Consider the following 121,896-nt stretch of genomic DNA (forward strand, 5'->3'; position numbering starts at 1 on the left):
CGTGTGGGGCTATTTTGAGCCTTGTTAGTGGTATTAACTAGCGATTTCTTTTTACTTATTAAATGCCCCCATTACTAGCGTTATACACTAAACAGTTTTTAGAGATAAAACTCTTTACATTTGATTATCATGAAAACAAATCTCAGAGAACGGTTGACTAGGTACCAATGTTTTATTAGACCAAAGGTTCATTTTACGCCGGAGTTCTCCTTTAATTTTAAGAATCAGAGAGAGGATAAAAATTGTCATGTAAAAAATTACTTTTTTTCATGACGTTACTTCTGCAAACAATCCATCAATAAATAGAAATAAAGAAAGCTACAAAAGTGTAAAAATCATCCCCATAACATTAAAAAACTCAGGCCAACATTCATTCGTGCATTAAGTCAAGAAGACAAGCAGAACCGTTGGTTAGGACATGAGTGGTGTATCTCCATGGCGGGATGGCGGGAAATTCGCCCTAATAAATGTCATTTAAATGTCAACCGTTTGACCAGACTTCACTAGCTATTATCAAGTGAGACCTACTTTGTACCAAATCACTGCACAGCCATTAGCGGCACCATTAGTAATGCTTGAACGGTTCACTGTAAAATGTAGATAATGGAGTGCTGTAACCTGTTAGTAAAAAATTCTATTTCATATTTAATTTGCAACCTCAAATCAAGGCTGGTTAGTAAAGTCAGATGAGGAACAGAAAGATTTAAAGTAGACCATAACTGTGTAAATGGCATCTAAACTGTCTCAAATAGATCCCAAATTTCAGATTTGAATATACAAATGATTGGAAGCACAGATCAAGCTGTAATCCTTCTCACAGCACTGAATGTACCTGTGATGGTTCTCCTCCTTATCTAGTGTGCTGAGTTCGCTATGCTGCCTCTTTTTGGACTGAATGCCTGTAGAGACTTTCCCTTTTCTTTATTTATCTCCATTTGAGGCTTAAATCTCCCATTCAGCATTGTATTCCCACATATTTTTACATGTAAAGCAAGGTGTAAATCCCACAAATCCAAAGGTCTGTGAACTTCAAATCTCAAGCAATTCCCATTCTGGCACAGAGCAGAAAAATCAGCACTTTTGTACAACTCTGATAGAGGGATTGTGCCGCTATCACATTCTGATATGCGTTATCCTGGCCTGAGCTTGAGTGAGAAACAGTAATTTCATCTGGATTAGAGGTAGGCCTACTACATTTAGCACCTTGTACTGAGCTTGTTTGATTGTAGCACTCGGAGACTAAAGCTGTGCTCTTTTTCCGTTGTTTCTCACCCGATTGCCAGTATGCAAGGTTAAACAAGGCTGCTTACTCCAGTAAATGGAGCTGCACTAAGGTGTCTACAGCAGAGATCTTCTTTTTATGTCAGATCTGCACTGACCTTTTGACTTGTGAGCGTTCCAGTGAAGCGTGCCGATTGGACGATGACTGCAGGAAAGAAAGTGAGTCCAGGATAAGCCGAGCAGTGCTACAGTGGATGGAAAAATAACGCAATGGAAACTAGAGCAAATGGTTCTGGGATGCGTTTCCCAAAAGCATTTCTTTGTGAGCTAAGTTGATCGTAGTGGCCATTGGTGGCAATGGTTCTTCATTTTACTTAGGCTTACAATGCTTTTGGGAAACGCAGCACAGGTATTCTGGGAGTACTTAACCTTCACTTAATTTGACCTCTATCTGTGCAAAAGCAGTGTTTTTTCTACTTTCACAAATACCTGTTTGTCACTTTTGTCCATTTGGGTCATTGCCTTCAAAAATAGAATATCAAATTTTGAAGTAATTTGATTAAACATTTAATCATTTTTAAAATGTTGCATTATCTAAAACTTGTTTGTGATTTTCTTTTTTGTTAAAGGTATTTAAATAAAAAATTTCAGTAACAGGCTGCATTTACAGTATTTTATTACAAGAATACTGTAAAAAATATAAATAACCATTTTCTATTCATATATATTTTAAAATGTAACTTATTCCTGTGATGTCAAAGCTGAATGTTTTTAGCATTATTACTCCAGTCTTCAGTGTCACATGATCCTTCAGAAATATTTTAATAGGCTGATTTGCTGCTCAATAACATTTCTTATCATTATCAATAATGACAACATTTTTGTGCTGCTTAATATTTTTGTGGACATATTCACTTTGATCGATTTAGCACACATTGTGTTGCTCACTGTTATCAATAAAAATATATATGTTTAATCCTCATTCCTCATACACTCTGGGACCAGAAATAGGCACATTTTACATTCAGGGGCGCCATTAGGTCCCGTCACATCATATAATTTGTCTTATAATTATGTACACTTATTAACACTGCCAGTACAAGACCACTCTATTCTAAGAACAAATCAAATAAGTTGTCATATAATTCTCAATTTTTTATGTAAGAAAAAATGTGTTGGAAGTCTTAAGAATGCTGCATAAGTGTGTATCTGGCAAATGCTCTTAAAACGTGTAAAACGAGTACAAAAATAGGATTTCTTTCAATTTCAAAAGGAATCGCCTCAGTAGCCCAGAGTCATAATGAGAGACATTCTTCAAGTCAAATACGACCTGCAAAGTGACAACACCGTGGTCTAGATGTCCTATACACTGGAATGACAGCTACCGAATGAAGCTGCCACTGAAACCTCACACTTATGTCAGGACAAATTAAAAATGTGTGCCGGCTTAGCTCTTTTCCTGGAGCCTATACACAAGCATTACGCAGAAGCATTGTGCAGCTGAAGGTTTCATAACCTAAAGTGCGTGTATATATATATAAAAATGACGAATAGAGAGGGGAAGAAAAAGAGATGGGACAGTGAGGGAGGGAGAGAGATGGGGCAGCACAGCGACTGAATTAGCAACTTACTCCAGGCGCATTGTCAAAACTGCTGCATGAGGACATGACCTCCATCGCTACCAGAATCTGTGGCTGCCATGCTGGGTGGAGAGGGTAATTCCTCATGCACTGCCAGAGTATGGAGCACATATATGACACGTGAAGTCCAAAGCCTTTTTCCCCTTGAGACGTCTCTGAATGTATATAATTACACCCAGCGCTGAGCTCTGGCCAGTATCTATTGTGCGTGGCCAGTGCTGTGCTGTGTCTGAGCCAGCAATCCCTGCTGTAGATATGCCTTTAAAATGCACATGCAGTGAATAACAAGCCTGCCTTTTGACAGAATGATTAATTACCTGCAAAGGTGCTGCAAAATCTTGCCATCGATAGAATGATTAATAAGCAGTTGCGTTCTGAATCCGGCGGAAATGTATGAATTTAGAGGCTCAAACCTGAAGCTATCTGCATCTTCCTGTTTTGAGTGTAGCTGTGTTTGGGGTTTTTGATGGTGTGTGGGGTGTTTATGTGAGTGATGGACGGAGGGAGAGAGCAAAGGTGCATGTGTGTACAGGGAGCATGAGCATGATTGTGTTGTGGAGGATTGTGGTGGGAAGAGAGTGCTAAATGAGACCACAGAGAGTTCAGAAAAAAACCTGGTGTAAAAGCTCTTCTTACATGGAACACCACCATGCAGACTTTAAAGCAGGATCAACATGCAGTATTAATGGTGTTTTTTGGGGGGGCAAATCCCACATGTTTTATTTCTGTGTATTTGAAGGGCTTTGCCAGAAGGGGACGCTACTCTTTGGGTTGATCCGAACAAAAATGAGCTGAATTGCTTTATAAAGTCATTTATTGACTGTAATTTAGGCCTGATACAGATATTACCTTCGATTTTTTTAAGTTATATATATATATATTTTTGCCATTGTATGCCTTTGTTGTGATAGGAAAGTAAAAGCAGTGAAAGGAGAGGAGAGAGGGGAATGGGATCGGGAAAGGACAAGGACTGGGATTTTAAAAAACTCAATTGCTCTCTTGCACTCAAGGAATATCACTTGATTATATTCTTTAAGCCCAAAGTACACTTCAGTTTTGACGCAAACGCTTAGTATATGCATACAGACAAACAACTAACCTCTCAAAGTATACTCCATTTGATAGCATTCGCAAACACATGCACTCTAGAAAGTTTTGTCCTTGTTATGAGTTATGAGTAATGAGTGATAAAAATGTCTCTTTACTTATGCAAAGTTGCAGGCATCTCTTAAACCCCCTCACACAAGCACTCATCAACATTGATAATCTATTGCTGTTGCTGTTTTTACAAAATGCCAAAATGAGACAAACTGGCAAATATGCTATATTTTCTCTCAATATTATTCTTACTAATAACAACTGAAAATTCTCATAGAATTGTATGGAGAGCAAGTATAAACACCTGAACAATATTAATCGAAAAGTCTTATCTCTCGCTGTTTAAAAAAAAAAAGCTAAGCTTGAAATATGAATATTTTGATTATTACTTTTCCATGCCATTTAAATGTTTCCACCTTTCATTACGCAGATGCCGATCCTATTTAGATATTAGCAAGATCTAATGCCAGCCCAATCCCAATTTACTTCATTGATTTAAAATGGTTTTAGCCACACATCTGAAGTCAGCACTAAAGCTGGTTAATTTGCATACTAATTAAAGTCCTTAATCAGACATTTTGGAAAAGATGGAGAATTCTCAATGCTGATCATTTTGCACCCTCAGGTTTCTAACTGCCAATAAATTGCTGTGCATTTACTCACTATTTACACATTGTAGAGAGCTGTTAGCTTGAACGAGGTCCACTCTTATGACAAATACACATGATGAATTTGATTATGCCACATCTAACTGAAAAACAAAGTGAGTTACACACTCCCAGGTGGCAGTCTAATTAAGTTATCAGGCACCTTTAGGGCATGTGGTCTGGTTCGGAGCCAACAGATGCATCTAGTCCAAATGACGACTGTTTGTTGCTTTCTTGGACCTAAACAGCTTGCCAGTCAACTGAAAACTCAATGGCATTATGCCTTATATCAGCTGTATTGTATGCATTTAAAAATTAATGCAGTGATGTTTTTTTTTAAAACATTAATTAAACAGCTCGGCATCGTCTGTGAAGCAGCAGACATATGATGTTAGTTAATGCATGTTTGTGATTGGCTGCTTTTGAATAGTTTGGTTACAATCAATCATGATGTTTTCATATATTCAGCCTCATAATATATAGGGCTGGGGAAAACGATCCCTATTCCGATTAATCTCGATATTTGTTTGATTACGAAGCAATTGTTTTTTTTTTTACGTGACACAGTCAACATATATATAGGCTATCTAGTGAAATTCAGATTTACAATATCCAGGTAAATTAGATGAAATTACTAACATGAATTATTTACCAAAGTGACATGTTAACAACTTTATTGAAAACTATTTGTTTTAATCTAAACATTGAACAATATATATTGGTTGTTAACGTAACTATCCATAGACTGTACGCTTTGTGAATTATTTAATTGGGCTTCACTCCATGAACACATGTGCCATAGGGCTCCATGTAAGTTCTACTCTATTATTTTGGAAATCCCAGCTTTATCCCAGCGGGAACTGTTAGATGCCGGTGAATGTTTGAAAAACAACAAATGAGCCGAGGGTAAAGGCCAAGCAGTACCTGCAAAACCCCTGACAGACATCCATGGACCCCGTCTCTGAAGTAAATCATTCTAAATGCTGTTTTGTCTGTTTGTCTTGAGGCTTCATATGTTTTCATGCACTCCCTCACTTCAGCAAACAGACTGTCCATGAACATCTGCTGTATTATGTTCAGACTGCCTTAAACTGGCAATGTAATGTTCAAAGCGTGACCAAAGACTACTGAAGCTGGTACACGCTCATGTTGCGTAAAACAAATTCTTGAAACAGTCCTGAATTGAGCAAACAATCTTAATAAACGTAGCCCATGGTCTCCTGTTTCTGAGAGGCTTGCTTGATCAGCATTCAAGAAGTATATTCATTGGTATCTACAGGTTTCAAAGCAGAAACAAGCTGCTCTTACAAAGGTTCACTTTTCCTGGGGCTGTTCTTTGTTCCCAAACAAGATCCAAATAGAAAACATGAAAACAATTTTTGATTCTCTTTTTTAAGAACTTTGTACGCTTGTTCTATTCTTACCAAAAACATGTTGAAAAGAAGGACAGCCCTAAAGTGCTTGCTTGCTTTGCTTTAATAATAAATAAATATCACTCATGGTTTTGCTAAATAAACTAGCCTCACAGTATTTTCTATCATTTACAAGATGAACTAAAAATGAGTTGTCACTTATTTGTTTAAGCACCCGATTCACTAAAGGAATTATGCAAATAATGTAACAGTGCAAATATGCCCCACACAAAAAAAAAAAAGGGGAAAAAAATCTGTTGAATGCCGTTTGCATGCCACAATTTCCCAGATTGCAAACTGTTTCGTGGAGCTAAACATCTGCAAAAGACTTTTTAAAATACAATTTAGTTTACTAGCAGTCTAGCAAGCACAAAAGGTTTTTTTTTTTCAACATTGAATTTTGGGGTCACTGTGATTTTGCCAAGTGAGACATGTTTTTGGATCAACATAGGCCTACTTTGTTGATCCTGGAACAACATTCCTGTCTTAAGCCTTATCCCTATACCCCTAAATCTAACCCTATAACTTATCCTTGAAATCAGAGGTAAATGATAGTTGAATGACTAACACAGGCTCATTGGAAAAACGTAGGCCTACAGTAGGCCTACCTCTGGCAAAAATTTTGCAAAACACAAAATAGCAATATGTACATACAGTAGGGCAGGCTATCACTGCAGTTTCCAACAACACTAGAGGCAGTAAAACAGCAAGCACTTTTAATCGTTTTCACACACAATTATGATTGGGCTACAGGGGCAGATTATGGATTAATAAAGACTTATTTTCACTCGGCTCCCTTGCACAATAATGTTATGACCTCAAAACTCTTTTTACCATAGTGCATGATTTGTAAACGAATACATTTTGTAGTTTGCATCACTTAACCAGCTCCATATGTTCGGTTTTACTGACGCTCAAAGCTTGCTCGATAGGTCAGCTGGTACAGAATTGTACTTGTTATACGAAGAGCTCGGGTATGAATCCCGTGAAAGACGAGTCACGATGAAAGTGTTCAAAAACAAGCTAAAATGCCATGGTTATGATTGCGTTTTTATGTCACATTTGCTTTTGTTAACACTATCTGGTAGTTTTAAGGTTTGATGTGTAGGCCTACTTTTTTTTTTTTAATAGCATTAAGCTTTTAGCGTCACTCACCGGACATTTCAATTCAGTACAAACTCCAACGTAATAAAACGTTGCCTTGCCATATTCACGTCCATCTGTTCCAGAAAAAAACTAAACACGCTTTTTTCTCACAGTCCATGAGATCGTAGGGTTTCCCATTTGTCATTTTAGGTTTCAGAAGGGTGCTCGCAAGCCTGAACTGATGCGAGCTCTGCAGCAGACTTCTTCCCGACAGTCAAAGTGGCGTTACGTCACGAAAGTAGGAAGACTGCTAGTGCTTTGGGTGCCATTTGGGACAGGGCCAATGTTGCCACCTACTTTTTTCTATTGAGCCTGTGAATGATGTAGAAGCACCTAACCCTGGTTGTAAGCCTAAACTTGACATATAGGCCTACTGTAAACTTGTTCCTCAAATATAATTTGTTGATTGGAATGTTGTTCCAGGATGATCCAGGAACATGGTGTACTTGGTGAAATCACATTCACCGGATTCTGGTTGCGGTTAGGTTGCAGTAGCCTACAATGTTTTAAAACTGTGCAAGAAACCAATTCTGTGATTACAAGTAATATAACCAAACCATGATGATATGCAGTTTCCTAATTAGTATGGCCAAATATATTCAGTCCTAAACTACAACTTTGATGCATTTTAGTCACAGATATGTTGCTATAACCATTTTGTAAATGTTGTTTAATACATTATTGGAGTACGTTTTACAAGAAAACATTCTTTCTACTTCAGGTTTTCAAGTTTGATTCAATTGCTGTTTCTTTGTTAATTGTGAACTTTATAGAAATGTACTAGCAAGTGAAAATTGATTTCAGTTTTTATTTGTCAGTGTAGATTCTCTTTGGTTTCACTTTATTTTTATGGTCCCTTTAACACATTCTGTTGTCTAAAAGTAACATTGCACATGATTAACTCTCCTTAGAGTATTAGTAGACTGGTAGGGTTAGGGTTAGTGTTGTGATTCATCAGATTAAATCAGATCCATTTGCAACAATTTATTGTTTGAACGCAAGATCAACAGATAAGGGTCCAATACCAGCGTAATCAGTGTAGCAGGGCAGGCAAGGCGTACAGGGAACCAGGCAAGGGGATCAGGGGCAGGCAGCAGGCGATACGAGATCCAGGAAACAGGCAGAAGGTCAGTGGGCAGGCAGTAGACAATCGAGATCCAGGAAAACAGGCAGAGGGTCGTAAACACAGGCAGGATAACTCACAAGGAAACGCTCAGAAACATACACAACAGTAAAACAAGATTTCACACTGAGTGTGCTGTGAGTGTGGTTTATATAAGGCTGGGAATGAGTAACAGCTGTATGTGTGATCATTACTCACAGCTGTGAACGAAATCAGTGCATGAGTGAGGCATGATGGGATTTGGAGTTCGGGAGACCGTCAATATTCAGGTGAAAGCGTTCGTTGGTGGTTATTGAGGGGGGTTGCGGGGCTGGTAGTCGTGACAGTTAGAATAAGTTTACATGTAACTGCGAAGTTGCTTATAGTCAGTATCTGTTGGAGGAGCATCACATGTAGCTTACATGTATTTACAAAGTTACTTCAACAGAATGTTCAAAAGGGACCATCAAAATAAAGTGTAGACTCAAAACATTAATATAAAAACATCATGTTTTACTACAGCAATAAAACCTGACCACCCTGCAATATTTGTAGGATGTTTAATCTAGGTTTAAAATCTGTTTAAGACATTTACAAATATTTTTCACATTGTAAAATAAATATGCTTTGAAAAGCTCGCGATAATGTTGTTGCCCTATACAGTTTCCTAATACAAAAGACATTATAGTTTATTTTAACATCATAAATATGTATTTTCACAATGTTGCAGAAACATTGTTAGGCTATATCCCCTTAGTCTTATTAGTCCTGGGCAAACGTAGCACAACTATAGTGAAATTCACCCCACAGTCTTGTAGAATGGGTGAGCTGAATGTGGCCGACTCAGGCAGAATGTGCATTTGGGGAATAGGGAACACTGCCAGATTGACATCTAGTAAAAAAAGGTTTCCAAATGAAGTATATTCGTGCAGCAGCATGTTCAGCAGAGAATCTGATGGCAATAAACCTGAATGGAGGCAGGAGCCTGTGACAGTCACAGCACATAGAATGTAAATTTAGCTGCAGTACAGACCTACATAGATTGAATGCAGCAGTGCAGCGATCGGGGCGGGCGGGGGATGATAGGGGGGGAGGGGGGGGGCAGCGCCCACTTCAATATGTCCTCAGACCTTTATTTACAACATCTCTGTAGTTAGCGCTGAGAATTTGCAGTCTCTCACTACGACAGCCTTGGCCACAAAACTAATGTGAGCGAAGATGTTGAATAATTTGGAGTGAGTCCTTGGTATCGATAACAGGGTCACCAGAAAAGCTGTTCAGTGAATTGCATTAATCTTGGCCTGCCATATACCACAATTCATCATGATGTACGTGAGGCAGGATATGGCTTGCAACTGAAGCCTGTCCCAGACCAAATTAAGTCATAAAATACACACCTTGGTGTTGAGGAAGCGCCCTCCTTTTTTTTTCTTTTTTTTTCTTTCCTGGAAGCACTGTCTTGTGAGGAAACGAGTTCTTTCCTCCCCCATTCTTTCTCCCTCCATTCTTAATAGAGCACGTCGAGACTAATCAGCGTGGTTTTTATGAGTTCATGATGTGGTCATACATCTAGAAATGTAACTTCATAAAAGATACATGGGAGAATTCACTAGAAACGACTAGCGTTTTTGTGTACGTGTGTGTTGTTTTAACTCCCAATTCGCAAAAGGAATTATGCAAATCAGGCAAAACACACAGGCAAAATTAGTCCTTAATGTAATTTGAACAGTGTAATTCTCCATCTTTTGGGTCTGTTCTGAGTGATACTGTAGGAGGTGAAGAATGCAGAAGACAATGATCTCCCTTACTTTAGGACTGCACAGCATCACTCCAACCAACACATTCTCATCCCAAGGCGTCATCTAACCGACACTTTTGGCCATGCGTCAACATGCCGACGCACATGGTACCCCTTAAGCCTCAATATGAGACGATGAGCGTCATCTAACTGACGCTTTTGACCATGCGTCTAAATCCGACGCACATGGCACCCTTTAGCGTCAGTTAGATGACGCTTCCGTTATGGGTAGGTTTAGGTCTGGGGTAGGGTTAGGGTTAGACCACTAGGAGGCGCGTCTCATATTGACGCTTAAGGGGTACCATGTGCGTCGGCATGTTGACGCATGGTCAAAAGCGTCAGTTAGATGACGCCTTGGGATGAGAACGGGCTGCTCCAACAGTGCAGCAGACACCTGAGATCAGCTGTCTGAAATGCCAAATGTGCATGTGAATACACACTGCATCTGTATGTATGTCGGTTGCTGCGCTTTTCTCTATCATTCGATGAATTTCTTTTAAATGAACTGATCATTCTGATCAGATATTAAGGTTTTCCAGTTACACATTTCCTGTTACATTGTTGCGCCAGTAGGTGGAGACAACTGATTACTTGCATCCCGACTCGCGTACTTATGCACTATGCTGTTTTGTAGTTAGAGTTAGGGTTAGCGGAGGGGGAGGGGCTATCAGAATCTGATTCCAATGTTGGACTGCAAAATAACCTTATAAAATCATACACTACACGATTGAGTACATAGTGCATGCATAGTGTTTAAGTCCATAGTGTATAGTGCATCATTTGGGGCACAACTATTTTGTCTTTTATAAATGAATCATTGAATCAAATAATTAGTTCAAAAACACAGATTCATTCAGAAATGACACAAGTGGGTGCATTTTCGTGTAGACTAGGAATCTCTTCATACAACATAGAAGAAAGACGAGAAGGATGCAACCTCATGATGCAGCCTTCCAATCGAGAAGCTCTCAAGTGACATTTTAAAAGAGTCATTGAATCGTTTGTTCAATCTTGTGGTTTTTTTCTTCAAAAATACTAATTCATTCGCAAATGTCTGTGTTTGCTAGGAGCATTGGATAATCTTAGTGCTAATGTCACTTGGATTGATGCAAAGTACATAATATTTAAAGCTGTTCATTAACACTCTTGTGCTTAACGTTCTTAATATATTTTTTATATTTAAAATAAAATATTCATCAAATAATTTTTTTTTTTTTTTTTTTTTGCAGTTTCCACACAAATATTAAGCAGTACTACTGTTTTCAACATTGATAATAATCAGAAATGTTTCTTGAGCAGTAAATATTACAATTTCTGAAGGATCATGTGACACTGAAGACTGAAGTAATGATGCTGAAAATTCAGCTTTGCCATCACAGGAATAAATTACATTTGAAAATATATTAATAAAATATATACCTTGGTAAGCATAAGATACCTATAAAAAAAAAAAAAAACTGACCTAACCTCAAACTTTTGAATGGTGGTGTATGTGATTTATTAAAACAGAATAGAGCATCTTGTTCGCTTGATGCCCGGATACAATTTTTGGGTGCTTTACTGTATCTAGGTTGATCATGTTGTGCAATGTTTCACCCCATATTTTTTGGTGAAATTCTCAGTAAAAATTTGATTTGCCACTAAGTTAGTCATGGGAAATGTCTCAAAGGGAATCCTCCACTAAACTAACTAGAACATCATCTTACTAATGCAGGATTAGTCATCATGGCTAAATCCCTTTGAGTATTATAGCTCTGACATGTCGAAGGATAGCTACCGTTGATTTCATCTGAATGAGTAACACAGAGTCACAAACTGACTTTGAATCCCAGATTCGCCTTCATTAATCTTCCTACGTCTGACCTTCCACATGCACCTCGTGACCACAAGACATGCAGAATTTTTAATCAAGAGGCAGCTTGTGTTGCAGGCAGTGAAAATCTATCATTCTCAAACTGCTATTGATGTGAACGTCAAGACCAGTGAGAGACCATCACACAGGGCAGAACTGCAGATCGCACAACAAAGCACTCAGTGTAATTAGCAGCGGGGCCCTTGCCTCCATCCTATGAAATCACACTGATGAAACCAGGAGTGACGGTGCAGTGAATCTGAAGCACGACAGAGCTCCAATTCGCTTTATTGTAATGTTGTAATGAAGGCCGAAAACTGATCAAACACAAGCTGCGTTACAATTTCAACAAGGGAACTTCTTCGAAATCTTTACTGTTTGACCGCCCAGGCTGTTTGTTTGTTGATTGATTTCGTTATTCTTTATACACAGAGCAATAGATAGTCAGAGTAAATGCCATTTGTAATTGTATATGAATGAATACAATATGTTCAGCGGGTTGTATTGCTGTGCCATATTGAACCCTATAAAGCCTTCCGTGTCATATTTGATATGCAAATGTCTAAAGCCTCTAAATTATCAACATGATCAAAACTTTGCTGATAAATCAGTTGTACACAATCTACTACATGCCTTCTGTCACCTGATTGATCGGAAGTCCTTTTAGTGTGTCATTCAAAAAATTGCCTCTTTCAGGATGTGGTGCATGTGTCCTTTTGTTCTGTGAAATCCTTGCTGATTTTTAAATGAGTGAATAACTTTTATATTGTTGGTATTATTTCGCTGAAGCAACTTAGGTTTACTTGATTATTGATACATCATTTTATAGAAAAATGTTGTTAAAATGTGAGTATCAAATATCTCAGCAGGCACACAACGTCATAAGACATTGCAATTTGGTCGAATAATGGTTCTGACGTCAAGTGACCGAAATTCAATGTCAGGAAAACGTCTATTGTCAACATCAATTTGATGTAGATTATGACGACAGCTGCTGAGGTTGATATTTGATTTTAAAGGTGCAATGTGTAAAAAATTTGAGTATCTATTAATAGAAATGCAATATAAGATCCATAACTATGTGTTCAGTGGTGTAAAAAGAACTTACTTAATAAACCGTAATGTTTTTATTACCTTAGAATGAGACATTTAGATCTACATAACCGCGGGCACCCCCTTCTATGAAGGTCGACATATTGTGACGTCATGTTTCTACCGTGGCCGACAGCGAACAAACAGCGCTACAGAGCGTGTTTCGTCACTACCTTGAAAGAGAAGCAGCAGAAACCTAGAAGCTAGCCATAAACACCGTGAGTAGTGACTTTTCCCTTGTCAGTGGTGTAAAATATGTAGTTGGATTGTTTCATGTAGTTCTTCTCCCTCGCTGTGTTATGGCTTTGCTATGTGGGGATAAATGTGCTGGTTATGTTCGTGAGACAGCTGATTAGTACTCTTGTCATTGACTGTAAAACAGTATGTTACAGGAATAACCAACCCGTCGATCGCGGTCGACAAGTCGATCTTGGAAGCATTTTAAGTCGATCGCGAAGAGTTTTCAAAATCAGAGAAAAAAAAAGCCTATTGTGTGTAGTAAATGGTGTCTAGGGGATGCGGAGGCGCGGACGCTGTTACAATCATGTCATTTTTGCCGCGCGCACCTTTGGGCTCATGCGGACGCGTCGAGTTTAAACAAGGCTTTACGCTTTAACCAGCTCAGCCACAGTAACAGCTCATATTAGCCAGCTAAACTTTTACTACCCTGTTATAGTTGCATAGTTTCATGTCGTTCTTCTCCCTCGCTGTATTATGGGTTTGCTATGTGGGGAGAAATGTGCTGGTTACGTTTGTGAGACAATCAGCTGATTACTATTATTATATTATATATTAAGACCCTTGATCCTCACCTGACTATGGCTTTGCAAACTTTGTCCATGATGTGGTTTATAATGGACTGTGGTACAGAAACAGTGACAATGTTACACACTCTTGGCTTACTCTGGCTATTCTCTGCTGTCTCAGACGACGATATGTTTGTCCTTTTTTAGCCACCGTAGCTTCTTCGAAAGGGAGGGGTGAGCAGTGGGCTGAGCCCTTAGTGCAATTCGCAACCGAACCGCTAGATGCCGCTAAAAAATACACACTGCACCTTTAAGTCAAAATCGTGACTTAACAACAAACGTTGTAAGATTAACGTCCACACAACGTCAAATTATAGCATCAATGGATGTTGATATTTTGTTGGTTTTAAGTCATGGTATCTAGTAACCAGAAGCCAACATCTGCTAAACGTCACAAGATTAATGTCCACACAACGTCCAATTATAGCATCATCAGATATTGGTATTTTGTTGGTTTGAAGTCTTGGTATAGTAACCAAAAGCCAACATCTACTGAACGTCGTAAGATTAACGTCCACACAACGTCCAATTATAGCATCATCAGACATTGATATTTTGTTGGTTTAAAGTAATGGTATCTAGTAACCAGAAGCCAACATCTGCTATATGTCACAAGATTAACGTCCACAAAACGTCAAATTATAGCATCATCAGATATTGATATTTTGTTGGTTTTAAGTTATGATATTAAGTAACCTAAACCCAACGTCTGCTGATCGTCAATAAATTATTGGAACTGATTTATCTATTGGTGATAATCCTGCCATTATATTTTTTTCGTGATATTTGTAGTATTTTTTTATGATTGATACACAATATACAGTAGGTGGCAGTATGTGGTTTCGACACTAATCCGCCATGACATCCAAAGAAGAAGATGTACCTGTTGTGCACGTTGACCAGAGCATAGGTAAGTAAAATATAACTTAATTTTAGTCATGATAACATTTGTTTATTAGTTTTATTTTTTGTGGAACATAGTGAGCTAGCATTGTCAGCAATGGATTCTGTAGGTAACACTTTCTATGAAGAAATCATGAAGATGTGCTCATCATACATTTTAAGTTGTTTATTTGTAAATGTAATTAATGAACAATTATTCCTGTAATAAAATAATGAAAAAATAAACAGAGATCATTAATACAAACAGTTGGAAAAAAAAATATTTTTTAATGTTACATAGCAAAACACTGCAACAATACTTTTTAAGTATAAACCAAACTGCTATAAGCAATACCATGTCATATAGCTGAGGAGATATAGATTTTAAATAATCAAAATTACCATTCATGACCTCTAATGCAAACATTAGCCATTAAAGGCATAGTTGATAACTAATTGATACAGCAAACAAGTGTCTCTGGAACTATTTTATATTTGATCGTTTATAAATCAGTGTATAATTGATTATGAGCAAGCATTGAAAAAGCAAATGCATGACTTATAAGTAATTATAAAAAATAATATAAATGTAACTATAACTATTCTTATAATGCAGTATAGGTCTTAATGAGTCCATATAAATATATTTATAAAATAGTAATACTTACTTATAAATAAGTATAAATGGGGCTATAATTCATTATAATCATGGCTTCAGTGTTACCGATTGTAGAGTTGGCACCATTTTCCACCTAGCTTAAAGTACTTTAATTTCACTTGGCTGCATCACAAGACTAACATGATGTAGGATTTTGTCTACAAATATAAAATTGAGTTAAAAACCCCAGTGAACATGTCATTGCCTCACAGTCAGTGTAACAGAGAGGCAGCATTTAACCTTCTTTGTTTTTTTGTTTTCCTTTATGGTAAAATACTCATTTACTAATTAATCAGTGATACATTTTTATATGTGAACATTTTGTTAAAATCATTTTAGTTTAAATAATTGTATGCCCATAATTAATGTCTGGTTGCTTCGTCAGAGAGGTGGGTGCACTGCCTGTGGTAGGGAAACTGGCTTAAGTGATAGACTTTCAGTCATTTTCAGTCATCAGTTATTTTTATTTAATGCTTTACTCAAGTGCCCAACGATGGAGTTTGATGTAAAGACAACATTAGGTTTTGATATCAAATCAATATTATTTTTTGACATCTGCACAACGTCAGAGCTTGACGTCAAATAAACGTTGGGTTTAGACGTCAACCCGATTTTCATTTTCAACCAAAATTTGACTTCTTTGACAAAATTTGACCAAATTTGACAAGATACTTGACAAAATTTGACAAAATTTGACAAAATTTGAAAGTTGGAGCTTGTTGTCAAACAAATGTTCGGTTTAGATGTCAACACGATTGTCAATTTCAAGCAAATTTAGAAATCTGCACAACGTTGGAGCTTTACGATAGAGAAACGTTGTGTTTACGTCAAAATAATTGTCATTTTCAACCAAAATTTGACGTCTGAAAAACGTTGGAGCTTGACATCAGACAAACGTTGGGTTTTTAGACGTCAACACAATTGTCATTTTCAACCAAAATGTTGTCAAACAAATGTTCGGTTTAAATGTCAACGTGAATGTCATTTTCCAGCAAATTGAGACGTGCACAATGTTTGGAGTTTGTGGTCAGACAAATATCTGGTTTAGACGTCAACCCGATTTTCATTTTCAATCAAAATTTGACGTCTGCACAACATTGGAGCTTGAGCTTACTAGAATTATTACTACTAATATTTACCACATCTTAAAAATAAACATCTTAAAAACAAACAAACATCTAAAAAGAGACTATTATGTCATTGAAGCATTCTGTTACACAGGGGTGTAGAAACTATATGAAGTTTGCTTTCTGTCAGCGGCTCAGAGTAAACTGTTCCAGGCGCAGCTTGGGTCAAGAATATTATTTACGTCATGTGACATTCACCTGAACTGATTTCCTGAAAGGTGAATGTTGGTACAAGCACTAAGCCTTTTATCACTTGTGCTTTTAATCAGCCAACTGTCAAAGCAAACTGTTGGCAAAGTCCACCGCTTAGCTTTTAAAGTCGTCATTTTATGTACCCTGCTACCATTCATTGTCCTTTACACTGCGGCCAAGCAAAATAAGCTTTTTAAAATGATTATCTCCTGAATAATGTGAGAGTTTTATAATTGGACTGTCATGCAAATCACTCTCCATTTTTTATTAAAGCAGCTTCAAACAAGTCAAACAGAAATTCTGTACTCTCATACGAAATTCGCCGCTAATCACTTTTTCATATATGCATTTCATTAACAGCTCAAGTAATGAGTTTTGGACTGTGTTTGCACAGACGACTCTACATGTATCCTGCCATATGACTCATCAAGTGTTGTGTGATGATTCCGACTTGATTTTGCGGCGCACGGCTCCGCTTTTGCTCATTTCGACTTCCTGCTTGCTGCATCTGCTTGTAATGCCCTCTGGGAATACAGCTGGGCTGTGGCCTACATGGAACAATACCATGAAGAGCAGCAAGAAAATATTATAAACGTCTGGCTAGTTGCATTCTTCTTCGTTTTTGGAGCCAATTTTGTGTTTATTTCCGTTCTATTTATACTAATTGCGTGAGCATCAATCATGCACAACGTGTAATCGGTGTGCTTTCATAAACAGCACTTGGTAGGTAAATGAGGGGCTCTTCTTCGTCTAAGCAATCAGCACCTTCACACATTTGTTTCTCATATGAGACACCTGGGATATCGAACACAGTCGTGGCTCGTTGGGGAGCTGCAAATTCTTTCTCCACAGGAAGATGTGGACAAGACAGTCGATGATTCAGTGGAGTTGTCTCAGCTCCTCCGGATCCCTTGGCTGCATGGCTGACTCTCCTCTCTTGGGCAAGTCAGATCTGTTTGATAGCATTTAGCAGGACAAGCAGATGTCAACTGCTGCTGACCTTGCCAATTATTACCCCAACAGAAAGCTAATGACAGCATATCTATTCACTCCTGCTGGGGAACCTGAAAGCTGCCATTATGTTCCTTTACTCTGTGCAGAAATGTGCATGTATTCTAATGTCCGAAAACCAAAAAGGAGGCAGTATTCATTACACGTATGACTCGGTTTCAGCCGGGTTTTACAGACTGACAGCTGGATTATGCAAACTGTCTTTCTTTGAAGCATCTAGGGAGACTGGTTTCAACAGCCTCTTTGGCATTGGTCAGCACAGGGGCGTTTGCTGATCAATGATGTTAATGCAGAAGATGCACAATGCTCGATCTCAGCAGACGGCCAGGTTCATTGATCGGGAGATCGCTCACATGCTCGGTGTCCTGAATCACTGAATCTCTCAGCGTAGAGAGAGCTATTAAGAGAGCATGAAATCAAAACTGGACTTTTCTGGTTTTTGGTCCATGTCAGCTTGAGATTATCTGTATGGTCGCTGTGATTTCGTGTTTATGGATCAACATCTTTTGTATTTCTCCACCTCTAAACCTAACCCCACCCGTAACTTATCCCTAAAATCGGAGGGAAATGAATAAGAATGGTGTAAAAGCCCTTAATCCTGAACTTGACATTAAATGTCAGTGCTACATTTTTCTAAATGTCATAATCATTTGTTAACAAACAAGTATTCATTACTTCAATGAGCTCATTGTTTCTGCATTCAATTATTACATTGTTTAAATTAATACCTTTTTCGCTAACTGTGATTTTGTATATACATTTCTGAAATACATCACTTCTACCTCTGATAACAGATCACTCTAAATTGTAATGTGGACTCATGCATTTTCTGTAAAGTTGCTTTGAAATGATGTGTATTGTGAAAAGCACTATGCAAATAAATGTGAATTGAATTCAATTAACTGTAAACCTATCCCTCAAATCTGATTGGTTGATTGGAATGTTGTTCCAGGATCAACATATCTCTTTCACCCTGTATGCTAGTGCACTGTTCGGTCATGAGCCAAATATTATGATGAAAACATTTTTTGGAAACAACAGGGAGAATCAATAATAAATGCAGATAATAAAACAACTGAACTGTACATACTTAGGATATAATTAACGTATCAACTTTTTAAAGAGAGAGTAGAAAACACTCTTCATCAAATGCTGGGCTTTCAATCCAACTCTGTTGTGCAAATTTCTCTCTGTCATTTAGAAGCAGCCAAATGAGGCATATGAAGGACATTTTGCATGGCTGCCTTTATCCTCTAAGACTATGAACAAAGCTAAAAACACAAAAGAAAATACAGCCCAAACTAGATTAAACAGTTCACTTGCCGTAAAGACAAAGAAAAAACAACAAACAGACATGAAATGCTGTTCATCCGGTCACAAAACTGCCATTCACCTCAACAGCTTAGAGGAAACTGAAGAGAAAATGGCTGACTTCACTAATTTGTTTACTCTAATCACATGTAGGTGTCTCCATATCCCCTTCTTTTAGATGCACCTAATTCACCATATTCAATGAATATTATTTTACAAAAAGAACAAACATTTTGGCACAATTCACAATTAATTTATTTCCCCGTTACATAGACACAACAATAGACGCCCGCATTGAATATAGGGCTGAGTCCGAAAGCTTGGGCAGATGATGTGTTGCTTCGCTGCCTTATCAGGCAATGACTTTGCAGGCAGCATTAGCGCATTAAGCTACCTCACAAAACTGATTTCGGAGAGACTTCTAAGGCAGTGTAACAGTTTAATGATCTACAACATGATAGATAGAATAATATTTAATGACTACAATAGTTTCTCTCTAGAAATGACATCAAAAATAGAAAATGTTGGTCAAAAACGTACATTTACACACAAACTGACCACCAACTGCAACTTACAGATGCCATCTTGATCTTTTAGCTCAGCTGTCACAGAATGGAAAGCACAGGATTGCAGGATATCAAAGGCAGAGAAGGACACTGTACATCTATGATGCCTTCAAAAATTGATCCGTTTAAGGTCTCTCAGGAGACATGAAGTGAAGCTAACATTAGATTCGGACATGCCTTGATGCCTTCCTTCCTTAGAATGCATCCTCCGAACTTTTGTGAGGAGGTTATTAAGAGAAACACACAACTCTAGTTTAAGTGAGTTCAAAACATTTGTATTGTTAATAACTTCTGAAGAGAAATAGCACAGACACTGACCAAAGATGAAACTTTCTAGTGTGCACTTGTCACACAGGCTATCAAAAGGAGTATACTTTGAATGGTTACGTGTTTCGCTGTATGCATACGCTAAGGGTTTCCATCAAAACTAATACTTTGGGCTTTAGCATGGCCCTGTTAGCTCCTGCTGGTAGATGCTGTAACTACAAAATCTGAGCGCACAACATATATTTCTCCATTGACAGCCATTTAAAAGTAGCTCTGTATTCCAATGAATTATTCATATTAATCCCAAGTGTGAAATGGACTTGATATTTTTCCCCTGTCTGTTGCCTTTGATGTCATAGCTCAGGATATAGGGACTTGTAAAGGGTTTTGGACCATAGTCGTTCTTCGGTGCCATCAGCTAGTCAGCATTTCCCTGTGTTGTCATGATGTTCTTGTACCCCAGCTCAGTAGACTGAGGCGCTAGAAATACCAAGGTCATGAGTTTGATGCCTAGGAAATGCATGAATTGAAATATATGTCACTTTGGATTTATGCACTAAAACAATTATTTGATCTCAGCTGAACAGCTACAGTAAGTCTTTTTTTCACTAAGAGCCTTTCGCTCCTCACACATGAATCCTCCATATACAGTAACTTTAGTTTAGTTCCTGAGGGACGTGTAATTGCATTCGTCTCAGACCAGCAGTACAAGCAGACAAGACTTATGCATTATTCATCTGCATTCCCTTTGCTGTAGTTCAAATTAGAGGTCATCGTCTAGCAGTGGATGAGGTGATATTACACTTGCCCACTGGAAACAAACTCCTTGGTGGGAAGAATACCATAAAACTTTCATTGTATTTACAAGTACCACCATGTGGTAGGTATGTTTCGTGGGTTTTTTCTGTCCAGCTCTCTCTCTCTCTCTCTCTCTCTCTCTCTCTCTCTCTCTCTCTCTCTCTCTCTCTCTCTCTCTCTCTCTCTCTCTCTCTCTCTCTCTCTCTCTCTCTCTCTCTCTCTCTCTCTCTCTCTCTCTCTCTCTCTCTATCTCGCTAACCTGTCATAATCTCTCCACCTTGACACACTGCAGGAACTCTCACTTCTCATTGATTCTGCTGAAGCAGTAGAGAACTCAACTCAGCACGCTCACCCTAACACCTTAAGAGTGCAATTAACAACCGAGACACTCTCATTTCTCTTCTCTAGAATGAAATTGATCATTGACATTCATACGTTGGGTAGTGAAGGCACGGATATTATCAGTACAAACAGACAGTGGTGTATTACAAACCTTTGGGCTCTAATAAACCCTAAGACAGAATCGTCTCTTCTCTGGGCTTTGCTGATCTATCATTTAGAGCAGGGGATTTCAAACTCTGGGGCTGTTTGGAGATCAGAATCAGAAAGAGCTTTATTACCAAGTGTGCTTGCGCACACAAGGAATTTACCTTGGTATTTAAGTTTCCGGGACACAAATGATCCAAAATGGATCCCCGAAAGAATTTGAGAAAGAAGAAAAAAGATTTTACAAACATATTGTAAATGTGTGGACCTGAAATATTAATAAGAAGTCTTTAATGCTCATGAAGGCTGCACTTATTTGATAAAAAATACTGTAATATTACGATTTGAGCTAACTTTTTCCTATGTTAATGTAATTTATTCCTGTGATGGCAAAGCTTAATTTTCAGCATCATTACTCCAGTCTTCAGTGTCACATGATCCTTCAGAAATCGTTCTATTCATTCTATTCTATTCATAGCAATGTTGAAAACAGATGTGCTGCTTAATATTTTTGTGGAAACCATGATATATTTTATTTTTAGAAATCTTTGATTAACATTTCAAAAGTTCTTTTGTAACGTTATACATGTCTTTTCTGCCATTTTACTCTCATTTTAATGTATCCTTTCTGAATGAATGTATTAATTTTTCAAAGAAAAATGGTACTATAATAATAATACACATGGTAATTGAACGGTAGTCTATTTAATAATAATAATAATATATATACTGTATATACAGGTCCTTCTCAAAAAATTAGCATATTGTGATAAAGTTCATTATTTTCCATAATATAATGATAAAAATTAAACTTTCATATATTTTAGATTCATTGCACACCAACTGAAATATTTCAGGTCTTTTATCATTTTAATACTGATGATTTTGGCATACAGCTCATGAAAACCCAAAATTCCTGTCTCAAAAAATTAGCATATCATGAAAAGGGTCTCTAAACAAGCTATTAACCTAATCATCTGAATCAACTAATTAACTCTAAACACCTGCAAAAGATTCCTGAGGCTTTTAAAAACTCCCAGCCTGTTTCATTACTCAAAACCGCAATCATGGGTAAGACTGCCGACCTGACTGCTGTCCAGAAGGCCATCATTGACACCCTCAAGGAAGAGGGTGAGACAGAAAGAAATTTCTGAACAAATAGGCTGTTCCCAGAGTGCTGTATCAAGGCACCTCAGTGGGAAGTCTGTGGGAAGGAAAAAGTGTGGCAAAAAACGCTGCACAACGAGAAGAGGTGACCGGACCCTGAGGAAGATTGTGGAGAAGGACCGATTCCAGACCTTGGGGGACCTGCGGAAGCAGTGGACTGAGTCTGGAGTAGAAACATCCAGAGCCACCGTGCACAGGCGTGTGCAGGAAATGGGCTACAGGTGCCGCATTCCCCAGGTCAAGCCACTTTTGAACCAGAAACAGCGGCAGAGGCGCCTGACCTGGGCTACAGAGACTGTTGCTCAGTTTTGCATGTCATTCAGAAATCAAGGTGCCAGAGTCTGGAGGAAGACTGGGGAGAAGGAAATGCCAAAATGCCTGAAGTCCAGTGTCAAATACCCACAGTCAGTGATGGTCTGGGGTGCCATGTCAGCTGCTGGTGTTGGTGCACTGTGTTTTATCAAGGGCAGGGTCAATGCAGCTAGCTATCAGGAAATTTTGGAGCACTTCATGCTTCCATCTGCTGAAAAGCTTTATGGAGATGAAGATTTCATTTTTCAGCACGACCTGGCACCTGCTCACAGTGCCAAAACCACTGGTAAATGGTTTACTGACCATGGTATTACTGTGCTCAATTGGCCTGCCAACTCTCCTGACCTGAACCCCATAGAGAATCAGTGGGATATTGTGAAGAGAAAGTTGAGAGACGCAAGACCCAACACTCTGGATGAGCTTAAGGCCGCTATCGAAGCATCCTGGGCCTCCATAACACCTCAGCAGTGCCACAGGCTGATTGCCTCCATGACACGCCGCATTGAAGCAGTCATTTCTGCAAAAGGATTCCCGACCAAGTATTGACTATTGAGAGCATAACTGAACATAATTATTGGTTGACTTTTTTTTTTGTATTAAAAACACTTCTTTTATTGGTCGGATGAAATATGCTAATTTTTTGAGACAGGAATTTTGGGTTTTCATGAGCTGTATGCCAAAATCATCAGTATTAAAACAATAAAAGACCTGAAATATTTCAGTTGGTGTGCAATGAATCTAAAATATATGAAAGTTTAATTTTTATCATTACATTATGGAAAATAATGAACTTTATCACAATATGCTAATTTTTTTAGAAGGACCTGTATATATATATATATATATATATATATATATATATATATATATATATAAATGGTATGTATATAATCTTTATTTTATTTTTTTAAAGAAGGGGATCCTTGAAAACTTTAAATATGTGAAGTTTAAAAAAGTTTAAATATACTAACCTGAAGGCGGAGATTTAAACGTTGTACTAATCAGTAAACTTTCGACAATGATGTAACTGACAGGAAAACAGTTAATGTAGCTCTATTCCTAGATAGGAAGATATAACTAGAATATCACTGGCCCCTGATGACATCAGATGGGCCCCTATAGATAGTGGGCCCCTGCCTCCGATTTTTAGATTCCCAGTGATCACCCCAAGCGGTCGTATTCAGAGGTCTTTGCAACCTCAAAACACGCGTCTCTTGTATTATTTTTGAAATAGGACAGTGCTCATTTCAAGGGCAGTCAATGCTGAGGACATAACACGCTGTGGCAGTAAAGCACCAACCCTGCGATTTATCAGTCTGGCTAAATTAAGGAGATTGCAAAATGTGGTTCCTGTGCGAATATGAACAAATGTGGCTTTTAATGTGATTGCCGGAGGCGGTTGTGCCATCAGTCAAGGTTAAGGCTGGTTGCGGTCAGGGACTGGTTTCATAGCCATCTTAAGCATGCAACAACGTACATGTGGATGCTTTGAAAAAGCACCTGTTAAAATTAATGAGCCAGCTCTCCTCCCTTTATATGCATGAGATACTTCTGAAGACATGATGGCACCGCTGCAACGGATTACAAGACGCACGCTCTCGCGTCCAAAACAAGATGTGGTAATTTACTCTGGCAAGTTGGTGGAGTCATTCATAAGCCACTCGGTTAACACATAAACGAATTTGTCAGAACAGACAAATAATCTCGCATCGGCTCTGCCGATTTGTCACACGGCATCAGCGACACGCGCTCCCTCTGATCATTTTGAGCCTGGATGAGAACCAGAGGATGTGCTCTTTCACTCCAGAGACAGGTGGATTTATCATCCCCATAACAAATGCTAGACACATCTTTCCCCTAAAACTGAACCCAGATGGAGGGAGGATTCATAACTAGCAAATTGTCTCGGCTGCGGGGTGTTCCTTTAAAAGGGAAACCGGCAACGACGCTGCAGAGAGGGCAGAAAAAATCGCTGACAGTTCCCTGAATTGGCATGTGTGACCTGTTAGCATTGGCTCTCCAGTGTGTCCTTGCTCCTGGATGCACGATCTCGGGCACAGGTGTGCCCATTCAGCATGAATGATCAACGTTATATATGCCATCCTGCTGTATACAGAGATGGAGTGTGTTTCCCAGTTGCTAAAATGGGTCTGTGTTTTAATATGACCATGGATAGAAAGCGAGGGAACCTCAGTCACGCTTGAGCACAATTACATCTCCGTTTCCCCAATGAGTAGCTTTAACGGATATAAATAGGTAGGTCAGTCTGATGCCAGCTGTAAAGAATAGTGCACCTCCAAAGGTCATATAACTCTCCTCACATTATTTACCAGTTCATTTATCGGCTGTAAATGCATGCAGAAGATGTTTTATTGTGCATTTCTATTGCTGCTGAACCACATGTATAGAGATGATTACCAGCAAGCTGTTTCATCAAGAGAGAGATAATATGAGCACGCTACATTGAACTTATGAGTTTGTGCTGCCTTTGTGTTTCCTACTGAAAAAAGCTCCTCGTTTATGATGAAGCATACAACAACACATTTTCAATTCATGGCCTTTCCAGGGGAAACACGTCCTTGATTACACTAAGAATATCCTCCATGTCTGCTTCATAAAACTAAATTGGGCCGTGTATGCTATGGACCATCATAAGTAATTTTGATTAAGTTAGTGATCCGCCAGCCGCTACAAAAGCACACTTTTCATTTAGGTAGAGGGGTGGACTAGGAGCTTATGGAGCAATAATCACAACACCGCATCCTGAATAGTGGAGTTTAGGTTTAACCCTTTAAATATATAAAGACTTCATATTTACTGCAGCTAAATACCGGTTCGTTGGCAGAAACATTTCCTTTGCCAGCAAACGCCTCTAAGTTCACTAAACCAATCAGAAGTGAATCAAATAATATGATTTCAAGATGAATAACAGCGTGATATGAGCCAGCTTTCAATTATCGAGCTGCAAGTTTTTATCCTGTTTGAAGAGATTTTTTAACTAAATAAGATGTTAAGTTTATAGCCTATACTAAAACTGTGCATTTTATGACAATGAATAATCGAGATTTGACTAATATCAGTTTAATGATGCACTTCATATGCACAACTTAACAGTACACTTTTAATGGTTATTTATTTATTATTTATTATTTTTGATTTATTTTTGATAGATCAATTTTATATATTTTTATATATATATTTAATATATTGATTATTATATTTACAATATATACATTATATTATATATTTGTATTTATTTGTAGCGTAGTGTGGTGTAGTTATTGTATGAAGTCTTCTATTTGTCTTCTGTTTGTTGTTGTTATCCAATAAAGTGTGCTGTCATTTTGTGTCATTATGGTCGTACTGTGTGAATAATTTTTTTTACTATATTTTTGAGCCTTTTTATACCTTTATTCAGAAAGTGGAGAGTGACTGGAGAAAGATCACATTCGAACCTGGGACCCATGTGAGCATTTGGACCTGAATACGATACGAACGTGCAGTAGTGATTTTGTAACTGTTTACTATGTCTTGTCCAAAGAGGTGGAGTTTTTTTGGGGAAAAAAGCACACATGGACTTTTTTACTTTTGTACTTTACTGTCACGTTTGGTCAGTTTATTGCATCCTAGCTAAATAATAAGAAAGGGATAACCCACAGGTAGCTGTGCATCAAACGATTTTAATGCACGACGTGGAGGCAAAAAAAAAAAACCCGACGTGAAGGGGCGCATTCAGGTCGTTTAATGCACAGCTAGCAGTGGATTATCGTGCTTATACAATGGTCATTTGCCAGCATTGACAACTCAAAGCTGTTATTGATGTTTGCAGAGCAATATTTGACGGGTAAAAATGACGGTTATTTGCGTTTGTTCAGCGTCTCTTTCTGTCTACTTACAGCGAAGCTGTAAGTTTAATTACTTCAAAACCAGCGATGTTACCCTTTCGTTGATGACAAATATAATGTAGCGATTCAGTAGCGAAGCTATTTTATTAATGAAAGTCGCAGGGTAGCGTTGATAACAAGATTCTGTGCTCCTCCTGAATATGTGTGCGCAGCGTGATCTCAGAGTGCCGTATGCGTGTGCTTCAATGAAAACAGCGCATGATATAGATGCCCCGTCCCTTATTTCAGCGCTGTGCTCGTTGTGTTCGTTCTTACGGTTTATATCTCCACAGCATAAATGTAAGATCTTATGGATTTATGAATGAACTGCTCGTTTTAAAGGAACACTCCGACTTTTTGGGACTTTAGCCTATTCACCTTATCCCCCAGAGTTAGATAAGTCCATTTTCATCTCCGTGCGTGCTATAAGTCTGTTTGACGCACCCACCGCTAGCCTAGCTTAGCACAAAGACTGGATGTAAATGGTTGCAGCTAGCATACTAATCCAAATAAGTGACAAAATAACGCAAACATTTTCCTATTTACATGTTGTGATTTGTATAGTCACAGAGTGTACAAAAAACAAAGTCACATGAGACACAGATATATTTTAACTGTATAAATACTGGGAACTATATTCTCTGAAGGCGAAGCACTGCTACTTGGGCGGAAAGATAACCGCAGCACCTGAGACGCGCTCTCTGCTCCTCACCACGGCTCGTCTCAGGTGCTGCGGTTATCACTCCGCCCAAGTAGCAGTGCTTCGCCTTCAGAGAATATAGTTCCCAGTATTTGTACGGTTAAAATATGTCTGTGTCTCATGTGACTTTGTTTTTTGTACACTCTGTGACTATACAAATCACAACATGTAAATAGGAAAATGTTTGCGTTATTTTGTCACTAATTTGGATTAGTATGCTAGCTGCAACCATTTACATCCAGTCTTTGTGCTAAGCTAGGCTAGCGGTGGGTGCGTCAAACAGACTTATAGCACGCACGGAGATGAAAAAGGTATGTATGGACTTATCTAACTCTGGGGGATAAGGTGAATAGGCTAAAGTCCCAAAAAGTCGGAGTGTTCCTTTAAAATCTTCCTGATGACACCCGCTTCAAACATTAGAGCTCATGATAACTTTCATTACAGCAAAAACAGAAGTTCAAACACAAAATTCTAAAGATGGCTGCGCTCTTGTTTCTCTGGCGCATAAGGTCTGTAGAATGGTTATTAAACTGACTAAACGGCTTTATTGCAAGCCTTACAGCCAATCAGAATCGAGTATTCAGACAGACCATGGTGTACTTTTTTTTTCTAACAATAAAACCATTACATGCTGTAACTTTCAAAGATAATAGAGGTTAAAAATCAGAAGATATAGTAGTGCATACAGAAATTTCATTTCTAATGTACATAAAATAATTTCATACTGTATGCCTGCCCAGTTACATTACATAAGAGAGACATTGAAACTAAATGTGCGGTGTTGGGGTACTCCGTGGCCCGTGGATTGGGAAATACTGAGATGATTCAGTCAGCTCATTCACCTCCCGCTGATGGAGATGTGAGATGTGTCTGTGCCTGAACAATAAATGGCGGTGCTTTGTTGCATAGCACCATTGAAAATCGACATCCGTCACACTGAAACCAACTGGATTAAATTAGGAGCATTTTCTTATTAGAGAAGAATCAGATATGTTAATTTAGTTCCTTAGATAGATTTTAGACAATACATTAGCATTTCTTCTTCACTGATATCCGACTATTGTGTTATATGATTTGTCTTTTATGGATAGATAAAGGTCAAGTGGGGAAAAAAAAGTTATTTTATCATATGTGATCTACAACACAGACATGTGAATGGAAATAAATGTTTTATAGTTGTGTTTTCTTCGATTAGTCCTGTCATTCCGTCAGCTTGTTCAGCGTAATGCTTGTGTTCACAGTTTTTTAATGGTAAATAACTTTTTAATCTTAAACTCTTTTTCAAAGATTTGAATATACTTATATTCAAAGCAGTCAGAAGTGACATTATTCAATTCTGTCAGTGTTTTGGCCCACTTACAACAACGGCAGTGCAGGGGAACAATGCAGAACGGGTGAATCTACCCCTAGTCTCAGCTGCTTAGATATCTTTAATCACTTCTTTCTGTTCTGTTTGTGTTGTCACGGATAACAAAATTGAACTGAATTTCTAGGCTCTTTATTCATCATGAAATATTAGAGCTGTCAAGGTGTAATAGAGTTTGACAGAGATATACAGAGCATCAGAGTCACGGTTCTGTAAAAACAATACAAGTACAACTGTAATTGATCACAGATTCAAACTGCAAGTGAACGCTTAAACAGATAAATACAATAATATAATAGATTTGAGATATAACAATGGCTTATTTAATAAATATTTGATATTTAATCTTTTTATAAAAACAAGAGGGTATTCCATTATCATGTACATATCTCATCCAATGGTAGAAAGACTTGAACTACATGGATGCTGCAGTGTTTATTCGAAACATATGTTTGTTATGATTACGTCATGTTTTTGTTGTTGTTTTTTTTCACTTGCGGCTTTGCACTGGCAAACATTTTGCTTGTTATTATGCCTGCAGTGAAGTGACATTGAGCAGGACAGACCTATGAAACCCAACTGCAGTAAACTTCACTCCTGATGTGTGTTTCAAGAATGACGAAGGGGCGGCCGGGGCTAGTTGTCACATGGGATATTTCTCAGTAACTATACGGTTTTGACTCATAAGTCAAATTACACCAATGTGTGTTTTCTCTAGCAAAGGGTTTGTGATTTCTTTACAATTGCCAAGTTCGAAACAATTTGAAATTAGACCGATTTTTTTTTTCAAATCTGTCTTCTAAACTAAACTTATAATAACATCATACTGATTTTTAGCTTTTCATACTAACTATAAGTAACTTTGCAGCTACATGTCAACTGTCATTAGAGGATTAGTAGACTTTCTGCTTAATATCTGCTAACACTTTATTGTGTTGGTCCCCATTCTAACTATAAGTAACTTGGCAACTACAAGTCAACTTATTCTCCTAACCCAAACCCTAACACCTAACCATAACCTAATAGTCTACTGACAGTTTACTACAGCCTGTAATACTATAGAGTTAGTTGACATGTAGTTGCAAAGTTACTTGAATGTCTAAAGTGGACTATCGAAATAAAGGGTAACCAATAGGACGATTTAATAAAGGCATATTTGAACATAAAAAGGTTCAGTGCATTCAGGCATGCAAGTTGTGTTTAAAATACAAGTACAAGGTATATTTTTGTGTATTCATAGGCTACCACATTTCTTCACATTTTTTGTTTTATAACTTGTTTTATTTAAATTTTTTCTGAAAAACCTATAATATGCTATTTAATTGATGATTACATTGTGGCAACTTATATTGTCTGACAAAATGCCATACACAAGTTGAATTAACTGTATCTTTTTATGGGCAACAATGGTTAAGGAATGAATAATGATGTTAATAATGCTGTAAAAGTATTGCTTGTTCATTTTAAAGGGATGGTTCATAATATTCTGTCATCATTTACTCACCCTCAAGTTGTTCCAAACCTGTATGAATTTCTTTTTTCCGCTGAACACAAAATAAAATATTTTGAAGAATGTTTGTAGCCAAACAGTTGTGGGGCACCATTGACTTCCATTATTATTATTTTTATATACCATGGAAGTCTGTTTGGTTACATATTCTTCAAAATATCTTCTTTTGTGTTCAGCAGAAGAAAAAAAAACTTATACTGTACAGGTTTGGAACAACTTGAGGGTGAGTAAATGATGACAGAATCACATTTATGGGTGAGCTATATCCCTTTAACTAGAGTCAATGTTAACAAATTAAAACCTATTGCAAAGTGTTACCTTTTAGGACAAAGTAGCAATTGTGTAAAAAAAAAAAAACTTTCTTTTTGGGTACAGTATCTCCTCGAAAATCTAATAAACACAGTTATCAAAGCTGGTTGGTCAGAAATGCCCCAGTGGCTTGAATGGAGTTAGGCACTGCAGCTCTCTGCCATACAATGTCCTTTTGTAGCATGTTTCTGAAAACTGTGCCATACATAAACAATAAAAATAAAAATTGCCCAAAAACAGCGTAGCCCTCGAAGTCCAACATATAGCAATAAATGCCCATCTCCAATCCGTGGAGGAGGCATTTGTCTGGAGTGCCATTCAGACCAATGACAGCAGCATGTGGGCGTGTGTTGAGAGAGTGTGAGGTGCTTTTTGAGTTTAGTAAATGACTGCAGCAAGAAATACTGTGGGGCTGGGGGGCTTCTGAGCGATGGAACAGACCCTGTGTGCTGAAATATCAGCGTTTGGGCTTTTCTGACGAGGATTCAAGAAAAACATTGAAACAAAAAAATGAGCAGCGTTTCTTAACTGGACCAGACAATGGAAGTAGCTTCATGCAGCACTGACAATTCACCCCAGGGAAACAAGTACGTACTAAATCAGACTACCTCAGCCAGAGGTAGCAAAAACTAACGTGTGGCTCGAAAGCGACACATTTCTTCACTGGGATGCATGCAAAAAGAAGCGCGGAGGAAAAGAGCAGACGCGTATGTATATTTTCCCAATGACTTTGGTGGCATTCCAACACTGTGAGGAGATTTAGTGTGTAGTTTCGTTTGTTTAAAATGTTTGCGATGGAGCGTCTTTAGATATCCTCGGCGACTACGCATCTAATGCTGCTATGGATCGTCCGGAATGAACATCTGAATTTATCTCATCGAGTTTTTTCCACAGCGCTGCTTCCACCTGAAATTCCGCAACCCGTATGAAACAGGAGCTCCTCCGCTTCACCTACACAGCCGCTGTCGGGAAAATGACCAGCTCGTCTGTATGCTCTTGAGATTTGTTTGGCCTTTCTGGGAATCTGAAACAAGCAAAGGACGAATTGTGCACCTCAGAAGTGAGAGAAGAAGGAATTGTATGGTGCTCTGAGCTGTGACTACATCTACTCATCTCCAACCTGACACAATGTTCGCACTCGGGATTTATTTGTGGGAAACTATTGTATTTTTCAGGTACGTATCGCGCTGTTTTGATGCGAGAGTGCTTTTTACTCAAACAGGCTATTTTGTTGTTTTCTATCGAGATGGTTTCTTTACTTTTGCTGAGAATTTTGTACCCTATTTATAAAAAAATACAAAAAAAATACAAAATCGTCGTATCAATATTGAGTCGTTGGCCTGTTAGTTCATCTGTTGTAATCTCATTTCTGCTAATAAAAAATAAAATAAAAAATAAGTCATAATTCCGTGTCATTTAGTCATCCAAGTCAGAAATGGCAAGGATTCATTTTAAACCAGGCTAAATAGCGAACACTAGTGGTCATTCGATGAATAGAAAGTTATCAACAGGCACATGAAGGCAACAAACTACCTAAATTAATTAGTATGTGAGTGAGATTTATTTAACAACTTTCGGCAGAGTTATATATATATATATATATATATATATATATATATATATATATATATATATATATATATATATATATATATATATATATTACACACACACATAGGCTATTAGTGGGGTCATAATCCCTAAAGCTAATAATTCACAAACAAGGGATATATATTATGGCAAATGTGTTGTGATTGACAATGTAATTACATCATCCATCCATCCATCCAGTTGTTATACAGTGCAGTTCTATGACAAAGTATAGGCCTATAAAAAACTTACACCACCCTTATGCCACCATTTTTATGCAGTTTACGGTTTAATCAAAAAATGCATATTTAATTTTACAGATGCAATCTATTTCAAGCTCTATGTTAAAGCTCCACATTATTCTATCATAACACTGATTATCTCAAACGTAAGAATCCTCTATTACAATATCATGAACGTATTCACCTTATCTGGCTGGTGGTTTGCAGTAATTATTTTGCATTCTATGGGCAGTGTTTAGTTAATGAACTAGAATCAGGATATTGCAGTCTCAGCTCTTGCTGCTGAACTTTTGCAGAGGCTGTTAATTGATATCTTTCTCCTAGTTTCAGCCTACACTCCAACCTCGTTTCACATGCAGACTTATTACTAAACATTGATCACTCTATCAATGCTAATGCCACTGACGAATACAAATTGTACACAAACATAATTTGCTCTATGAATTGCATCTCTCTAATTGATTTCCATATTAGCTTGCACATTTTCCAAGCAAGGATTGTCACGTGAGAGACTGCTGTGTGCATGTCACTGGAGAAGCAGAGGCATATCTATTAAAATACATGTGTAAAGCAGTTATGATGTTATGTCATCAAACCATCACAATGAAATATGCAGGTAATGCTGTGTTAAGCCAATCCAATTATTGCAGCAGTGTGAATGTAGTGTGTCTACACTGTAAAGGTTATGGTAACATCTAAATTAACAGAAACATCATTTATTACGACTGAATAAACATTAGTTTAGCCCAACGAAAGCAACATATTACTAAATTAAATACTCAAAATTTGACTGGATATTGGACAGTGTGACATAACTATCGAACATTTGAGGAAACAAACATTCTAATAATAATAAATAAAAATGACTCTAAAATATAAACAATATTCTAAAATAACTTAACTTAATCCCATTTGCCATTGCATGTTTAAAACAATAATATCTTAGTAAAAACCTAAAGTAATATTGCCAAACTATATATCATTTGAAAGCTTAAAATCTCTAGTTTTCATATTTGGTGGCTGTTATCTAAAATATATTACAGAGGAGCAGAAATTTATCAATTTGCAACAAGAATATTTCATATTCATTAGGAGTATTTAGGCCTTTATTTTGAAATAACAATAAACATGAAAAATCATGAAAGATTGGTAGAAACCTCAGTTTGTTTTCATGCCATGAGTTCAAAAGATAACACCAATTCCATTTTATGAGAAAAAAAGGTCTGAAAATGTTTTAAATATAAAGAAAAATGTATGGATTCTCAATTTGTAATGCGGCTGCGAGCTATAACGCTATAACGTAGTCTTTATGCATTTATTAGAGGTTTAATTCAAATCAAATACTGCCAAACCACCCATACTACTTCTGAATAGGATGTCTACTTCATAAATTGTATGAAAATTATGGAAATACATGGTTCAGATCACTCAAAACATATGAAAATGGAGGCGCCCTTATATGGGCAGTAATGGAGTCTGGTGTTCACCTAGTGAAAAAGTTGGGTACTGCGCCCGAATAAAATCTTACTGAAAGCTCATTTTTTGAGATATCAACCTAAAATTTGGAATACAACTTGTTCAGATATTTGACTTTAATTTTCTTGCAGTTTTAGAGTAAAATATATTTTGTAATATATATATTTTATATAAAATATTAATCATTATATTTTTACATTACACAATTTCATAAACTCAAACTTATATAACTTTTTTTCTGTTTCATTTTTTACAATTTCTAGACTTCTACAATAATCTGGAAAATGTCTTCTTTAAAACAAGACCAGCCATAGGTCTATATTCCAAAGCATTCCTGAATTACAACCATTTAAGTTTGGATAGTGATTTTTATGTCTATGCAAAAAAAAAGGGGGGTGCCAGTTAACAGGTTAAACAAACATTCTAATAATAATAAATAAAAATGACTAAAATATAAACAATATTCTAAAATAACTTTTGACAAAATAAACGTTTTGTTTTGGGTTAAATAACTTTATTTTCGCTTTACTTTTGTGTTGTTACTCATCAAAGGTGTACTGCATGTCATCAAAACTCATTAACATAAAAAATAAACGCTTTGTTTGTAGGATTTGTTCAAGAAAGAATCAGAAAAAATCAAATGAAACAAAGCAAGGACTTATTTTTGTAGTGCTGCTGTGTAAATGTCAGTGTCCCTCTGTTCCATCAGCCCAATTCCTTTTCTTTATCTTTTTTTTTTAAACAATGTAATCTCTGTGCTGGTTTGCATGAAGATCCTCTTTGAAAGTGTAGTTGCATTGCTGTTTGATATTAATGCATATCCCTATTTCTGTTAAATTGCTGTTTGGCTCAATGATGGAAACTATGAAAAAAAATTGCACTTGCCTCAAGGGTTAATATCTACTAATAGAGATTAGAATCAGAGTTTAGTTTCGGTCTCTCTGGTAATTGTATATGCACAGGTAGTGACTGCAGCGGATACATATATGCTCTCAATTTTGTGCTCTAGAGCTTTTCAAATCTAATTTCTCCTCAAAGTGGAGGGAAACGAGGGGAAGGACGGCTTGTTCAATATCTAAAGAAAAAAGCTATAAATAGTATTCATTGTAACCATTATTTTTAGGAAGGATCATTCCTAACTCCCAATGCATCATTAATAATCAAAGACAGAATTGTACCACAAATAGCACTGACCCATAACTAGCAATACTCATTTTGATTTTGGATCCACCACCTTTCTTTCTATCTGAGAGGTTATTATTTTGAGGTCTGTGCTAAAATGAAGATTTAAAGATCAAGTAATTTGGGGTTAATTCTAACATGTTCTCTTCTGTCCTTCAGTAACCGCATTGACAAATTGAGAGCAGCTTGAAGAAATGCCATCTTGGTGCCAGAGAGGCCTTTGATTTCTTGAGTGTTACAAGATCAATAAGGATTGTGTTCATCAGTGGTCCTAAGAACATAATGAGCTACACTTAGGGCTAATGATTGGATCCTCACATTAAAGTATGCAGGTCTCGGGGTTGTTTGCATATATTTTCTGGCAGGAGGCTCTGGTTTGGTTCCTGCTGCATCAGCAGAAGGATCAGGCCCTCTCTCCACTGCCATGACCAGCATCGATCAAGGTTCATTTGTTCAGTGCTGCCTTGATCAGTGAAACCATTCATTACTAAAGATGCAGTTTAAAGGTAGGGTAGGCAATTTCGGAGAGGCTAGCAATCGCAAGCTAGCTTTAAAATCATGAGATCCCAGAGCGTCTCCAAAGCCACGCCTCCTTCAAAACACAGGAACGAACACTGCAAGTATGCAAAGCGTCATGGGAGACAGCATTAAATTACCTCATGTCTCAAAGCACATCAAATTACATTAATAATCAATGTAAACAACTTGGAGCTCTTATTTGTACCACCTGACTGCTGCAGCTATATTTCAGCGTTGATAGTGATGTTAGAGAAACGCATACATTTGAGTCTGAGGACGTGAACCGCTCTGAGTAGAACGTCACGTGTTGCCATCTTGTAATTACAGTTATGACATGGCATGAACGCAGCATGGAGGAACTGTAAAAGGCGACTGCTGTTTGTTTTTGGCGCTCGGCGACTCTGCATAGCCTCATGAAACACTCTAATGACGTGTGATGTTTGTGTGAGCAGGGTGTGCGGAGGTATGGAAATATACACACTGATAGGCAGGTAGAACATCCTATTATTGCATTCGGACCGAGTGCTGTGATTGGACGAATATTTTTCTGTCCTGAAACTTCCACAGAAGATATATGTAGGTACATGTTTTTAAATATTTAGACCACTTCTATTATTGATTGCTATCAGGATGTGAAGAGAATTTCAACCAGTATAACAAAAAATGTTTATAATTTTTTTTTTTTTTTGCATACCCTACTTTTAAAACCCACATTACGATTGCAGCTTACTCCATTTTTTGTCAGCTACTGGTTACAATTAGATGGATATGCAGGGAACCAAAACTAATAGAGACTGTATCCTCAGATTTCACACTGTCACCAAGATTTTGTCGATGGTGTGTTGTAAAGAGCCTATAGTCACAGAGAATAGCTCTGGAAGAGACTCAATAATCTGGCATGCCATGACTAATCTCATTATGCTTGCATTGCAAAATTTTACATTAAACACAAATGAATGTGTTTCTCACAATGGGATGATTCACACACACTCTCTCTCTCACACAGACACATACACACACACACTATATAATTAATTCCTGGGATTCTGTAATATTTAGACTTTTTAATGTGGTGGTTCACCAAAATGAAAAAAAAAAGCTTTTCACAATATGTTGTTATGTCCATTATAATGAATAAAAATAATTATTGCATTTAAATAATTTTTTATTATAAGGTGTTATTTCTATCTTACACTAAGCATTTTGCCATGTCCCTAAGGCACTTCACTGAATTTGTACTTATTTAACAAATATTTAACAATGTGCATACGTAGTGTCTATAATTTTTGGCAATATTGTAAGTATTTGTGTTATTTTCTTGTGGGAAAAAAAAGAAAGCTATTTAATAAAATAAAATAAAAAAACGATTATAAATTCATGTCCCTCAGTCTGAACTCAACCCCGTCATGCCAACCATTCTCCGCCCATAGTAATTTACACTCATCATTGAATGACATCATTCAGGTCTCTTTAACAGTGGTGCAGAAGATGGTAAGTAGTTTCTTCATTTTTATTCATATTTTTGAGGCGTATTAGTCAGGGAGGGTACTGTCAAGCTTAAAGGGTTAGTTCACCCAAAAATGAAAATTCTGTCAGTAATTACTCACCCTCATGTTGTTCCAACCCCGTAAGACTTTGGTTCATCTTCGGAACACAAATTAAGATATTTTTGATTAAATCTGAGAGCTGGATCACTCCTCCATAGGCTTCTTAAGGGATCGAATCTGGCCGGCCCAAAATCTATGAAAGACATCGTTAAAATAGTCCGAGTGACTACAGTGGCTCAATCTTAAGTTTATCAAGCGACGAGAATACTTTTTGTGCGCAAAAAAACAAACAAAAATAACGACTTTATTCAACTATTCATTTTCTTCCCTGTGGGCCGCGAGATTTCACGTAGTGGAACTGTGTGGATATTTTGTCCCCATAATATAGGGTTTACCAAGCCACACACACACACACACACAAATACACTAAGCTGCATTTATTTGATCATAAATACAGTAGTGAAATGTTACAACTTACAATTTTGTTTTCTAGTTTTATCATTTATTTATGGTAAAGCTGAATTTTCAGCATCATTACGCCAGTTTTCAGTGTCACATGATCCTTCAGAAATCATTCTATTATGATTATTTGACGCTTAAGAAACATGTATTATTTTCATGTTGAAAACAGTTGTGCTATCCACTTAATATTTCTCTGGAAACCATTATACCTTTTTTGAAGAAAAGAAAGTTTAAAAGAACAGCACTTATTTAAAATAGAATCTTTTGTTACAATGTAAAAGTCTTTACTATCAATTAATGTTTTATTTGAATTTAATAATTAATTTATTTTCTACACCTGTATCTGCAGAGTTGAGCTTTTGGATCTTTACTGACACTTTTTTCTTATGCTGTTCATTTTGAACCATTCAGCGTGTGTTAAAATGAAAGAGTTTAATTAAAAGTGATTAACAGTCTTTTGTTAAGGTGAGACCGATCACACATTATGTTTAGATTTAAAAGCGATACGTTGAGCTGCATTTCCCAGAATATTCTCTATGACGCATTCACATTTAAATGCCATACACTTCTCCAATTCAATAGTTGCCCAACACCAGTAAATGTTAATGAGCAGAAAGAATAATGATGTGCAGAATGGAAAAAGCCTGACTATTGCTTATTTCGAAAATAAAAAGGATAAGTGGTGACGCTGATGCAGAAAGTCAATGGATATGCTGCCGAAACAGTTAGACAGGATTCAGTGGCTGGTTAAGAAAATAGAGCAATTCCTTTCAAAGAAAGACCCATGAAATTGGCAAGAACAGGACCATGTCTCAAGGACTTAGGTGAAATCAATATACCACAGGCCCTTTTATGATTATTATCCTCCATTTTTGTCAGACACACTGATGCTGTATATGAAAAAAAAGGTCAATTGTTCCTGTGAGTTTTCAGTAATCAGGTATGTGGGAGGACTTGAATAAGTCAATAGATATATTAAAGTCCATCATGTAGCACAGAGACTTGGCAATTAAATGTAGGGCAGATAAAGAGCCCTATGGAAGCAGTTAAAATGTGACTAATCAGCACTAAAAGTGGTCTTAGGCTTAAAATCCCGTGGGATAAGTTATCATGTGACTCGCAGGCCAGTTAGTGACCTGACTTTTAGTGTGAATTCAGTGGGCGGGTTACACTGAGGTTTCAAAGGGATAGACATGCACCCTGTTATCACTTATTAAGCTCTAATGGCTTTCAATGCTAATGAAGACACAGATACTTCTGTATGACGAGGTCTCGATTCATTTCCATGTTCATTAGCTTTTTCATGGATTCTCTTTTGGTCTAAAGTGAATGAGCTTCAGCTCTGGAGATTTAAACCCAAAGCTTGTCAATTGTTTAATATCACTTTTTGAAAATGACAGCATATGATGTCAGAGATATAGACCTTATTCACAGCAGCGCCATCTTTGTAGCGAGAATGAAAGCGAGGCCGTGAGGGATAGACATGCATCTCCAAACACAAACGTGTTTTTGGATTGTTCTGCTGACGAAACACTGCAAACATATCTTTCCGGGAAATTTCAGTAGACAAAAAAAACTCTGGGCAACGTGAGCTGTGGAAAATTATGTGATCTAGGAGTTTTATACAGTTTTTTACAGCAGAGATACCATTGAAAACACAGGCAAGTCTATCCCTCACAGCCTCGCTTTCATGTAATGGCCCTGCTCCGAATAAGGTCTATTGGTTTACCAAAGGGTAAAAAGTGTAATTGTAATTGAATATATATCATAATGCAGTGCCTGTCCTCCTCTGTTTTTTAACACACATGTCTTTATCCCATTCCACAGCTTGGCAGCGTCCCAACAAGCAGCGGCTCGGAAAGCTGCCTCCCCCATGCCCCCGTCAGAATTCCTGGACAAGCTTATGGGAAAAGTGTCCGGTTATGATGCAAGAATCAGACCAAATTTCAAAGGTAGGTTTATCCACCAAGACACTGCTGGATACCACAGGAATGTAGCCAAGCTGTATTTTAAAATATTTAAAGAGTTGGAAATTTGCAAGAATATATACGATAAATGCATATGGACTATTTGTCAGTAAATGGAAACAAGGGATGTATTGTTAAAATAATCCAACATGTTTCCACAAACACGCATAGTTTTCCTGTACAAAAGATTTTCAGATTCTGATTTCAAAGCATATTGCATCCAAACCCCTGATACCCAAAAATGTAATTATTCTCTTAAAGGAACACTCCGACTTTTTGGGACTTTAGCCTATTCACCTTATCCCCCAGAGTTAGATAAGTCCATACATACCTTTTTCATCTCCGTCCGTGCTATAAGTCTATTTGACGCACCCACCGCTAGCCTAGCTTAGCACAAAGACTGGATGTAAATGGTTGCAGCTAGCATACTAATCCAAATAAGTGACAAAATAACGGAAACATTTTCCTATTTACATGTTGTGATTTGTATAGTCACAGAGTGTACAAAAAACAAAGTCACATGAGACACAGACATATTTTAACCGTATAAATACTGGGAAGTTGGGAACTATATTCTCTGAAGGCGAAGCACTGCAACTTGGGCGGAGTGATAACCGCAGCACCTGAGACGAACCGTGGTGAGGAGCAGAGAGCGCGTCTCAGGTGCTGCGGTTATCACTCCGCCCAAGTAGCAGTGCTTCGCCTTCAGAGAATATAGTTCCCAGTATTTATACGGTTAAAATATGTCTGTGTCTCATGTGACTTTGTTTTTTGTACACTCTGTGACTATACAAATCACAACATGTAAATAGGAAAATGTTTGCGTTATTTTGTCACTTATTTGGATTAGTATGCTAGCTGCAACCATTTACATCCAGTCTTTGTGCTAAGCTAGGCTAGCGGTGGGTGCGTCAAACAGACTTATAGCACGCACGGAGATGAAAAAGGTATGTATGGACTTATCTAACTCTGGGGGATAAGGTGAATAGGCTAAAGTCCCAAAAAGTCGGAGTGTTCCTTTAAGATGTTTGAATAGCCTAGTAATAGAATAGCAGCCTGCTATATAACTCAGTGCATGACAGATACAGTTTAGGATAGGGTGGATACTTTCTGAATTACCTGTATAGTAGTAATATTAAGAAAGCTTTTGGCTACATTGCTGTTCCTGTTCCATGATCTCGAATCATTATCCTGAGTGGATGTCTGTGGTGGGAGTCGGTATCCTATATATTATATTGTGTGACGTGTGCTGGCAATGTTAGTAATAGCCACTGCAAGATACATGTCAGAGGTTTCCTTATATTCAACAATATATTAATGTCAATCCCTGGAAATTACAGTCTGCCTGTTTCTTAGCTATTCTTGGAAATATAAATCTTTTCCCCAAAGGTGTTTATAGCTGTGTTAAAAGCAATACCTTGTCTTTTAATACATATATTAATTACAACATACAAACGAAATAATATATTTGAAATTGTGACAATGTTGTGTACACATAAACCCCGATGCAAGATTAAAAGCTATGTATTTCCTTCTCTTACTAATTTTTACTGCATTTATAGTGACTACTGCACTATTATGTAGTGTATATAATGTGCAGCAATTGATTAAAGAAAGTGTATATATTCATTTCTCTTGTATTGGGTTTGTGTGTATATATATTTTGTATATATTCAATTCAATTCGAATATTGACCTGTTTGAATGCATATTGTTTATAGAGCCAAATCAAATGTATCAGCTGTTTGATATCTTGCATGTGTGTTGACCAGTAACACTTTATAATAAATTTAGCAAACTATTAAATGATAAAATGCTTAACAAATCATTATTGTACATTGAAATATGATCTGTTAAGCTTTATGTAAAGTTGAATTATGGATTAATGAAAGATATTATAAAGTGTTCTCTTCTGACCAAGATATGTTTCATGTAATGCAGATTTAAAGAGTAAAAAATCATGCATTCTGTATATGTACAATCTCACTCTTCCTTTGAAAATATAGGTAGGTAAAACCATTACTGAATGAAAGGAACATTACAGTAATGTATGCTGGGACTCTGTCCAGACTGTTAAACCTGCTTGAACGCTTAAATGGCAGAGGGTCACCGTCTGATTTTGAGTGGCCTTGCATCTTAACCTTGCTTGTGGCAACGAATTTCTCTCTTTTATTTATTTATTTATTTATTTATTTTTGTTGACAGTCAGTGCTGTGATATGGTGAATGAAGTCTGACGTCTTCAATTTTGCTGTTTGCTGAGTTTTGCTGCAACCTGAATGGCGTCGGTTGATTGTTTTCTCACTTAAATTTACCCAGAAGAAGCAAATATTCTCAACATCATAAACTCCGCATTGCCTGTATGGTTTCAGTGTGTGATTTAAACCCTAATTGTCAGAAATCCAAATGAATTAATTCTTATATTAACATTCATATATATATATATAAAACAAAAGTTACAATGGCAGTTGATATCCGCTGTATGAATAAACACTGGCCCTCATTCGTGATTTCATTATGTAATTCATTCACTTCATTTTATGAGGGCACATGGGTCCCATGGTCACATGACCAGACCAGACATTATGAAATACAAAGGTTCGTCACGGCTGTCAGGTCAAGCGTGTAACTGCACTCTGAGCCGGAAGCTCGCGCGTCCTCAGACAGTTTTCTTTGCTCCACTGTAGAACGCATTCCCTAAAATTCATATAGCAGGCAGCCTGACAGCATATCTTGATAAATTTCTGAAGGAAAAGCCGAGAGAGCACGTTTCAAGGGTCCTAGGCTCCTACGTAAACAGCATCTGATGTGATAAGACATTTTTTCCAGCTCATGGTGAGGAGGAGGAGGAGGAGGAGTTCACCTCCTCTGATTACTGCCTCTCCTGCAAATTTGGTCGTACAGAAATAGTGAAAAAGATAAGAATTGCCTGAAGCAACGAATGTGCTGGCATGAGAAGAAATTACACTGATCATGACTGGGACTCACAGTGGGAAATCCTTCCAACTGATTTAGCCGAGACCATTTGAAATGGAGAGATCATAGTCTGGCACATTTGGGGCACCCCATGCAGCTAGGACCAGGATAGATATATTTTCAGATCAAAATCTTTCACATGTACCTTTTCAATCAATGAATAATGTAAGATTTAATTTTATTAAGGCTGAAGTGTTTCATTTTTGGTAACCCTTTCCAACAAGGTTCAGTTCATTGTTAACGCATTAAATGTCATGAACTATCAATGCATTTATTAATTCAGGTTCATGTTAATTTCTACATTTGCATTTTTAACATAAAATTAAATAACTTAAAATGAACATATTACAACTGAATACAAATTTACAATGAATGAGTCTATTTACACTACTGTTCAAAAGGTCATTTTTTCTTATGTTTTTGAAAGAAGTCTCTTATGCTCACCAAGGCTGCATTATCAATATTTCACAATATTACTCTTTGTTTTTATATATTTTATTACAATTTAAAGTTACTGTCTACTATGTTAATGCATTTTAAAATGTAAGATGTAATGTAATGTAAATGTAATTTCTGTTATGCCAAAAGCTGAATTTTCAGCATCATTATTCCAGTCTTCAGTGTCACATGATCCTTCAGAATCGTTTCATACTATCTTGAAAACAGTTGTGCTGCTTATTATTATTATTTATTTATTATTATTTAACAATTTTTGGTGTAAACCATGACATTTTTTTCAGCATTACTTACTTTGAAAAAAATCGTACTGAACCCAAACTTTTGAACGGTTGGGTATTGTACAATAATTATTAGTTTGGCCTATTTTTATATATATATATATATATATTTTAGTTCATGATACCTAATGTATTAACTAATGTTAACTAGTTTACCTTATTGGTGAGTGTTTCTTTGCCATTGCCATTGCCATTGCCTTTGCCTATGCCATTTTCATATGCATTTCCCCAAAATGTGTATCAAAAAGAGCATCCTGACCAGCTCAGCACAGCGGCATTGACTCAACCTTGAGGCGGTACTATCTGTCTAGCTGACCAACAGTGAACATGGGAGAAACCCGTTTGAAAACTATATATATATATATATATATATATAAAAATTATAATAATTCCGTTTGGTACCACAGATATTACACACTTTTAGCCTTAAGCCTCAGTTTTTCTTGAATAGACCATATCTTAGCGCTCGCTGACAGATCAAAGTGCTGCGTTAAACAAATTGGGGACGTGTGAACCTGAGAGGAGCGGGGACAGTTGGTCCGCTAGCTGAGCTGTAATCTGCGGCCGCTAGTGATGAATGCTTTGGAATGCAGCTGCGCCTCCCGTACCCACGTTAACCTTGTCCCTTCTCATCAGTCACAGCGAGGAGCTACGAGGCCGACAGCCACGAGGTGCTACAGATTCCGCCCAAATAGCACAATCATCGGCTGCTTGCGCCATGCCGTACACCAACAGTCTCCCTCCCGTCCCGTTTCAAACCAGCTGCCACGATGCATTATAGTCATGATCAGTGCAATACTTTCTGATAATATGTCGCTTTGCTTCTGAATGGGTTCGAAGAGACACGTGTACATTGTGTAAATATACAGTCTGCTGCGGTATATTTACTGATTGCTTTTTCTTTTTCTTTTTCTTTTTGGATGTCCTGTATGTGTCTGTTACCTCTTTGCATCTCCTCCTCATTCATGTAAAGTGCAGAAGCTTTAGTAGCTGGTGGAGCTTGATGTTAATTTGGTGCTATCAGCACATGCTTAATGGGACTTTAATAGGATTAATGGGAATTCTCTAATGAGTCGGGGTGCAGCGTTCACATACAAACGGCAATGGTGAACCTACTGATGCTTTTCACTCGGTTTAAATGATGACAAATGACTGAAATCCTGATCAAGACCGTTTCTTATGTGATGTTTGAAGCTACCGGAGAAGTTATCTGCTGAGAGCAGCAGCATCCCAGCAGAATGCGTGTTGTATCTGCTTGAAGAGGTGGCTATAAATGATTTTGTAACATCAAGCAAGCTTTCAGAGATGCTATGAACTGTATTTCCACCATGGGGGTAACGAAGCGTCTCCGGATCGCGCTAGATAGTTGCGTTTTTATCTCGCGGGGAGAGAGAGAAGGCAATGCGTCTGTGAGGGGGGGCTGCGGGGCCTCAAGAAACATCACAACAGAACAATCAAATGACACCGAGATAGAGCAAGGTTAGATGTGATTTTAATTTTTCATACACGTTTTAGCTCATCGCCTACAAATTGTTCCAGTTCTCACAGGGCTGCAGAGACAATCATCCATGGAAATGTAATTTTAAAACTTCTGTTACTCGCATTTGAACTTGAAGGTGCAACTCCTGAGCGATTTATCACTGTCTGCAGTGATATAGGTGTAGGGTTTACTTTGAAACAATTTTCACACAAATAATTGCAAAGAAACGGCAAGTAACATTGACATTCTGAAATGTTGAAGTAGACATTTGCTTGTAGAACATACTCAATATCAATAAAAATAATTTTTACAGCGCAAGATGGTTAGATTGAGATTGGCCTTTGCAAGAGACCGTTTGGGTGTTTGCAAACAGCGATGACATGTTTTGTGGGCGGAGCCTTTTTTTTAAGATTTATGCAATTTAATTCATAGTAAAATTCCATCAAATTGAATTCAATAATCCTTACATAATTTTAATTGGATAATTGTTCAATTAATTGTTCAATTGGTAGCCTACTAAGTGAGTAACTGTTACCTTTGTTCTTTGTTTAACATTAATGACAGACCGCTTTAGTGGCTGCTGTCACTTTAAGATCTGACGCTGCTGCACATGACGCTGCTGCACATCTCACACGCGTCCCAGTTTCTCACAAGTCTTTACATTCATTTAAGACTTTATTCAACGTATTTAACCCCTTAACTTTGACAGCACTGGTTTAAATATTATCAAATGCTTTAACTTAAGGGCTAATAATACGTCATGTCCCCTAAAAACTGAATATGCGATTATTATGTAGATCTATTGTTTTGCATCAAATTCATGCCTTAATAGGTTAATCATCACTGGTTTCATTTTCAGAACTGTTTTCAATTAAAAGTATGAATAGAACATTCCTTCTTTTAATATACTTTTTTCTTCTCTGGGCTCTCTCAATATTAGCTCTGTACGATTGGTGATGGAAATGCAGAGGGATCAGCTGTTCTCTACTCGATAAAGAAGTGGGCGTCTCTAAAATATTTGTCGCTAATATCATTTATCTAAGAGCTTTAGATGGGAAAATCAATGCTGGGTCATGGGGACTGGGAATTGAATGGTTAACGTAGCTCTTTCACAAAGGATAAGCCTCTTGGGAAGTCCTGGATTATGTCGGCGTCTGCGTTATTGGTGAACATGCAGTTGGGCTGAAGAAGTAAGGAAGGACTTTGAAGTCCTTAAATCACCCGTCTACATTTCATGTTTGTGTATGTTAATTAGGATCCAGTGAGTGATTTGTGTTTAGGGTAACACGCAAATGACGGCCACCCACGGTGCTCAACGGAATAGATTGAACTGCATTCGCTGTGGCGCATTACTGTACACGATAACTGTGGTCACAAATGTGCATGGTAGTGTTCTATAAGGAGCATCTTTATCCTAGTGATTACCATACAGAACTGTACAAGAAAAACACTATTGTAGTAGTTTCTGTATGGTTTTGAGGAAACTGACTGGAATATAGTACACTGTGATGATCTGACGTATGTCCAAATTGGTTCTCTTTGTAAAAAAAAAAAAAAAAAAGGGGGGGAGGGGGGGGGGCTGTTTTGTGGTCCCCAAAGTAAGTTCCCATTCCTTTTGTATTGCACAGCCCTGCAACCCAATGCCAGGCAAATCAATTTGATCTACCGGTCAAGACAAAATCTTGAAAACAATTATCCTTTGTACAGTTTGTGTAAAACTCAAAGTGAAGCCAGTTTGACATGTAGTCTTTGCATTTTCCCTCCTAGTGTATTGCATCTATTCGTGCATTTTGCTAACCTCTGCCTCCCGTGACCAGATATGCATTGCAACCCCCATCCTTTTTTTCATTTCAGTGCTTTTGCCTCTTGTCCTGCCCGCTCTGAAGTTTTGGACGAATAAGTGCATCCCTCCTTACCTGCTCTTGCCTTTAGTATGCCCTTAGCACCCAATATTCCCTGCCACACACTTCAACACTCAAAGTGTTGGCGAGTGTAAAGTAGAATACGTGAGCCATGCTGCTTATGTTTTTTTTTTTTCTATTGTTGGTTCCGCAAAGAAAAAAAGAAAAAGCTAAAAATCTTGCTGTTAGAATATCATGTTATTAATCCTGATCTTTTTTTCATTAGACCCACAAGGCTCCAAATCGGATGGTACTCACAAAAAAGGTACTTCCTTTTTATTTATCCAGGATTATACAAGCTTATTGATTCATGCAATGAGCGGGCGATATCTCATCTGAGAAACAGCTAAATGATTGAATGAGTTCAAGATATCTGTGTGTTTTGTTAATGGTTGAGAGTAACATAACTAAAGCATTTGCCCGCAATGCAACTGACATCAGATGGGCGTCTGATCTTTTTATAAATGGCTTGCTAACTGATAACACCAAATGACACATGGAGATATTAGTTTATCTTTTCTGGTATAATTGGATATCATTTCTTGACCTTTATTTACTGGTAGGAGGATCAGAGTAATTGGGCTTCAGGCAAGACATTTGAAAAAAGCGTATGTTTATTTATTAATTAGCTTCCTTTTACTCATGCTGTGGAAATTACTATCTGTGTGTAGCCTCCAGTTGTCGGTTTAGCATTGGAACTTTGTGACTGCCACTTTAGTACCAGTTTATCCCTAAGATAAGCTTTGTGTAGCCGGGCACTGTTTTAATCTGTGCACCACTGATTTTCCCTCTGATCTTGGCTTAAATTTGTAATTAAATTGGGAGAACAAATGAATTTCCACATATGACGGAACAAAAAACAACAGCCACTGTTGACGCTCAGTTATTCGTCTAATCAAATTTTGTTGCTTTAGGTAACAAGCCATGGTTTCAGATATTGTACTCAAATAATCTATTTGATTCTGATGTACGGTTGTCCCGGTGGTGCATTTAGTATTGTTTTTGTGACTATTGAGGCTGCAGAGATGCAGCTCTAGTCCTGTGGGCCGAACGCTGCCGGTAGATTCTTATTACAGCCCTGTTATTACAGGCATTATATACACAGCTCACTCCCTTTATGTAGACTAATGTGAAGCCTTCTGGATGTTTGTCACGGCTCCAGTGTTTTCAAATGAATGATCATAGGAGGAGTATCCACAAATCACATTAGAGTATTATTCTGCATTTATCACACAACGTTTAATCATCATTTATCCCAGCTGAGATTACTGCCTGCTATTGGTGTGGTCTGTGGTGTGTTTAATGTGTATCGTATGCATATATTAGCAAGCAGTGTCTTAAGAACTATAATGTTCGTTTGTATGTTATTTATATTTATAGTTAGTTATTAGTCATGTTGTTTGTGAGTTTTTCATGCCTTGGTACCTTAAACGAAATGAATCACGACCATGTAAGGTTTCTACTTGAAGTAGCAGGTTGTAGATGTGTTTGAAAATTATATTTAATTTGTCAGGGATGCAGCGTTTTTTATCAGATGATGAATATTCAGTGTGTTTGTTTTTATGTTGCACACATTTTATTTCTAAGAGTCATTTACGCATCCAATAGCTCAAGAAGTTATTTTAAAATATTTTTTTCACAAGTTGCTAACAAAAAAGCTATTTATATGAAGGAGCAATATTAGCAAATGGCCTGACAGCTTCAAACTATATAATATAATATAATAATAATACAAATGTATAATATAAACTAATTATATTAGCAACTGAAAACAGTTAAAAATGTATTCAATATTTAAACCAGTATTTAGATAAATATTTAATTTGGTACAGAAAAGAGGACATAAAATATCTGAAAACTGAATGACGATTCAAATAAATTGAAAATGAATCATCCAAACTGACAGATTCGCTAAAATGTTTGAACTCTATTTGATAGCAAAAGACATTCTAGTAGAGCATGTTTGATTATTACCTTTGATTTGCTCAACAGAGATATGTAGAATTTTAAACACAGTTTAAAAAGTGCTTGTTAATGTAAAAACTGAATTACTTTCACACTATTAAAAAATGTGCTTAAGTTAGTAGCGTTAACTTAATACTTTTACCTAGTTACTCTCCAACACTGGTAGGACTGTATATCTTACTGAAATATGTAAATAACTCTACAGCATTTCAATATAATGGCCAGTGAAATCTGGATTGGACAGTAAGGAAGCTCAGTGCCAGCGCTAGTCCAGCCGAGATGTCGGCCAGTTTAATAGAGATTCATCATATTAATCTAATTTCCTTCTTATCTCTATTCTCTAATCTAATTATTTCATACGCATAGCCACAGAGTATAAGGAAACACAGTCTCTCCTATCATTAAAACCATCAGTTAACCTCGGTGTGAATCAATTTTGCTGTAATATTGACCATTTTATCTCATGACTTCTGCAGCTGAAGCTACCCATGTAATCAAACTGTAGTCGACTCATTCTACATTCCGGACTCGGTGCCACAGCCCTCCTATTGATTTATGTCTCTCTCCAGCCTCCCTCCTCCAAGGCTGTCATGTTTCCCCTATCAGTGATTCTAGCCTCAGGGGCAGGAAGAGATCCTGGTAATTTAGCAGTGTGTCATTACTTATAGGCATGTGACAATGCTAACTCAGACACTCTCTCTGAAACTAGCTGTCACTGCACAGGCATCTTTTCCCGTCTGAGCCGTCGCTGTCCGTCTCTTATGAATTTTAATACAATCCCCTTAATGGTTAGGGTCGCCTCTAGCTGAACCGAACCTGGAGTGATGGATGGCTGTGACTTCTGCCCAATCTGGATTTGGTTTTGTTTGGAGTGGGTTGTTTCAAGTAGAAAATGCATAGAATGCAAAATGATGTTTGAGTCAGGGATAGCTCCTTTTTATGTGCATAAACCAGGTTGTTAATTGTCAAACGTTTTGTCGTAGTAATTTGCTTAGACATTTCAGGGCATGTTGTACTAAATTGTATTATTTTATGCTTAAACTGTTTTGTTTGTTTTTGTGCTAATCTGGTAGATAATGTTCTGTTCTCTTTTTTAACCACTCTATATTCTGTTTTATTTTGTAGAATTCAAAGAAAAAATATTTTATTTTTGTACTATTTTATGCTATTATGTTTCAGTAGTATTCTAGTATAGTATTTTGGTTTTTTACTACTCTATATTCTGTTTTTTTGTGGAACTCTAAAAAGCTTTTTTTTTGTACTGGTTTGCTATTCTAGTATAATATTTTGTTGTTTTTTGTGTACTATTCTATACTATATTTTGTACTATACTATATTCTGTTTATGTATTCTTTTTTTATTCTATATTATGCTCTGTGTTTGTAGTACTCTAAAAGATGTTTTTGTAATTTGTAATGTATGGGCTAATCCACGGCTAGCTGTGCATTAAGCAATTTTAATGTGCGATGTGAAGGCAAATAACCACCCGACGCGAAGCAGTGGTGCATTAAAATAGTTTATGCACAGCTAGCCGTGGATTATCACGCTTATACCATGGTCATTTGCCAGCATTGACAACTTTAAGCTGTTATCGTCATTTACAGTTAGATCTAGCAATCTTTGAATCAGACACTTAGATAAAGTAGTGTGTACGATTTACATTTATTTGAATGAATAAATTATAATTTATTTATTTTTATTCATTATCGAGAGAGAGAGATGCGTGTGTGAATTATCTGCGTCTGTTCAGCGTCTCTCTTTATTAACAACAAAGCTGTGAGTTTAATTACTTCAAAACCAGCGACGTTACTTCCTCGTTGCTGAGATGTATAATGTAGCGAAGCTATTTTATTAATAAAAGTTGCGGCATAGCGTTAATAACAAGTTTCCGTGCTCCTGAATGTTCCTGTGTGTGCGCAGCGTTATCTCCGAGTGACGTGTGTGTGCTTCAATGAAAACAGCACATTAATATATAATGCTGATTAAACTGACTTGGAACTATACTGTGCGTTAAGTAATTGCTAATGTACTTCCAGCCGGTTATCGCAGAATAAACCCAGACAGGATCACACTGAAGGGGTTTATTCTGCAATAACAACCGGCTGTATGTACATTATCCCGCTTATTACACGGCTTGCCACGTAAGTAAATAATCAGACATGAAATATTGATCTGAGACGAAATATTTAATTAGCTCTTTAAATGCAATGCTTCCACGTAGAGAGCAGTTGCTAGCAAGCGGACGTACATTTAAGGGATACGGTACAGTCATACCTCTTATTACACAGCATTTTGCCAGATTAATTATTATGGGGATAAGTGATATTGATCTGAGATTAAACCATTTTAAAATCGTACCTGTTTGTTATCTAATAATCCATTAACATTATACAAAACATTTGTCGCAAAATGGCAGCAGCTGCGTTTGTATGAAACGAGAGACCGAGTCTGCGATACCGGATGACAGAATAAAAAAAAACTGTACACAAAATATTGATTTTTAAGTAGCCTAATATAGTTTTCTGTTTGTGTATTCTGTACCATATTCTTTTTGTAGTCTATTTTTGTACTATTTTGTACTGCATTGTGTTTTTATATAATATTCTAGTGTATATAATAATTCTAGTGTAAAATAATTTTTGTAATTGTTTTATACTTTGTTTTATAATCTTAGATTGTATGTGTTGGGCTGTATGTAAAGCACTTTGGCCAACGTGTGTTGTTTTTAAATGTGCTATATAAATAAATGTGATTTGATTGATTGATTGATTGATTGATAGTATTATTTTTTCCGTACTATTCTATACTGTTCTTTTTGTAGTATTCTATTAGTAGGGGTCCATAGTATAGTATGTTTTTTGTACTATATTATTCTGTAGTATGGTAATACAGCATTCTATTTTTGATATTCAAAATCTTCTATTTGAGGTATTCTATATTATATTATATTATATCATTTTTGTTGTCATCTGAACTATATTCTTTTTTTATAGTATTCTATACTTTATTCTATATGTTTCTATACTATATTTCTTTGTATTATTTAGATTTTGTTGTACTCTAAATCTCTTCACACCAGAAGAAATCACATTAAACAACAAAATCTCAACAGAAATGGATTTTGGATTATGCAGCTACATGATTTATTTGTTTTTTTCCCATTTCACTCCTCATAAAGAAGCTCAGCTCATTCGCTGGCGCTTAACACCTTTTTTTTTTTTACCCTATCACTGTAACTAGAGCAGCGCAAATTGAAAATTGTCCCATGCCAATAGATTTACTCAGCATCGGCCCATATGTCAGTGTACAAGGAGTAAGAGGAAGCCCTTGACATTTGCCCTGGTGTTGATTCAGTGAGGTGTGCTAACATGGAAAGGCTGGTAGGGCACGTTGCTGTCCCTTTGTTACCAGTGGATCTCACTTCAGTTGAAAACTGCCTTGTCAAAACCTTATCGGTATAGCCGTAGCCATATAAATATTTAATGTCTCTGTGCCATTGTATTTCTGCTGAGAGCAGCTCGATTTTTAACATGAGCAATATCATTAAGCTTTCTTTATTTATATCAGACACTTTCATTTGTGGTGGTCCACTTACCTGGGAGGCATCTTAAGTGCCCGTTGTTTGCAATAAATCTGTTTTGCTCCCTTATGGAGAGTGTCCTCTGGGGGACAACATCTTGTGCGCCATTTTCCCTCCAGCTGACCGGTGTAAAACAGACTAATGGCTTTTGAGGCTGTATCATTCTCCGGTTGCTGCTAGGTAAAGAGATGCACTCGCTGTGGTATTGATCAGTTTAGACATGAACCTTGTTAATGAATGATTATAAACTGCTAACTGTAAAGATGAGTAGTGGTTGTTGGTTTATGAAGAAGTAATTGGTCTCTCGGATAACTGATTTTTTAGGTGGCAAGCACGTAATTTATGGGCTTTCTAAGGAGGTTATACTTACCCAAGGGACATTTGATTAATGATTGTTCTGTTTATGCATGAAATTAATCACAGTAATGACTCTCTGAATGTCTTGATTTTTCTTCGTAAATACTTAACTGTGCAAAGTCAATACAGTACGGGAAAACGCTCTTCCCTCACTTTCTCCTTCTCTGTCTCTGATGAGCTCATCTCTAGGAAAGACGAGGCTGATCTTTGCGACTCGTGTGTCCTGTTTGTGTCTGTGTAATAAAGAGAAGCGCAGTGAAACGTGTGAGGCTTCTAAACTACCGTCACCTCTGCGAGATGAGAGTGGAGGCACGGCTCAGAAATTAAGGTCTGATTTGCTGGGAAGGACAGCTGAGTGAAAAATTTATAAATAACCTGAACGTCCCTTCGCTGGTGGTTGCATCCCTCTGCAGTTAGTTTCTCTAAGGAGAGCAGGGCGCAGATTGTTTGGCAAAAACATGGCAAAGCAAATCATTCTTGGCGATGACTCACCCTTTCCTGACAGTTAATGAGCTCTGTCTTCCTCTTTCTCCTCTCCTTATTGGAGGCTGGGCTCACAAATGAACTGCAGTGGGGGTGAGGACATTAGATTTCCTCTGCGCTGCGTCACATACGGCAAGGAAAGCCAAGAACAGACAAACGATTACAGCCAGTATAATACCCAGTGGAAGGAATAAGCCAAGAGCAACTATGGGGCTTGACACTGTATAGAGGCTCAAACAGGAACTGCCTGATAATATGATACAATTTGAGCCAGTTCCAAAACTAGTGAGCTGCCTACGAATGCAAAGTCTGGCTCAAAAGGTAGGCAACTGAATTTTGCTAAGATACCTTGTTTAAGCCAAATTCCGAGGCAACATTGCGTGGCCTTCACACAGAACGATAATGTTCTTCAACGAGTGAAAACCAAGATGGCGGACAAAGCTATGTTGACTTATAGGCTACATAATGCTATATTTCGATCAAAATGAAATATTACGTTGCACACAATCATTAATTCCGCTCTACTATGTATTTTTATGCTTGTTAGAGAATTGTGCTGTTAGTTTAGCAACATGCTAATGCCAAACTCTATTGAAATCAATTGTGAATTAAGTCTTTCATGCAGAATGCTTATTGTATTGCGTCTGGAATGTTACAAATTCGTTTGATTATGGTTAGGATGCTGCCTTTGTAGGCTGCTCACTAGGTTTTGTGCACATTTAAGATATAGACTAGGACTGGAACAACGTGTAGACGTAACGATTACGTCGATTACGCACTGTTTATGTTCATAATCGCCTGTCATGTTTCACACAAAACAAAACTCTAGAGCAGATGCTAAAGGCTAGTTAGAATGAGTTTTGTGTGAAGCGTGACTGAGGATTAGGCATGAGCATAAACAGTGCGTAGTCAACATAATCGATTACATTGACGTGTCGTTCCTGCCCTAAAATAGACCTTAGTCAGGTTTGACACCGTATTGCATTTAACACAGAGGAAAATGAGGCTGTGACTTAGTCTTCTTTACAATGGCACATATTGTATAGAGATACTAGATCCAGTAGTTTTTGTCTACAGAAAGTTTTTTGTTGTTAAACGGTACAATAAGCGCACTGTATTTCTATTCCTCAAAGCTTTGTATTCATTCCTGTCTATAGTTAAATATGGCACTACCCTGACTATCTAAGATCTGTTCCTCAATTAAAACATTCCTGATGGCGCAACGCTATACAATCGTGTGTAAAATTTTGTCAAATCACACATGAGATAAATTTATTTCCAGGTACGGTAATAGTTTTCTTGGGGATTGCACTTCGCACTCGCAGCCTTATAGAATGCCTAATAAATTGTGCAAGACTTTGCAGATTGCAATATGTTTCTTTCCAGTAATCTACTCATTCAGCACCTTAGGATGCTGCGTGTGGCTCGTCAGCAGGCAGAGAAATTGGGTTCAGGGTTTCTCCATTCTGTTCAGCAGCTCTGTATCTAACCGAATCAGAAGTCTGGAGCCGCCTGACAGGGTCTTTACGAGGCCATGAGCGCCATGTCACTCCAAATATCCCCCACTCTGTGTTTACAGAGCCATATGTGATGGATCGCTTGCTTTTTGGGGGTTTTTTAACAGCAGAAGTATGGTTTCTGTTCAGTCGTATACATCTGTCTCTTTGACTGCAGGTTTTCAGTTATGCACCAGCATATGAGATTTACTTCCAATATTTCTAAAACAGAAATGGGAGGAACAAATCTTAAAAAGATTTACATGCTTGAAGTGCTAATTTAGCAGTTAGCAGGTAAGTTTTGGTTAGTATTTGTAGTTGATTCTTAATAAGGAATAGGTGTACATTTTGGTAAGATTCAAATTTGGAGGACCTGTTTTTTTTTTATCAGTATCATTTAACTTATTTGTTGTTGTTGTTGTTTTGTTGTTTTTCTCTTTTCTTTTTTTCCACAGGTCCACCTGTGAACGTAACATGCAACATTTTTATTAACAGTTTTGGATCTATTGCTGAAACAACAATGGTGAGTATATTGATAAAAGTGATGCACATGATATGTAAACCCTATAACGGTTTGGTAAAGAAAAAATTTCAGATGAACAGGCTCCAAAACTTAGCATTTATGATTAACATAAACAAATTGAAAGACAAGCTGAACTGAAAAATTAACATAAATTTAAATAGGCTTCTTTAGCTTAGGTTTTTTTTCTGTTTATTTCAAGGTTTTAATTAAAATCCAGAGTTTGGATGTGGTCTAATAATCTGTCTAATTCCGTAAGAATATTGGGTCACACTTTTATTTCAATGGTCCACTTTAGACATTCTACTAACCATAAGTAACTTTGCAACTGCCAGTCATTAGAGTTTAAGTAGACTTTTAGTAGTCTGTTACTTATTAGTCAGTAGAGTGTCTGTTGTGGACCATAAAAATAAAGTGTTAGCAGATATTAAGCAGAAAGTCTACCAATAATCCAATGACTATTAGTTTACATGTAGTTGTAAAGTTACTTATAGTCATTACTTAGTATATCTAAAGTGGACCATTAAAATAAAGTGTTACTGAATAGTAAAGTCCACACTATAACAAAAACGATTCAGAAAACACTTTCAGAATATATTTTTTTCCGATAAAAACACTGACAGCCAATCAGCATCCATCCGGCTTGAAAGAGCTCATAATTTTACTGCCATTGGTGTAAATGCTAAAATAGTTATTGTTATAGTTATCATTCTAGGGGTCAGTGGGCCTTAATGGTCACTCTTTTTATGATAATGAAAGACAGTGAATTTAATATGTGCACCCAAAGCCAGACTTTCACATTTATATAGTTTTATTGATCAGATGCCAATAAGTACCTCTAGGTTAATATAGTTTTGAATGTGTTTTCAATGTATATTGATACATGGAGGCAAATGCAATCGAAAGACATTTTCAACTGTTAGCCAGGTGAAGGTTACACTTTTTTTTTCTTTTTCTTTTCCGAAATAATATCTTGTAATGCCAAGATTTCCTGTTTGGCACCAGCTGAGCAGGTCCAAAACTTCAGCAGCTTGCAAAATCTCCTCAAGCAGAAAAAATGCAGTGCTTTCCACTCTTTCTTTCTTCCATAACCAGCGGAATTGATCCGAGTTGCTCATGCTCGTGTTCACACTGAGCAAGCGGCGGCGAGGTGGAGGGGCAGGAGCAGGTAACCCGGGCGATATCGATAAATCTTTATTGCTTATAGGGCAGTCAAGAACAATGTTTCAGCCAGTAATGATCTGAGCGACTCCGTCCACTACTGAGACCGCCGTTCCCCCCGGCCTTTCGCTGTCCTAATTATTTACCCTTTTTATAAGGCTAGGGGCCCACGGGAGAGGCGAGTGGCTATTTAATTATCTCGGTGGCTCTTTCATTTTCTTGAGGAAGCAAGAGAGAGTGAACGTGTAAATTTCAACGTCCATCATTTGTTAGCAGAGTTGGGCGCGCGAGAGTCATGCAAACTTTTTCTAATATGTCACCGTCAGGATAGGATCTGGCCTTGGGCTTGAATCGCATTATGAGTGGGTTGTTGCCATAAATCACTCTCCTTAGCCTAGAGAAATCAAATCAGAAAGGAAAAAAAAAAAGTTGTGTGAGCGCTGATGAATGTGCGCCCACTCCTCGCTTGTTTGCAAAATCATTCTGTCGGAAACTAGCTGTACGTTTGAAGGGGAGCGTTTGACTGCAGGCGTCCTGTTTGGTTGTAGCAATGGATGTCTGAAAATCACAGTAGACAAGAGCAAAAGGTTTCACTAATTTTGCCATATATATGCGTGGTTTCTGTGACGTTTAATGTGTGTAATAGGCGTTTGCCGAAGAGAACAGATGTGTTTACATAACGCCTGAGTAATTGGGAGATAATGCTACTTGTAATGAAGCCGCCATGCATCGCTCAGTTGTTTTCGAAGGGTTCATTTTGCGTCTACAATGACCGCGGGCTGTTTATCATAAAGGAGAAATATTGACAAAGTAAAATCGATGGGACTTGTTCTTTTCCTGTGCTCTCCGAGAGGCAAATCTAATAACCTGGGACAGATGATTCTCCTCCATCAAAATATTTCGAAATCCTTGGGATGAACCGGTCACCATACATTAGGATAATTGCCCTGAAATGTCCTTGCATGTTGTAGCTGATTGCCATTGCAAAGGTCATCCACTTTATTTCGTGCCATGCGGCTCATCCCAAGTCATCCCAAGGTACATTAATGCCCAGACAGTTTAATGGTCTCCCTGAAATGATATAACTGCATGCCCGTTTTGGAGAAGAATTGACAATTATGGCAGTGTGTTGGGGCGAAATGCCACTGCTTTACGGTGTCTGCTTTTACGCATCGGCCATGTCACCGGGCGGTCTGCCTTCACGAATAACAATTATCTCAAGCTAAATATATAGTGAGACGATGCCAAATTTACCTGGACTAAGTTTAGACATACTAGCAAAAAAAAAGAAAAAAAAGCATGTCCTTGTGAAACTTCACTGGTTCCTGAACCTGATGTTAGCTTGTAAAATGTGCTGGTGTCTCTTGCTCACCTCTGATCTGTTGGCATGGCCGTCTTTGTGTGCCACAGGATTACAGAGTGAACATTTTCCTGAGACAGCAGTGGAATGACCCTCGGCTGGCCTACAGCGAATATCCCGATGACTCCCTTGACCTTGATCCCTCCATGTTGGACTCCATTTGGAAACCTGATCTGTTCTTTGCCAATGAAAAGGGAGCTAATTTCCATGAGGTTACCACTGACAATAAGCTTTTGAGGATCTCCAAAAATGGGAATGTTTTGTACAGTATAAGGTGAGAGTGCAATATATAATCTAATGCTGTCAATAATACATTATACGGTGTGTTTTTACACTTAAACCTGGGCTAGTTGTTAAACCAGCTTTATTGCTGTCCGTGTTTCCCAGGGTGGATTGATTTCCTTGCGCCCTTTAAAAAAAGACATCCAGTTCATTAAACACACTTTGACCTTTTGTGATAAAATGGCTCAGTAGTGGGCCATGTTGTCACACTATATGGGGTAAGTTGTTGCAATGGAACCTGCCATTAAACAGCATTTTATAGAATTTTCAGCAAAAATGTAAGAACAAAATCATTATTTAGACAAATGTAATGGGTAACATAAAATTATCGGTAACGCTTCCTTTTACAGTACAGTACTTACGTGTACTTACAGTGTACTTACCTAGAAAGTACTGGCTAATATACGGTAAGTACATGGGTTAGGGGTAGGTTCAGGGTTAGTACCTATAGTTATTACCCAGTAATTATAATTACTATAATAAGTACATAGTAAGTACATGGGTGACAGGACTGTAAAAGGAAGCGTTACCAAATTATCAACAAATATCTTTTGGCCAACAAATATTGTAGTTGGTAAGTTTTATAAAACATATACAACATAAGAATGCAACAAATTGACATGTTACAAAAGATTTCTTTTGATTTTTAGAAATAATGCTGTTCTTTTGAACTTTCTGTTCATCAAAGAGTCCTAAAATAAATCATCAGTATCACGGTTTACACAAAAATATTAAGCAGCACAACTGTTTATAACATTGATAATAATAACAAATGTTTCTTGAGCATCAAATAATTATATTACAATGATTTCTGAAGGATCATATGACACTGAAGATGCTGAAAACTAAGCTTTGCATTACAAGAATAAATTACATTATAAGATATATTAAAATATAAAACGGCTACTTTAAATTGTAATAATATTTCACAATTTTACTGTTTCTACTGTGTTTTTGATCAAATAAATGCAGATTTGGTCTGCATGAAGAGACTCTTTTAAAAACATTTTTTTTTAAACTCACCGACCCCAAACTTTTGAACGGTTGTGTATCTTGATGAAATTCTACACTGTTTAGACTGCACAGCATGTTTGCTTAATTGTGTGTGGTACTTTATTATTAAAAAATGAAATAGCTTAAAGCAAAAATATATAATAAATCCTTCCTTGCACATTTCCAATTTCCAAATTCACTTTGTCTTATCATTGTAGCATTAAAGAAGACTGGGGTTGTGGGGAATAGCTGTGTGGATTGGGAAGCCTCGTCTCTTAACTTGACACCATCAAATGAACCTTTCAGATCAGTTCAGTCTTAGCTGTGAACTCTCTCTAAATTGCACCAGCCACAGTGCACAGTTAAATTGAACATTTCAGGTAAATAACCACTATCCTTTGATAGTGACGTAAATACAGCCTCTGCACTGGGCTGATTCTTTATCTAGCTTTAGGATCATATGAGGCAGAGTTAATAATCATAGATTTAATAGAGTTTGGTTGCATTTCTTAAAGGAATAGCCACCTAAAAATGAAAAAAAAAATCTCATCCTTATGTCATTCCAATTCTCTATGCTGTTATTTCCATACAATAACTATTCATAGTGACCACACGCTTTAAAAGGCACAATAGGAATGGTCTGTAGTACAACTTCTGCACTATATTTTAATTCTTCTGGAGGAACAGTGAGGAACAGAATGAAATTTAAGTTATTCACTGATAATCGTCACCCCTGATGCAGCTCTCAAATCAAATGTGGCACCTGTGCTTCAGGTTGGACATCAATAACATCAAACATTATTGGTTCTCCAGTGTCTCATAACCAGGTGTCTCGTAAAACCAAAACGAACTGCGACATATTTCATTTGAGAGCTGCAGTGGCGGTGGAAATTATTGGTGAAAAACAACTGATGACAGTGAGCAAATAATGACTGAATTGTAATTATTGGGTGCTGTGTTATTGTTAACTAAAAGTTTGCATCATTTAAAATAAATCTGAAATCGAATCCAATATAAATGTTAGATGAAGAATCAAAAACTTAAAGGGATAGTGCTCCCAAAAATGACAGTTCTGTCATTATTTGCTCGCCCTCACAAAGTTGTTCCAAACCTGTATGAATTTCTTTCTTCTGCTGGACACAAAAGAAGATATTTTGAAGAATGCCGGCAACTGACCAGTTGATGGACCCCATTGACTTCCATAGTATGGAAAAGAAATACTATGGAAGTCAATGGAGCCTTTTCTTTTAAATGAAAATTAGAAATGTTGCCTTGACACCTAACTGAAATAAGTTTAAATACTAAAACGACTAAAACTGGAATAAATATTAAAGAAAAAAAATCAAAGCTAATTCAGAATATTAATAAATGCAATTAAAGTATATAATGATATTAAAATAATAATACCGATGCGGGTGAACTGTTCCTTTTAAATTGAACCTGGTTTGACCAGTGGAAAAGGAAGAAAATAAGAGCTGTCTAATTGGATCTGTTGTGGAGTTTGTTGCTGATCGCGGGTGTTGTTGTTCTCAGAATAACACTGATTCTGGCCTGCCCCATGGACCTGAAGAATTTCCCTATGGATGTGCAGACCTGTATAATGCAGCTGGAGAGCTGTAAGTATGCCCTGATCCTTTCAGCCAGATGGAGAGGATTTATTCAGTGGTGCAGAGATGGATGTTGTACTGGCTGGCACCAGCAGATGAAGAGCGTAGTGATTTAAGGCCGCCTTCAAGTAGATTCAGCAGTCAGCAGAGAGACGCTTCAAGCACAAGCCAACTCCGGCCCTTCCTGCCATTACAGATTTCTGTTATTTACCATTGATTCTCAAATTTGCCAAATTATAGCGCATTTCTGCAGGGGAAACTTTGTTTGACTAAAGCATTTAGAAAATTATGAGCAAATTATTTGTGGGTGACGGATAGTGACGCAGGTTTGGTGGTTATGTAACATTTGAACAAATCTCTCCCGTTAAAATCAATGCAGACAATTGCACTAGTTTTGATTATAGTGGGTGCTTTTTGTTTCACATTTTGACTTTATATACTAGGGGTGTAACAATATACCGTGTCACAATATATCGCAATTCAAAAATGCAACAACATGTATCATGGATAGTGGCAATCTGTATTGTGTATAGTTCAACAAAAAATGAAAATTACTGTGTGAGAAATAAATTCACGTTTTCAGAGCACTACATTAAAGTAGGCTACTATAATGTTGAATATAATAATGCAATGGGGGAATATTTGTCCTGATAATACCAAATGTCTTACGTTACCAGTAAAAAGTGGCCTACATTATTTTACATATATCTAGTCAGTGACAGAGTGCACGCATATTTGTCTAAAATAATTCTGTATTTTTAGCTTGAATATTGAATATTTTTATTCTGGTGTCACCCTTGTCCGTTGCATCGTCCAGCACCAAGTCCAATCCTATTCATTTACACCCCCTATGTAATACCAAATTTAACATTTAAAGCAACAGTAACATTTTTGTTAACCTTTTTATCATATGTCTGTGAGTATCGCAATAATATCGTATCGTGAGTTCAGTATCGTGATATATATCTAATCGTCACATAAGGGTATCGTTACACCCCTATTATATACTATATATTATTGGTTTTCAAGTTTAGATCGTTTCTTTTAGAAGTGTGAGGTGGCCGATTCGCTAAAATAGATGCCAATTTCAGACCAAATGAAACTCTTTTTTTCGCTGTCATCACAACACTATCGTTTCATCTTTCCTCCACTAGTTGGCTACACGATGAATGATCTTATATTTGAGTGGGACGAGAAAGGAGCCGTGCAGGTAGCGGACGGACTGACGTTACCTCAGTTTATACTGAAGGAAGAGAAGGATCTGCGCTACTGTACCAAGCACTATAATACAGGTGAGTGTCATTCATCGTGAGATATTCAACTGCATGTGAAGCTCTAGTGTTTGTTCAGAGCTGACACTGGTCTAGATGTGACCGGACACAATCGCAAACTATTGTTGGATCAGTTGTTATGAAGCACTTGGCACCAAAATGGGTTCAGTGAAAGGTTGTGGTCGTGGACCACAGCTATGCTTTGAATCTTCTTCATGAACTTTTGATTGGGTTAAATACCATCTGTTCAGTCAACGTTGACGGTCAGGATTTGTTACACTCCAGATAAACTGGAAAATTGCTGAAGGCCAGACTAGTTCAGATCGAAAATAGAAGCAAGCCAAAACAGCAGGGACAGTCAGAGCAGATTTTCTGCCTTTTTCTTGATTTTTTATCATTGAGCAAATGAGAGTTTGTGTTTTTGTTTTGTTCGAAACAGTCTTATTGGATATAATTAATTGATTTTTTCTTAAGCATTAGGTTTTATTAAAGGTCACATTTATCGGATATCGTAATAGGTTTGAGGACTAAGAGAACTTTAAAAAGGTTATTATAAACAGTTACGTTAAAGGGGTCATGAACTACATGAATTCTTTAATATATTTTTTTATAATGTTTATACAAAATAAAGTTTAAGTACTTGAAGTTACCAGTTATAGTTGACAGGATAACGATAACAGTGGATAACTGAAACGGTGGATCATCCGAATGCATCCATTCACGGTGTTTCATGTAAACGAATTATGAATGAATGTACCATCGTTTGTCACACTGTCATTCTTATAGACTATTTATCCTTCATCATTTTCGATAAAGTGAAAAATGTAGGCTATGCATTGTCATTTGCAGTCGCGTTTAAAACCACAGAATAAATGCTCTGTAACAGACAAAACAATAGTGAAACACATGGTGAAAACACTGTTACTCACACTTGTGTTGTGACATTACTGTCGGAATCAATATGGTCGTCACTGCATCATCTTTTATTTTCGGTCTCTCTGAAAAGACTGCGCCGAGCGGTGTCTTGTGTAAAAACGAATCTGCAGTAAAATTAAGCGAAATACACTTTGGTAGGCAGGGTTAAATAGGCAACGAAGTAGGCGTTGATCTTCTTCTGAGAGGCGGTCTTTCATCACACTATGATCCAAAACGGCTGGTTTTCAATAAATTGGACTAACAAGGAAGTCTTGAGTTCTGAAATTTACGGGATATGTTTATAGTACAATGACTTCTTATATGTCAAAAGATCCCTTTAAAGACCCCTTAAAATGTTATTAGATTAACATTACATTTTATTTTAAAATAAATTGTAATTTTTTTCCACATGGTTTTCCGAGGCTTCCGAGCACCTCATGCTGATCTCACCATAGAGCACATTTCCATTATTATCTCGTTCTGTTATAACACACTGGCCAAATACTCATAGCATTGAGCCTCATTCATGAAACACAAGCGGAAAGTGTAACATTTTATTTAACTATTTAACATTTAACTATTCAAACACAATTTATTGCTTTAAATTTATTGCAAGACAAGTACTTTATTTACATTGTGTATTATTACAAGCCATTATAGACTACAGCCTGAGATATCAATTCTGCAAGAATTTTCATGTCATTAAAGAGATTTCAAAATGGTAGGGGAAAGTGTATATAAATGTATAGAGAGCTTTAATTTATGCATTCTTTTAGATGTTTGTTTCTTTGAAAATATGTATTTTCCTTTTTTGTGTATATGTATTGTATTTGTGAAAATATTCAAATGGGGTCTATAAAATGAAATTTAAAAACAATTTATATACAAAAGTTTACACAGACATTTGTGCTCATGCAGGCCCCTCATATTGATTTTGTATTAAGTATAGTTGATCTAGATAATTATCTTGTCTGTGTTTGCATTTTTTACCTTGAGGTAATGCAGAACTAACTAATATCAGTCAGATTTAAATACTTTGAAAAGGTTCAATATTTGCTCAATTCTCTCTCTCTCTCTCTATCTCTCTCTCTCTCTCTCTCTCTCTCTCTCTCTCTCTCTCTCTCTCTCTCTCTCTCTCTCTCTCTCTCTCTCTCTCTCTCTCTCTCTCTCTCTCAGTCCGGTCTGAGGTGCATCTCATAATTCTTCAGTGTGCTTACTTTGCACTTCACCTATCACCTCTGTGTTTGTGCGGATCAAATACCCTGATGATGCCCTAACGCTCTAATCATCACTCACCGTCTCAGTTCTCACTCTCTCTCTCTCTCTCTCTCTCTCTCTCTCTCTCTCTCTCTCTCTCTCTCTCTCTCTCTCTCTCTCTCTCTCTCTCTCTCTCTCTCTCTCTCTCTCTCTCTCTCTCTCTCTCTCTCAAATTCAAATTCAAATGAGCTTTATTGGCATGACAAATTGTACATTGTATTGCCAAAGCATTTCTATGAGCATGAAAAATATTTTTTTTTAACAAAGTAGAACAGATTTTGTATTGAACAAGTGTGGATAAACAGGAAAAAAACGGAAAAAAAAACAAAAGTGTATGTTTTTTCAGTGGTTTGTTTTTGCATATGTGTGAGTACAAGAGTTTATCTCTCTCTCTCTCTCTCTCTCTCTCTCTCTCTCTCTCTCTCTCTCTCTCTCTCTCTCTCTCTCTCTCTCTCTCTCTCTCTCTCTCTCCTCTCTCCTCTCTCTCTCTCCTCTCTCTCTCTCTCTCTCTCTCTGCATAGTCGTGTTCCTCCAGCGCGAGCACTGGACATTCAGTACAAGAGCTCTGCTGCTCCCCAGTCAAAATTAAAGTGTCGTTTTTCTCAGATATATTAGTGGCAATCTTTTTTGATTTGCAGAGCAGGCCTAAGCTCTGCAGTCCAGCCTGTCTTCCTCATCCGAATGCATCCTCCATGTCCCTTGGGAAAAAATAGGCACTTGTGTAGTTTTAATTTTAGTGCTGGTCAGTTGCATCCCTGCTGTTTTTCGCTTGGCTGTTTACGATCAACAAAGATTGCAGTCCAAAGAAAGTGTTTGCTCTCTCTGTTTGAGTCGATACCTCTGTTTGCTTTTAGTACTAGACTTTCCCTTTATGTCTTTATCTATATTCATAAATGCAACAGTGTAGTCAATACATAATATTCCCAAGAGTAAGGGAATAATCTAGAGGTTTATGCTGCATCAACTCCGTAACAACTGCAAAAGCTTGGCTATTCCAGTTCAGCTGAGTAAATGGTGGAAGTTAAATGAACCTTGACCCTGACATTTTCAGCTCTGCTGTCTAGTTATAGTGTGGGAACACACATGGAATTGTCATGGGCCTGTAAACTAGGAATGGGATTTGACTATTCTGGTTCCCAGATTCCTTTTAGCAGTTACGGATACTTAATGATATATATATATACATTTTTTTTTTTATAACTATTACTATTAAATTTGATCATTAAAACAATTCTTCCAAAATGTGTTTACATAGACTCTTTTTTTAGGATTTTAAACAAACTACTAAACAAACTAAAATGTTATAACATATATTTATTTTTTTGAAAGTACTATTGACAAAACACATATTGTGTATCTGTCATATGGCAGATGGCAAAAAGCAGTCAGTATATACACACTGATTGAAGTCTGTAAGCTGCATATGTTTTATTCGCTAAGAAGATCCAACTCGTCAGAGTCATTTGTTCAGGAATCAGATTCACTAAAAAGAACAGGTTCATTAGAGTCATTCATTCTGTAATTGGACTACACTGGTCACGCTCTCCATTTTGTTCTGATTCAGTATCTGTATTTTAGTTTGGTAAACTGTTAATTGAATCAAACATCATTTGGTTCTGGTATTTTTTTTAATTTATTTTTTATGGAACTGTTTCTAAATAAGAACCAGTTATTCCTTCGCAACCCTATTTAAAAGGGCTGTCTTAAACCTGCAAAGACAAAAAACTGGAGAATCACATAGAACATGAGAAGACAATGAAAGCCACATACTATTTGTGTTTCAGGGAAGTTTACCTGCATAGAGGCTCGTTTCCACCTGGAGAGACAGATGGGCTATTATCTGATCCAGATGTACATTCCCAGTCTCCTGATTGTCATTTTGTCTTGGGTGTCCTTCTGGATCAACATGGATGCTGCTCCTGCCCGTGTAGGCTTGGGCATCACAACTGTGCTGACCATGACCACCCAGAGCTCAGGATCTAGAGCTTCTCTTCCCAAGGTCAGTTGGGTCTCCAGCATAAATCATCTCAACAATACAAAGCCCTGATGGTGTAGAGTATACTCTGTCCACAAACATATTTTAATCTATTTCATGTATACCACTGCAATATGTCATGAGCTGTAGTAGGCTCAATCCCTGTCCACTGCTTGTCTATATACACATCATCCTGATCAAACTCAAACCGCATAGAAAATTATTTTAAGACTTAAAGGCCTGGTTCCACAGACAGGTCTTAGATAAAGCCAGGATTAGGCTTTAGTTCGATTAGGATATTTAAGCAGCTTTCATAAACATGCATTGGAAGAAAACATTACTGGTGTGCATCTTGAGACAAAACAATGGCACTGATATATCTTTAAGATATGTCAGTGCAAGTTAGGCTACTTTTAGCAAAACCAGCTTCAACATGCATTTTAGTCTGGGATAGGCTTAAACCTAGTCTGTAATAGACCCCTTTTGCGCCGACTTCAGAGTTGCGCCACGGCGCTAACTGGAGGCAAAACAAGCGGACAACTGGAGGCGGCCGATACAAACCAGCACAGATTTGGCTACATAATTATTTATTAAATTATTATTATTATTATTATTAAATGTCATCTTGTTGTGTTGTTGGGTGCAAGTATCAATGAAAAATGAATATGCTGTATCTGGAATTTTTATTTCTAGAAAATATTCACATAATTAAAATTGCACCGTATGTCACTCTTTACATTGTCGTCGTCTTTCCGCTGGCTCGGCAGAACTGCGGATCGTACCACACAAGTCTTGTACATGACCATTCAGCCCATAGTTATAGATTTATATGCCCTCAGTTTCTCTTTACGCTCGGTTTCTCTATCGGATTGGTGTAGAAGTCAGGCCACTCAACCGGAGTGTAGCGTTACGTTAATCCTGTCAGATCGTCCTTGCATTGAGTGAGCGTGTACGGGTCAGCCAATCTGGTTCCGTCCGTTAAAATTAACTTTTGCAAATAACAATCGCGGTCCTGGACACTTAGTGACCTTGCACATTAAGATAAAATCGGATTTTCTCCAGTCATTGTTAAAAAAACAAACAAGCTAACTTGCAAATTAACGTTAGTGAAGCGGCCAAAGGGATCGTTCTGCCTCCACCTAAGCTCCGCCCACAAAAACCGTCACCATGTTTACCAACTGAAAAGGGGTCTATACTGGGGGAAAATTATAAAAATGCCAGTGTCACATGTATCACATGTGTGCCACACTGAGAAAAATAAGTAAGGCTGCACGATTAATCGAAATAAAACCAAAACAAGGTTGCGATTTTTAATATGTGTGTATATATATATATATATATATATATATATATATATATATATTTCAGTTGTAATTCTGATGTCCTTTTTTCTGTGTGTGTGGTTTTTGGGGATTGTTGACATAATTACTTTATAACAGGACAGAAATTGTACCCATCATTTCTCTGTACCTGTTTTACTTACTCAGCCTGCTGTAGTACTTCATATATTTTCAGATCCTACATGCAGCGTCAAGATGAGACAGGATATTGCTGTAGTTTGAGATGCTGATCATCATTTACATGCACCATGACTTGGCACACATACCGTTCAGGTTTAAATAGGTTGCCATGCTTGACATGAAAACCTCTAGCTGGATTTATGAATTGAATTTGTTTCTTATGAATGTTTTGGGAGATTATTCCCAGTTTTGACATTTGCCAGATGATTTTGAGTCTTCTCACTGCAATACTGATCATGCAGGTGTTGAAAAACGCCATGTTTTTTTTAATGTCAGTGCTCAAGCCATGTCCTTGGATGGCTGTACCTCCCCTGTGTCCAGCTGCATTTATCTAAAAACACAGCTTTGTCTCTTGGCTTAAGCTCATAAAGACTATTCGGTTTTGATAGTAGTGGGTGTTACTGATGGAAGTAATTGTAAAGGTTTCAATTAACGAAAGAGAACCGTTCCAATAAAGCTATATGAGATTAGCGGTGAAGATCAGAGCGGAATATTTCATCAGCGCTGTCTCACCCCAGCGCGCTCCCGTCATTTCAACAATGCTTTGTGAACCGTGCACTCTGTAATGCCACCTAAACTCCACAACCACTTTGGTCACTGGCTTGTCAAATAAAGTGAGTCTCAGCCAAGTGGTCGGGCCGGCAGCCCAGCTCTTTTCCAGGCCAAAGAAGAAGCTCGCAGCGCGTCTCCCAAAGCGCACTTCAGTCGTCTCTATGCATAGAGACCGGGCCACTGTCTAACAGCCATCATGCTCTGAGAAAAAAAAAATGCATAAAGACTCACTGCTAAGCCTAAATTCTTAAAATTGACATATTTTATTCATTAACACTTTGATCCCCTATCTCAGGCTTGGTAGAACAGTCCTTTTAGCTCTCCAGATTTTAAATGAAAGGTATTCTTACCTATAATAGGCATATTTTACGACTTTCTCGACTAGAAAGTTCTGAGCACTTGAGCCAAGAGTGACTCAGTGAGTGAGCCAGGCGGTGACTCAGAGTTGGGCTTCGTTGCAAATCCTGTTGATTTCTGTCTTGCTGCAGGTCTCGTATGTGAAAGCCATTGACATTTGGATGGCAGTGTGCCTTCTCTTTGTGTTCTCTGCTCTGCTGGAGTATGCGGCCGTCAACTTCATTGCACGCCAACACAAGGAGCTGCTGCGCTTTCATAGGAGGAGAAGGCATCTTAAGGTAAACCCTACAGTACAAGCACACTGTATCTACAAGCCCTGCAGATGCAATATTGCACATTTATTTAATCAAAAATACAGTAAAAACAGTAACGTAATTGCTCTATTTGAATACATTTTATAATGTAATTTATTCCTGTGATGCAAATCTGAATTTTGAGCGTCATTACTCCAGTCTTCAATGCCACAGGATCCTTCAGAAATCATTCTAATATGCGGATTTGCTCAAGAAACATTTCTTGTTATTATCAATGTTGGAAACAGTTGTCCTCCTTAATATTTCTGTGGAAACCGTGATACATTCTTTTCAGGATTCTTTTAATTGAAGGTTCAAAAGAACAGCATTTATTTGAAATAGAAATCTTTTGTAACATTGTTAAAACGTTTTAATAAGTGGGTCTTTCAGAAGGGAGTCGTCATTTTTGGGGGAGCCGGATTGATATTTTCTCCTGACTTTAGCATGCTGAGACTGAACCCAACATAATGTGAGTTGAAGTTGAAACATTAATGCTCCTTCCATTCATAGAGTAATGTGAGTTGGCATGGTGAAATCTTTCAAGTAGCTCAGAAAGCTCCGAATAAATCCTGAATCCCTCCGTTGTAATCCTCAGTTTGCCTCTGGGCTGCATGTAATGGGTGCAGTGAGATTAGTCTCTGGTTCCCTTAGCCCTATACAGGTAAATCCACAGAGACAGACTACACAGCCCTCGCTGATAGCAGTCCTTCCACCATTCAGGCGCCAAAGGCAAATGATGCAAACTGCAAATCCAACTGTTTGGTATAAATGCTAAAGATTTCCATCTAATAAGTTCACAACCCATGCAGTAAGGGTTTGGCTGGTTGGCATGGACCAGTTAGCCAATTCTGGTAGATAACTACTCCAGTCTGGAGGTCTTTGACTATTGACTTAATTGAAAAATAGCTCTTTATTTGGACAAATACATTTTTATAAAACTGTCATTCAAAAGTTGGTTAGACTTTAAAGTCTCTTATGTTCAGCAATGCTGCATGTACTTGATTCATTTTACAGTAAAAAAATCTTAATATTGTGAATAACTTTTCAGTATTAATATATTTTAAAGGGGACCAATTATGCCCTTTTTCAAAGTCTTGATTTTGCTACTAGACTAGGTTTTCGTAGTTGAATGTTCAAAAAAAAGAAAAGAAATTCAGATATTGTACACTGTTGTAGCACTTCTCTTCCTAGTCTGTCAGTAACGCTCTGTTTAGTTCCGGTCTCTATTAAGCCCCTCCTTCCGAAAAGTGCAATGTGCTCTGATTGGTCGCCTGGAACAGTGGCTTGTGATTGGTCAACCTCTTCGAGCATGTTTGGGAAATGTCACTCTCTTAACATATCTGCGAGTTTAAACGCACTACTAACGCAACTCAACCAGGCCACACTCCCTTTTTTGGGGGGGGGGGGGGGGGGGGATTTGCCTTTGGCGGGAATTATTTAAATGAGAAATATAGTGATGTGTTCGTTCCCGTGTACGTTCACTACTCTTCATTGCACAAGATCCTTCAGAAATCCTTTTTTTATGAATAGGAAGTTCGAAAGAACAGCATTTATTTGAAAAAAGACAACAATGTAAAAGTCTTGACTGTCTTTTTTGATCAATTTAATGCATCCTTGCTAAATAAAAGTATTAATTTCTTTTAAAAAAACAACTTTTGAACTGCAGTGTATATCGAAATATTTCATTGGTAGTGGTACGGTATGTTTGCCAGACATCATTTTTGTTCTCAAAAGCATGAAATGGAATTTTTCAGTCTGTTTTGGCCGTCACGGCTTTGAATAGCCATTAACATGAACGCTCTCAGATGGCTCTCCAAGCATGAGACTCCATGTAATGGCACGTGACCATGGTTGTATGATTAAATGTTTGTGTGTATATGGAGTGTTTTTCATTTCAGGAGGTGCAGCACAGCAGTAGGTTTGCTGCATTATCATTATCACCCCCTGGTTAATGAAACTCCCCAGCCACAGTGATCCACGGCTGGGGTTCAGCCCTTCATTCTGCCTCACTGGGGCTATCAGTCAGTGCCTGCTCTCTGCACTGCAGCCCGGAGCTGTCACCTCCCTGCACTACACAATAAAACAACTCCCCGGCATTACCATGGGAGCTTATCGACCTCCTCCTCCTCCTGCATATGTCTCTGAGAGGCGTCGGGTGTAGAAAGAGGATTCCCCCTGCTGGACAGCGCTGAGATATGTGCTCAGCAGTGGTGGAAATGACACCAGAGCCAAACTTGTTTCAAAGACTGCTGTCCTGTAAACACCTGAATATCTATTGATATATAAATCATGACACGGTTTTTAAAAAATAAAGGGTCCTGGTGGTTAGTGCACAGTGGGCAAACCGAATCTGACTTGTCATTCACAATCTGACTAAGTCTCACTTAGTTAGCTAACATAAGGTAACTACTGAATGGCTCAAAAAACAAGCATAAAAAAACCCCTCTTAGGCTGCATACAAAATCACATTAGTAGGTACTTATTTTGAATGAGTACTTTGCAATTGTTAAAAAAAAAATGTTCTGTCCGGCCATAAAAAAAAGTCCCTCTTCGGATTTAAATAGGCAAATGCTAGCATGGTATATGTTTGGCAAACTCTAATTGATGGAGTGTGTAGTTTTCATGTCTTAAACAACCATGTAGGAAGACACATGATGGTCATATTCCAGGATGACAATGTCAAGATTCATCAGGCTCAAATTGTGTAAGAATGGTTGTGAGGGAGAATGACGAATCATTTTCACACATGAATTGGCACCTCTGAGTCCAGACCTTAAATTCAGTGAAAGTCTTTGGGATGTGCTGAAGGAGACTTTAGAGTCATTGACTCTTGGATTGTCAATACAAGATTTTGACCCAAAATGTATGCACCAATCATAGATCCAATCATAAAGTCTTAAGCATTTGCCTTTTAAATCCAAACAGCGACTTTTATTTGGCTTACAGCTAATGAAAACCCCAAATTCAAAATTAGAATATTGTGAAAAGGTTTCCATAAGCTGTAAGCCATAATCATCAAAGTTATAACAAATAAAGGCTTGAAATATCTCACTTTGCATGTAATGAGTCTATATAATATATTAGTTTCACATTTTAAGTTGAATTACTGAAATAAATGAACTTTTGCAAGATATTCTAATTTTTCGAGTTTCACCTGTAGGTGTAGTATGAATGAAATCTGGACGTATTGCATTCAGTTGTTTTGCTTCACTACCCTTTACAAATCCTCTTCCCTGGACTCATGGGATAGTGAAGTGTCTCTAGAGTGCACCAGTCAGGTTCCGGAAGTAAAAATCCCATTCATTTTCTTTATAGGGGAATTGATTTTAATGATCACTTAACAATAAACCATTGAAAACAGACCCACTGTGAGTTAAAAGGTTATTAATTGATGGTACATGTGGTATATGTGTATTTTCAGCAGAGGAATTCCTGGTGAAAAACTACATTACTCATGATACTACAGTGAAATGTCCACCAATCACAGAATTGGAACAAGTAAATTGCACCAAAAGAACACTTTAGTACCCACCCACTCCTTAATAGAAATACTATTTTACTCTTAATATTTATTGCATAAACATATGACAGAAATAGTAGTATCGCAAGTATGTTACTAGAATTCAGCCAATGTTCGAGTTTTGTGAGCATTATGCATCAGACATAGCTAGATTATTTACTGGAACCAGTCCAGTTTATTGCTACCAACGTTGGTATAACAGAGTACAACAGACTGCATGGCCTGACAGTGCTGTATTAATAACTGGGTGAAGCAGTGCGACCTCTGGACTGCAGATGTTTTTGCTTTGCCTAACAATGACAAGTGTATATTAGTGAGTAGCCTATTGATGGAGAGTAATCACCTTGTTAGGGCTGATTGTGATGCAAGGCGGATCGCTCGTAGGGAACTCTGAGCGCTGCAGATGCCGTTCATACGAGTGGGGATTGTCTATGCAAATAAGCATGAGGAGATAAGCAAGTCACACTCTTCCTGGCCATCTTGAGTTAGGGTGGCAAAGGTGCAGGAGTGAGGCTGATTCGTGTCATTTTATTTGGTTTGGTGCAGCCTGAATTATAGTGCAGTGTTTAATAGAGCCAGAGGTGTTGAGTGGACTTGGCACTGGACTGTTAGTGTGCTGCAAAGTACTGCAGTCTTCTGTTGTTGCTTATACGCAACTCTCTTGAATACTTGATTCTGATTTGTCAGTCAATTTCAATCAGCAGTCAAGCCTCCTACGAATAAAATAATAAATGAATAAACATTAAATATTGATTGACTTATTTTAAGAAGTCATGTAAAAGTGGAATAATGCACAGTCAGATGGTCAATATTACCAAATGAACCCCTATAGGAGGACACAAGCTTGCGTCAGGGTCCTGATCACTTTGTCATGGTTTATTAGTGGTGTTCATATAGTAATAGGGATACTTGGTGTAAAAAATCTCTAACCACAAGTATTGCACTTCAGCGTGTAGTATGTCTTGAACCGCTTGTTCTGCAGACATGAATGATAACTCAAATCATGTGAGTTGTTCAGGAGAGGATTGCATTTCTAATTTATATAAATAATTAAGTTACATTGAAGGAGAGACCTGAGACACATGTAGGGACCAAAATATGACATTTGGATAAGTTATTTTGACTTGAGTCAGTAAGCAACCACCCATAAGACCCGAGGAACTTCATAGCAACATGCTAAAAACCACTCAGAACACCTTTACATAAGCCATTTTCCCGACTGTTCTCATTGCTTAAAGCAGCACTAAGTAGGAATTCTGTTTTTGTCAAACAGCGACCCCTAGAGTCGCTGTGGAGTACTTGTACTGTCGTGAATAGCACTCACGCAGAGATGGCTCGCACTCACGGCCGGATCCCCTCCCCCTGTACACCGGTACCTGTTCAGTAGGATGGACGCTGTAACGAGTGGAAATAAGGTATGGCCCCTTTAAGAGCTGCGCGCGCCCTGTTTAACTGTCGGCAGTCTGTATTGTATGTGCGCCTCGAACACCACATGTATACGGCGCCGGGTTATTTCTGTTTGATGCTCATTTTATCAGAATTTTATCAGATCTGGTTTTTGCCGTAAAGCAATTCGTTACCTCGCGAGACCTGATATCACATGATACTTCCTAACACTGAGGCCGGCGGCCCGGCGGCCCAAAGTTGCAAGGATGGTTCTCTTACGAGAGTATCTCTCGTACTGCGTAATAGCTTACGCTAGGGGAAAAACTCTTTTCCACGAGATATTGAAGCCAAAAATTATCCTTAATTTTTTATTAATGTAAAACGCTTTGCAGCAGCAAGCAGACATAGGCGAAACAGCTCGCGCGCCTATTGGTTGCTCTGCAGCAAATGCAGCAGCCTATCGAGAGAGACTCTGCGTGACGTAATGACCAATGGGGGCAATTCGCGCCCATATCGTCACGTCCCGCCAGAAGGGGCGTGGTCTCACCCTATAAATATGCTCGTTAGGCTGGTACAAGCTGATTTTTATCTCTTCAGCGACGCACACGCATCGCTGGATCCGGAGTGAGAAGCCGCGCCGTCGAAGCAAGCCTTTCAGCGGGACGAGCTCTGGAGTCGCTGGCCTCGCCGCCTTCAACTGCCGTACCTGCTGCGCTTTCCGGCGTTCTATATCCTTTTATACTCTGTGTGTATTTACTCTGTTGAGAGTGTTTGCTCGCTTACTTTACGCGACTCACACTTCTCTCACAAAAGAGCTGCGTCTTTTTAAAGATGCCTTCCTGTGGCTCGTGCCGCGCCCCGCTCAGCGATGGAGACCGGCACGGCAGCCCGCCGTGGTGCCGCGCCGCAAAAAGCGGCGCGCCGAGCGCGCTCCCGAGCTTTCTCCAGCCCGCCAAAGCTCGCCGGTTCGCCCGCCGGCTTCGCTCGAGTCGCTCACTGACGGACAACGACCGCGTCCATCCACGAGTTTGACGAACCCACCGAGGCGTGTTCTCTTCTGGCATCCGATAGCGAGGATTGGGCGAGCTCCGTGGACCTCCCCTCCGCTAGCGTTTCCCGCCAGACCACTGGTAAGAGAGCCGGCATTGAGACTGAGCTGATGCGTCTGCTCTCTCAGGCCGTGGAAAGCATCGGCCTCGACTGGGAGGCGCCCGCGCAACCGCCGCGCAACAGGCGAGCTCTGTGGACCTCCGCCTTCTGTCCGCGAGTCGTCAAGGAAACGGGCCAGCATCAAGACCGCGAGCCCTAAAACCGCGGCTAGCTTTCTTTACGTTATAAGAAATCTACCCCGCCCCCCATGGGCGTGCGTCACCGGCAAATGAGAAAAGAGTGTGTTTTAGTCCCCGCCGAGGCCGGACTAATCTCCATTTCTCAAACATTTCTCAGCTCCTAGTTTGAGCGGCTGAAAATGTCATTATTGCAGCAATGAGCCTGTTGTATAACACGCACACCTGTATACAAACGCCGACACACACAAAACTGTGATGACACTCTCTTATCTGCTTGCGCTAGTGTAGTTCTCCCTGTGGCCCAGTGGCGGAACCCGAAGCTTTCACGCGGGAGACCCGTGTTCGATCCCGGCTCTCGCAGCAGATAAAAGTTTAGTCTCGCCGCGGCCAGACTTCCACCGAAACTTTTCGCTCGTTCAGTTCCAGAAAATGTGACTGTTCCAGTGTATTTTGCAGTAAACAAGCTGGTACCACGGCCCGCTTGCCTGCACATAAAGGCCGTTTCCACGGCGACCCAGAAAATCATGTAATCATTGTATTTCTGGTTTTCCGGCCACAGCCGATGGTGTTATAAGTGTAATAAAATGCTCACAGCCCAGTGTTCATTTCTACACACAAACACAGCCCGCCACGGTACAGGGCTCGCACAAATGAAATCGACGCATGTCAATTGTGCATTAAATGTAGTGAATGTGCCCACAACCCAGTGCCCACAAACACTACCACGGTTTCTGTAAAACGAAACCAACACAAGTCTTCCTAGCCTCCTAGGAAATTGACGGTGTTTCAGTCTCGCCGTGGCCAGACTTCCACTGAAATTTTCGCTCGTTCAGTTCCAGAAAATGTGACTGTTCCAGTGTATTTTGCAGTAAGCAAGCCAGTACCATGCCCGCTTGCCTGCACACAAATGCTGTTCCCACGGCGACCCAGATAAATCACATAAATGGTGTATTTTCTGGTATTCCGGCCACAGCCGATGGTGTTATGAGTGTATTGAAAATGCCTACAACCCAGGGCTCATTTCTACACACAAACACAGCCCGCAAAAATGCAGGGCTCGCACAAACAAAATCACCTCATGTCGATTGTGCACTAAATGTAGTGAATGTGCCTACGTCTCAGTGCCCACAAACACTACACACCACATGTCCCACGGGTTCTGTGAAAACGAAACCAACACGCATTCAGTCAGCTCAGGCCGACGGTGTTTTTCAGTGCAGTAAATGTGCCCGCTGTCCTGCGCCCACATTCACTCACAGACATGTTAAGCCCCACGGGGCTCGCCCCGCTCTCTCTCCCTCAGCAAACTGCTATAAGGGTTTTGAGCGCGGCCAGGCTGCCCGCCGCGATCGGCGCGCCCCCCGCCTCACACACTGTAAACACAGTGTCTGCGTTACAGCACGCCGGAGCTCTCTTGCCGTCACTATGTCTCGGCCAGAGCCCAGATCTCATTCTACCCCTAGCTATTCACGCGAAAGTGTGGGCACAGCTTCCTGGGGTATCAGAATGGGTGCTGAACACTATATAAAGAGGCTATTCGCTACAGTTCGCTCGACGTCCCCGCCGTTATACGGCGCGCGTCGAGACGACGGTGGAAAACGAAGTATCTCATCTACTTCGAGCCGAGATAGCGAAACTACTGAGCAAAGGCGCTATAGAACTTTTATCTCAAGCTCAGAGCAAAGGGGGCCTACACAGCAGATATTTTCTGGTACCGAAAAAAGATGGAGGTCTCGGACCCATTTTAGATCTGCGACAGCTGAACAGAGCACTTGTGAAGCGCCAGTTCAGAATGCTTACGACCAGGAAAATCCTCGCGCAAGTGTGCCACGGGGACTGGTTTATGTCAATAGATCTGAAAGACGCCTATTTCCAAATACAAATAGCGTCCCATCACAGGCGATTCTTGAGATTCGCCTTCGAGGGCCAGGCATATCAATACACAGTCCTGCCGTTCGGCCTGTCCCTAGCACCTCGTACATTTACGAAGTGCATGGACGCGGCGCTCGCACCCCTGAGACTTCAGGGCATGCGAGTCCTGAACTACTTGGACGATTGGCTGATTCTAGCTCGATCACGATCGGAGCTCATAGAACACAGGGCCGCATTACTCGAGCACCTCGAGGAGCTGGGCCTCACAGTCAATTGGGCGAAGAGCTCACTGTCTCCCAGTCAGAAAATTTCCTTTCTGGGTACCGTGTTGGACTCTCTGTCCATGACAGCACGCCTGTCACCAGAGCGCGGGCTAAATATTCAGCGCGGCGCAAAATCCTTCCGCCACGGCGCGATAGTTCCGCTCAAAAGGTTTCAGAAAATGCTGGGGCTGATGGCCTCAGCAGCCTCTGTACTCCAGTTGGGCTTCCTCCGCATGCGCCCACTGCAGATGTGGCTGAAAGTGCGGGTTCCACCCAGGGCATGGACAGCGGGTCTGTTTCGCCTCAGGGTCGACCTTCAGTGTGTTTCAGCTCTGGAACCTTGGAAAATAACCGACTGGTATCAGTCAGGGGTGAGTCTGGGGACCGCTTCGAGTGTGAAGGTGGTGTCTACGGACGCCTCCACCTCGGGGTGGGGAGCGCTGCTCGAGGGCAGACCGCTAGCTGGCCTGTGGTCAGAACGGGAAAAGCTCCTTCACATAAACTGCTTGGAGATGATAGCAGTCGACAAAGCGCTACGGCGTTTTTGTCCCCAGGTAACAGGCCACCACGTCTTGGTCCGGTCGGACAACATGTCAGTGGTGGCATACATAAATCGCCAGGGCGGCGTCAGGTCACGAAACCTTCACAGGCTGACGGAACGCCTCCTGGTCTGGGCTCAGCACAACCTGCTCTCACTGAGAGCAGCGCACGTGCCTGGTCACCTGAATGTGGGACCAGACAGACTGTCCAGGAACAATGTTCCAGCAGGGGAATGGTCGCTGCACCCGCAGACGGTCCAGCTGCTGTGGAAAATGTTCGGCAGAGCACAGGTGGACCTATTCGCGTCCCACGAAAACGCTCATTGCCCGGAGTTTTTCTCGAAAAGCAAGGACGCGCTGGCTCATGTTTGGCCCCGCTGCCCCCTATATGCTTTTCCTCCTGTCTCGCTCCTGCCTCAGGTGTTGGAACGAATCAGGGAGAACGGAATGCCCAGTGCTGCTCGTAGCTCCGCTCTGGACAAACCAGACGTGGTTCCCTGCCCTGATGCAGCTGACCAGCACTGCCCCATGGCCTGTACCATTGAGGAGAGACCTCCTCTCTCAGGCGGAGGGCTTGATTTGGCACCCTCGCCCGGAGTTGTGGTCCCTGCACGCATGGGCCATCAACGGGTACCCGCTAGCCTCCCAGAAGGAGTGTTAAACACGATCGCGCAGGCTAGAGCTCCGTCTACCAGGCGGCTCTACTCCTCGAAATGGTCTGTTTTCTCTGCATGGTGTCAAGCCCAGAGCTTTTCATCTGTGGAATGCGGGGTTTCGGAAGTGCTTTCCTTCCTTCAAGAGCTACTGGATAAGGGCAGGACCCCATCCACGCTCAAAGTATATGTGGCGGCCATAGCAACGTTTGCAAAACCGGTGTCTGGCCAGTCGCTGGGGAAAAACGACTTAGTCGTGCGTTTCCTTAGGGGAGCTCGGAGGCTAAACCCTCCCAGGCCCCCTTCAGTCCCGACGTGGGACCTTTCCACGGTCCTGGAGGCCATGAAAGGCGCCCCGTTCGAGCCAATCCAGCTGGTGGACATGAAACACCTGTCGTTCAAAACAGTGTTTCTCATGGCTCTCGCTTCAGTGAAGCGCATAGGGGACTTACAGGCGCTTTCAGTAAGCGCGTCGTGTATGGAGTTTGGGCCTAATGACTCGAAGGTCATTCTCAAACCAAAGCACGGGTATGTCCCGAAATCCCTCAATACACCGTTCAGGGCCCAGGTAATTTCCCTGTCCGCCCTTCCGGTTCTCAGTGAGGAGGAGGATGCGAGTCTCCTTTGCCCCGTCAGGGCATTGAGAGCTTATGTGTCACGCTCGTCTGTTTTCAGACAGACGGAGCAGCTTTTTGTTTTGTTTGGCGGGCGTTCCAAGGGACTCGCCGCCTCAAAACAGAGCCTATCCAGATGGATAGTGGATGCCATTGCGCTCGCTTACTCTGCGAAGGGCCTACAGTGCCCCTTGGGTGTCAGAGCGCACTCCACGAGAGGCGTGGCCTCTTCGTGGGCGTGGTCGAGCGGGGTTTCCCTGCAAGATATCTGTACGGCCGCGGGCTGGGCCTCGCCGTCTACATTTATAAAATACTATAACCTGGAGGTACCCGCCTTACAAGCTAAGCTTTTGGCGGTCTAAAATTCAGTGCTATCTGCCCCGCTGTGTGGCCCAGATGCTGAGTTTACTGCAGCCCCATGAGTGTTGACACACGTATGGCCACCCAGATCAGGCTGAAAGCTTTCACCCTGGCTGCGCGTTTTATTGTCATATGATAGCCCCGCTGGGTGCTTTTTTATAGGGAATGACGCTTCCAGCCTCTCTTCCTCCACTCTATGTGAGTTTATGGTGATTATGCACTGCATGAGCCCTGGGCTTCGGCCCCCGGGACTTTGGTGTTGGATCCCTGTACGCACGGCGTGTTGCATTGTGTTCCCCTAGCGTAAGCTATTACGCAGTACGAGAGATACTCTCGTAAGAGAACGTACTCGGTTACTAACGTAACCTCGGTTCTCTCTAGAGAGGGAACGAGTACTGCGTATCTTGCCGTGCTTGGAATACGCTCTGGTTCGCTTCAGCGATAAAAACCAGCTTGTACCAGCCTAACGAGCATATTTATAGGGTGAGACCACGCCCCTTCTGGCGGGACGTGACGATATGGGCGCGAATTGCCCCCATTGGTCATTACGTCACGCAGAGTCTCTCTCGATAGGCTGCTGCATTTGCTGCAGAGCAACCAATAGGCGCGCAAGCTGTTTCGCCTATGTCTGCTTGCTGCTGCAAAGCGTTTTACATTAATAAAAAATTAAGGATAATTTTTGGCTTCAATATCTCGTGGAAAAGAGTTTTTCCCCTAGCGTAAGCTATTACGCAGTACTCGTTCCCTCTCTAGAGAGAACCGAGGTTACGTTAGTAACCGAGTACGTTTTGCGGCTCACAGGCACCAGGGGGGTGCGAGACGACCACCATTTAAACACGAAATCAGTAATATAAACATTACAATGACTCCAAAGCTGTTCGGTTAAGGTAAAAAAGTTACTTAGTTCACCTTTAACTGTTCCATTCCATGCCGATCCGTCCCAGCCGGTATGGATATGGGTTTCTTTTTCCACTGTTTGTGGGGTTGATAACGGTGCTCTTTGGAATGTAATACAAATGCGACGATATGAGATATAAATAGTGACCATGTTATGAAAGATGATCAGATATTTTTATTATTAACTTGTTTACTTTGTTCAAATAATGTGCCTGGTCAGCTACAGAGAAACTAGTAGCCAGGCAACAGACAAGTGACCAATCCTGAGTGGCGCTGTCACTACACACATTCTACCAGCAGAGTTAGCCAACCGTGCTGAGAATTCTGGGCTGAGAACTGCAGTGATGACATTCTTTTGTAGGCCAATCTGGAAGTTGGTATCACTCTGGTTCCCTCAACAGAAACCCAATGAGATTTGTACATTGGCATTTGGATTATTGCAGAAAATAAGCTCTAGGACCAACCAAAAATTCGTACACGTTTTGTTCATCAAGATAATCTTTACAAATTAATGCAACTTTAATGAATTTTGAAGGTAGACTATAAATGAAGCACACGACAGGAATAGATTAGATGTGGTTGGACCGATGCAGCTGATGTCAGTGGCTGTCCCAAAACAGGGTTCAATTTTATTTTGGCCATTAGGGAAACCTGAAAGGCATAATATGCTTGCATGAAATACACCAAACAAATGCTGTTTGTCGGCTTCTCATTTGAATTCCCAGCATTGACATGGGCGCAGATGTTTATTGGAGAAAAATCACATTTTTGTAAACATGTATTCATTCAAGACTCATAAGCATTGGGCACATCAGCATAATGCCTGAATCTGTTTCATATGCAGCTCGTAAAATATTCATTCCAAGTCACCCATAGGTGATAAAACAACAGACGCATGTAAATGCAATGCATTGTAATGGGCTACACAGATAAATGTAGGACATCATCCCGGTCTCAACGTGTATGATAGAGGTGACTTTCACTTTAATATATGCTTTTATATAAAATCGTCCCCATCCCGGACATCTGATGCAAACCATTTTAAAGGTATATAGATCTATACGATAAAAGCATGAGGCTGCTACTTTACAGCCGTTTTTCACAACGTCCCAATAAAAGACATCCAAATCATCAGTCACATCTACGGGCTTTGATTGATGAAGGAGCTGAGAGGTCCTGTATATAGTGGCGGACACCACACCCCTGATTTGCAAACGCTGCCGTGAGCTGCATTCAGACGTTCGGTGGTGATATTGCACTTGGAGGTTTAAAGCGGAGGCTAGGGTTCTGCTTATTGTTTTTTTCCCTCCCCTCTAACTGTTGGACTGGGAACGCAGCTGGCACGCCTAATGCAGTAATGGCGGAGGTTTAATTAGGAAGGGAGGGTAATGAATCTGGCAGGGGCCGGGCCGGGAGGGAAAGTGACGCAGGACGCAGCGGTGCTGCAGCCCGGCTCCTCTTTACAGCTCCACGTCACGTCTCGGAGCCACCACATTAATCATATGGCAGCAGAAATAAAGCCGAGCATCCGTAATACTTACAAATGGCGAGCCAGTGCAACTGAAGGACAAGGAAAGGTCGTAGCACCCTGGCATCAAAGACAGCGTCGTATACAAAAACAAAGGGGCAGTGGAATAACATCACCCCCTCACACACACTCGCATCCTAGTGTGATCTTCCATTTACCCCTGCACACATTAACAGTTATAAATGGGATGGCTGAAAGACAAGGACAGAAGGAGGACAAAGTGTCTAAAAATGGAGTCCTGTGTATAGAAAATGGCTGATCTTTCACTAAAAGCGAGCGGGATATTTCCCGGCGCTAGATGTTTGCACCTGCAAATTGAAAACATGCATTACGAACATAATGATCCCATTTCGCTTCTGCGGTTTCTGTGTTTAAGCAGGCACAATCATGGTGAAATATCTACCCCCGCGCTGAGATGTAATTAACCGAGGTGGTTATTTTGGGGACTGTTTTCATTAACGTGTAAGATCAAGTCCATCTGCTGAATCTCAAATAAGAGCGTGTGTAGGTGGGGAGCAAGGCAAGGTCAGTCCATTAACTGAAACGTGAAATATTGTGACCTCTGACAGCGCCCTGTGGAATTTAGCTGACACGTCAATAGTTAATACTCATAAAAACGTGTAATCCACCTCACAGGACTGGAGGACTTAAAGGGATACTCCACCAAAAAATGAGAATTCTCTCATTTATGTATATGATTTTCTTTCTGCAGATGACTACAAATATTTTTAGAAAAATAATCATCTATGCGAGTCCACATAATGCAAGTGGACATTAACCCAAAAGTTGACGCCTCAAAAACCAGACAAAACAAACATGATGGTAATCAATACATGCGACCCCAGTGGATGAAGCGAAACGAAGCAACTATAGCAACTTCTAATATAAACCATCGCTTCCTTCCAACTTTATGAGTTCACGCTCTATATAAACAAGAGCATGTTAAGAAGCATGATGTAAGCACTTATGTCACGGATCACAACGTAGCGCTTCACGATGTTCTCATGAACCCACGTATGACAGTTGTCCGAAAGCGATGGTTTATAGTTTAAATATGTTTGAATATTAGTATTTTTCTTACACCTATCGTTTTGCTTCACTAAATATTGATTTATCAACTGGGGTCGTATGGATTACCGTCATGATTGTGTGTTTTTTTTAAGTTTTTTTTACGTTAACTCTTGGGTTGCTGTCCACTGGCATTATATGAGGGCTTTTCACACTTGAACTAGTTAACACTGGGTCATTGTAACCCTTGGTAAACAGAATCCATCTTCCTTCACATTTCACTCTGCTCGTACTTTAGGGTTAACAATTAATCCTGGGTATTCATAAATGTCATACTGTACATTCCTGAACCCTGGGTTAATGTTCTTATTTGCGGTGTCAGTCTCATTGATTGGACGCATGCATAATGTGACCTGTTTCAAGTCTCTAGCATTGAGCATGCTCGTATTATACAGTGCTGACTGTGCAATCAAGATTTCCTTGAATGAGGGTGAGTACTACAGACGATCAGAGAATTAAAACCCCTCAAGCCCCTTTCACGCAGAGCTTTTATCCCAGAAAACTGCCATAGATATTGCTAGAGTGCCTTCTGTGTGAACGCAAACATGTCCCAGGATGGGGACCTAGTAACAATAGGGGTTTTCGCACCGGAGAAACCTTTCATAGTTCCTATAACTGTTGGCTACCCGGATTTTGGCGTGTTCACACCGAACTAGGAACTATTTTAGTTCTAGGAACTCCTTTCGGAGGAACTAAGTTAGCTCCTACTTCAGAGTAGGGTCTAAACCAGCACTATAGGAACTACCAGTGACGTTACTGTTTGCGGATTGGCTGAACGCACGCAAAACACCGGCACCTGCCATTTTTAAAAAAGCAGTGTAACTCCAGAAACTAACTCTACAAACATTGAAAACAGTGATGGATGGCCAATCAAGCAAAGCATGATTATGTATTTCTGCTCAGCTAGCGACATTGGGCATCAACCACACGGCATACGCTAATACCTTTTCATGTACTGTCTACTTTCTCTGTATAACAGTTCTATCTAATAACGTATTAGACAGGACTGTTAAACAGGTGTTAAACAAATAAAGGGAGCTCAGGCTCTGGTGTTCTCAGCACCGTCAAAATAAAAGTTACAACAAAAAGCGCGGCTTACGTCACTTCAGAGTTCCTACTGGCGGTGTGAATGCAACCAGGAAAACGTTCCTGGGGGAACTATTAGTTCTCGGGGAACCACCCTGGTGGCTAGTTTCTAAAACTAAGTTCCTAGAACTACCCAGTGCAAAAGCCACTATTGCTGGGATCAGTCCCAACAAAAGTGAACAAAAGGCAGGACCAAGGGGTGCGTCATAGTGACGACGGACGCGTCTTCGCAATGGTGTAGTTATCGTGCAACTCTTTGACCAGGGGTTTTCAATGCAGGTCAATTTTCACATTGCACAGTAACAAAGAAGCAAGTTTGTTTTCATCATCCTGATGTCACGTGTCTTTACTAGGATGTGTGTGAACGCAGGAATCAAATCAAACGATCCCGGGACACATTATCAGTGTATTTTCCGGAATCTCTGTGTGAAAGGGGTTTAATAAAAGCGCATTGTTTAAGGTGAAGCGTGTGAATAATGTGCTTCTTGACCGATCAACACCTGTGCTGTATTGCAGGAGGACGAGGCGGGAGACGGGAGATTCAGCTTCTCCGCCTACGGCATGGGTCCGGCGTGTCTCCAGGGCAAAGACGGCATGGCCATCAAGGGCAACAACAACAACGCACCCACCTCCACCAACCCCCCTGAGAAGACCGTAGAGGAGATGCGCAAGCTCTTCATCAGCCGCGCCAAACGGATCGACACAGTGTCGCGTGTGGCCTTTCCACTGGTCTTCCTCATTTTTAACATTTTCTACTGGATCATTTACAAGATCATCCGCAGCGAGGATGTTCACAATATGAAGTAAATAATGCAGTAAAGAGATCCGAATACACCCGTCTCTACACCCCTCCCCACGTCCCACCGTGCCCGCCTTTCTCTCACTGCAGTGCTCTCACTCGCTGTCGGTGATGACGAGTCCCCGGCAGAGGTATTTATTCCTCGTTTTTTTCCGTCTTTTTCTCTCCTGTCCTCCTGAATAATCCGGACCTGTGCAATAGCAATGCAGTAAAATGCATGATATATGAATGTGGCAATATATTTACTAAAAAAAATGAAAATGACTCAAAGTAAATATTCAACTTAAGAACTTCTGAACTGATGACTGGGAATCCAAGTGGAAAACTTGTACAACTTTTTTTGCAACTTGAAGACGCACTGCATTGCGAGAATATGGAGAAACATTACTGCTGTAATATATCATATATTTAAATGATAATACTTCCATAAGAAAGTGATTGAAAATTCGACTTTTTTTTGGTGTCTCGAGGCAGTTTGGGGCTTCCATGATTATACGATGAAAACGTCGCAGAGACCGACATTTGTTTCGGTACAGTACATGTGTCCTGGATGTTTCATTCTGATGTCGATTATTAATGGATCTTGATGAGTGCCAGTGAAAAAAATAGATATATTTATTCGAGCTGTGGTCAATGTGTTCCTCTATCTGTGCTCATTTAAACTTTTTTTATTATTATTTTTAAACATCAGGTTATGTTCTGTTCATGTGCCAAACGTCATCTTTTAGGTTGACCAAAAAAAATGACAATTTCATTTATTTATTTACGTGTTCACCGTTTGATATATTAAAAGCCAAAGCAACCCTGCTACGGGTTGAGAGGGGGGAAATACAAATAATTTATTAGATATATCTAGATACATGTAAAACAAATAAAATATACCTTTAAGCATTTTTTTTTCTCTTTGCATTCTTTTGTTTTGCCATCGTTTTCATCATCTCCGAGTATGTCAGAAACGGGCAGAAAGAAAAGCAAATGGATCTTTCATATCTCATACTTCAACAGTGTTATTTTTATAAGCTTGGTTTAGCAGTACAGCCAGTGCCATGATACTAGATGTATATTTCCAACCAAATGTATATTACAGTGATTTTTTGTTTTCTTTCAAATCTATATGTATACACACTGCATTGTGCAACAGAATAAAAAAAGTGCACAAAGGTTTAGTTTGTAAAATGTAGGATGCATCTTCATCTGGCTTCTCTATGCAATAATCCTATATGCAATTATTTTCAGTGTTCATCATGTTGAATATGGCCGTTTTATTCCGAAGGCCCCAAAAGATGCTATTTCGTACGTGTTCGATTTTCTCTTCCAGTCATGCTCATTTGCTGTCTATGCATGGCGAGGCTTTTTTGTGTGTGGTGCAGATGATATAGATGTCATTTTTCACTTTTGTAATGTTTTGTTTGACTACCGAACTGAAGAGAAACACCATTATACAAAGTGAGCATGTGTCCAGACTGTGTGATAGATGCTCTGTGTAGGATATGCAAGATTTTGCCATGCGTGACATATATATATATATATATTTTTTTTTTTAGTTTGTTTAAAACCAAAGAGCAGTTTTGTTACTCTGTAGTCAATTTGCCTTTCCGGTTTTTGACCATTTTTTGTCGTCTCCATTTCGTCCTGTTTGACATTGACCAATTTTGTAAGACCTGTAACATTTGTAATTTATTCCGTTTTTCAAACATTTATTCGAGAAAACCTACAAGCATATATCTTTATACACTGCGACTTGTCAGACATTTTGTGACAGAAAAATATTACCAAGAAATCCAAAACTCGCATCTAGGTCCAAATGGTATCATGATGTTTTGTTGTACGCATAGATTTTTGGTTGAGAGTGAAGCTAAATAAGTTCATAGGTAATTGATGGCACATTTATGATTTTTTTATTCCATTTATTTGATCAATCATTTATTGGTTTCAATGGCCAGGCATCATGGTAAATTTGAAGGGCTATTTTTGATTCTTAACATCAAATCTTCTCCCTCAAATGAATCGGCTTGTGATAAAGTGCTCAAATGTGTGATCTGAAAACTGGTTTATACCTCACCGGTGAAGACACTGGGTTACACTATATATTAGACCTCGCTGTATGATACGTTAAGCAGAAGCTGAGTTCTACTCGAGAACATTGTAATGTGAAACGCTATCTACATGCAGCACAATGTAGCAAGAACACATTTCACACATCATTTGAATGTTCACACGTGATGAATTGTGCTGAAAGGAGTGTTCACGACTGGATCTGTAACATTACAAACGATATAAATCATTGTTGTTTCATTCTTCCGGCAGGTCCTGTCTGTGTGAGACTGATAGAGGCACACGATGTATGATATACATCACAGTGTACAGTGTGGAAAGTCATAAAGTTGCTTTATACACTCGATGTGCTCATTCTTGAAATGGGAAACGCAAATATGTAGTCAAAAACACATTTAGAGAACATTTGTAGAAAAATACGTTCAGCTTCATGTCGCTGTTAATGAGTGATTTCTTTCTTGATGAACCCTGCTTAAGGCTATTGACGATGTTGCTGGACTGTCCCGTGTGTGAATGACAGCAGTGACGCCCCGGGCCCTCACACACGCAATACACACATGACGAGTTATAACAAATAATACTGGCTCGGGAACACAAGGACAATGTGATGTGAAACATGTGCTATATGCAAATACGATTTGTTATTTGGCTTAATAATCATGAAAATGTCCTGATGATTTCTGAATCTTATTTTGAGGCATGTTTCTTTTGTGTGTGTTTGTCATTTGTTTATTGATTTGTCCTGGTTTGATTTAATGCCACCTTGGATTCGATCGCAACTGCCCAGGAAGTGGTGATCTCTGAGTGATGATTGGCATGGCCATCATTTGTAACTTATGTACGCAAAACTGTGGGTAAAATTTTATTTTTGCACAAGTTGGTATGGCCTTAATTTTGGGGTTTATTTGCTTCTATTGTGGATCGGCACAAAGTGCATCTCTTCATTTGCTTCTTGTCATACTCCGAGTGCACTTCCAAGCAGTGGAAAGAACAGCAAATTCTTATTTTTTATGTTCCAATACTAAAACATGGAATTTTTTGCATGAATAGAATTAAATGGCAGATATTTTTGGCTTGTACAGAAATGTGAGCAATTTGAAGAAAAACGGAATGTACCATTTCTGCTATATCTGTATATAACACAATATTTATTGAAATATGTCATAATGCTAAATCTAATTCTATTAAAGGTTTTCTGAACTAAAACATCTGAACAGTTTGTGAGAATTGTGAAATTTGTGTGAGCTAAACTAAGAATCACCATGATCTTTGGGTCAATCGTGTGTTTTGTGATTGTATACCCTAGAGAGAGATTGGGTGGGGGTGGGGGTGGGGGTGGGAGGGAGGGGGGGGGGGGGGGGGGAGCATATAAATATATATATACATACATACATACATAGTGCTCACCGTAAATGAGTACACCCCCTTTGAAAAGTAACATTTTAAACAATGTCCAAAATGTTGACAAGACTAAGTTTAATATAACATCTGTTTAACTTGTAACATGAACGTAAGGTTAATAATATAACTTAGAATACACATTTTTCAGTTTAACTCAAATTAGTGTGATGCAAAAATGAGTACATCTCACTGAAAGTATAGAGCAAAGCTACATTTGATACTACAAATGTCTAATTTACCAAGAATTCAACCACAGGTGAGTCTGATAATAATTTGTCACACAGGTGTCCAGCAGACAGTCGACTATGAAAGAGTGTTACTTCATATTTCATGCTTTTTTTAGTACAGACATTTGTAGTACAAAATGTAGCTTTGCTCTAATACTTTCAGTGGGATGTACTTATTTTTGCATCACCCTAATTTGAGAGAAACTGAACATTTTGTTCTTTAAGTTATATTATTAACCTTACTTTAATGTTATAAGTTAAACAGATGTTATATTAAACTTAGTCCTGTCAACATTTTGGAAATGAAATGGTTTTTCTGTTAAAAATGTATTATTTAAAGATATTGTTAAAAATGTTACTTTTCAAAGGGGGTGTACTCATTTACGCTGAGCATATACCTGACCTGTGTATATACAGGTATACCGGTATACATGTGTGTGTGTGTGTGTGTGTGTGTGTATATATATATATATATATATATATATGTATATGTATATGTGTGTGTGTTTATGTAGATATATATATATATTTTTTTTATTATTATTATTTATATATATATATATGTGTGAATAGTAATGAACACAACTTTCAGGCACAATTGATTGACAAATAAACTGTGCGCACCTATTTCATTGTTTTCAGTAAACAGTTTGCTCCGTACATTCAGTTTAACAGCATTAAAAAGAGAAAATGTTATCATTCAAATTAACTGTGTGCATTTTAAAACACATTCTGTTCTTCGTTCATGCAAAGACGGTAATATCTGAAATCCTTGTCCTTGTGGGGACATTTTTGGGTTGCTATGAGGAAAAGCTTATAAATCATACTAGATTCTGTTTTTTTGAAAATGCTGTGATGTGAAAATGTAAAAATGTTTTCTGTGATGGGTAGGGTTAGAGTTAGGGGAGAGAATATACATTTTGTACAGTATAAAAATCATTATGTCTTTGGAATGTTCTATGACGTGTGTGTGTGTGTGTGTGTGTGTGTGTGTGTGTGTGTGTGTGTGTGTGTGTGTGTGTGTGTGTGTGTGTGTGTGTGTGTGTGTGTGTGTGTGTGTGTGTGTGTGTGTGTGTGTGTGTGTGTGTGTGTGTGTGTGTGTGTGTGTGTGTGTGTGTGTGTGTGTGAATCTATTTATTTATTCCAAAAGAAAATGCATTCACTCTGACAATGACGTCTTGACATCTATGTTGAGCATATATTGTAATTTCTGAACTTCAATTTTTTTTATATATACTTTTGTGGTGCATACATTTAAAAAATAAAAAATACAGGATATGCCCATAATAAAGAAAAACAAAATCTTATTAAAGAGCTGACATCCTTACAAGGTTTTATATTATATTAACATTATTTTGTTATCATTTCTAAAAAGCAGTAAGTGAAGAAGTTATGTTACTGCTATGATAAAAATGTGTCAAGTCAAAGTATGATACATATCTTAAATGCAGGAAGCCATTTCATAGTCGTAACAAAACCCCAAAAATATACAAATGAAAATATCAGAGAAGATATAAGGTCTGTTTTGTTTATTGGTTGTTGCAATTTTATATATAAAATATATGTATAAAAAAATGTATATATGTTTTATATATATATATATATATATAATAGATAAATAATAGTAACCAGTAAACTGATGAAATATTTTTCTTTATGGATATATTTTAATGCAGCAGATAAATTGTTTGTCCCTTCATGCACGGTTTCAACTATTTTAGAGGAATGACATTTTTTAATATGGTGCTGTAGTCCTTATTTAAAATTTAAAATTCAAAGTCACATTGAATATTGATATTGTTTTAATATTATTTCGAAGCATTTTTTTTTTTTTTTTTTTAGCTTCATAAACCCCAAACAATTTTTAGAGGAAAGTCAATTAAGCAGATTCAGGCACTGGAAAGTATACACTTTGCAAGAATTTCCCAGAGGCCCTGTAATGGCTGCATTTGAATACATCCATACTCGGCCTTATGGCCATCCTTGCTCAAGCTTTTAAATTATGCAAGTGGATTATGAACCACAAAAGCTCAGTCAATTTGTCCCCTCGCTTGAGTAGTCTGGAGACCACCCGCCCCTCTGACTGCCCTGCGCTTTACAGTGGGACTGGAATTACATTACGGCTGACACTGAAAACCGCCGCGGGGCCCGGAGCCAGTGAAACATGAAGGCTTTGACAGAATGTTTTTTCCTTCAATATATAAATGAGAAATATTTTCACTCTTAGCTGAGAAAAAGAAGTGTTCATTTTGTTTTATTAACAACTTGGCAATAAAAAACTCTGGAGGTGAATTTTTTAAAGGGGTGGTTCATCCATGGAACACAAATGGATAGTCAAAATTGTGAATATATATATTTAATTTCTTTGCACATTTACTTTTTTCTTTTATTTTTTAACAAAGGCTACATCCAAATTACTATTATTTTAATGAAACATTTAAAAAAACAAACATTATTTTGAAAAATATGTAGGCCTAACTGTAGCAGAAAACAAAATCCTTTTATTTTACTTCAGACCTTGCATGCGTTCGTTTTCTCTTTTTCAGAGAAATGTCCACTTAGAAGATGAACAAGTATTTTTTACTTTGTATACACACAACTTTTCCGGGTTTTTTTTCTTCTTCTGTGCCATGTCAAACTGGCATATAATTATTAGGCTGATTATGAGGGACAAGATCGATATGTAATTTTATACCAGTTTAAATAGAAAGCATTATGAATTAAACTTAGCCTAAACTTGTCAATAAAAGATCAATATTCTAAAGAATAGAATACCCTTCTGGTAAAAAAAATATATATATGGTCAAGATTTGTTATCACAGCATTTTTTTCTTTTGTCAAATCAGATTAGATATTTATGTGGTTCAGATAACATAAACATGTTAAGTTCATTGAAATAAAAGGGGGAGGGGTTCTTTGGAAGTCAATGGAGCCCATCTATAATTAGGAACAATTCAATAGAATCTAAGCAAAAAAAAGGAAGATTAGAAATGGGAATGAATTTTTTTAAAGTTGTCCAAGTCCATAGTTCATATTCAAATGGATCACTAGCTTATACAGACAGTCTAGACTGGTCTGTTGCAGAATTTCCATTTAAACGATAATGAAATTAGTCGTTGCGCACATCCTTAATGCAAATACAATGAATTAAGCTTCAATAAGGTTGCAAATGCATCTTGAAAGTACCATATACGATAGTTTTGTGTGACTAAAGAGAGAAAATGTAAGTTGCTTATGTTCTGAATAGAATGATTGATTCACTGATAAGCAGTCTGAATAATTCACCGACTGAATGATTTGGTCGCAGTGGTTCACAGCTTACTAGAGGGGAAGATATCCATTGAATAATGACTTTAATTTCGGTCTGTTCCTCACACAGAATCTCAAGCAAAGAAAAGTCATTCTGACCACTTTTATGGGGCTTTTTTGGGGTTTAAGGCAAAAAAGCCTCAATGGCCATGGGGATTCATTGCAAGGACAAAAGCAACCAATTCCAATTTTGGAACAAAATGAGGGTAAGTAATGACAGAATGTTGCTTTTTGGCTGAACTAACCCTTTAAATAGCTGTGCCGGTGTCTGTGGTGTTGCAGAGGGTCCAGCTGGGGGTCCGTATGTTTGGTGGGTTGTGGCCAGCTGTACGAGGACATCTTGAACTCATGTGGGTCATGAGGGTGTGGGGCTTCAAAATAAAGTAGCGGAGAGAAGCTGCACTTTCCCTCTCATGAATACTAATGCTGGGCCACCTGCTGGTCAACACCCCCCTACATCACTGCTACAGCTAATCACATTCAGTTTATAATGAGCTACAGTTGCGATTGTGTTTTTTTCCCCCCAGTATGATGCAAGCACATGAATTCATAATTAGACCCAATAATCTCAGTAACTCAATCAGACTGAGAAAATGGGAAGATGATTGGCCGGCGTGTGCCTCGGGATAAGGTATCTGTAAAGAACGCTGCTATGGCAATATAACATATTGATATTTGTTGAGAGTGGCAGCACAGTATTGCAAAATCTCATCATTTTGGTGGCTGGGTGATGATGGATGTCTATAAGTGCAAAATTGACTTTTCTGTTATGACCAGTTCTACCCCGGCAGTAATGGAAAAAAGATTGAGCCGATGCTATGAAGATCTTCAGGTGCTGCAGCCTTTAGAAATTACATTTGCATATATATATATATATATATATACACATGTAAATGATCGACACTACGCTAACGTATCTTCAGATATCATCCTCTCTTTGACATTTAGTGAAACACTGTCTGTGACGCCATTTTAACATGGCGAAATACATTGGAGGGGGACGGCCTGTACCTTGTATAATTTAAGTTGACATGAAACGGAAATTGCAATATCCTTTTCTTCCCTATTGTAACATCTGTGTGAAACGGCTTCTCAAACAGGAAAGACTTGGGGAATTGTTTGGATGGCTGTGGTTTGCCATTGCGGTGATCTCATGTGAATGACAGCGCCAGAAAACAGGGAAGAGATTGCAAAAAAAGGGCAGTTAGATGAAAGATTACAAGGGCACCTGACTTAAAAAAAAAAAAAAAAAGGTTAATGCATGGATAAATCAGTTTTAATAAATACTGCAGTTCTCCATAAATCAATTTTAATTTCATGGTGACTTTAACATCCAGGATTTTACCTGCACTTATACCAGGTATTTTAGAGGCAACTTTAAAACTACTTACAAAGAACCATTTAAATTAAATTATTTTGGATGCGAGCAGTATATATTTTTAAAAATTACTTAAATTGTTTTAACCCTGTTAAACCTACTGTATCGTTTGACATGCAAATTTCGATGGTCTATTGTATTATATGATCACATATGCAAACGTTTGTCTAAAAGGTTCAGTAAACTTCCATTTTTAAGCCTTTACACGAGTCAAATAAGTATTTTACATGTTTTCCCTTGTCAAATAATAAATACTTTAATTTTTCTACATAATTGCCACTTTTCTTAATTATGAATATTTTAGTTGTAGTTCCAGGCCTGAGGTCAATTAAAAACTGACCTTATTTATATTTTCCATTACCGTATGATCCCTGTCGACATCTCTTAACCTAGACAAGACACACCCATGCTTCAAAATAGTACATAGAGTTTATTTTGTTCTCTCATCAGTGGAGTTGTTAAAATATGTTGTCATTCTTGATGAAGTGCAACAGTAGAAGGCAAACAGGATTCTTTACATGCTAGATAGTCACTCACACACAACCATGATTTGACATGGCAACAATTCCAAATAAAACCATACTTGCACTTGACCTGAAAGCGGGTGCTAGCAATACACAGGATTGCCCAAGCAGTAAAAACACGTTCCTTTAAGAAACAGGGAGAGAACTCTAAAACCAAATGCTAGGTTTCTCCTTTCCCCAATTCAAGTAGTTTTGTTTTTCTACAACAAATTCAAGTTCAATCTCAGAATTAAAAGGAAGTCCAGATAAAGAAACAAAAATAAATCACACTCCTGGGTCCTGGAGTGAGGGATGGAGACAGGGAACAGAAAAGCCATCTGTGTTAACCAGGGTGACTTGCATCAGCAGTGAATGACGTGGGAGCTGCCTCACTGACGTGGTCCTGCGTAGCGGCCCTCACTGGGTCCTGTGCCTCGGCCGGCTCCGAAACTGGGTTTCTGAGCCATGCCTCCACGGGCGGGCGGTCCCCTTGACCCTCCAATCCTGTCACGCGGTCCCCCCGGGCCTCTGGGACGGATGTCCCGCCTGTCACCTTCACGGGCCGAGCGGGTCTTCTTTTCCTCTACGTTCAGTCGAACATCTCCTCGCAGTTTAATGGGCTACAACACAGAAAAAAAAAAAAGAGGTCATTCTGATGATCCTGCATTAGTCAAAATATCCCATATCACACAACATCTGAGAGTCACACGTACCCGATTGCTGAGGATCTTCTGCACGGGCTCAGAATCATCAAATACCACAAATCCAAAGTTAGGCAGCTTTCCACCGCTGTTGATTCTCAGCTCAAGAACAGTGCCATACTCTGAAAATAAATAAGCAGGTAAGCTCATGCAGGATGAGGATCTGATCTACATTTTTAAAAGTTTGAATTGAGAAGTGCCATTTTCAACACTTACGTTCAAAGAATTCTTTGAGCTCATTCTTATCCACATCGTGAGGTACGTTTCCAACAAAGAGTTGGTGGCTGTCGGGATACCGGACCGTCCGCCGCACCTCTGACTCCCCGCTCTCACCCTCCCGGACCACTAAACCAGAGATTAAACGGATGATTCATGTCCTTTTAGGTTTTTAGAGGACCAGCCACGCTTTTAATTTAACTTTCAATTTCATTGGAGTATATGCTACTTATATGCAGACATGAAGTTCATTAGAAATCAGCTTTGCCAGAGCCAATAAGATTAAGATACTGCAAATTCAGCTAATCGCCTCTTTCGTAAATATTTTAAAAACGGTTATAATGGACCCATACTAGATTCAGTAGACTTTTGCACACCTCCTGGTCTCGATGTTCTGTGAGCAGGAGAGGGTCCTGGTCTCTGGTCACGTGGTCTCTGGTCTCTCTGGGGTCTCTGTGCTGTGGTCTGCGTTTCTGCTTTCACCTCTACTCGAGGCTATGGAGGACAAATCACAAATAATCAAGCATGGCAATAAAGCTGTATATGAAATGATTTAATGCAAAATTCCCTGAACTATTACAAAACTTCCTTGATTAGGATCTACAGTAAGTTGCGTTGTTGGACGAACACAGAACCCTTACACTAAAATAGTGCAAGTACATATTTAACTACTGAGCAATAAGAATTAACATGTTTTTACAATAGGGTTAGTTGCATGTGATTAAACATTTTTTATAGTAATTACTAAAGTAACTACATGTAACAAGGACACAGGTTAAAGTCAGTAAAACCTTTTTACAAATGAATGCTTTTACATTTTAATTTAGAGATAAGATTTCCTAGACCAATATCAAATATTCCTAAAATGGAGTAAAGGAGTGTTGTGACATCTACCTGCGCAGATGTGACTCGGACAACATGTGGAGGGACTCCTGTGGCAGGGACCACTCCTCCTGGTGGGAGATTCTTGCTAGTGACTGAAGCCCATGAAAATGGCTGAAAACAAGAAAGGCTTTAATCTCACCTATCCAGTTTGGGATGACTGTACAGCTTCACAATACAGGTCAATTGACATGAGACTCAACAGACAGTGATGAACGAGTGAGGTCTTACCCGGTTCTCCTCTGGCATGGTGGGTGCGGAGTCAGCAGGTGTGGGCGAAGGGGAAGATCTCTGAGTCTTTTCCTCAACATGAACCTCAGGCTGGCTGACAGGCTCTGGTTTCAGCTCTACAGCTGCTGGCTCAGGCTCCACCTCTGCTTCTGGCTCAGGCTGGGGCTCTGGAGTTATAGACACCTCTTCTTGCGGCCCCTCGGGCTCCACGCTGTAAATGGACAGCCTTGCATGAAACCACAACTCGGTGGTAAAAAGCAACACTTTTTGGAGGGCATCATACCAAATAGAGTCTTGTGATAACAAGGTTACTGAAGTATTCCTTATGTAACAAATCAAAATTGAAGTGCGTGTACTGTAAAACTTAAAATAATAGCCGAGTCCCAAATAGACGCCCTTCTCTTTTACACGGTGTGGCTGCAGGTTTGGGTAAATAAAGGCCGGTCTCAAATAGAGGCCGGGTCTGTTTTTTAGTTTCGGGTTGTATTTAATCTTCTAAAACCTGTCAGATTGTCCGCTTTTTGGCGGCTGCCAAAGCAAATGTTTGTCCCACCAAAGCTTTTTTGATCGGTGAGTGATGTAGAATAGAATGACTGCTGCGCTTGACAGGCCGCATACGAGCAGAGAGAGCGCCCCGGCCGCGCGCGCACTCACGTCTTCAAACAACACGAGCGCTGTTCTGCTCTCTCTCCCTCGCGCATATTAATCAAAATCAATTGACACGATAGTAAAAGGTTGGAAGACCGCAGTCTCACGTGGAGCATTTGGAGATTTTTAGAGATTGGAGACTCTAGGCATTAGTGGTGCAACGGATCATCATTGATCCGTGATCCGTTCGGATCAATATCTTCAGATCGGCACACATGTGATCCGCGGATTGATTTATGAAAAAAAAAAAATTGTACGCATGTTCAGTCCACCACACATCTGTGGTCATGGCGAGCGGAGGAACGGAGGAGCTTGAACGCCCCACGTCATTTAAATCCCCATATGGGAGCATTTTGGCTTCCCTGTCAAATATAATGATGAAGGAAAGAGGTTAATGGATAAAACCGCGACAGTGTGTGTAGTAGTACGTCCGGATTTTGACCGGACAGTCCGGAGTTGCGCTGAATTGACCTAAAAAAATTTAACTTCCCGCATAAAAATCCCGCATATTGATAGCGGCTCCCTGATGCCCACAAATTAGTTAAAATCTCCCGGAATCTAGAGCGCCCATGCGAGACGGAACATACTGCGCGCATAACATACATAGCGTGCGAACGGCAGAGAGGGAGAGAGTGAGAGACCTTGCGTGTGTGCGCATGTAAGACAGAGCATCCTGATTGGCCTGTTTCGGTAACTCAACCAGTCAACCCCCCTAATATCTCTAAAAAATAAGATATTATGCCTTGTGCACTTTAAGTTGATTTTATATATTTTAATTTAATAATTTAAAAGTGTTAATAAGACAAATAAACATAAGTTTTGTCTATTTGTTTGTCTTTTTTGCTGATCCGAAAAATGATCCAATCCGTGACTCTGATCCGAGAAACTATCCGAACCGTGAGTTTTTTGATTCGTTGCACCCCTACTAGGCATACACTCAAAGAACATCAACACGAAATTATGAAGGCCTCTCTCATATAGACGCCCGTCTCAAATACAAGCCGGTGCAGTTCGACGATTTGGGAAAATAAAAGCCCGGGCTATTATTTGAAGTTTTACGGTAGTTTGTTTTGACTTACAACACACCCACATGATTTGCATCCTGCCTTACTCAAGTGATTACCAAATGGAACTATATTAAATGAGCTGAAAACTGAATACAAGTTACCAAGGTGTCTGATCATAGTATCCAGCAGACTCATCCTGGGCCACCTCAGGTGAGTGTACTCGCTCCAGCTCCTCCACGTCCTCCTCAGACTCTGTGAACAACAGGAGATGAATGAAGTCATCTGCTCACAGCAAGAGCAATGGGGAGACAGATTACTCTAAAGATGCCTGCAATACACCAACAATATCAGCTGCTCACCCTCAGGAGGTTCTGAGTCGGAGTCCCCAAACACTTCATCCTGGTACCGGAAGATATCGTTGTGTACATAGAACTTATTTGCAACGGTTCCCTAAAAGATTACAACAATAAAATAAATATAATTAAATTATCTAAAAGGGAAACCATTTGTTGGCAAAAAGGCTAAATCTGCCTAAAGCCATTTTATTACTAAAAACACTTTTACTAATCAAACACTAAAGATCAGAACAACTTGATGCTTCCAAGACACCAAGTCTAATGTTGACACTTTTCAGCAGGTTAATTTCTATTTAATCATCTGTGATTACTGAACAAAGAATTATTTTGATTCGAACAGGTGCTAATGAATCAAAGAATATAGGAGACTAAACGTGAAATGGGGAGGGCATAGACTGGAGCGGAATGCAGAAAATGAAGTATCCCTGCGCATTAAACTTTACTCCACACACACAAAATATCTAGTCAATTATTTCTTAAAGTTAGGGGCATGACAAGATCTTGTGCCACATGATCTCGCGATATTAAAACGTGACATTTCTTGTCTTGGTGAAAAGCAGTCTCACAATCAACATGACTGAGTTGAGCTTGTGGCAAAACCTTTTAAAGGGCTCACATTATATTGTCTTTTACTGCATATGATAATTCATACTCATTTTCGAATGTAGAACTGAAAGTGACATTCATTACATTTAATTTAGGGCTGTCTGTCACAATTCCTCGATTAAATTGAAGGCCTTTATTTTTTTTTTCAATCTTCAATTGCAATTTACTCAATTAATCGGCAAAACACTGGAAGTGGCACATTCAATTGACGTGATCCGCATTATTATACCATTTTCTAAGGCTGCACAAGGGATGCTCATAATTAACTGGTTAACCATTAACCAACAGTACGCATTTGTACCAATTAATACTATCAGTTAAACGGTTGAATTTTTTCAAGATATTTTAAGATGTTTGCTGCATGGTTAAATATGCTACACATACAAAAGTGCATTTTTGAGAGAAAACGGACAAGTCACGTATAAGTCACATTTTATTAGGCTATTACATTGTGAAATAATGTGAAATACCAGTAAATAAAGCAAAATGTTGACTGCACAACAAAACCTTTCATTTGAAAAATATTCAGAACAGAACAAGAATGAAAAATAAGAGTAGCTATTCTAGCCTGGTCCCACCAGACTCTCGTACATTTCATTTGTACAGAGAGTCCGGCCTCGCTCCATTGACGAGCATTAACTTCCTTGTAGGCGGGTACTCTGGGCAGATCCAATAGTTTTAGACTTCAACAGTCACTCTGGATCTGCCATAACCAATAGCTGACGTTTGGTCATGATGTATGACGACTCAAACCACTCAAACTAGCACACGACATCAACATCATCGTTCTCAGCCACTCCCTCTGTTCTCTGATTGGACCAGTAAAAAATTGACCGGACAAAAACTGAAGAACACACCACAATCCCAGACGTAGTACTGAAGGAAAATGAAAATTGAGCGGAGGTACATAAGAGGGAGGAGCCAGGCTATAGCTATTCAAGCATCAAGTCAAAAACAAATCAATTTAAAGTGAAACTGAAAAAGAAACCGGCGTTGGGTTCACGTAGCCTACCGCTCTCATTAGGCACAAATCCAAATGTTTCCATATTTGCAATGTATTTGGATGCCAAACTATTACTTATTGGAAGGTGAGTGAAGTACTAGTTTACATTATTTCAATGTAAAAAAATTCTTTACATACTCAAAAATATGCAAGGCATAGAGATGTGACGGTAATAAAATTCTCCCACCGGTTAATCCACTTGACAACACCGGTAATACAGGTTTCATCGGGGAGGGGGTTTAAAATGTAATATATATATAGATGCACCGGTCACAATTTTCTAGGCCGATTCCGATTTCCATTGAGTTTGACCTGCCGATACCGATTTTAGCCGATTCCGATTTTATTTTTTCTAACCACTTTATTTTCAATAACACAAATATTTTCTATATATTTTTTATTTATAAAACACCATATACTTTTACCCAAACTGAATAATAAAAACAAGTTTAAATGGGTACATTTTCTATAAATATTTTCTATAAAGAGTCTTAATTTTAATTTCTGACATAGCCTACTCCAGTTCTTGTTAAAACACACTAGACATGCAAATTCTGTGCATTTTGGGCACTTTTTGTGTGAAATCATATTTATTTTGTCCACCAAAAGTGTGCTTTCACTTTGAGCATGAGCAGTGCAGCAAAAATAGACTCTGCGCCGCTTCACTCCTGCTCCCGGTGTGAATAAACTCGTTGATTAACATGCACGCCGAAAAAAATGCGCGCCACTCACACTTGAGTGTGAAACAGCCGTAATTCACAAGGTTTCCTACATGTGCGTTCCGTGTGCACGTGTGATGCTGTGCGATGTTAATCATGCACCGCCCGAGTGCATTTTGACCGGCATAAAATCGGCATATGTCAGACTGACTGGCCGGTCGCCGGTCATGACCGATCACGTGAAAATCGGCCAATTCCGGTCACCAGCCGATCAATCGGTGCAGCTCTGAGATATATATATATATATATATATATAAAAAATTACATCGCTTAAGGCGTGCGTACACAGTGCGATTTTTAGCTGTTTTACGAGCTCGCAGATGATTTTTTTCACTCGGGAGAAATCGCGTGTAAATCGGTTATGCTCGCATGTCGCGGCTCGTATCGTGTGCGAGGAAGATACGAGCCGAGCCAAGCACCTCTCGACCTCCCGATAATTTTTAAGCATGTCGAAAAAGTTCGGGAGCTGTCGGCTTGCATTCGTGAGGTGTGTGCAGTTGAATGAGCCGATTTGTCGATCTATCTGAATTTGACCAATCAGGAGCTGAGAAAATCCACAGAAGAAAGTCGAAAATGGTGTGGACTACTAGAAACACTGCTTCAATTAATGTTTTTGTTGACTTTGTGAAAGGTTAACTAAACAGCATCTGCCGTGTTCCTGCTGGCCAGTATTTGGCATATTTCATTCTGTAACATACAGATCTGTATTATGCTATTGTTTTTGATAGTGTTATACATTTCTTACAGATTCTTACACGTCACGATTATCATTGCGTTTGTATCTTCAGCCTAATTTTTTTTTTATTAATGCCGACAGAACAATGTTGCCAGATATTGCTACGAAAAACAAGCAAAAACAAACAAAAACAAAGAAATTATAAAAATCCGAAATAAGTTCAAAGCTTGCATTTTGGAAATAAGATTAATATATCACGAACCACTTCCTAAACTGTGACATTAATCCAAAAAACAAGTCCAGAATACTACTGTCACCTTTCCATTATGTGGATCTGGCAACACGGGATCTGGCACCCGCGATCTCACTCACAACGCGCTCAAGCTCACTCAAGCCCAGTTCACTGCGCTAGCTTCTCGCAGCAAAATGAATTGCAAACGCTCACATGATGAGGTGGTTTAAACGGCTAATTAATCATTCAGAGAGCTTGAAATTTTATTTTTGAATGTGTAGCCTACCGTAACTAAGTTTTTTAACTCATTCTCACACACACGCACAAAATGGGTGACCGGACGTCCGTTTCCCGGTGCTGAAAACGAGCCTATAGCCTATATGTAGCAAAATAATCACGCCTTGTATCAATATTTTATATGCAGTTATGAGAGAGTTTTTGGACGCGGAACTTCGTGCGATTTCTTCGGAATTCAGCAGGTCGTAAAATCGTGTCGTATATCACTGCCTCCGTACGATTTTCGGATAAACTCACTCGTAAAGTGTGCGTGGACATACGATCTTCTGACCGTCAGAATTCGCACCGTGTACGCCCGCCTTTAGGCTATAAAAGAAAACTGGTGCGGCAGTTGTCTTTTACTTTCACTTATTAAACTCACCCTTCGTAGGGAGTTTGATTGACAGGCAATCTGACCAATAATAATCCACCATTTTTGTACGACAAAGTAGTCAGGGGAGTCTAAGATTAACATCGGTGGATTTGAACTTGAAAAACGGTGTACTGACATCTTTCCGCGATTAAAACAAGTCCTTCTGATGTTCATTCATGATTATTTGATGCTATAAATTAACTAAGGAAGAGATGACCGGTTCACGAGCAGCTTTAACTGAGGCAATCTGTCACGACACAAAGAGCCACAAAACAGTAGGCCTTTTTATGGTTTAATTTTCTTTTACTGACCAAATTTGAAAGTTGAGACTTTTTCATATTAAATGTTACCTGCTCGGTCCTGTCTGTCAGCGAGTTGTCAGTGTCCTCTATGTATTTTTCACGACAATAATAGCTCTAAGCGTATACTTGCAGCAGTCTAGCACGCCGTATGAATTGCTCGTAGAAAATGAAGTTAAGGAACAACTTCGATCCATCAGGAAACGCCACATAGGTCGCTGCATTACCAAATGCAAAATTATCGCTGCATTGCACGAAGAAGCCATTTGCTGGAGATGTGTTAAGATAGCGAAGTGCATCCATGATTATTAGGCTGCCGGTATATAATCATCCTGGCGCCGGGTCTGAGTGAGTAATTTACTCTTACCTTTGTTCTTTGATTAACATTAATGACACTTTAAGACCAGCCGCTTCTGCACGACACGGATCTGACACGCGTCCCATTTTCTCACAAATCTTTACGTTTATTTAAGACTTTATTTTACTAATTTAAGACTGCTCTTATGAGGAAACTCGACAAAACAGACATTTTGGCATAATTTGTGTGCGTTATGGTTTGTTCAAGGCCGAAAGAGAACCCGATACTGACACGCGTCTTTCTGTGGGTCGTCGTGTGCGTGTGTGTTACATAGGCAGGACATTGACAGACTCCGGTGAAGCCTCATGTTTTGTCGTTTATGCTGTTATTACACATGCAAAGCCAGGGACAAACCAAGCCAGGGACAAACCAAGCCAACAATTGGCCGCCAGGCAATGTCGGACTGTTTTCGAGCTTCGGCCAACTTGGAGAATCAGCATGTAGAAACGGAGTCGGGCCGTCGGTGAGAGAGAGAACTCTTATTGGCTGTTCAGTTTAGTGAATGAGTCAGTGCTCAATATATTAGCAAAACAGCCAGCAGTCATCAAGACGGTTCGGACAGAAGGCTTACGTCATCCCACCTGAGTGTTCCTGGGCGAATATTTTTAAATAGACAGAAATAGACATATCTTCTTTACACGCAGTCGCAGAACACTCATGCTAGTTGACAGTCAGCTGTAGTTCTCTTAAGCCTGGAACACACCTAGCCGACGATCGGCGGTCGGGCAGTTTTTGTGCGTCGGCCGACTAAGTTTCCTCGGTGTGTTCTGCACGGTTCCGTGCCGTCGGCTGAAATTGGTCCTCGTCGGCTTTGTTTAGGCCGATTCGACATGTTGAATCGGCGTCGGGCCGTCGGTGAAAGAGGGAACTCTGATTGGCTGTTCAGCATAATGAAGGAGTCAGTGCACGAGAGTAATAGCAAAACAGCGAGCAAAGACGTCAAAACGGTACAGACAGAAGGCTGTTCTTATGTTACGTCATCTTACCTGAGTCTTCCTTGGCGAATATTTCAATATTAAACGCGAGCGGAATAAAGCAAGTGTTTAGCAGGATTGATATTTAAAACGGTAAGCACGCACTGCTTTGTTTATGGTTTCTGTATCTGTAGCGTCGGTTTCCCTTTTTGAATGACGAATATAGACGAATATATCTGCAGAAATAGACAGTTGTCTCATTTACACGCAGGCGCAGAACGTGCATTCTAGCTGACAGTCGGCTGTAGTTCTCTCGGTGTGTTCAAGTGCAGCTTTTTCCCACGACGCGAGGCGACAACACAGTCGACTTTCATCAGCGCTAGTTCGTTGGCGTCGGCTTGGTGTGTTCAAGCGCAGCTTTTTTGCCCTGACGCAGGCGACGCGAGACAACAGTCGACTTTCATCAGGGCTAGTTTTTTGGCGTCCCTAACTTAAAACTAAGCCCTCAGAAAACTAATTTTGTTATTTTTAATGGGTCACAGGCACTTGTCCATTCTAATTTAACAATCTTGTCGGTTATAAAGCTTCAGTTGTCAGTTAGGGAAAAAACAAACAAAATGAACATCCCTAGGCTGCACAATATATTAAAACCATTCAAAAAATTATATAGCAGTGCTATTCTGAAATCACAAATGCTGCGTTTCAAATAAATTAATATATGCTCTGCAAGTTTCAGAGTGAAGCATCAGATGCCTGATATTTTCGCACCTGTGAGTACTTTAATGATGGCTATCGATTCACATTTTCAATTTTTACATTTTGCAGGTCTTTCAAATTCAGTCTTTACTCCACACCACCTCACATTTCCAATGGTTTACGTCTTGGCAGATGTTCAAAGACAATAGTTCAGATAATTCACCCAAGGTCTTGTTAACAATTTCATCTGATAACACATTTGTGAAGAAATCTTCATACCTCAGGTGCCAGAACAAATGTCTGCATGAACTTCCTCATGGGCTGCATGTTATTAGAGAGCTCCCCCAAAACTTGCACCACCACTCCCTCGTTCAGGGTGGCATGGGCATCGACATGCCTGATCTTAGTGTGACAATCACGGAAGCTGAGAGCCATCACCTTCTTATGGATTTCCTGTTCAAAAAGAAAAATGACATGGAGCTACTACACTGAACTATAACTAGTATTAAATCCACAACACTTGCATTAAAACTCACAGACTGCCCATAGACTGCTTCAGCTGGTTTGCCATTATTATCCAGACCACCATGTACATAAGAGGAGTTCTTGCCATAAAACCTGAGAAAGATAAATGCAATATGTGCTGTCACATTTTAAACATGCATTTAACAGCAAGGGATTGTGATCAAATTTCGGCAAACCTCATTTGCAAAGAAAATCTGATTATGAAGGCAGCAAATCCTCACCTGTGCAGGTAGTCAGGAGCCTGGTTCAGCAGGGTGTAGTACTGTCGGACAAACTCTCGCCCGACAAGCTGGGCACTTGGCTTCTCCATCACCATTTCTTTGGTCAACTGGATTCAACTAAACGAACAAAATGACTCATTAAAATATTTCATCCACATGTTCCAAACCCATGAACAACATAGTTGTTCTCCTGATGAACACAAAAGAGCTGTCAGAAACATCTTGTTCCTCCAGAGAAAGTCATACGGATTTAAAGAACATGATGGGTGACACAGAATTACCATTTCTGGTTGAAAAACTATAGAGGTAAACTACATCTGTTGATTGAAAACTAGGACAGACCCTTCGGTGAAACTGAAACAAATCCCTTTGTTAAGCCCATCGAGAAGCAATGAGGCCGTTTCATTTCGAAAGTCGATCGTTTCTATAGATTTCAAATTGAAACAGCCATACCCTATATGAACATTACTTGGTTTAGCTGCCCATCATGTAAAATGGAACATTATAGCGTATTATCAATCAGATGAATCCATTGTGAGATGGGCTAAAGTAGGTTAGGCCCGACCAAGACACACCGCGTTGCCATCTTGAGCCCGGTTCCTTTGTGATCACATTATGCCATTTGATAATATAAGAAAAAATATTTATCCAGTCAGATACAGAATATAACTTAAGCCAAAACAATGATTTTCTTAAATCGTCGTTCATGAATCAGGCACGTGCCCAGTACTTTGTCGCATAAGCTTGGACAAGATGATGATTATCAACAGCAAACGATAACATTATACATATGTGGAAAATAAGTTTAAAGAACATTTAATATAAACATCGTATAAAACTTGTATTACAATGTAACAACTCAAACGCGGGATCGCTCTTTGACGGAAATGTCGGCTGGTGGTGAGGTGAACTAACGTTAGCTAAAGCTAGCAGCTTTCTGCTAATCCTCACAGCGTCGAGCTACAAAAACCCACCCAGCGGCCTAACCGCGAGACTTACCGCTTAAGTTCTCGATTAAAGAGTCATATTTTAACACCCGATATGTATTAATATGAAAAATGTTGGAATTGTACATTTTTACCAAATAAATCCAGCACATGTCTATTAGCTGCGCACGAGCTATCGGATTCAGTACGCTAACCGGACTACAAAACAATAAAAATACACAAATGTTTTTTTCTCTCTTTTTTTAATTCAGCCATTTAATTCCAAAAACACTTACCAAGAGGGAATCAGTAATGTGTGTTTGGGTTGAGTCTGAAGTGATTTGAGTGAAGCGCCGATAGCTGTGAAGCTTTTAGCTCAGACACACTGGCAGCAGCGCGTGTGGCGAAGTGCCGGTTTCACACGAGCTCCTACTAAATCAACGGGCCTTCTGATCGCAGAACCCAAACGCCAATCAGATTGACGCAGCGGGTTTGCGCGTCCAATCAGCATTCGTCTACTGAAAGCCCCCCCACATTCGCCCAATTAACATAAACTATACAGACTGTTTGCAACCTATTGAAAACGAGAGTGAAATTATACTGTCTATGGAGTGAAACGAAGGATCAGAGCAAGGTTGTTAGGCCCGCACGGACATGAGTTACGCAGCAGCAGAACGTGTTGATTCTTTGCGCATTTTGTTTGCAAAACTAACGAGTTGCCAGGTAATGTCTATGCACATTAGATACTGTAAACCACAAACATTCAAAAAATAGTGTTTTGGGGGGATTCTTGGGAAGTGAAGAATATGTAGTCTACAGGTCTCATTTCACTTCAGAAACCAAAATACATACATAAGAAATATTTTACATGCAATTTACATTTTTTTGCATTATGATATTTATTTTATTACAAATAAACACATTTCCCTAATTTTTGTTATCAGAATATCAAAATAAATATATTAATAAATAATGTGTGGCAATTAAAAGAAATTTGTTTTAAGTATGCCTATACAGGTGTTTATACATCATAGTAATATTTGTTTTACAGATGCTATGCTATATTAATTTAACTAATTAAAAATCACAGTATGATAATATTGAGCACTATAGCCTACTACAATAGTTATCGTGGAAAATAGTGAGATGTCAGGCTCAGTACTGTAATGACATTTGTAGGGTAATTAATCTCTTGAAAGTAATGTCACTCACAATGCAAAATATTTTAATAATTCAATGAGATTAACCCATTTGGATGCGGTCACACGGGGTTAGCCTATATTTGGTATCAGTGTGCTGGAGAAAACCTTTAGCACGGATTTTTCTAGTGTTATTTTTATATTTACAAATCTGGCAGAACTGCATTAGAGTTTAATATAAATTATGATTTGTAAATAAATATATTGAGATCGTATATTGTCCATTAGGGGGCGACACGCTTCCCATGCATGCAACAATGTGCGTTTGAAAACCATATCTTTGACCATATCGAGCTCAATTGAGCTTCGTTTACCAAAAGCATCGTGAGCTAAGATGATCGTGGAGAACCTTTCTTTTACTGTCTATGTGGAGAACTATTAGCTTAGGCTCACGATGCTTGAAGTTGAAACGCAGCCAGATCATTTGTTTGCATTTTTAAATGCATAATGTAGACTATCTGCCAACAATCATGACTAATAAATCCCACCAATCAACAGCTCTCGTTAGTTGAGTGTTTAACTAAACATTTCTCAATTCAAGATGGTTAAGAGATGAACCTCACTGACTGGTCACTGTTTGTATTGATCTTGAGAAAGATGTAACCGTTAGACTGGACTGCAGGCACTGAGAGTGAGTTAGGGTGTACTCACACTAGGCACGGTTGCCATGAACCGGGCCCGAGTACGATTGTCCCCCCTCCCCACTCCCCCTCTGGCCTGCACTCACATAGGGTTTCAGCATTCGTGCCGGAGCACGCTTACGTCATTATGGTGCGTGCGACGGTTTCGGGTTAAACAAGAAGAGCGGCGCTCTCTGAACACAATGAAGTCCATCGCTCTGTTTTCTTTGTGGATAATTTTGTGTCGTTTGGTCCACGGTGGTCCACAGCCTGTTGTTAAACAGATGCGTCGCCTTAGTGGCGCGAAAATTTTCACGTAATCGTGCTGCTCGTATGAGGAGGTTTGCAAGGTACCAGCTGAAGTGCAGCAAGGACTTTGCAGCTTTGATTACGGACTGTGTTGGTTTTGGAGCGTCGCAAAACCTTGACGCCACGCGTCCTGTTCCGTGCTCCAGCACGGTTAGCGCTCACACTGCATGCGAACCGCGCCCGAGTCCAACTGAACCGTGCTCTGGCCCACCTCTTCCAAGCGGGCCAGGGCCGGCTAATCGAGCCGCGCCCGGGCACGGTTCGGAGCACTCACACTAGTCAAACGAACCGCGCTTTGGTGGTCAAACGCACTCGGGCACGGTTCAAACTGGCTAGTGTGAGTACACCCTTAATCTCTCAAACAAATTGTTTGTTACAATCAACTGGGATGAAAAAATGCATTCATTTGTTCAATGTTCAGAAGTATTCACCAATGTTGAATGCTTCTTTCAGTATGCATCAACACTGACAGATAGAATAATGTATTAAATATTTACAGTAAACATTGACAAATCTAGGTGTAAAAATATATTCAGAAATAAAATAGGCCTATCTATTAAACACAGCTGTGAAATCTTATTTCATATTTTTTTATTAAACAAGCCTATTCATTCTGTTAAAATTCCTTTAAAAGACATGCTTATATTTCAAGTTTACATCAATTACCGGTATATAATTATGTTATAATGTATTGGTCTAAAGACAGGTTTTAGGCCTTGTACGTCAGGTCCAAAATGAACCAAGGCTGTAGATCGAAAATACCAAAGAAAGTGACAGATAAACCTGATATTGAAAATGAGGATCAAAATAGAACAACATATTGAAATCGTATGTTTTTTTTTTGTTTTGTTTTTTTTAAACTGAGTGGTCTATCTAACATTTGATGTTGTTTATAACACCTTATACCATGGTCTGTCTGAATATTCGATTCGGATTGGCTGGAAGGTGAACTCAGTTTAATGCACAGGTAGTTCCAGTCAGTTTAATCACCACTCCATATAAATGCGCTGCTATAATAATAGTGTGATATTGCTCATTTAATGCACAGCTACCCGTGGATTATCCCTTATTCCTGGCCGTTGGCATTAGCTGTCAGAAATCTGTATTTACAGCTATTTAAATAGTTGTTATAATATTAAAAAGTTTTTTTTTTTTGTCTGTCTGTTTTTTTTTATACAAACACTAACATTAGCTCTAAAACATAAAGAAATCACTCTCAATAATTTCCGACAAAAGGAAAAGAGAGTGATAGTGTAGTGTTTAAACGTTTTATCTGTACGATTGTGTTTATGTTTTTAAAAGAAGTCTCTTCTGCTCACCAAAGGTGCATTTATATGATCCACAATACAGCAAAAACAGTACTGTTGTGAAATATCATTACAATTTAAAATAACTGTTTTCTATTTGAATAGCCTACACTTGAATATAGCAGGAGAAGAGACTTCTTTTAAAAACATTTTAAAAATCATACCGATCTAAAACTTTTGAAAGGCAGTGTTTTTGATTAACAACAAACAAAACAAAGTGATTTTTACAAAGAAATGTAATGTTGTGATTTTGTGATCTGCAGCATTCTGTTTTGAGGGTTAAGAAGGAGTGGAGAAGAGTGTTTTACCCCTCCCCGGTGCAGAAGTAGGCTGGACTGAGCAGCACAGTGTTCTGGCTGGAGCTCTGCCATTGTTTGAGATTCCTGACGTGAGTGTCTGGCTGGAAGGGTGAGCCTGGTGACTGGGTAAATCCTGCTCTTTCTCTCTAGCTCTGCTTGAGCCCCGCTGAGACCATCGACTCTTTTTCCCACTGCTTCGTGCAATATATGCAACATGCCTGAAACATGGTTCTGTTTGAGTTTGAACTATAATAGAGCCTAAATTATTGGTGGTTTTGAAATATGAACTTGATTAAATGGTGTGGAAAAACTACAGATTACGACTTTAAGCAAAAACAAACTATAAGAATTGCCTTCTAATAATCCAAAATGTTTAAGAAAATTCTCTCCACATGAGTCCTCTGATATCTTCTTAGGCTAAATTATTATAAAACAAATCTATAAATACGTGTTTGTTGAGAGGGCTGTTTAAGTTTGATGTGTGGATGTTTTTCAGCATTTGACTTTTCAGTGCAACCAGTTAAACACTGAGGTAGCCACATCGCCTCAGTGGCTTAAAAATAATCCTGTAAATACAGGCTCCTAAAATATATATTTTAAAATGCAAAGGCATAAAGGAAATTACGTAAACATCCACTCCACCCTCGAGGAAACTACTAACATATGTGTTACAGATTTTTAGCCCCACAGTATACAGAGATCCCGCTGACCATGCACCATTGTTTTCTTTGCACATTTACAGTGTTTATGTAGTCATAATCATATTTACTTCAACGCTAAAATGATCTTGGGTGCCGGAATAAAACAAATGATCTGTAAACATCATATTTGACAAAGTTTTTCATTCTTTCCATAGCAGACATTAAAGTATAAATGGGTTATGCAGTTATGAACCTGGGGGAAACAGATCAAGACAAATGGATAAATGCATGCAAAGATTGAGTTTGAAAAATTCAGTAGCTTTTATTTCTGTAAAGAGATTCATAGTGCTCACATTGTGGCAAATACTGCAAATGTATGTGAACATGCTAGAGGGAGAAAAAAATAAATCTCATCCTGCGAGATTCTGTCCTCTTGAATTCAAATAATATTTCCTTTTATTATTCAACTTTTAAAACACTCAACATTTGGCCCTGATGTCTGACAGGAAACAATATGCAAATAAAAACATCCGCCTGTAGATATGCAGGGCTCAAATTTAAAGACGTTTTCAGATTTAATAAAGAAATCAAAACAATAAATCCACCACCGCAAAGAGTGCAACAAATTAAACTAAAAGTTTATAAAGCAAGCAGAAAGAACATTTATTTGGAAACTTTATTTTGATTTGTACATTTCCACCATCCAAACTCCAAACTTACAATTCAAGCCCTGATTCTGAGTTTAAAAAAAAACAAAAACATTTGTGGATCCATTTCCAAAGCGAAAAAAAGTGTTTTTGCAACATACATAGTTCATCATATTTAACTCTATCTTTAATACAGCCTGTCCAACATTTGTCTTACCAACTTCAACTAACTTTAAAAAATGGGCAGTGTTCAATCACTTATTGTGATAGTTACCATGTGGATTGTGCACTTTCTTTTAAACATTATGAATGTTTAGTGGTATATGCTGGTTGTTAGAAATCGCAATTAGCACCTTTAATTTGATTTTAACTTAAGGGTTAGCACCTCGCCCCAATAGTATCTAGGAAGCGTCAATGGTAGACGTGCTCAGATGACAAGATCAATGTCGACGTCCTCTGAAAGCAGAAAACAGCCAAAGTTAGCAAATAAAATGGACTTAACATTAAAGAAATATGAATTGCATGGTCAAAAACTCACGCTCTTTGATTCCAAAGCAGTTGGCCCACTCCTCGAGAGCAATATACTTGTCTTGGTCAGCATCGCACTGCTCAAAGAAGCTGGTGGTGCAGTGCTCCATTGGGATGAGAGGAGCACGCAGAGGGGACAGCTCGGTGTGGGACAGGAACCTTATATAACACAAAATAACATATGTGCTTTTAATACAACTTTTTACTGACATATTACACAGTAAAAACTAAAAACAATTGTTGTTTCAACTTAAAAAAGTAAGTGTTTGAATAAAATTAAAAATGTAAGTTTAGTCAACTCAAAGTTGTCACGTAGTCGAATTTCACATTTCAAGTTGACTAAACTTACAATTATATATTTTAACAGTGTAGCTAAAGGCTACTGTTAGCTTCTGCTACCAAAACACTTACCTGAACCATCAAGGTACGTAATAGTTTTTATAAAATATTTAAAAAAAATTCATCATTTTCTCTGAAGTATGTTAGGTTTGGATCTAGCTGGAATGGCTGTGAAAATGAGTTAAACATACCCGTCAATAGGGTGCTGGTCAAGCTGGCCAAACTGCCAGTGAACGGGGAAGATGTACATGTTGTAGTTCTTCTCAAAGTCCAGGGCCAGAAGGTCCAGAGAATGCTCACCGGCCTGCAGCCTCTTCTCATTCTCATAAATCTTCTTCACCTAAAAACACAGCGTGAGGTTTGGCATTTCAGTAGTTTCACCCTCAAAATATTTAGGCTTACATTTAAGATTCATGCATTTGAATTGCATACAAAGTTTCTATCCATTTGGATTATGCAGTTTTAACATAAACTAATAAACCTAAGGGGATGCATATTTGCAGTCACACATAAATGAAACGGGTAGAAACCGGTTAGTTTTCTCTACTCCCAAAAAAATCTTGGCATAGTTTATTTTTTATCTATTTGCATCTATTTGATTTTACATTAATGCCTTATTCTGCATGACCATATTCTACATCACTTAATCCTACCCAATACCTAAATTTAACAACTACCTTATTATTAATAAGCAATAATGATTTGGAGTTTATTGAGGCAAAAGTCGTAGTTAATAGAAAAGAGAAAGGGACCTCATTTTTTTAGAATTAAATTCAGTTAACTACTTTTATTCATTTGAAATGAACATGGTTAAAATACGGCTAGCTGTGGAACAAGCAATGTTAAGTTGGTTAAAGAGATTGAAAAATAATTGGATTTATTGATGAGAAACATATAAACCTGGTTATTGCGTATTTAAAACACATTCAATTTATTAGTATTACAGAATTCTTAAATTTTTTTTATCAATGATCTATGACTGATAAAATATTCATCACATTAGTTTATGTTCAGATGGATGGAAATTTTATATGAAATGGCCTAAATATTTTTTGGAATGTTTGTGCACTATTTCTTTTTCTTTGTCTTTCCCATGTTACTGAACTAATCTTCAGTTAAAATCATTTTTACATTGCTATGTAGAGGATCATGGAAATTTCAGCTGGTTAAACAGTATTTTAAAGGCAAACAGTTGAACTGACTCTGAGTTTCTGCTTCTCGGTGAGCAGGTTATTGTCTTCATCGCGCTCGTACAGGGTCACCAGCACGTTCTTCAGCCAGTCCCTCATGCGCAGGGGAAACTCATTCAGCTCGTTGTCCATGCAGGGGGCGATGACTGAGGGGAAATCCAAACATTAAAACAATCGATTTGTAATAAATAATAAACACAAACAGCATGCTAACATGCCTCTTAGCACATAATAATGCAGCATGATAGTCTAAAAGGAGGCAAATTACAGCCCTCTGGCTAATATTAATGTTAACTTATAGATGTTAGGATCTAACTCGTTAATGCCTAAAACAAGTTTTCTGAGTCTCTTACTGAGACACCCTGCTTAGCAATGAGGCTATGCCGCAGCGGGAGCTCCATCTGAGCCCTTCAGTCCTGACTCATCCCATCAGGCGTACAACGACAGTGGATGAGGCAGATTTAGGGGGATTCGGCCTGCTTTGTGGAGCAGCACTGGCAAGCTCAGGCTCGCCCTGTGCTCGGTGTTTGGAGGGGGCAACAGGGACACCTCGAAGCTACAAGCCATCAATCACTTCAAAGCACTCAATTCAACTTGCATTCATGGATGAGTTTGTGAGTGGTCTAAATTTCACTCTCAGTCTGTTTGAATGTTTGTGCACTTGTTTTCCTTCACAGTTGCGCGCTCACATTTGCAGGGTCCGATGTAGTCCAGGTGCAGCTTGTGGCCCTTCTTTGTGCCCTCCAGGGTGCATTTGGTGGCAAAGAAGTGGCAGGAGGACTCGTAGGTCTTGTTGTCAGTGCCACAGACCTGTGACAGAAATATGAGCAATCATAAATGCCACGGTTGTCAACTTGACAGGTTTGGATTTCCCCAAGGTATCCTATAATGTTTACTGACATTACTTGCCCAATACATAAACTAGCATTTCAATCAAACTGCTAAAATGGTGTGCTTGTGTTTCTAGGCATTGCTGTCACTGCACATGTGGAGACTTGAGACAGATGTGAAATGAAGGAAATGACTAAAGACACGCACATGCTCGTAATCTCCAACTGGGGCGGGGCAGGTCAAGGGGTCCTGGCACACACACATGGGCTGGTTGCTGTCATCAACCTCGCACACCTTGCCTTTCTTGCAGTGATGGTTTAGGCAGGGGTCTGTAAGGGAAAATCATTGATGACATATATTAAAGGGATAGTTCACCCAAAAATTCACGTCGTTCCAAATCTGTAAGACATTAATTTATCTTCGGAACAAAAATGAAGATCTTTTTTAAATCTGAGAGCTTTCTGTCCCTCCATTAACAGCCTACGCAACTACCACTTTCAAGCCCCTGAAAGGTAGTAAAGACATCATTTAAGTAGTCCATGTGTCTCCTGTGGTTTAGCTGTGGTTCAATTTTATGAAGTGACTCGAGGGTTTTGTTTGTGATTTTTTTAAAATATAATTTACCACTTTATTTACAAAATATTAATTTCGAATGGGCGTTCACGCAACAACGTCACAACACATGCGTTGTGGTGCTCTCGTGGAGGCGCTTTGGAGATTAATATTTTTTAAACAAAATGGTCAATTATGTTTGTTGCACAAACAAAGCACTTGCGTCGCTTCAGAAAACTGAGGCACTGGAGTTGGATGGATTACTTTAATGATGTCTTCTCTTTACCTTTCTGGGGCTTGAAAGTGGTAGTTGCGTAGGCTGTTAATGGAGGGACAGAAAGCTCTCAGATTTCATTCAAAAGATCTTCATTTGAGTTCCGAAGACGGATGAAAGTCTTACAGGTTTGGAACAACATGAGGGTGAGTAATTAATGACAGAATGTTAACTTTTTGGATGAACTAACCCTTTATTTCTTTGTCATTTTTAATTTAATGTAATATATATATATATATATATATATATATATATATATATATATATATATATATATATATATATATTACATTTTTTATTTTATATTATATTTTATTCCTTTAAAGGTTGGGTAGGTCGTTTTTGGTCTAAAAAACTTTTTCCCAAATTTGTTTAAACTTTCTATATATATCAATGCATAATTAAAATGTAAGTACTCTGATAAAAAGAGTATAAAAATCGAGTGACTCTAGACCGTTTAATCTGCACTAAACACAGCTCATTATTTCCTTCCGGGACGAAACAAAGGATTGGCTTAGGCGACTGTCACTCTCTCGCAACCATGGCAACACCCCCGCTGCTACATGCGCTGCCCACATGCGCGCACTCGTTTGACTCGAGGAGGGTAAGAGACTAGTAAGTAAGAGACACAATTACATGCAAAACACGGCGTATATGTTATGAATCTTACACAAAATTCACCTTCATCACAGTGTAACTGATTGTAATGGGAAAACGTGTATCAATGCAACCTGTTTTTAGCTTTGCTTTATGTTACTAGCTCGTTAACGAATCAAACTCAATATGTTTTAAACTTTAACAGTATCGATATGCTAGCTTGATAGTGAGTATTAACAGCCATGTTAGTTGTTTATATTCATAATGATAAAGTTAGGTATTTTATTACATGTGAGTCTGACATGATGTCACTACATGCACTGCTCCTCTCCGCTCGGCGCTAGTAAGCGCGTCCTCCAGCTGTGAGCTGTCGGCATCGCACGTTCATGTGTTTTGGGGGCGTGGTTTTGGAAGGAGCCCAGAATGGAGGGGGTGGAAGTGAATGGAGATAAGTAGCTGTGTTTATTACAGCCCTGAGAGGACTACAGACACTCGATTTTTATACTCTCTTTTCCAGAGTACTTACATTTTAATTATGCATTGATATATATAGAAAGTTTAAAAAAATTTGGCAAAAAGTTTTTAAAAAAAATTCTACCTACAATACCTTTAAAGGGCATATATTCAAAAAAATTCTTCTCCAGTGGATTTACATTTCTTTCCCCTTTCTAAATATTTTGTGGTTGGCAAAAACATCATGTGGCTTGATGACTGGCACTGGCATCAACTTTGTCCTGTTTAACTTAGTCTGTCTGAAAACATAATTATAGCTGTCTACATTTGACTTATCTGCAGCCTGTTATTACCCATGGTCTCATGTACATCTACACACGTTATCACAACTTCACTCATACAACATCTCTGTACTGTACAAAACTTTGGTGGTGGTGTGGAAAAGACATCAAACTCACTCTCAGCAATAACATCCTCCACAACTTCAATGGCCTCATCAAATTCTCCGGTCTCCACCTGGACTGGGTTAGCTCCCACTTCCAGCTCCTGAATTATCAGACAGAAAAAAAGTATCATGGGTATGGCCTGTGGAACCAAGCCCAGTTTTAAACACAGCTTGCCTCTTTTATGTGAGGAAAATATGTAAAACTGCACTGGGAGTGAATGACCCACATTACTGCACAGCCACAATAAGAGTTTTGCTTTTGTGTCCAACACAACTGGCATCTGTGTGCACATGTGGCGAAGCAATGAATTGTAATTAGTCCCTTTTAGATATATTTTCAAACTTTTATGGATTTCAGTCCCCCCGGGGAATTTAACAGGAAGTTGAACATGTGCATATATAAACACATCTGGTCCCATAAAGGGGGTAAGGTGTCTATTTTTGGCCAATGACTGGCTTGACAAGGCTTCTTAAAAATGCAGTTTGGCCTGCATTTAAAAAAAAAAAAGCAGAGAGATTTAAAAAAAAGATTTAAATATCAGTTTAAATAAATATAACATACCTCTTCAACAACTGGCTCCTCTTCGGTCTGTAAATGAAATTTGTATGCAGTTTAGTCAAAGTTTAGTCACAAAGCAACATTATTGAGGGAGCTACGGACATAAAAAATGCTCTTTGTTTTTTAAAACAAAGCTTATTTTATATTATTTAATTTACTTATTAAAAAATCAGTTTCTTTAATAAAATACTTAATATGTTACCCTGGACCACAAAACCAGTCGCATGTGTCAATTTTTTTAAATTGAGATGTATACATTATCTGAAAGCTGAATAAATAAGCTTTCCATTGACGTATGGTTTGTTAGGATATGACAATATTTGGCCGAGATACAACAATTCTGGAATCTGAGGGTGCAAAAAAATCGAAACATTAAGAAAATCGCCTTTAAAGTTGTCCATGTTGGCGATTGTGCTGCATTCACTCACAAAAATAAATGTTTTATATATTTACGGTAGGAAATTTACAACATATCTTCATGGAACATGATCTTTACTTAATATCCTAATGATTTTTGACATAAAAGAAAAATGGATAATTTTGACCCATACAATGTATTGTTGGCTATTGCCACAAAAATACCCGTGCTACTTGTGACTGGTTTTGTAATCCAGGGTCACATATAAATAATAGATTTATTTAATATTTCTCTTTCAGATTTACTTACTGGAGCAGCCAGAGTCTTGCCAGCGAGGCAGAACAGGAAGAAGATCCAAACCCTCATCTTGAGTTTCTGCCTAAGCAAAAAACACCCAAAACCTGAGTATTTACAGCATCACATTATCATTTTAGCATTATGCATGTTTTGTAGGAGTATGAGACAACAAAACCACACTGACATTCCAGTCGGCCCTATATATTCCTTTTTTATAAATCCACCCGTAACTCGAGATCAATAAACCTCAGATGCTGAACCACACGCGTTCGGGCCACCAGACCTGCTCTGTATGCTCGACGACGGATAAGTAGCCCACAGAAGTCAGTCTCTCCAGACACAGAAGCTGATTGAGATAAGAGCTCTGTCTGTTTTTGTTCTGCTAGCTCGACTGCTTTCCTCTCGCTCAAAGAGTGCCTGGAAGACGGACTGATGCGATATGTTCTCCTTGAGAAACGACACTTTCCTGCAGGAAGATAGGGGCTGTTTGTCTGAAAGCACTCACTCTCATGTCCATTTTCTTTGTACCAAAGATCTCTCTTGCTTTCCCCTTGTCTCTCTGAATCAATATAGATATACTTTGTTTATGGCTGGAAAGTTCAAAGTAGCCATCAGTAGACCATCACTGGGAAGATTTTATCAAAGGCATTTTTGTTGCATCAAAGATCGAAGCCAGACACTATTGTTTTTCTATAAAAAATAATGAAACTAGCTACGAAACAAAAGATACCCTGCCATTTCTGAACATGAAAGGCTTGATGCTAACGTTGATTGATTATGAAAGCTATTGGCTATTGAGGGAGCATCCATCAGCCAAGTTCATGTAACAAGCATGATGAAAATGTGTCCCGACATATTTGGTTTTTGACTTACAAAGCTAATTTCTCACCCCTCAAGCTGTGGTGGGCCTGTTTGTGCATGAGTGGATAATGGGTGGGATTAGCGCATAAAATCTGTGCAGTAATTGGCCGAGTTATAAAATTCTTGTGGGAATTAAGGAGTCTTCTTGAAACTACTGACCTGAGAATAATTTGCCCAGCAACTGCTGAGAATCTCCTTGGCTTGTTGCTCAAGGTTGAAAAATTCCCTATATTCGTGAAAAACTGCATAAGGTTTGTTAAAATCGGCATGAGGGTGAATTTCAACTTATATATTTTCTAATTGCATCTTATTGATCTCATTGTGAAAGATTCATACGTGAATCTTTCATTTTTTGTTTACTTTTGAGCTCTTATTTTTAATCAAAATGTCATATGCGTACTTAATGCTTACTTTCAACTAAAAGTCACCAAATCAATATTGAAAATTCTTGTTTTTATAGAATATCATTATTATAATTTGTTTTTCATTTATGTGCCTTCATAATTTTTAAACAAAATAACTTCGTCTTGCAGCGTCATCTCTTCTCTTATGATGTGTTTATTGGCGCGAGGGCGGGACAACTTGTCAATCACATGGGATCACAGCTATAAAAAACCACAAACATCCAATCAATTTGCATTGGCAAATTCAAGACCCTGTATGTTCTTGTTTGACAAGCGGTTTCACTCGGATATACGCCACAATAGGGAAGAGAAGATTATCACAACTTCTGTTTCATGCGACTTTAAATCCTTGGAGGCTCATTCTGACCCCGATTGACCACTTGGTTATGTTGTCAAATATTTCATAAAAATTGTGGTTTTAGATTTCAAATAGCCGTCATGAAAATCCATGGATCCTCCATTAGATTTGATTTTTAAGTAATATTGTTGGTCAGTTCACCCAAGAACTCTTGTAGTTGAGTGCATGACGCATGATCTCTTGATTTCAGCACATGAAAGCCGTGTAAGCAGGTATGTGAACCTTTCAATGGCCCTGTTTTCTTTGGCAAAAGAAAAGAAGGTGGTTGCTCGAATCGAGGTCAGACACCCCACATCTCTAATAGACTTGGAAAACATGGAAAACTACAGAGGCTCTGTCACCCTCCTCAAATACTGACGTCTTGAAACATGGCAGACAAGGAATCTTTTCGCTTTCCGTCAACAAGAACGTCCTATTTTAACAGGTTGTGTGAGTCATAGGACGAAGGAAATGACCCGACATCATGTCCTGTATTTAATTTGGATGTCCGCTCTGTTCCTTTCAGGAGACGACTTGGCACATTGATGTAATTCACTTTTTTGGCAGAAGTAAAAGTCCACTACTAGTGGAGTCACTTTAGAGCAAAACAACTTATTTTGTTTGGAAGGTCGCATTGAAAATCAAACATGCCTGAACTGAAGGAAAGTCAGCGGTATAAAGGATGCCATTTTCACCCAATATTTAATTTAGAATTTAGTAAGGTAGCAGCAGGTTGCTGGGTGTAAACCGTGAGGAAAACAGCGGCTCAGTACTCTGTGGTTTTTTTTCCCAAAGAGTCATTTTCCAGAAGCTCCGCAGACGGAGTTCTCTTCCTCTCTGAAGCGGAAAAACAGGTGGTTCAATCGCTAGATAAACAAATGAGCTGCAAAACTGTGTCCACTACATTTGACTTGCTGCCAACAAATCTCTGGCAAATTTAAATACGAAACAATATCTGAGAAAATATGTCTCCTATGCTTACACTAATATCATCCAAGGTAGTTTTAGAATATGAAACACAAATATCATCATCAATGCCCAGCACTGGGATAGAGTTTGGCATGGTGGGCAGGCTTGATTTATAGAGCAGGATGTCACTTGGCGTGAACGGTAAACCTCTGCACAAGCCACCTGTCCATTACGGCACAATTACTTGCTTGCATCTGTGCGACGTTTAGCGATAAGCAGAAAAACAGACTCCTTGTCACTGAAAGCTCCCTTGAAACAAACAGTGAACCAGCCAGTCACATAAAAAATAATAATTATTGTGACAAAAAGTGGGGTTTCAAACAAATCAGCATTGACATGCTACCTTTGAAACGTGCTACAGCACCAAATCAACACTTTTGTTTTACTCCTGGGGTTTTGTTTCTCAGGAAATGAAAACTCATCTCTTTGTAACCGTATCTTGATTTTTGATGCCGACGAGTTGCTCCTACAAAGCTAAACCTCGTGCAGAAAAACAAGGTGGGGGGAGAGGAAATTTCATCCTCTGCTGAAAAGGAGTGCAGGGAGCTCTGAGTTAGACAAAAGACAGTTAAAAGAGAGTGACTGAGCAAATAAGATCCGTGTAACCTGAGTTAACAATCACCTGACCTTTTTAAGTCATCAGCCCATCCCCCACTGCTGTTTGTAAGTTAAACCGCACTGTTATTACTGCCTAGCGGTCTCCTTTATCCAGTGCAAAGAACAGAGCAACTGTCTGTGGGAAAGGAAATGAATTTCACTCTAAATAAAAGCATATCACATTGAAAAGACCTTATCTGTGACCATGAAATATTACTTATTCATTTATATTCCTATCTGATCCTCAAGATGATCGCAAGCCACGAACCATTGGGTTAAAATGGGGTCAAAACCTGATTTGTGCTAATCCACATTCTTAACCTGATTTGTTGCTCTTTTCAATTTCTACAACTTATTTTTTTTTTTTTTTTTTTTTTGGAAAGCATAAGTCTTCCGTTTTTTGGGGATTCACCAACGTTGTAAAAACATTATATGATCAATAAGTTATGACAACAATATATTGCATTGCTTTAACTCATCAGCATTAAGCAATTTTCAGCTTTTTAAAATAAGTTATACAAGATCCAACTCAATTTATTTAAGTTTAATGCAATTTAAGTTGAAATAAACATCCAAGGTGATTGTACTTAAGGTAGCAACCTTTTTTTTCTTACAGTGAATCCATATGCATTTGTAAATGTAAGCCATAAGACAAACATATCTGATTTTTGGGGGCGGTTCTTTCTTCACAAACGAAAAAAAAACAACCCCAAAACACCCAAAGGCACGTGATATTTTTTTCCAATCTCTCATGAAAATCTTTTGCTGCACCAATGGGGAAATATTATTAGTGCCATATGCACATTTCTCATGAAATCTTGCAAAATACACTCTTAAAAATAAAGGTTCTTTATTGGCATCTATGGTTCCATTAAGAACCTTTATCATCCATGGAACCTTTTAATTAAGGATCTTCTTTGGGGAACCAAAAATGGCATCGCTGCAAAAAAACACACTTTTGGAACCTTTACCATAATCAATTGGTATGTACATTTTTATGAATAAAAAAAAAGAATGCTTGAAAAAACGGATTTCAAACTTTTTTAAGGAAAACTCGGCCCCTCCGGCAGCTGTAGGCAGACAGTTTGTCTTCAGACGATTCTTGTTTGTCTACATCAGCGACATCTGCCTCGTTTGACATGGTCTCAAACAGCTGGTGAAAAATCACCATGGAAACACGCATTCCTTTTGATGGGAGTAATTGTAAGGGGAGGGGTCTATTGGGCCGAATCTCTCTCCCCTCCCCCTCCATCCCTGACTCTGTCTTCACCCCTCCTGCTGCATATGTGGCACACAATACCTCAATATTGTGCTGCTCTGAGCGCTACAGTGCACGTTTTAGGCTCACACTTTGAGTAAACAGCACAGTAAGAATATTAGCTTGGTAAATAATCTGCTCATGTTAATTTTACAAAGATTTCATAATTAATAAAGAAGCAACTCAAAGTTTAAATAAAACAATAGACACCTGTTTCCAGTGGAAGGTTTACAGAGAGGTCAGTAAATCTGTGCTTTCAGACATTGGAAGTAATGTTTAAAACCTCACAATCTTTTTAGCATGCAAGTAAGACAAAAACAAAAACCAAGCTACTATTATTAAGAGTTGTTTTGGCATTGGTTTTGAAAGTATTAGTAAATCAACACTTGACCATAGACTGTATTTGTTCTTTATGCAGGACGTAAGAATGGAAGAGGACCCAAATGAATGCTCTTACCTTCTGTCCGTCTAACAGAGAAGCCTGAGGAGAAGTCAGCTGCTGGAAGGGTCTGAAACTATCTAACAGCAATACAAGTTCACACAGAAGACATTTGCTGTGGGCAGGTCTGGTCAACCCCTTTCACTCAGTTAGGGTGGGACGTCCCACAGTTAACTCTCTGTATCCAACTCACGCGGACCCTTATACTCAGTGTTTTAACTAAGTTCATGTTTGAACTTTACTGTATGTGACCATTAACTTTATCATTTCATAGTGTTAAAAATTACTTAACACTTTATTTTGATAGTCCTCTTTAGACATTCTACTAATAGGTGACTTTGCAACTACATGTCAACTAGTAGTCTTTAGAGTATTAGTAGCCTAGACTGTCTGCTTAATTTCTGCTAACACTATATTTTGATGCTCAACTTTAGACATACTAACTAAGTGACTTTGCAAGTACATGTCGACGCACTCTACTGACCCGAACCCCTAACCTAACAATCTAGTACAGTCCACTTACTAATACAATAATGACAGTTAGTTGACATGTAGTTGTAAAGTTACTTATAGTTAGTAGAGTGTCTAATGTG

General features: G+C 38.8%; 3 protein-coding genes across 6 annotated transcripts; 1 reads left to right on the forward strand and 2 right to left on the reverse strand.

The window, feature by feature from the left end:
• The first annotated feature begins 30,709 nt into the window (after positions 1 to 30,709).
• Positions 30,710 to 85,039, forward strand: glra1 (glycine receptor, alpha 1). 3 transcript variants are annotated; one of them, XM_056250382.1, is made up of 10 exons: positions 30,710 to 31,535; positions 39,206 to 39,330; positions 46,664 to 46,702; positions 54,774 to 54,841; positions 57,410 to 57,633; positions 60,168 to 60,250; positions 61,396 to 61,533; positions 65,469 to 65,683; positions 68,220 to 68,366; positions 83,973 to 85,039. In XM_056250382.1, the coding sequence occupies exons 1-10, from the start codon at positions 31,489 to 31,491 to the stop codon at positions 84,261 to 84,263; spliced, it is 1,377 nt and encodes a 458-aa protein (XP_056106357.1). In that variant the 5' UTR covers positions 30,710 to 31,488; the 3' UTR covers positions 84,264 to 85,039. The 3 variants fall into 3 exon arrangements, with proteins under 3 accessions (XP_056106357.1, XP_056106358.1, XP_056106359.1); XM_056250383.1 differs by lacking the exon at positions 46,664 to 46,702 and having other exon boundaries at positions 30,711 to 31,535; XM_056250384.1 differs by lacking the exons at positions 30,710 to 31,535; positions 39,206 to 39,330; positions 46,664 to 46,702 and adding an exon at positions 52,968 to 53,143.
• Positions 85,040 to 93,035: 7,996 nt separating this feature from the next.
• On the reverse strand, positions 93,036 to 105,448 carry g3bp1 (GTPase activating protein (SH3 domain) binding protein 1). 2 transcript variants are annotated; one of them, XM_056250378.1, is made up of 12 exons: positions 105,290 to 105,448; positions 104,068 to 104,184; positions 103,858 to 103,939; positions 103,601 to 103,774; positions 97,173 to 97,263; positions 96,975 to 97,065; positions 95,159 to 95,369; positions 94,940 to 95,041; positions 94,423 to 94,540; positions 94,046 to 94,174; positions 93,842 to 93,951; positions 93,036 to 93,748 (listed from the first exon to the last, which is right to left on the reverse strand). In XM_056250378.1, exons 2-12 carry the CDS (start codon positions 104,160 to 104,162, stop codon positions 93,518 to 93,520), a joined length of 1,434 nt encoding a protein of 477 aa, XP_056106353.1. In that variant the 5' UTR covers positions 104,163 to 104,184; positions 105,290 to 105,448; the 3' UTR covers positions 93,036 to 93,517. The 2 variants fall into 2 exon arrangements, with proteins under 2 accessions (XP_056106353.1, XP_056106352.1); XM_056250377.1 differs by having other exon boundaries at positions 94,399 to 94,540.
• Positions 105,449 to 110,026: 4,578 nt separating this feature from the next.
• sparc (secreted protein, acidic, cysteine-rich (osteonectin)) lies at positions 110,027 to 121,465 on the reverse strand. The gene is made up of 10 exons (XM_056250396.1): positions 121,322 to 121,465; positions 116,451 to 116,520; positions 115,787 to 115,813; positions 115,238 to 115,325; positions 113,111 to 113,232; positions 112,762 to 112,882; positions 112,085 to 112,218; positions 111,074 to 111,222; positions 110,554 to 110,702; positions 110,027 to 110,471 (listed from the first exon to the last, which is right to left on the reverse strand). The coding sequence occupies exons 2-10, from the start codon at positions 116,505 to 116,507 to the stop codon at positions 110,443 to 110,445; spliced, it is 876 nt and encodes a 291-aa protein (XP_056106371.1). The 5' UTR covers positions 116,508 to 116,520; positions 121,322 to 121,465; the 3' UTR covers positions 110,027 to 110,442.
• Between the last annotated feature and the right edge of the window lie 431 nt (positions 121,466 to 121,896).

Source organism: Rhinichthys klamathensis, unplaced genomic scaffold (genome assembly GCF_029890125.1).
Source record: "Rhinichthys klamathensis goyatoka isolate OS25496 unplaced genomic scaffold, OSU_Roscu_1.1 h1tg000068l_1, whole genome shotgun sequence".
NCBI classification, from domain to species: domain Eukaryota; kingdom Metazoa; phylum Chordata; class Actinopteri; order Cypriniformes; family Leuciscidae; genus Rhinichthys; species Rhinichthys klamathensis.

Excerpts from the sequence above, each read along its gene's own strand:
- glra1 (XM_056250382.1), top strand. The coding sequence starts at position 31,489 with ATGTTCGCACTCGGGATTTATTTGTGGGAAACTATTGTATTTTTCAG. Across the intron at positions 31,536-39,205 it reads GAAACTATTGTATTTTTCAG|CTTGGCAGCGTCCCAACAAG; the intron begins GTACGTATCGCG and ends CCCATTCCACAG. Across the intron at positions 68,367-83,972 it reads GGAGGAGAAGGCATCTTAAG|GAGGACGAGGCGGGAGACGG; the intron begins GTAAACCCTACA and ends GCTGTATTGCAG.
- g3bp1 (XM_056250377.1), bottom strand. The coding sequence starts at position 104,162 with ATGGTGATGGAGAAGCCAAGTGCCCAGCTTGTCGGGCGAGAGTTTGTC. Across the intron at positions 95,042-95,158 it reads CCATGCCAGAGGAGAACCGG|CCATTTTCATGGGCTTCAGT; the intron begins GTAAGACCTCAC and ends TCTTGTTTTCAG. Across the intron at positions 93,749-93,841 it reads AGAAGATCCTCAGCAATCGG|CCCATTAAACTGCGAGGAGA; the intron begins GTACGTGTGACT and ends TCTGTGTTGTAG.
- sparc (XM_056250396.1), bottom strand. The coding sequence starts at position 116,507 with ATGAGGGTTTGGATCTTCTTCCTGTTCTGCCTCGCTGGCAAGACTCTG. Across the intron at positions 112,219-112,761 it reads CTACATCGGACCCTGCAAAT|TCATCGCCCCCTGCATGGAC; the intron begins GTGAGCGCGCAA and ends ATTTCCCCTCAG. Across the intron at positions 110,703-111,073 it reads GACCAGCACCCTATTGACGG|GTTCCTGTCCCACACCGAGC; the intron begins GTATGTTTAACT and ends GTGTTATATAAG.